A 144,179-nucleotide genomic window follows, 5' to 3' on the forward strand; every position below is an offset into this window, starting at 1 on the left:
GCAAAGAGGACGAGATCATTTAATTAAACTGAACACAGCTTTCACTTAAGTCAGCAACATCGTGCACATATGTCGCGGGAACATTGCTGAAGCGAAGCATGATACTAAGCGCATAAATTTGAGCTCCAACAGGTCGCTCGGCGTGATGAAGGCAATCTTCTCATAGCCGCTTTCGCCAGCTTATATGTGGCAATAAGCGTTGTTGAGTTTCATTGAGAAGGACTTGCAGTGGCGGAGTCGAACTACTGCGGCGTCGATGCGTTTGCTAGGATGGGCTGCCCCAGACCAGCAAGAATTTTTCATTAATGAAGTTTTCCTGAAAGCTGCGTAGCTTTCCTTTGTAGCCGTTTAGTTTCGCTTGGATAAATTTTAATGAGTCATTACCCTCTTTTTACAAATTTACTCCACCTTAAGGGATTCACCTAAAAATTTGATAAATGGTCCTAATTTTTATTTATATTGTTCAGTCAGCAGTAATCGAAAAATAAGTGTACTGTGTCGATATTCGCTTCCTCAACAGTGTTTGTTGAAGCAATTCAGCTTTTTGATGGCTAAATTATATAATACCACAACAGTTCCTAAACTTGACCGCGCAGAGCTGCACTTTCTCAAGGATACACAACGTAGATTTTTCGAAGGGTTGGCCGTGTGCGCTGGTCCATGGCAATGCGATGCTTGGCAATAGTTGTAGTCGGGATATAGACAGAGAAACTGTGCGCGCAATGTCAGAGAAGGCTTCGTGATTGATCTATCCTGCTCCTGGGCAGAGTTGAGTTGATGTCTAAAATAGGTTGCGGCTTCTGGCGCTTGCTCCGCTGTGGATGAGTCTGCAAAGACAAATGCGCTGGTCATGGCGATTTCCTACTAAGAGGCGACAATTGTGTCTTTGTTAACATGTCTAAATTCTGTCCTGAAGCTCTCTGGCTTGCCCGCTCCACAAACCACGCAGCGCCTTGTGCTCACGATTCCTTACTGCCGCAGTACCTGGGAGCTACCTTCCGAGACACCATGGATGTTGAACTCCCGGCAGAGTTCGTGTAACTGACACTTGAATTGGGAAGGGCATTGAAATTTCATGGCGCAAACTGAATAGCACGCGATTTTTCGTGATCTTGTTCGGCGGTAGGGCGTTGTTCGTTTACAGTGTGGTTGACTCTTAGCTGTATGTGAATGGTCACGTGATAATGGGGGCGAATTTAATGGCCCAAGATCAGCTTTGACCAACGAGTACCATGTCGAAGAATTGCAGTGCAAAACAAAAAATGAGACAGAGAGAGAGAGACCAGATTACACAAGAGGCCTGACTTCAAAACGACCTTGATTCGAAGGAACTACAAATTACGTCAGCGAGTGCCACGACAAAAGGTATCTTTAACGCGACCGCGTTTAGGAGCTCGTATCGCGGAAAAGCCGGCGTCGTCGTCGTTGACCGTGAACGAAAATTTCTCAGTAAAGCAACCTAGAGGGCGCGCGGGCCAAGTAGGTCATGTCACTAGATACTGAGCAAATGACCCGCCGTGGTAGCTGACAGGTAAATTATTGATTGTTCGTGAGAGGTTGCTCGGCAAGAACCTGAGTACCATAAGCCTCACTGGTGGCATGAAGCACATGCTATCGCAGGCAAGTGGTGCATCGTTTAACCACTGCACAATCGCGCCAAGAGTTACATCAGGACTCCAATAGGTTTATGAATGTTAGGTAAAAAATGGCTAATTCCGGAAGTTTCGGCATAAGCACATTAACGCTTCTAATCATACCTTTAAGGTTATGTTTTCTAACGTTTTTTTTTTCTTTCAAGCTGGGGAAAAGACCAATTATTTCCAATATTTCGCACCAGAAATGCCGAACATTGGCCCGCGTATGTTGACAAACATATCAAGCATAGCCACTGAGGTAGGAAGTTGCAATTTTTGTGTGAGCGTGGCCACTAGCACCCCAGAATTTAAACTCAAGGATGCAGGCAAAGCAACCTTTCTGGTGCATGTAACTAGTCCGAGAAGCCAAATTTTGGCGAGCCACGGCGCCAGGGGTAATTGCGTTTTCAAAATTCTAAAAAATGATATGGCATTTATTAGCGACAAGCTACAAATATCCAATTGCAACTCGGCGCCTAACTGTAACAGTTATAAAGCTAATTATAAAACATTAGTTGACCAGCTGACTACCATATACGATTCACCAGTTTTCTGGTGTACGCCAACCCTGGTGTCCGCCAACACTATGCCGAAAAAGCCATATTTTTACCCCCAAAAGCTAATTTTTGATAATTACTTAAAATCTTTCCAGAAACATTTGGTATTCTATTTATTAGAATTTATAACATTAGATTTTATAACATGATCAGTTCTTTAATCAGATTTGCCTCACTCTGCATATGTGACGTTTTTTGTTAAATTTCTTTTTGTAGCTTCGCGTTCGCAGACACCCATATCTAGCTTCAGAGATCGGCGCTGCCTTAAGTTACCACAGAACATTTCCTTTCTTCTTTCTATTTTACTATATCTATATAGCTGTACAATGCTCTTCATATCCATTGAATTAATAAACTTCTTACCTTCTGCGGTTTTTACATGTTGTTTAAAGCCCTTCATTCCTTCGTCCCTGTATCCTGCATTCCTACTGGTTAGTTTTCTAGAGATATTCCGCAACAGGCAATCGACGCTTTTTCTGCAAAAGTATTTAAATACCTTAACTGCCCACCTTTTACCGCCCTGTTTACTCAGGTGTTCTTCATATAATTTTTTACTCCCAGCTTCCCCTGCCTCTAACGTTCCGAGCCCTTTCTCACCTGTACCGCCTCATTCGTGGTTTTCGCCGTGGGCACCATCTGCTAATCTTACAAAAACTCTGTGGTTTATTTTAGTCTCGATTTAAATTCTGCCTCAAGGCACAAAACAGCATTCGCAAAGTAATCCCTAGCGCCATTATTTGTTTCCAAATACCTCTCAGTACTTAATACTAGTTTTACCGCCATAATGCCCTAAGCTTCATTACCGTGGCCTCTCTTTGCCTTTTGGCCCTAGCAGGCTATTCATGCTTTTCAATGTCTATCTGTCGTACCTTTACCCATTCCCCGAGATATTTGTATTCTGCCGTTCTTGGCATGTCATGGGTCTCGTATTGTTAGAACGTGATAAGTGGAATGGTTTGCAATCATCAGATTTGACCTAATTTCGCTAGACATGAAGCTTAGAGCGTTTCCTTCGTTGTCACAACAATTAAGAATACTCGGTAAATCTTCCTGATAATCATTTAGTGGTATAATATCGTACGCATACATTACACCCAGGGGCATCTTCTCTACGGCTGTTCCGCCTATCTGTACGACAGATAATGATCTACATTGCTCTATTGTACCCTTCTTTCCATATATGTCATATAAATCATGACCTATAACGGTGATAGAGGACAACCCTGCCTTAATCCTTTGCGTACCTCGAGAGCTGTCGTACTTGTTTTCAATTCCTACGCAAATTTAAACATTGCTACCTCATAAATTGGCACGCTCACAAGGATGTTCTCGTGCTATCGTATGTTTTAGCTTATGTTAATTAAGTGTCCTACACGTTTTTCAAGCGAATTTCTGCCTTCAAACAGAACGCAATTCGCCAGCAGCAATAGCAGCTAATTAGTTCGGCGAACATGTGGTTTAGAATGCCCGCCGTTGTTTTGGAGTTCTCACCGAAAAACAGCGTGCTTACACGGGACACGAGAAAGGAGACACGCACACACACAGCGCTGACTTACAACTGCAATTTTTATTGCATTGCTCACAATAAATACTAGAAAGGAAAAAAAACAAAAATAGTGGAAGGCGAGGAAGAATTCCTTCTGTCGCATCATGTCGTCATAGTTAATCAAGATATTGAATCTCTTTTCTTGTCAATGCCATCGATGGCGTGCTAACGCATGACGCGGCTTTCCTATCTATGATGAAAGCTTCATACAGCTCGCGCTTGTGCTGGTGATTATATCGCCTCAAAATTTGGCTTCGTCCAAAGTTAGGTGTGCAGTGACAGCCAGACACGTGTTTTGCCACCGAATTTACGCGCAGCGTGCTGTTTATACTTGGGGACAGCTTTCAGTGGCTATGTAGTGGAAGCTATGACCCCGCGCCGCCAGCTTAAACGCATATCTCTCTCCCTCTTGAGCGCGTGATAAGAGCGCGCTTGTGAAAGCATAGCGCCTCGCCCTCGCGGATTGCACTGCATAGCTACAAAAAACTATGCTCTAGTATAGCGCGTAAAAGGTAAGCGATTGAAAGCAGCGCAAAGCACAGCCCAAATGCGCCACTCGACTCCGAGCGCATAGCTAAGCTGGAAGAGAAATGTCTGATGGCGATATCTGATCAAGCCACGAAAACAGGCAGAGAGACAACGGGCGCTGCCGGGGTTTATGATTTAGGCCTCAGGAGGTGGCAGCGGGCTCAGTAGACATAGGTCCAGTAGACAGTGCGAACTGCAGCAACTATGAGTCATCCGTTAATGTGCTGCGCCACTCGTGCAGTGCATTTCATGGCTATGCCTTCTCACGAAAACGAGATCTACTACATTTCGTCTTTTATTCGCGCATGCGCATACGGGGCTTGCCGGAGCTTGGTGTTTGGAGGTTTTGGTGTCTGACGGGGTTTCACTTAGAAATAGCACTAACAGCTCTAGTTTTAAATGGACTGAAGGACTCGGATAATAAATTCGCCTTTTGGTAAACACCGATGCGGCTGCTAGGCATGTTGCCCGAAACATTGTGAGCAAAAGTGCAGCCCAAAGCTGCGCAGCAGGAATGATGACAGATGGCATCAGTGACATTCCAAAAAAGGCATGCGACCTATTAATGCCGGAGCAGCTACTGCCAAAGATATAAGGACACTTGTTTCTTTTTTATGACAATAATATATGAACAGGAAAACTAATTAATGGAACAGTCGGAAAAAGATTAACGTCAAATGCCAATAGACAGCGAAAAGGTCGCTTCAACGAACAACACTGGGTATTTCACAAATATACCCTTAAAGAAAAAAAAATTCCGCCTTTGCTTACGGAGCGACAAACGACCATAGGAAAGTTTTCTTGACAGGTGATACATTAAAAAAGTTATTTCTGTTCTCAGAAAACATAGTTCATTGCTTTCTTTTTAAGCCTCGATGGAGCTTGGCGTGACAGACTTTTATCATTCGGAGATGTTTTAGAGCATTCATACAGCAAGTGTTTGCAGCGGGCTTCCGCTCCCGTGCAGCAGCTGCTTCAAACTGCGAAATACCGCAGGAACTGATGACAGTGTCATCATGACGTCTTCCATGTCTGAGTAGAATATAGGAGCGTCTTCCCTGAGCGCTGTCTTGCCGGTCTCACAAGACGTCGATCGCGGCACTAAGTAGCATTCAAACCGACATACAAGCCTTCTGGGTCTAGCAAGGCTCCCCTTGATTGAATGTACGTATAGTCTACGACTTGTACCTCAGTGGTATGCTACAGAAATAGAGAGGCTCGGTGTGGTCTAGGTGACTAATTTTTGGCACTGCGGCTCTTTTAACCTTGAGAGCATTCTCTGCGATAGCTAACATTCATGATCTCACACGTGTACGAGTCTTCTTTCGTTCATAGAAATGAGACTGTTCGAAACCATACTTAGATGCTTCAAATGAGAGCATTAAAGATTAGAACTGAATTCGAGTCCTCCATGGTCACTTATCTGTATTTATCCAAAAGAGATCAGGAATTCTTGAGAGTGAGCTCCGTCGCTTGCATAACGCCGTAGTGCGTCGTGGATGCTTTGGTTTTGAACACGCACTTTTATTTTTCACCCGCCAGATTCATCTTCTTGTTACAGACCTCCCATTAAATATTATTGTTTTGGTAGTTTCATAATGCCGCTTGTTTTATTCCCACCTCTTTTTGTCATGCGTCTTATTTTTTTTACATAAAATATGTTTTCCGTTCCTTGACTCCCCGAGACAGGCTTTTAGACCTGTGTGCAATTAAGACTTTAGTCCTTTTATCTAATTATGTCCAATTACTGAACTGATATCGCAGAGATTCACTGACTGCGTAGTATTCTCCAGATGATGCCACCACGTTTTTCGGCGGCAGCTGAAAAGTGTCGCAAATTATTCACAAATTTCCTTGGCATAAAAAGGGCTCATCCCTGCCGTTTTATGTCCATGCACTTCAGTGTTGACGAATGTTCCAGGGGTAAGACTCAGGCTGTAAGTACTCACAGGATGTCCGCGAGGATCAGCATTTTGTAACTAATGCAAAATCTGCCGCCTTTTATGTACCACAGGATAGTAAGTACACAGATCACTTTCACTGCATGAAAGCAATGGAGCGTTTACCACAGCGCATGAATCATGGATGGTGGAGTCGCACACGATTATCAGTCAAGTCGCATGTCTTTTAGATGCAACTGCGCTCAGTTACTTCTCTTTCTCGTAGTGGGCAGCCCGCTGAATGTGCCCCTTTTGATTTCGCTGTCTTGGAGGCCGTAACGTGCTGCCGCATTTCTCATGCTGAAGTGAAGCTTTTGGCTCTCTGATCCACTTTCTCGTCTTCCATTACGGCTGCAAGAAGTTACCGTTTTCGTCACATGCAGGTACTTCTGCCCGTTGACTCTTTGGCTTCATTTCGAGGTTACGGATGCAGTACTGCTGCCGCCGAGCACTTCAAAGGGTAAAAAAATGGATGAAAGACGACGAAGACGAAGCTTTAGCCGCTAGGAAATGCTATACACTTATTTCGACACACGGTGCGAGACACTGCGGGCATGGCAGGGTAGTCAAATGGATCGGGAAACGAAGCCGCTCCTTCTGCGTCGGCCGTGGTATAAACCTCCCTCGAGGTTATTTTTAAACAAAACTTCTCCCTCCTAGATACCTCAGCAGGTTAGGATTCCGGAATATTTCAGAAGGGTTATGTTTTAGTTTTGGTTTCAGCTTTGGCGTGGGCTTACAATGGGTTCGGGGACGATGTTCGCCTGCGGTTCGTGTGAGCGAGGAAAAAAAAAATATCCCAGCTAGAAGTTACCAACCAAAAATTTTTCGCTTCCGGCCAACGAAGCCAAGGTGAGCTTTCCTGTAACGTAGAACCCTTACGCTATCGCGTAAAAGGTTTTACTCGAGCTTACTGTAAAACTTTTTACTGTAAAATTTTTACTGTAAGCTTACTGTAAATTTTTTTTTTGGTTGACAGGGTCATGAAATTATAGCCACATGACTTGTCGCTGGAATTTCAAACACCCCACAACGTCACGCGTGGAATCAGAGTGACTAAATCGTTATATGTAATGCGCATTAAAGATCGCCGCGCATGTTCAAAATTGTTACTGTATAAAATAGTTGATTCGCTTAAAGAAAAGCTCCCGAAATTAGAGTTTTAAACGAGATTTGAACCACCGACCAGTGGGTTTTACCCGAGCTTACTGTACCCGCCGCGGTGGCTCAGTGGTTAGGGCGCTCGACTACTGATCCGGAGTTCCCGGGTTCGAACCCGACCGCGGCGGCTGCGTTTTTATGGAGGAAAAACGCTAAGGTGCCCGTGTGCTGTGCGATGTCAGTGCACGTTAAAGACCCCAGGTTGTCGAAATTATCCCGGAGCTATCCACTACGGCACCTCTTTCTTCCTTTCTTCTTTCACTCCCTCCTTTCCCCTTCCCTTATGGCGCGGTTCAGGTGTCCAATGATATATGAGACAGATACTGCGCCATTTCCTTTCCCCCCAAAACCAATTATTATTATTGTCAAGGCGTTTATTTGAAACACAGGTCGGTTGGTCTTGGTTGACCGGCGACACGACGGGCACACTCACAGGCGTCGTTCGAAAAACCCAGCTGCACTTCGTCTGCTTCTTCGTTGTCCCGCTTGAACTCGTCCGCTTCGCTGCGCTGCGCCTGTCGGTCCCATTACAATTACTCTCCCTCCGAAAAAGGAGCCATCCTGGCGACTTACGGAGAGGAGAGGATGGGCGGGTCATAGTAAGGCTTGAGGCGATCAACGTGCACAGTTTCGCGCCCCCGGCGACGGTGGTCCGAAGAGGGAACGAGCGGCTCAACGATATAAGTCACCGGAGAAGTTTGGTGGACAACCCGGTAAGGTCTGTGAAAGCGAGACAGTAGTTTCGTGGCGAGGCCGGGAGTGGAGGAAGGCACCCAGAGCCAAACGAGGGTGCCAGATGGGTATGACGCTGGAGGGTCCGGGGAATCCCGACGGTGCTTCTGATCCCATTGTTGCTGTGTGGTGAAGGAGCGGGCAAGTTGCCGGCATTCTTCGGCATACAGGTGAGCTTCGGAGAGTAAGGTGGTCTCGGAAGGGTCAGGGTGATAAGGAAGGATGGTGTCCATGGTGGATGTAGGCTCCTGGCCATATAAGAGGAAAAAAGGAGAAAACCCCGTTGTTGTCTGAGTAGCTGTGTTATACGCGTACGTGACGAACGGGAGCACTTGATCCCAGTTGGAGTGGGCGGTGTCAACGTACATGGCGAGCATGTCACTCAGAGTGCGGTTGAACCGCTCAGTCATGCCGTTGGTCTGGGGGTGATAGGCGCTGGTGTAGCGATGAACGATTTGGCATTGCTTCAGCAGGGCCTCGACGGCGTCCGAGAGAAAAACACGGCCGCGGTCACTTAGAAGTTCTTTCGGGGCGCCGTGACGAAGAACAAGACTGTGTAGAATGAAGTGAGCGACATCGTTTGCGGTAGCAGATTTGAGAGCCGACGTTTCGACGTAACGGGTGAGATGGTCAACGGCAACGATGATCCACCGATTATTAGCCGAAGTAGTTGGAAGCGGGCCATAAAGATCAATGCCGACGCGGTCAAAGGGACGGCCAGTGCAAGGTAACGGCAGCAAAGGAGCGGCGGCGGAGTGGGGAGGTTTCTTGCGACGTTGGCAGGCGGTGCATGACCGAATGTGCTGACGTATGTAGCGGTACATACCTCGCCAGTAGAATCGCTGACGAAGACGAGCATATGTTTTCAGTACACCGGCGTGGCCGCATTGTGGAGCGGCGTGAAAAGAGGCACAGATTGTAGCACGGAGGTGTCGAGGGATGACCAACAGCCACTTCCGGCCGTCGGGGAGGTAATTACGGCGGTATAAGAGGCCATCACGAACGACGAAGTGGTGGGCTTGGCGGCGAAGGGTCCGGGTCGAATGATGCGGCGAGGGAGTGTTAAGGAAGTTTAGCAGCGAGGTGATCCAAGGATCCTTCAGTTGTTCGGAGAGCATATCAGGGATGTTGAACGAAGAGAATTCGTAGGCACAGACGAGGGCAGAGGTTGACTCGCATGGGAGTGGTGAACGAGAAAGGGCGTCGGCGTCCGAGTGCTTGCGGCCGGAGCGATAAATGACGTGTATATCAAACTCCTGGAGACGTAAAGCCCAGCGGGCGAGTCGGCCAGAAGGATCTTTGAGGGAGGATAGCCAGCATAGGGCGTGGTGGTCTGTGACGACATAGAAGGGCCGGCCGTAAATGTAAGGGCGGAACTTGGCAATTGCCCAAATGATGGCGAGACATTCTTTTTCTGTGACAGAATAGTTTGATTCCGCCTTGGTGAGGGCGCGGCTGGCGTAAGCGACGACGTATTCCGGATACCCAGGCTTTCGCTGGGCAAGAACTGCGCCCAAGCCCGCACCGCTCGCGTCAGTGTGAACTTCTGTCGGACAGGCGGGATCAAAATGGCGAAGGATGGGGGGAGAGACCAGCAGGCGGCGTAAAGTGCTGAACGCGGTATCGCAGGCGGGGGACCAAGACGAAAGGTTCGGGCTGCCGGCAAGAAGCTGCGTTAAAGGGGCGATGATACTAGCGAAATTTCGGATGAAGCGGCGAAAATATGAGCATAAGCCTATAAAACTGCGAAGTTCTTTTAAGGTGGTTGGTTTGGGGAAGTCAGCGACGGCGCGAAGTTTGGCAGGGTCAGGAAGAACGCCGTCTTTGGAGATGACATGGCCTAATATTGTGAGCTGCGTTGCACCGAAGTAACATTTTTTCAAGTTTAGTTGGAGGCCGGCGTCAGTAAGGCTAGCGAGTACGCGCTGAAGGCGGTGAAGATGGGAAGGAAAATCTTTGGAAAAAACGACAATGTCATCTAGGTAACACAGACAAGTTTCCCATTTGAGGCCACTGAGAATAGTGTCCGTCATCCTTTCGAATGTGGCTGGAGCATTGCAGAGGCCGAATGGCATCACATTGAACTCATACAAGCCGTCTGGGGTGCCGAAAGCGGTTTTCGGCCTGTCGTTCGCTGCCATCGGGACCTGCCAGTAGCCGGAGCGTAAGTCGAGGGATGAAAAATACTCCGCTCCCTGCAAGCAATCCAGTGCGTCGTCGATTCGGGGTAGAGGATAAACATCCTTGCGTGTGATCTTGTTGAGACGGCGGTAGTCCACACAGAACCTGATGGAGCCATCTTTTTTTGTCACCAAGACAACAGGAGAGGCCCAAGGGCTGTGAGAAGGCTGTATTATGCCGCGCCGAAGCATGTCGTCAACATTGTCACGGATGACGCGGCGCTCGCTCGGCGAGACTCGGTACGGTCGCTGACGCAAGGGAACGTGGGTACCAGTGTCAATTGTGTGAGAGACGGCTAATGCGCGCCCCAAGGAGGGCTGGGAAAGGTCGAAAGAGTTGCGGAAGCGGCAGAGAAGTTCCAAGATTTGGTCACGGTAAGCGGACGGAAGGTCGGGAGCGATGTTACGACGAAAGACGATGGAAATCGGATCGGGCGCTGTCGCACAACAGGCTAAGGCAGTAACTGGGGAACAGGCACGGGTATCGGAGAACTCGGAAGCAAGAGCAGGGTCCAGTTCTTCAATAGAGCCGAGGCATTCGCCACGAAGAACAAACGACGGGCAAGAAAATGGGTTGGTGACATAGATGGCGCAGTGGCCATCGGAAATCGAGACAACGGCGAATGGAATGAGGAGGCGCTGATGGCGAGTGGCTGCTGCGGTAGGTGTGAAAAGAACAGGGCCGCTGAGGAAAGAGTCGGGGCGGAGCGGAACGAGGGCTGAAGAGGAGGGAGGTATGTCGGTGTCGGCAGCTACAAGAAGCTTAGCGGAGCGCACAGGTAGGTCACACAACGAAACATCACACAGGGGAGAAAGCTCAAGTTCCGCACGGGCACAATCAATCACCGCACGGTGGGTCGAGGGGAAATCGCAGCCGAGGATGACATCGTGAGAGCAGGCGGTCAGCACAACAAACTCGATGGTATAGGCGACGTCGTTGATAGAAACGCGGACCGTGCAGGCTGCGATGGGGTGGATGCTCTGAGAGGTGGCCGTACGTAGTGAAAAGTCAGACAGCGGCGTTGTCACCTTAGGAAGTTTGCGGCGAAGAGTATCACTAATTACTGACACTGCAGCACCCGTGTCGACGAGCGCGAGAAAGGGGGCGCCTTCAACAGACACCTCAATCACGTTAGCAGGAGAACACGGAGGACTTAAAAAGTTGGCAAAACACGCAGTTCTTGCCTCCTGAACTGCGGCAGTCAGTTTTCCTCTGGGAGAGGGTCCGGGCGGCGGAGCATCGGAGAAATGGAACGTCGACGAGGGGAAGGCGAGCGGCGAGTAGGGCACTGGGAGCGATGTGTAGAGGAGGGAGAAGAGACATTAGGCAAGGGCGGCCCGGAATCGTAGCGGAAATTGCGCATGAAATCGCCAGAACGAGGAGACCGCTGACGGCAAAAGCGTGCGACATGGCCCGGAAGACCGCAGGAATAGCATATCGGTCGATTGTCCTCGGTACGCCAGGGGTTCGTAGGGTTTCGGCGGGGTCGACGAACCGGGACCTGCGGAGGGGGTATAGACGGCGGTGGAGCATAAAAGGCCGGGCTGCTAGGGTAGGCGGCAGAGGTGGGCGAGCGCCGTGTACCGGTGACTGCTTCAGCATAGGTGAGCGGCGCTGCCACAGGAGGAGGTGGGGGACTGGATGGCAGAACTGCAGCGACCTGCTCCTGAATAGCACGACGGATAGTGGGCGTGAGAGATGGCGCCAGGTCGTGCGGAGGGCAGACGGGGTCGGGAATGTGATGCAGCAGAGAAAGCTGGCGAGCGATCTCTTCGCGGATGAAGTCTTTAACCTGCTGCATGAACAGGGACTGCTCAGCAGACGAGCCACCAAGGGCCAAGCCAGCAAGACCCCCCGCAGGCGCGCCGGACTGCCGCGTAGATGCGCGTTGCTTGCGGAGTTCGTCGAAGCTTTGGCACAGCTGGATGACGGTAGCGACGGAGGTGGGGTTCTTCGCCAGCAGCATCTGGAAAGCGTCATCGGCTATGCCTTTAAGTATGTGGTTGACTTGATCCCCTTCGGACATGGAGAGGTTGACACGCTTGCACAGGTCAACGATGTCCTCGATGTAGCTTGTGAACGTCTCGGAAGGGAGCTGAGATCGAGCACGAAGACGTTGCTCGGCGCGAAGCTTCCGGACGGCGGGGCGGCCGAAAACGTCGGCGAAGCTCGTTTTAAAGGACGACCAGGTGGGAAGATCGGCCTCATGGTTGCGAAACCATAGGTTGGCAACGTCCGTTAGGTAGAAGAGGACGTTGCTAAGTTTCACGCAATCGTCCCACCGAATGTAAGTGCTGATGCGCTCATAGGAGGCCAGCCAATCGTCGACGTCTTGGTCATCGGTGCCACTAAATAGAGAAGGGTCACGCTGGCGCTGCACACCGTGACAGAGTACGGTGGCAGGGATGGGCTGCGATGGTTCACTCTGACCTTCCGGCATTGTGGCGGAGACGAGGAGCGTTCCACTTCGAAGTTCCAGGATGAGGACCGGGACGGGAACCGAGGCACCTCCACCAAGTGTCAAGGCGTTTTTTTGAAACACAGGTCGGTTGGTCTTGGTTGACCGGCGACACGACGGGCACACTCACAGGCGTCGTTCGAAAAACCCAGCTGCACTTCGTCTGCTTCTTCGTTGTCCCGCTTGAACTCGTCCGCGTCTTCGCTGCGCTGCGCCTGTCGGTCCCATTACATTATTATTATTAGCTTACTGTGTTCAAGGAAAATGAACGGCCCAAAATATATATCAGGTCATCAAAGAGGTGTTACGATTTTTGAAAGCTGAACCACTTGATGCGACATTCCTGAGAAATGCGCAGCCACGGTCAGAACTGCAATCACGAGAGTAAATAGCGTCTGACGGCCACAACGGGCGCGAAAGCAGACGTGCGTAGCGCTAGAGAGAGCGCGCTGGCCCGTGGTCATGTGGCCGCCATGTGTACAGAGCCTCTGCCTTGCACATCGTGCAGCCTTCGCCGAGCAAGTTCGGCGCGCCGTCGTGAGACACCGTCGTGAGTACCTCTCCGGAAAACATACTGAAATTCGTAACGTCTTAGAATGTACGTTTTGGAGCGCGCTTAGCAAATCGTCATTTCGCCCAACTACACTGTAATATGTGCGCACACACTTTTATATGCACGTGTGATTAACGTAATAGACGTGTATCTGAAAACTTCAATATCAAAGCAAATATTATAACGCAACAGAGGATATGCTTGAACGTCTACATCAATCTTCAGTATGCGGATATTCTAGTATAAAATGATTACGCCAGCACGCACGCACTTGACAGACTATGAAGAGAATAAAATGTAAAAAAGTTTCCAATATTTAATTTTTGCTACGTAAGTACCTAAACTCAGCGGAAACTTCGCTCTCGTAATATACTCGGCGTCTATAGGAGCTCGCATGGAAACACATTCGCGACATTCTTTTGAAGGTGTGACGACACTGTGATGCAGACACCAGTACTTGTTAGAGTTGGCGCATTCGGCGATAGCGCATGTACTCTTAAACCCCCTCCCGCTCAATAACTTTGTAGCGCAAGCACGTCTCAAACAAACGCTTCACCCCCTCACCTGTGGTAACTTCTCCCTCATCATCTCTCATTGGCTACCTGCAGGTACATGTGGGCTGCTACGGGCGTGCCCGCGCTCTGACGGCCCGAATTCGATCCTTTGTTCACGCCACTAATGCGTGCTGCTTCCAGCTTCCTTGATGTACGCCGTATTAATTGAACTGCCGAAATGGGACACGGCCGACGCGCGCCCGGTCAAGGCGGCCGTGCACGTTGCAACGCGCAATCGCTAGCAGACTGACTCCCATAGATAGCTTTCGCTCTAAAAGGGAACCAGAACATCGCCAATGCCATGAACAGTGCCTAAACAAAGAAATTCGCGTTCTTGTCCTCAGAACGCTGTACGCTTTCGAAAGGCCGGAGCCCACAAGAATTTGGCTGCCTGAACACAGGGAAGAGGCGCTCGGAACGGTGACCGCAAATGCTGTGCCAGACACCGCCCGGAACAATGTGCCCACACATTGTTCAGAAAAATTCACAATGTTTAAGCCGTACCGAGCAATGCGAGAAATTAAGCGATACTAGTATCGCTTCTCCGTGCAGGTGACGTTTCAAACTAGATTTATAGCATAGGTGAAGGAACGAGCGCCCTCGCTCTGCCTAACTACGATTGCGCGCATGCATGGAGGTTATAAAGAGTTACAAGCAAAGGGGCGGTAGCATTCTTGCAATTTAGGCACATCTGGACTATGCCACCATCAAAGGAATGAAAAAGAGGGTGACAGGGGCACAGGTCATGAAAAGAATTGACAAAGTTTGCACCAGCCATTCCTGTAGGTCGCTATTTGCGCAAGAACTATAAAAGTTTCCGCTTTTTCGTTCCATATGTTAGCCAGGCCATCTAGCGCGAAAACGCACCGCATCTTCGTTTCATCTTTCAACTTGTTTAACGTAGTCGCACACACTTAAATTCGTCCAGCTTTTCTTCGGGGTCGTCGGCAGCGAATTCCTTGAAAGTAAAACAAACCCGTGGCTGCTTCAGCGTGACCGAAGTTTACGTCGTGGGTAAAGTCATAGTAGAAAGGCGTACAAGCTTCCGTTTGGTGTTGCGGTCATGCGGTAGTGAATCCATGGTCCCGATCAAGCCCTGAAGACGTGTTCTCAAACACAGCAAAAAAGGTAACATGACAACACAAGGCGCATCAAATTACAGGACAACCGCCACTTACAAGGGAATTTTATTCTTCGCCGATCCCTGCGCTCATAAAGAAATCTTCATCTGTAGAAATGCAACACACCAAAAAAAAAGAATCTTCATTGAACTGTGAGGACACAATGATCTCATAGTCACTGCTTGCATGCTGCATAGAATCAGCACAAGAAACACCACAACCATGACTGAAAACAGAAATCATTTAGCTATGTCGCATGGCCATCCAGAATGTAGAAACGTACACAAGTAACAAAAAACTCAATCAGCCAGGCTTCTACTGCGTCCAAAAAATAAGCGCGAAAAATGCAATACAAGTTTCATAAAACAGCTGAAAAATCGAAGCAAAATGGCACAAAAATTTTGTGGGGGATGCTTAATCTTCGCCTTTAAGGGTATGGTGCGATAGCGTTAATCGGTCCCGTCAGCGACAACACTTGATCTCATCAACATGTTATCCCATCACGTGCTCCACTAATCTTACCCGATCATATTACACGCCACCGTCACGTACCACAAGCTTACATTTGTTGGCGGGAACACGCTTCTCGCCTACATGCACTTTGCAACTCGCTCAATGACCGCTCCCTTAATTAGTACCTCTTAGCAAAGCTCCAGACGTTGTTCTTTACAATTAAAAAAAGTACAAACCTTTATATTTGGTTGACAGTTATCGTCACTCCCTCTAGGGCAAAAGCAAGCAGCTTTCGTGAGCGGACATGCGAAAACTTTTCAAATGTCTCTGAAGGTGTTAATGCATTCCTAACCGGATAATTTGACTCAGTATGATAAAGTAAATATAAAATATTTTCACAAGATATGCGCAGCAAATTGAACTCGATATGTGCTTTTTTTCTTTGTATTCCAGAAGACACGCAGAATGTTTTTTACCTTTGCAGCAGCAGCAGTAGCAGGCGTTTTCTTCAGCATGGGTAAGTACCTTTTTCGCACTATTTTGCAGAAGTGACTGCAGACAATGTGTTGAATGTTGGCTAGTCTCTCTTTAGAGGCCATTTATTGGAGTGGTAGTTGACTCGAATTACGCGTAGCACAAAATCGGCTTTGAGCTGGGAGCCGCTGTGGCTGCGATGTGGGCAGCTCATGAACGGCCATTCTGGATTCTGCAGCTCGGGTGCACATCGGCCTAATGTCGGTAGCTGACATGTAGCATGTAGACGTTTAGAATAGTGGAGGTTTCTAAGAATCTCTGGCTTCAGACAGGCTGCCATTGGAATGTGAACGTGGCAACATTTAACGCTACAACTTTATCCCGGAGGCTAGCAGTTCGAGAAAGTAGCGGGTATGAAATGATACGTCATATGGATAAGTGAGTTTAGGAGAGCAGATGATGCACATTAAGTGTAAATCACTGCTGCGTTCCAGCTGCAGAGTGGAACGACCTTCCAAACAATGTTGTTATCATCACGTGCTCATCAGAGCTTGTCGAAAAAGTAAAAAAAAATCCTGCTATTTTAACTAGATTTCAATCTTCCTACACGTTATGCTAAACCTCTTATTCGGGCCTTTACGGTAGTAAAATAACATGACGGGTACGTACAATGCTTTGTGGTTTAAGGTAAAAACGAAGGAAAGTTCATAATCATCATTAGCCTGACCAAAAGCCTCTCCCATGTCTCTCCAATTAACCCTGCCCTGTGCCAGCGGTGGTCGCCTATCCCCGCAAACTTCTTAATCTCACCCGCCCAAGTAACATTCTGCAGCCCTCTGCTACGCTTGCCTTCTCTTGCAATCCAGTCCGTTACTCTTAAGGGCCATCGGTGACATTACCCTCGCATTACATGTCCTGCCCAAGCCCCTTTCTGCCTATTGATTTCGACTAGGATGTCATTAACCCGTGTTTTATCCCTGACCCGCTTTGCCCTCTTCCTGCCTCTTAACGTTACGTCTATCATTTTCCTTTTCATAGCTCGCTGCGTTGTCCTTAAGTTGAAGTACGTGAATACCGGTAGGATACAGCTGCCATACTTTTCTCTTGAGAGATACTGGTAAACTGCTTGTCATGATATAAGACAACATGACATATGAGCTCCACTCCATTCTTATTCTTATAGTTATTTGGCTCCCGTGATACGGATCTGCGGTCACTAACTGCCCTAAGCAGACGTAATCCCTTACCCCTTCCAGTACCTCGCTACCAACTTTAAAATATTGTTCCCTTCCGAGACTGTTCAACATCACGCTGGTTTTCTGCATATTAAGTTTTAGACCCACAGTTCTGTATTGGCTATCTATCCCATTAATCATGCTTTGCCGTTCAGCTCATGAGTGACTTAGAAAAGCAATGTTATCAGATAATCGGACATTACGAAGGTATTCTCCATTTACTTTTTTCCTCAGCTGTACACAATCGAGGCCTCTGAATATCTCTTGTAAGCAGGCTGTGAATAGCATTGGCGAGATCGCCACTCCCTGTCTGACACCCCTCCTTATTGAAATTTTCCTGCTGACGTGATGGAGGACTATGTAGTTGAGCAGCCCCTATGATATCTTCCAGTATTTTTATATAAGGATATTGTACACCCTGATACCGCATTGCCTGCATGACTGGTGACGTTTCCACAGAATCAAATGATTTCTGGTAATGAATGAAGACTATATATAGAGGTTGGTTATATTCTGCATATTTATGACATGATTTATAGTGTGAATATGACATGAAGGAGCATGCCTATATACACATATTAACGTCAAGTCATACACAGAAGAGGGAAGAGCACACGACGCTGACAAGAGCGATATGAAGGAAAAATATATGATAATAAAATATCAACACGTGCCTTTACAACAGCCGAAGATTGCTATTCCTGAGGTAGTTTAATTCGGTTCTCCCTAGCATCACCGAAGGGGAGCTGATGCATTGGTTATCCGGAGCAACCAATGCTCACCAATACCTTCAAGAATGCATTTCCAACTAGCCCCAGTTGTAGCTCTTTTGTGCATATGACGTATTGTCGAATATCCTCTACGAAAGCGTGCTTCATCATTTGGTTGTTTAATGTCTAAGGTTGTCCTTTTCTATTGGCGATCACCTTGGTAAATACCTCGTATGGAAGCCGCCACGGTGGCTGAGTCGTTATGGCACTCGGCTGCTGACCCGAAACACGCGAATTCTATTCCGGCCGCGGCAGTCGCATTTCGATGGAGGCGAAGTTCTAGAGGCCCGTGTGCTGTGCGATGTCAGTATACGTTAAAGAACCCCAGGTGGTCAAAATTTCCGGAGCCCTTCACTGCGGCGTCTCTCATAACCTGAGTCGCTTTGGGACGTTAAACCCTCATAAACCAAACCAAACAAAACCTTGTAGGGAACGGGCAGTAAGCTGATCAGTCTAATTTTTGAGGTCCTTGAGGTCTCCTTTGTTATGAATTAAGATAATATTATCTTTCTTCCACGTTTCTTGTACGCTGGAAGTCATAAGGCGTTGGGTACACAGGTTGGCTAGATTTTCCAGCACAATCTCCCCTCCGTCCTTCAAGAGATCTGCCGTTACCTGATCCTCACCAGGTGCTTCCCCCTTTGCATTGCTCCTAAGGCTTTCTTTTTTGTCTCCTTGGTTATGGGCGAATGTCCCATAGCTGTATTATACTGCCTATCTAATTTACGTCCTGATTTCATTGGCTACCCCAATAGAGTTTTGTAGAATTCTTCAGATGCTTTAGCTATCTTATTCATATTTATAAGGAGATTGACCTCACTTCTCTTAACACATACATCCGATTTTTGCCTATGACTAGTTTTCTGGTCGCCGCTTCTAGGCCCTCTCCGTAATCTAGAGCACGTTCAGTTCTATCCAGATTAAACTTCCTTATGTCAGTGATCTTGAACTTACTGATTAACTTCGATAGCTGTGTCCGTTCTATTCTCTCAGTAGGGTTTTAAGCTCTCATGCTTTTTTTCTTAGTCAGATCTGTCATCTGCTGAGAAAGCTCACTAGTATCCTATCGAACCATCCTACCGCTTATCTCTGCTGCGTTCTCCTTAATAAATAGTGTGAAGTCATAGGTCACAGTTCGAACATTAAAATCGCCATCCTCAGTTAAAGCCGGATGTCTGTTCTGAAGCCACATTCTTAATTCCTCTTTTTTTCGCTCTTACCACTAACTCAATAGTGGGCTTCCGCTTCAGTAGTTTCTTGCGTTCCCTTTTCAAATCTAAGCTAATTTTAGAACTTAACTTTATGTGCTCGTTAGAACGCACCATTATAAGAACATCCACATCCTGCGCGTCCTGCACATTCAATTCAATTCAATTCAATGCATTTATTTCAACTCGAGGTTGAAGGCCCCCAGGCGTAAAAGCTGTTCTACGATAGCTTGAAAGGTGCCTGGGGGCCCATACAAGGCAGCAGTGGTTACAAACTAAATTACAGTGTAAGTACTTATCTTCAAACAATCATTCGAACAACTATACAGTACAATTATTAACAAAACAATCGTTGTTAATGAGAATTTCAGGTGATCGGCGTTCGGCCTCAATTCTTCCTGAACATCAGAAAACATAGCGGAATTGACATACAATACAAAGTTAGCATGATTATTGTAGACAGGTTGTTTAGTGGGTTACAAAATACTGTCACAGTTGTTTTTTACTGTAGGTCTCGAAATATACATCCTTCTTTTCATAATCGTTCAGAAGAAATGGAAGTAGGTACTGTAGGGACTGACAGAGATAATCGGTACGGCGGTGTGGTGCAAACCATCTGTCACAACTGCGAGTACGACCATCGCTTTTTTGTTTACGTAAACTTGCGGTGTTCTTTAAAAACGTTTGAAGGGCATTATTTGCGTAAAAGAAAGTGTGCAGTAAACGAAATTCTACATAATGTTTTGCTTTTATTATTTTATACCTCACAAACAATTCTTCTGTTGGATGGTAGTACGATACAGTAGCAATATTACGAAGAGTTTTTTTCTGTAGAAGGAAAATTGCGTTAATGTTACTAATCGTTGTTGTTCCCCAAACAAGCGAGCAATAGTTTAAATGTGACGTGAATAATGCGTGGTAAATGTGAACCTTTATTTTTTCCGGGAGATAATGTCGGCATCTGGCAAGTGCTCCCGCAGCCGATGATAGTGATTTGCGCAAGAAATCGATGTGGTGTGTCCATTTCATATCAGACGAGAATGTCACTCCTAAAATCCTATGTTGGTTGACAACTTCAATAGTAGCGGTACCGAGTCATTCTGTACTTTGCATTCCTAAATCCCTGGGAGTCCTCATACTTCTCCTTGCACAGTTGTGCTGCGGTTGAGCGATGCGCCACCACCCTGCGGTGGCAGGTGCTCCCAGTGGTGGTTCTTCTGCGGCGCGGGTTTCTCTTCCCGAGCGGCCAATCATTACTTTAACTGCTACCTGCCACGGTGGGCAGTTTGCTCAATATCCGGTGGGCAGGTTGTGATGACACCGCAAGTTCCCGTAACGTAGGGGGCCCACCTGCCTCCTGGGCTGCTCTCTGGACACCGCTTGCCACAGTCATGCTCGTGATTTTTTGCTCACAGTGCCGACGGCGGAGTTTTTGCGTAACGGAGCTTTTAACGATATCGCGTTAAAAGGTAAATTATAGGCATAACGTTAAGCGTTCCCTGGCTATGGCAGGCCTGAATTTTTGCTATAGGTTCCTTAAAATAAAGAAATTCTTATTAAGCGAGAAGAGAGAATGGTGTGTTAAGGCGTAAACGCAAGTTATTGAAATCCTAGTGTAGACAAACAAGTAGAAGACATGAGCAAACCCAGGGAATGTAATGTGAACTCAAGGTTTTCGACGGTTATTAGCGTAACATTACCTGCTGTTGGACTACTTGGCTATTTTGCATGCCTACAGGAGCCAACGCACAAAGAAGCGAAGCCCAAAAATAAGGAGGGTGATATTACTCAGTTTTCTGTCCTGTCAAGATATTTGTTCTTGGGTTCCGTTTCTTTGTGCTATGTTTCTTGTAGACATAGCTCTTCGTGGCGTAACAGTATGAATAACAATGGAAGGCAAAGCATAGCAGGGGGCGGTAAAAAATCAGACTTGCGGCTGAAGTTAGGACGTTTGGCGAGATGGGTTCGGTACATTTCGGATAGCACAGAATTAATGGAGTCTGGAGTCATTTGAGACGGGCATTTGTCCTGTTGTGAATGTTGGTAGGCTGATGATGTGCTTCCCAAAACGGCCCGATGCGGGTATATGCGAGGTTATCTCAGCCCCGACTGCCCATGTCGACCCACGGAGACCAACATATATAGTGTGCTACTCAGGGTGGTCTAGTTTTTGCTAAGATTTCTTGCATTTCTTATAAGCTTGCACTTCTTTCGCAATCAATTCATCCATTCCTTTGGTTGGTTAAATACTTAAATACATTCTCACTGTACTGCCTTCATGTGCACTTCACTCGAAGCATCCGTGCAGGCGTGTCACATCACCATTTTTACGGCGGCTGAGGCGGATGCTGATTGGGTCGGCGCCGACTGCCGTGAAGCATGTTGCTCGGGCCTCTGCAACCAATTCCGCATGCTTTTCCTTACACGGAGGGACGGCGATGCTCTGTATATTGCTGAAAGAAGCTAGACGCTGTACGCGGGCAGGCGGATCACGATAGAAAGTTCAGTGTGCTTCCTCGTGCGTAACTTCGAATATTCGTTGCACTGTCGGGTAACGTGGGAAGCGGATGCCGGGCACCAAAAGCGACGGCACATCCCTTTGTCGAAGTTATTGCTGAAAAACTTGTGCCGTAATACTTGATATAGCGAGACATTTGTTGCTAGGCGGAAAACCACACACTGCCTTCCTCTTGTCAGCTCTCCGGCATTGATTGAATAGGACGCTATTGCTCCTCGCTGCGTTCCTGTCGTTCACCGCGTAAGTGATGATAAGTGATGACCGCGTAAGCGTCGCTTCCCCACGACTCCTGTGATGTTTGACGGGTCCAGTGGGCAGGTGTGTATTCCCGCTGAGGTGGTATGCGCGTTCGGTACGTTGTCATCTTGAATGCTGCTGCTCGCGTCTTGCTGTTGGCCCATTAATTGCCTTGGCACCCTGGAGGAACTTAAAACTTGCCTGACCCAGTTCGCGGAGTCAATAAAATTGTTTTGCTCCTCCTCCTCTTTCGAACCATAGGTGTATAGGCACCGAGGAAATCGTGGAAATATGCAGCAACTAAACGTAGTAATTTAATCAGCCACTAATTAGCCGACACATGCACAGCTACGTGCTGGATTTGTGCTTACTCGCCACGCATAAAAATAAAAATGTACTGCGAGATCATTCTTCGGAAAGGACTGGCTGTGTAGCATAGAGTCAGACATCTTCATTTATTATGCCTTGACGCAATCCCAGTTTGTTATGAAAACGCGGGGTGATGGTGATACCCGTGTTTCATTTGTGCTTTTCCCTGCCTGTAAGAAGCGCCGATTTAAAGGAAAGCAGGGCCTTTTTGATTACAACAAGGTAGTTTTTTTTTAATATGAGACATATTTTTGGTGCTCCATTCGCATGCCGATATTTTTTTCTGTTTCAATGCCAATAGTCTGTTTCATTACAGCGATTGTTGCAGTAGAAAACCGAATTCTTTACTATCATCGCTCCCAATTGCAGGGTTTTCCAATCCCACACCAACGAACTCTGTACGTGGATGCCCTCCTCCAAGCGCGCGTTTCAAAAATGGCACGGTAAGTAATGTACCTGAACGCATGACCTCTTAAAATAATAAATATATTAGCAAAATTTATTTCGAACTTGATACTGATATTTGCATACTGCAAGCAATAGAAAAACAACATGAGGAACGCAGCCTTTGTCCTCCAACAAAACGAAAGGGGCGCAGGGAGGAACGCGAGTTGAAGCGACTAGATTTATTGCTGCAACTATGTTACGGCACTTGAAGGAAACCTATGACTACTTTTTTGCGAAGATTACCTTACAGTGTCGCAAATAAATGTGGAAGATAAATTTCCTTTACGACATTTGCAATATCCCGTTTCATTGTGCAGCGGAAATGGCGCTTTCAGCGCCTAGCACAATTCAGACGTCGCTAGTTCGTATTCTAAAGCTCTCGCGACGCGAGTGCGCATATGAAAAGTCGCCCTACATCCCGCGAATAGGGGGCCCCTAAGCTCAGTATCCTTATCCTAAAACTCTAATATTGCACGATGCGACGGTAGTTTGCAATTTATAGAACGTAGGTTATAGAGGCTTTTCAGTAATAAAAAATGCAGTTCCATAATAACTATTAGGTCTTGTTCCAAATGTTTTTGTGTCCTTTAGTAGCTGATAATCACCGAACTCACTCGCCCGCCCTCGCTCGGGGGCCACTAAAAGAGCACGTGACAGGCGCGCCCCTGTGTGACTCGCGCTTGTTGGTGGGGCTGGCCCTTTCGGTGATCGTTATACCTCCTATTAAGTTACCTGTTCAGTTTTATACGACCAGCTTTCAATAAATATGCCTTAGCGGCATTCTTACGCACACCACTACTGCCCATGCTATGCCATAAAAGCGCTTTTCTATCTAAGGAGGTCATTTTTGAAAATCGAAAACAGCCTGAGGCGAGACACCTTGTGTGCACGAATTGCGATTGTTTATTATTTGCAGCGTTTTCGAACGCCGCTTTTGGATTCTACGACCTGGCGGCCGTTGAGCGTGGCGGAGAGCAATTATATGCGATTTCTTAACAGAAGTTACGACATCAAGTTCGAATATTTTAGAGTAATACATTATATTACGGCGTTGATGACAACAAACCCAGGTTTTCAGCGTTAGAAATATCCAAAATGAGATAAACACCTCTGAAAATATGTATATCGGATTTCTCGCACTGAGGTTTCTACAAATGGCACTGCTGTACCTTACAATGACCCTAAAATAGCGTCAGCATCTATTACAGCATAAAATGCATGAACCGCAACTCTATTTACTTCATTAAGAACTCGACCGACATTATATGCTCAATTCGATCAACGCCTAAGCCAGCCTCCAACCCATATTTCAGATCATCGTTGTTGAGCATACTCGAAACTGCACCTGCGACTTAGGTGGCGGGGTGCCCGGAAATTACACTGAAGGCACACCATGCTTCGTAAGTAAATTTCACACATTGCCGCATGGCTCCGTACGTATCTCCCATTAATAACGGTTGCCGCATGGCTCCGTACGCATCTCTCATTAATAACGGTAGGTGTTTTTAAATCCTGTCGACAAGCCATTGTATTGTGTTGACATAAAATTACTATTTACTATTGCACATTCTGGCTCCATCTCTATTTCTTATATTATAGTAAATTTATTGTGGCTCTCTGGTAAACTGCCTAGTGTAACGGGTTAAACCAATCTGGGGATAAAATATTGTGCCATGAACATGTCGCAAATATTTATAATCCTGCGCTTGCGTCGCGCTCACAGGACAAGCGGAAATTGAGATCATTTTCAATACTTTACACGGCTTCTTCCGTCTTGTTTTTTTGTCTTATAGCACTCATTCATATGGCGGATTCTGACGTTTGTACGCGCATGAGTTAAGTGCCCGCGGTCATCTTTGTGACGCCTGCAGCATCACTGAAAAGACCTTTGAAAAATTTTCATAACAATGATGACAAGACACTGCGTTTTCCGGCGGGTTCAGTGGTCTTAATCCTTACAAAAAATTATACATTTCCCTCTGTTGGGAACTTCCTGAAACTACCCAACGGCGGCTATTGTGTTTCTCTTGATACAACACAGAATGAGTGCTGAAGTCATATTCAGGGTGTGTTGAGCCGCATAAAAGATTGTGTGGACAACCCATTGAATTCTTCATGCATTGTGGCTCTTTTATTTATTTATTCACGTTTATTCACGTTGCCTCACAGGCTCCAAGCATGGAGTATTGTGTGAGGGGGGGATTACATAAATAGGGGTAATAACAGGAGCATGAATGACATGATTATATAATGCTGATTGACTGTTAGTACTCATTAAACAGTAAGAACATCATTATACAATAGTTATTGACGCGTCAGTAATTAGAAAAAATGGCTGTTATTTCGGTCCTAAAAGAAGCTGGATCATGAATGAGCATGAATGACATGATTATATAATGCTGATTGACTGTTAGTACTCATTAAACAGTAAGAACATCATTATACAATAGTTATTGACGCGTCAGTAATTAGAAAAAATGGCTGTTATTTCGGTCCTAAAAGAAGCTGGATCACGAATATTGACGATGTGTTCCGGAAGACCATTCCAGTGAACAATAGCCTGCGGCAAAGCGGATGAATTGAATGCAACGGTTTTACCTGAAAGGCGTTTGAAGCTGAGATGGTTGTTTAAACGGCGCGAGGTGCGGTGAGGTTGGGCAAGAGGGAGAGTCGAAAGATTAGTGCTATAGACTATCTTGTGAAATAAGCAGATTAGGGCAATTAATCTTCGTGATTGCAAGGTACAAAGAGAGAGCGATAATTTAATGTTTGTGACGCTTGAGTGACGGTCATAGTTTCTGGAGATGAAGCGCGCAGCACGATTTTGGACTGATTCAAGGGAGTTAATTAAATAAGCCTGGTGAGGTGACCAAATGGTTGATGCATACTCGAGTTGCGGACGAACAAATGTTTGATAGGCGAGCTTACGGGTAGTAGCAGGACTTCCATGAAGATTCCGCTTTAGGTATCCTAAGGTCCGGGATGCTTTAGCTGTTATTTTCTGTATATGAGTGGACCAGGACAAGTTACATGAAAAATGGACACCGAGGTATTTGTAAGAAGACACCTGAGAGACTAAGCTGTTATCGAGCATGTAATTGAACGAAGAGTTAGATTTTTTGCGGCTGAATGTCATTAACTTGCATTTTTCAGTGTTAAGTGACATTTGCCATGATGAACACCAAGCGGTTACATGATCGAGGTCCCTTTGAAGTGCAAGAAGGTCTGCAGGTGATCGGATTTTGCGGTAAATTATGCAGTCATCTGCGAACAAGCGAATGGTTGATGTAATGTTAGATGGCAGATCATTAATGTAAATCAGGAACAGCAACGGGCCCAGGACGCTTCCTTGAGGAACACCAGATAGAACATCGCTAAACGGAGATGAGTGGCCGTTAACAACCGTGAACTGTTTACGAAAAGACAAGAAATTCCTTAGCCATGAGGTTGTTAGTGAGTCTAGGTTGAGGGAAGTAATTTTACCTATTAAGCGTGAGTGCGCAACGCGGTCGAATGCTTTTGAGAAATCTAAGAATATGCAGTCTGTTTGGAAGTTCTCGTCCATGTTGTGTAGTAGCTCGTTAGTAAATTCCAGTAGTTGGGTCTCACAAGAGAAGCCTTTCCTGAACCCGTGCTGGTTAGAAAAAAAGAAATTATTACTATCTAGATGCTGCGCCACTGCTGATACGATGATGTGTTCGAGGATCTTACATGGGACAGATGTCAATGATATGGGGCGATAATTTTGCGCGTTCGTTTTATCACCTGATTTGAAGATGGGGATGATTTTACCAATTTTCCAATCCCTTGGAATTTCACCAGTTGATAGCGACTGACGAAATATATGGAAGAGAATATTGCTTGAATGGATCACTGTGCTTTTGAGAATTTTTGTATTAATATCATCAATGCCAGCAGAAGTCGAAATCTTAAGATTGTTTATTAATGCTGCAATACCGGAGACACTTATTTCTATGGGACTCATGTACTGGTAATCGGCATCTACTAATGGTGGAGTAGTGGAATGGTCTTCCTGTGTGAACACTGAAGAAAAATAATTATTAAATATAAGTGGGCATTCTTCTTCTATAGCTGGAGCACCAGTGTTATCCAACAACGAAACATGAACCGGAGTGTCAATAGGTGATATCGTTTTCCAAAATTTTTTAGGGTTGTGTGTCATAAGGGATTGAAGGTCATGGAAATAATATTTAAGCTTTGCTTTGCGGATGGCACTACAATATGTTTTTTCGGCGGTTTTGTGTTTCTGCCATGAAGCCGGTGTGCCAAGGCGTTTGGCAGCTTTGAATAGTCGCTTTTTCTTGTTTTTTAATGCATGTAACATCCTGTTGAACCATGGTTTAGACGCGTTCGTGCGGAGGGTGAGCAGTGGTATATGACGGTGTACTAATTCCAGTAAACTATTTTTGAACAAAAGCCAGTTATCGTTGGCCGAACGCAGAGAAAAAGTCGGAAGATATGTGTCACAAAAGGATTGTAACCCGATATTAATGGCATTGTAGTCAGCGCGGTTATAATCAAAAATACGTTTATGTGTTTGTGCACGTGCGCATGAAGGCAAGGAAATCGTGAAATTAAGCAGTTCGTGATCACTGAAGCCATCAGAATAAGAGATAGGGCTTATATTGTCTGGGACTGACGAGAAGACGAGGTCAAGCTTATTGTTTCCTCGGGTAGGTTTTTCGACTAATTGTACCAAAGAGAAATCGAGAGTTAGTTGAACAAAATTAGTGCCATCACGTGTTCTCGAACTTAAGCTCTGCCAGTCAATTTCGGGAAAGTTGAAGTCACCAAGTAGACAAATACTTGCTTTTGGAAATTTATCTTTTGCTTCAGTTAGGTTATCATGTAGATCAGAGACGAATGATTGCGGACTATCTGGTGGTCTGTAACAAACTCCAAGAAGATGCTTGGAAGATGGCGATGTGATGCAAACCCACAAAATTTCTAATTTACTAGGAATATCAATGGGAAAAGAAGTTATATGCTTTTTAGCAGCAATCAACACCCCTCCTCCCCTTCTGTCGCTCCTATCGTTTCTGTAGATAGTGAAACTGTCCATATCAGGCAAGATTTCATCGTTCCTAATATCTTTATGGAGCCACGTTTCGGTTAGTATTAAAATGTCGCATTCACAATTGTCAAGGTATGAACAAAGTTCGATGCGCTTAGGAAGAATGCTGCGTATGTTAGTGAAAAGTAAGGAGAGCTGCGATTGCGCGGTGTTATTGCGGTAAGATGTTTGTTCATTCCTGATGACACGTGTAGCCGAGCAACACCTTACCTATGCGGAAGATAGTTTTACGGTGTCAGTAGCGGCGTCGTACACGTAAACACTATCGTTTATTCTCAGCTTATCGACATTTAGCTTGTACGGAACTTTTTGTGGTTTGGCAAATTCGATCAACTTCCTTCTAGCCAGTCGTGTCTGAAAGGAAAAATCTTCGCGCACAGCATAGTTAGTTCCTTTCAGCTTGATGCCGTTCCCAATGATCTGTTGTTTGTCCTTAAACAATGTGAATTTTACCATCACTGGCCTGCACTTTTCCGGGTCGTATTTACCAATGCGGTGTGCCCGTTCTATTTGCGATGAATCTACTGTAATGTCCAATTCCTTCTTGCACAGGTCAATCACTTTTGTTTCAGCACTTGGCCATGTCTCAGATATGTCATCGGAAAGGCCGAAAAAAAGCAAGTTGCAGCGTCTCAGCCTGTTTTCCGCGTCATTACAACGCGATTCAATAATTCTGAGCTGGTCAGAGATGACGCTGGAAACTGCACCAGGAGAATCAGCCGAAGACGCAGCGGAATTGTTTTTTAGATCTGAAACGTCCACTTCAACGCTTATTATGGAAAAAGCAAAAAAAGTAATACAGCCGATACGCACTCCACTTTATGCTGACGTATTGGATAGAGGAAGTGTCACAGCATGGAAAAGAAATATCTATGCTCTATGGCGTTTTAACGCTCGAAACCTGCTCGGGCTAATAGGGACGCCGTAGTGAAGGGCTCCGGATGCTTCGGCCACTTGGGGTTCTTTAACGTGCATTGACATCGCACAGTACACGGGCCTCTAGTATTTCACCGGGATCGGACCCGCGTCTCTTGAGTGAGCAGCTTAAAACCGCAACCGCTGAGCCGCTGTGGCTGCCGAAGCAGAAGTAATGCTGCAACATCCCTTCGTTACATAAGTTTCAGCCCTAATATTACTCACATTGGTATACAAGAAAGGGAAAGAAAACGTAGCAAGTGCAAAAAAGATTGTGTACTGAGAATGCATGCAATGTATTTATGTCTCCATCTCGGTTCGAGCGTTCATAGATAGGTTCAGGGTTGACAGCGCCCATAAGTCTACTCGTTACGGAAAGGGACACGTTCCAACGCCCGCTTGAACAATATCAGAAAAAAATATGAAATTATGGATTTCCCAAAGAAAGTGAAGCTTTTGTCTTCTGGTTCCAATCTTTCTCCAAGATCTCAATGACCATTGTTCGGTTGACAGGATTTTACTAGTCTTACTGCAGTATACTAGTTAGCGCCGCCTCCGGGGAAGCTTCAGAAGGGATGGGTATGGGGCTTGCACTTTTGGCTTTGGCCACTCCAAGATTTGGTGTTAAGGGCTGTTGGTGGTCTCACATGCAGCACAGCTGTCGGGGTATTGTGACGCACAAGAAGTTCCCAGGTTTTTGCACGTAACAGTCTGAAGTATGTGCCAATATATCGCGTCTTGTCCAGTTCTGCGCGGTGGGGAAAGAGTGGTGCTTGCGCCGCGGCAGTTAGGTAGAGTTTGCGACGGGGTCCGGCTTGTGTAGCCTTAGGCCAGCGTATGAGCGCGCCTATTTCTGCGAAGAGAGACTGCCGCACGGGTCCAGACAACGTGCACAAGCGGTGTCTGTGGGTGTGTTTGATTTTTATTTGGCTGGTAGTTTTTACTGTTGTCACACCCAGCTGAAGGGTTAGACAGACTACTTGCGAGTCCCTGGCTCTGATGGTTCGGGTGGTAGGTTGCTCTGTGCGAGGGACTGCGTAGTACCTAGCGCTACAGGATTATCTTGAAGATACGAGATGTTGTCTGATCAGGGGGAGGAAGCTAGCGTAAGGGTGCCTTTTTAATTGGTTACTACAGCCATTGCCACCGCTGTATTGTGGTAGAGTGAGCCATCAGTGTATAATATTTAGCGTCCTGATGTCCTATTTGCAAATATCCTGGCTAGCATCCTCGGTGCCGTTCGGGGTGTAAATTTCACGGGATGCCAGAAGCAGAGATGAGGGAACTCACAAGCTTGGAGAGTCGAGATTCGAATGTTGGGACGAGTACTCCAGTAGACCAATAAATGTGGTAGAAGCATTATATTTGTCAATAAATGGGCATACTTCTCAACTCCGGTTCTAATTTCTGCTTTCAAGGTGCCAGAATGGAGTACATGACGCATAAAAGGTGTTTTTTGTTCATTACAACCTTCGTAGATAGAAGTGTCACATTGAAGGCAGCTGTCACTTCGAAAGTCATTGAAGTGTACGAGTTTGACGGATGTATTAATTAACCCGAGACGCACTTCGTGAAATGACTGAACATATAAATGCATTTATAAATTCAGAGGGGTGTGGCTATAAGACGGTAGGAAAACCTTAATAAAACCGCACTAAGTCAGCGAGCACAAAACGGTCGAAGGAGAGACAACAGTTTAATGCTAATTATTGACCATATACAGAAACAACCATGAAGATTTAGGCACTAAACCCATGTGTAGCCCGAAAAATCAATATAAAAACAGCCTAGCGCAGACACACAGGGCAGAAAGAGAAGGGCGCATCATGAGCGCTAACGGTCAGTTAACTTTAATTCAATCTTCCACGCAGCCAAAGAAACATGTCTGCGCTCGTCATGACATTCACGCCATTTCAGAGACTTTTCCAGGACACAATATTAAGCATCAAATGTTTTCATATCTTGTTATCTGCTTGCCGCGGGCGACCACGGCGCCAGAACAGAGGACAACACCCCACCCCTGGTGCTTACGCGCTGCGCAACCGCCGGAAAAGCAGATGCGTCAGTGACAGCGACTTCCTGGCCCAAGGAGCATGATCTCTACTCTACAGCCCGAGAGTAGCAGGCGCAGTCCTAATCGCACTTGAACGAGGCAGCGCCTCCACTATTTTTGCAACGCCAGCCGCATCGCCCATTTCGCAATGGGAGCTGTCGGTACGCACGTGGATACGCCTCACTTCGGTTAGTTGCCGCGAAGTGGCGCTACCCGGATAGTAGGACTTTTTACGACTGCTTGCGTCGTGCTTGCGTATGGACGAGCGCGGCTGCCATTCTGGTGCTCACTCTTGATGCGTCGTCGGCAAACCTTGGCTTGACCACGTGATCACAACGTCACCTCACCGGCGGGCTATAAAAGGGGCTGCCTGAATAAATCGTTCCTTCTTGTTGTGTCATTCCTGCGTGATGCTATATTGCAGTGGCGACGAGATAGCGCGCCGGCGCTAGGCGAACTTACGTGCGCAAGAACGAGTGCCGGGCGGCCACCGGAATTCACGGATGCAGAAGGTACGTGGGCTACGTATCGTGTTCGGCTGGAGGCTTACTTCGAAGCCCATAGCATCGCGGAACCAACGAAGAAGCGAGCGCTGCTCATAGCTTCGCTCACAGACAGTGCGGTGCGAGTGGTGCAGGGGCGGTGTCATCCAAAACAAGTGAATGAGCTGAGTTACCAAGAAGTCGTCCAGCATTTGGAAGATCACTATGCTCCGCAAGTTAACGAGATCGCTGCAAGTTATGCTTTCTTCAGGCGCTCGCAAAAAGACGGGGAGTCTGCCCAGGACTTCATTGCGGAAATTAGGCGGCTAGCGGAGAAGTGCAACTTCGGAACGTCACTGGAGCGCATGTTACGGGACAGAATTGTGTGCGGTGTGCAAGATGAAGACGTCCGGCGACACTTACTGACTCAACGGAAGCTTACACTAGAAGAGGCGGAAGACTTTGTTGTCTCGGCACAGAAAGCCTCCCAGAACGCCAAAAGCATGCACTCTTCAGAGCCAGGAGAGGTACATTTTGCCCGTCAAAAGAGTCGTTCATCGAAGCCGCGCCCAAGGCTGGAGAAGTGCGATACATGTGGCAGGTGTGGTGGCGAGTCGCACACCGAGGCGGAATGCAAACACCTTCACGCGGTGTGCTACCGGTGCGGCAAACGAGGACATCTGCGCCGAATGTGCCAGTCCAGCACAAGTTTCCTTCGGCACGCATCGCACCCGGGAGGCCAACGACGCCAGGGCTCCTACGCAATGGCAGCAGCAGGGGACACGAGCTCGGACGACAGCGAAGCCCTGTACACTATTGCAGCGGTTCTCCACCAAGAAGCCAGCATCCGCAAGGTTCGGCCAATTTACAAGGACATTAATTGGAATAACGTCCCTCTTACTATGCTGGTGGACACAGGATCACCCGTGAGTGTCATCTCCGTAGCGACGTTCCGGAAGTACGAGGCGCTGTGGCCGCCGTTGCGCAAATCACAGCTTAAGCTATCCTGCCTCTTGGGTGAACTTCCAGTTGTCGGACAGCTCAGTATGACGGCTACATGCGACGGGAAAGGCATTCCGGGTACGGTCGTAGTGGTCGACAGCGTCGGACCATCTTTGTGCGGCAGAGACACAATCAAGGCATTCAACGAGGCTGGGGTGGCAATGCTGTCGCGTGTGGTCGCGAGTGTGCAACCAGTCGAGATAAAAGCTGACAGCACGGAACTGCAAGAGCTGCTCAACGAATATGCTGACGTGTTTGCTCCAGGACTCGGCGTATGCAAGGGACCACCGGTCACATTGCAGCTGAAAGAGAATGCGTGTCCAAAGTTTTTTAAGGCCCGTACGGTTCCCTACGCTTTGAGGGACAAGATGTCTGAAGCGCTGGACCAACTGGTTGCGCAAGATGTCCTGGCGCCTGTGAAAACCGCCGAATGGGCAACACCAGTGGTACCCGTTTTAAAGGGCGATGGGTCTCTCCGAGTGTGCGGAGACTTTCGTATGACAGTGAATGCAGCCACAGTGATGGAACAGTACCCGTTGCCTCGAGTGGACGACATTTTTGCTAAGCTGAATGGCGGAGAAGTATTTACGACGTTGGACTTACGCCAAGCCTACAACCAGCTACCTTTAGACGCGGATGCCAAAAAGATAGCAGTGCTGAACACTCAGAAAGGCCTCTTTTGTTTCAACCGATTACCTTTTGGCATAAGTTCTGCTCCAGCTATATTCCAGAGGCGGATGGACGCGCTGCTGGGCGATATTCCAGGAGTTCAGGTGTACCTGGATGATATTATCATCGCTGAAAAAAAGGACGATGTATCAAGGCTGAAGAGGGTGCTGCAACGCCTGCGGGAGTACTGTCTCCGACTGCACAAGGATAAGTGCAAATTCCGGCAAGACGAAGTCACTTTTCTCGGCCATCGGATCGACGCTAAGGGTCTGCGACCAAAGGACGATAACATCAAGGCTGTTATCGAAGCCCCAGAACCTACTTCAGTGAGTGAGCTGAAAGCTTTTCTCGGACTTGTAAATTATTACGGCAAGTTCTTGCCCAATCTGGTCACTGTGCTGGCTCCGCTGTACGCCCTCCTAGCTAAAGGGGCCAAGTGGGAGTGGAACAAGGAACAAGAAAAAGCTGTTCAGAAAGTTAAGCAGGCAATTGTGGCTTCCAAGTTCCTTGCTCATTACGACCCGGATAAGCCACTGCGGCTTGAGTGCGATGCGTCATCAGTAGGCATTGGGGCCGTTTTGTCCCACCGTGTGAACGGTGTTGACTACCCCATCGGATTCCGGTCCAGGACACTCACAAAGGCAGAGCGTAACTACTCTCACTTAGAAAAAGAAGCACTAGCACTGGTGTTCGGCGTCGCACGGTTCAAGGACTACTTGTATGGACATCGGTTCGTGTTAGTAACCGACCACAAGCCTCTTACTGGTTTATTCAATCCAGGCAAACCAATACCACCGATGGCGGCTGCGAGAATCCAGCGCTGGGCCTTGTTCCTTGGCAACTACAGCTACACATTGCAGTACCGCAAGGGCAGCGAGAATTCCAATGCAGACGCCCTCAGTCGCTTGCCATTGCCGGTTACGGAGCCGCGGGATGTCGCTCCCGACGAGTACGTTTTGTATGCCCAGTGTCTTGAGGAAACGGCGGTCGGCGCCCGGGAGGTTGAACAAATGACAAACCGAGACGCCACTCTTCAACAGGTCAAAAGGTGGATTGCCGACGGATGGCCTCCGTATCTACCGCAGGATCTTGAGCATCTCCGGGCGTACTTCAACAGAAGAACAGAGCTAACCGTGAGCCACAATTTGGTGTACTGGGGACATCGCATTGTTCTACCTATGGCGGCGGCAAAGCGTTTGTTGGGGCTGCTCCATGAGACGCACCCTGGTATAACGTCCATGAAAAGCACGGCGAGAACGCTGTATTGGTACCCGGGTCTGGATTCTGACATAGAGCGACTGGTGAAATCATGCTCTATTTGTGCACAGGCCGCTGCGATGCCACCGGCACAGATACCTTTGGCGTGGCCAGCAACGGGGGAAAGATGGAGCAGACTACACGCAGATTTCGCAGGCCCAATGGACGGACATATGGTATTGGTCGTCGTAGACTCTGAAACAAAATGGATAGAAGCAATTCCAATGAAAATTGCCACGTCGCAAACAACGGTGGACGCACTACGGTCAATATTTGCACGCTTCGGCCTTCCAAAAACCTTCGTTTCAGATAACGGTCCACAATTTGTGGGCGCCGTTTTTCGCGAGTTTCTGGCACGAAACAACGTAAAGCAACTCACAACAGCCCCTTATCACCCACAATCGAATGGTTTAGCCGAAAGAGCTGTGCGCACGCTCAAGGAAGGGCTAAAGAAAAACCCTGGAAAAGACCTGGAAATGCGTATAGCTCGGTTTTTTGTTCCGATATCGCCGAACGCCTGTTAAGCATGGCAAGTCGCCTGCGGAACACTTATTCGGCTACCAGATAAGAACAAAGATGGATTGCATCACGCCCGGTGAGAAGTCGGCAGAAAGCCAGAGAAGAGTAGGTGCGACTAAATTGGATGTGGGAGAACCGGTCTGGATGCGCAGTTTCGGAGCAGGTCGCAGGTGGATTCCAGGAGTAGTGCATGGTCAACAGGGCTCCAGGATGGTCTCCGTTGACTCGGAGCAAGGTCTTCAGCGGCGGCACTTGGACCAACTGAGACGTCGGACTGAATCAGAAGACAGAGCCCCTGGAGAAGTTGGCAAGCGGGAACCTGCGGACGACGCTCCGACCACGTCGCAAGATAGCCCAGAAGCATCCGGGACGGAAACTGGCCCGCCTGGTTTGCGAAGATCAACCAGACAGCGACGGCCACCTGTACGCTTTCCTCTTTAAGGGGGGAGAGATGATGCGTCGTCGGCAAACCTTGGCTTGACCACGTGATCACAACGTCACCTCACCTGCGGGCTATAAAAGGGGCTGCCTGAATAAATCGTTCCTTCTTGTTGTGTCATTCCTGCGTGATGCTATATTGCAACTCTGTCCCACTCCTACACCAAGAATCTGTACGACTCTTGCTTCCAACCCCTTCTCGAGTAGATCTCGCTTCATCCGCGACGCGGCGCATTTTCTAACGCCAACCGGCTGGAGCAACAGCTTTACTCGCCGTTTTCAGATGTGGGTTGAGGCCTTCGTTCCGCCTATCACTTGTCGGCTGGCATACTTGAGGCGCCGCTTTAGGTGTTTGCGCCGCTTACTGCTGTTCCCTACGCGACGAATAGAGCGTTGTAAATTGTTGCTCTCGTTTGTTTCGGTGCAACATTGTTAAGGAAAATTGTTTTGCGCGGGTAATTTGTGTGTTCCGCGACGCTGACGAGCTGTCCTCGAAGCAGCAGTGAAATCACACCGTTTAATTATGGGCAGTATGGCCGCTGCTTTCAGTTTTGTGTGAAGCCTGCGAGTTTTCAACCTGGTTTTTGTAGAGTGGACGAACTCCGCTTCAAAGAGTAGAAATGAAGGGGACGTTAGCGTACACTTATTTGTAAATATTTACCACTGTTCACAGTAATAGCAGTAATAGCACACTTCGCACGTATGTGCTGCTTATATACATTGGAATTGTTTTTATTTATAGCGATTTACATTTGTAGCATTTGTGTCTATTTGCTTGTATTCACACGTATTTCTCATCAGAAGAAATTTTCATCGTAGCGCAACCACCTTTATACGCGCCACAAGGACCCCAGGCAGCACAACAGCATTGGATGAATGCCGGGCGATTATTGGCAGAAATCACCATGAACAGCGGTCCTACATTGGCATTTAGGCAAAACGCTAACACTTTGACACATTGGCCCCACTTTCAGGCCAGTTTTAGGCCAACGTTCAGCCGATCGAGTGGCCAACGCAGCCCAGGCATGCGTTCCACGACATGGGCCACACAAAAGGCCGCGGATTAGCTTACCAGCTTTCAAACATTGGTATCCAGCTTTCGAACACTACCACATCTAATATGAGTGACACCAGACGTGGACGTCGAACGAGAACGCTTATTGAAAAGCGCGCAAGAATATATAGGCCCGAGCGGCGTGAGAACGCAGCACGGAATCATGGTTCGCAAGAGCGGGAGACGACACAACACTGCATAACGCTATCACATTTCCCCCCCCCCCCCCCCCGTGCTCTACTCAAATTTCTCGTATCTGAACCAGTCCGGCTGACTGCGCAAACGAGCGCTTCTGCGAAGCGATGGCTCTTCCTCCGCAGTAGGTGGCGTCGACTCAGATGCTGGCAGCTGCCCTGGGCTTTGCTGTAGTGACAGGTCTGCACTAACACAGGTTGGCACTGCGTCATCAGCTGAAGGAGGTTGAGGGGTGGCAGGATTTCTTTCTTCTGACACTTGAGCTGATTAGGCCTCCTCATTACGCAGAGGACCGCTGAGTGGAGACAGTCCATTTGGTGCATCTGTTGCTCATGGTCGCTCTGAGGTTACAGCAGGATCAACATAGTGTGGCCGTATATGGTCAACACGGGTGAAACGAAGATGCCCCCGCACTTTCACAACGTACGTCACAGCGCTCACAACTTGGTGCATCACACCTTCCTCCCAAGAAGTATATTCCCCGCGCACTGTCTTTATGTACACGCGATCAACGTCGCGAAACGCGCGCTTCAGCACCACGCGACACATCACGCTTTCCTTTCATGTCAACTGCTTTTTGCTGCATATCACAGACAAAGCTGAGTTTGAGCAAAAAAAAAAGCTTTGTACGCGGTTGACGCTTTAGAAACAACTGCGCAGGTGTTTGTCCAGTCATACTGCTTGGTGTATTTCTGTAAGTGACAAGTAAATTATCGATGCATTCCTGAAGCGAAAGCACGCAAGTGTCATCGCGTTCCATGACCTGCTATAACAGCGATCGTTTCACCGTCTGCATGGTGCGTTCAGCCGCACCATTGGACGCGGGCGTATATGGCTGGGTAAGGACATGCTTTGCACCATTGTTCTCCAAGAAGTCAGAGAACTCTGCTGACGTGAATTGTTGCCCGTTGTAACTTATATTTCAAGCAGTCCGTAGTCTGCAAAGACAGTCCTTAGTTTCTCACTTGTCTTCGTGGTAGCCGTTGATGACATCGGCCAAACTTCCACTCATTTATTTATTTATTTACAATACCCCTAAGGGCCCTCGTGCGAGGGTATTACATAGGGGGGGGGGGGGGGCGATACAAGCATAAAAATATGGCACAGGCATTAGAAACAAAATACACGTAATAATTAATTAAAAACTAGTAATGTACACAAATAACAACAACAAACAACGCAGAAGAAAATAAACAGTAAATGCACATAATACAACAAAAATACCAAATCTGTTAGTCCATGGTTTGTTTTAACGAATGCTGAAATGATTGTGGGTTAACCTCAGTAGCTATGTGTGATGGCAAGTTATTCCAATCTATTATAGTGCGAGGAATGAATGATTTCGAGTAGAGCAATGAACGGCATGTGACGCGTTTTATTTTGTTAACGTGGTCGCGGCGAGGAAAGACTGCAGGGTGTGGCAAAAAGAAGTCGTCGTGGAGGGTGGGATGGTGATACAGTTTGTGAAGCAAGGTTAGGCGAGCGAAATGGCGTCGACATGATAGCGGTTCCAACTCGGCGCGTTGTTTTAATGCTGTGACACTGGTGAAGCGTGAATAATCTGAAAAGATGAAGCGAACAGCACGGTTTTGCAGGGATTCATGGTTGTTTATGATGTAAGCTTGATGAGGGTCCCATATGGCAGACGCATACTCAACTTTCGGGCGGATTAGCGTGATGTAAGCAAGTTTTTTTAAGTGTGAAGGCGCGTGTTTGAGATTACGCCTAAGAAGGCCGAGTGCGCGATTTGCTGATGCTAAGATTGTGTTAATATGGTAATGCCAAGTTAGGTCAGACTGAAAGTGAACTCCTAGGTACTTGTAAGTTGTTGTAAGTTCAACTTTATCGTTATTGAGGAAGTATGTTGTAGCAATTCGAGTGGAACGGTTAGTAAACGACATTAACTTTGTTTTAGATGCATTTAGAGACATTAGCCAGGAAGAACACCAAGCCGTTACAGCGTCAAGATCAGTTTGAAGTGATTGGCGGTCGGTTTCATTAGTAATATTACGATATATTACACAATCATCCGCGAATAACCTAATTTGAGACGATACACACTTGGGTAGATCGTTAATAAAAATTAAAAAGAGCAGAGGGCCAAGTACACTTCCCTGGGGGACTCCAGATGTTACGGGGACAGAAGACGAGTTAAAGCCGTTGACAGAGGTGAATTGTTTTCTGTTATCGAGGAATTGTTTTATCCATGAAATAACGCTGGGATGGAGATTTAAGTTTGTCAATTTGGTTAGGAGCCTGTGATGGGGAACGCGATCAAAAGCTTTAGAATAGTCTAAAAATACTGCGTCAACCTGTAAGCCAGCGTCTACTGCGGAAAATATGTCGTTAGTAAATCCAGTGAGTTGTGTGTCGCATGAATAACCTATGCGAAAACCATGCTGGTATTTGAAAATGATATCGTGCTCCTCTAGATAATTAATTACTTGAGTATGAATTATGTGTTCCAGGAGTTTACAGATGTTGCTGGTTAATGAGATAGGGCGATAGTTAAGTGGAATGGTGCGGTCTCCGGATTTGAAAATGGGTATTACTTTCGCTGTACGCCAGTCGTCAGGAATTGTACCAGATGATAATGATTGTGAAAAAAGTGATGTCAATACTTGATAGAGGTTTAGAGAGGCATTCTTTAGTATTTTGTTATTAAATCCAAGGTGATCAGAGCTAGTAGTAACTTTGAGGTTATTCAAAAGGGCTAGAATTCCTGATTCGTTAATGATAATTTCTGGCATGGAAGTGACGGAAGATGACTGTAACATGGGCGAGGAAGTGGCATCTTCATGGGTGAACACTGAGACGAATGCGTCGTTAAGAAGCTGTGCACACTCAGTTTCAGTTACAGGATCACCGTCAGGATTAGTTAGTACGATTTCGGGGTGGGAACTCGGATTGATGACGCGCCAAAATCTATGACAGTTATTGGTTAACATGGTGGACAGGTCGTGACTGAAGAAATGATGACGAGTTGTATTAAGCAGTGACTGATATTCATGATCGCAATGCCTGTACTTTGTCCATGATGATGGAAGACCTGTTTTGACTGCTTGGCGGTACAAGCGTTTTTTCTTATTATTAAGACGACGAAGGCGATTTGTGAACCATGGTGCATTTTTATGATATCTGATGGTGATGACCGGCACAAACTTGTCAACAAGATTAGTTAATGTGTCTTTAGGTGATTTCCAATTTGTTTCGACAGAGCGAGATGAACAGTGAGCTAGGAAGTCCTCCGAAAATGATTGCAGTGCAGAGTTAATCCCATCGAAATTAGCGCGGTTGTAGCAATGAATTCGCTTAGTGGATGTTTTCTTTCTACCAAATGGACGAGTGATGTACCCGGTGATGATTTCATGATCGGATAGGCCTTGCAAATGCAAGATATCGAAACAAACCTCAGGGTTATTTGTTAGGACGAGATCAAGAATATTTGCCGTTGTGGCGGAGCGGCGGGTAGGATCAGTGATAAGTTGAACAAGCGAAAAATCTAAGCAAGTATGAAGGAACATGTGGGCTTCCTGAACAACGAACACATAGGATTTTTGCAAACAAAATCAACGTCAACTCGCTTCCAGCACCTGACTGAACGAGTAGCTCCACGGATGAAGCGGCACTGGTTGGTCAGATGGTTTAACTGGTTGACAGATTTTGCACTTTCTGTTGCACATCTAGATAGCTTGATCCATACCAAGCCACTACGCAAAGCTTGTGGCAAGCATTTTCATGCGGGTGCTACCTTGATGTTCATCATGAAGTAAATACAACACGCGTTCCCTCAACTCATTCGGTAATACTACCCGAGTACCCCATGTTAGGCACCCTTGCTCAAGGGACAATCCAAAACGGCACATGTGATACGCCATCATTTCCTCAGGGCATTGGCTTGGCCAACCATTCAGTGTGTATTCCCACACGCGACTCAAAGTCAGGTTTAGCCTTGTGGCCTTAGCCACATCCGCAGCATATAACGGCAAGCTCTCAAACACTGTTAGGAATTCTTCTGCTACACCAGTTGCCTTCTCAGCTTGCGGTAATCTGGACAGTGCGTCCGCTACTTCCAGGTTCTTGCCTTTGCGACGTTTAAGCCGATAATTATAAGTAACAAGCAACATAGACCAACGCTGAATACGCACTGCGGCCAAAGTCTGTCTGTCCTCGCCAAGGGTGCCCAGCAACGGCTGATGGTCAGTGTGAAGTGAATTCCCTGCCGTATAAGTATCGATGAAATTTCTTGAAATCAAAAACCAAAGCCTAGGCCTCACTCTAACATTTCGGGTGCGTTTTTTCTGCAGCTGTCAGAGTTCGAGAGGCAAAAGCTATGGGGAGTTCACTGCCGTCTGCTGCCTCGTGAAAAATAACAGCTCCCAGGCCATAAGATGAGGCGTCGCAAAGCATGCCGATAGGCCTATTGACATCGTAGAATGTGAACACTTGCTGTTCGTAAGCAGCTGTTTGGTGGAGCGGAAAGATTCAATGCATTCTTTAGACCATGATCACTTTTGGTCCTTCTGTAGGAGCTGGTACAGTGGCTGTGTTGCTGTGGCCACGTTATCCAAACACTTTGAATATAGCTGCAACATCCCCAGACAGGCCTTCAGTTCGGAAACTGCACATGACTCTGGCTCTTCCAGGATCGCCTTTACTGTGGCGTCAGTAGGATAAATGTCCTCCGCCGTCACTTTGGGACCGAAATAATTCACCGAGCCTTGAAAAAAATGGCACATATCTTCGTTCAATGTCGTGTTGTAGGCACACAGTCGTTGCAAGACGCGTTCAACTGTTTTTTGGCAGTCGCTCATGTCTGAGCTTGCACCAGTGACGTCTTCAACCTAGCGTGCAACTCTCGGAATGCCCTTAAACAATTCTTCCATCAAGGCAAAATTTTGGAAAATGGCTGGAGCGCTAGCCACCGAGCACGGAAGGCGTTGAAATTAGAAAAGCCTCAAACTAGTGTTAATAGTCAAAAGTGGTCTGGCTTTTGGAGCGAGCGGCACTTGCTGGTAGGCAGCAGACAGGTCGAGCACAAACAATATTTCCACCTCCTAGTGTTGGATACAAGTCCTTCAGTCTTGGTAACGAATAGCGTTCGGTCTTCAACACTGGATTTACCGTAAGTATATAATCTCCGCATAGCCGCAGGCTACCGTCTTTCTTCTGAACCACTACAACTGGCGTTGCCCAGTCACTGTGTGGAACTTGCCGAAGCATGCCTGCCCCTACCATTTGCCCAAGTTGTTTTTCTACTTTTTCACGCAGCGCGAAGGGAACCGACCGTGCACGACTGAACACCGGAGCAGCATTTTATTTCAACACCATCTTCGCATCAAAATTGCGTACTGCGTCCAGAGTGTTCGAGAACACCGAAGGAAGTGTTTCACAGAGCGCTTCAGCGCGGCTTCCGCCCGAAATCTAGCCTATCCGTCGCCACTCCAACTGAAGGCGTTCAAGCCAGTTGCCGCCTAACGGTGCTGGTTGCCGCCTTCAGTTATCACGCGTTACGAAAAGGGGCAGATTCCTGCGCTGATTGGCGTACACGACTGTTACGTTATGCTGGTCTTTCAAAAACAACTTCTCCCCTGAGTAGGTGCGCAGTGACATGCTATAGTGCGCACACACTTCACGTGCGGAAGAAAACTGTACACACTAGCTCTCTGCAACAATCGAAACAGCCGCGCCGGGGTCGATCTGCACTTTCAGTGACTTGCTTTCCACTCCAACATTCACTTCGTAAGTTGATCGAGTCAATTTTTTAAAATGGTACACGTCTATCTGTTTTTCCTCGTCCTGAATGCCGTCATGAATGCCGTTATTTCAAAAAGCAGCTTGCGCGAAATGAAAGCCGACTTTACATAAACCGCAAAACATTGATCAGTACACGTTTATTGATGTATAAAATATTTTCCATGTACATCGGTGTTTGTCTAAAAAGTTTTGTCTGTAATGTTGGCCGATCTTCCCGTGTTTGCAGTCTTTTACATAATACTCCTAATTCCTGCTGTATGCTATGCAAAGGAGTGTCCGGGGGTCCCTCAAGTCATCTGCGATCACTTTTTACCCGGAGTTACCTACATCTATGATGTGAATAAAATAAACTTGAAACTTGAAACATAGTATCATCCAGTGTATTCAGGCGCCTTTCCTTTCGGCATATTTTCTGCAAGTGACCGACTTAAAACGTTTATGGCACTTAAATTTTTTGTACGAGCACTGCTGTGATTCTTGCTTCCTGCCACATCTTTCACAATACACTTTCACGGGCACGTGGTCAAGATTCGACCCCGGCAATTTTTCTTGCGTTCTTGCTCTTAGCCGGCAAGGAATGCAACGATAAGTTTTTCTCCTCGCTTGCATTGCAGCGGCGTCTTTTTCTGCCAACTCTCAGTACAATGCGATTTTGCACGCCCCCTCAGACGTTTATTTCTCGGCAGCGAACAATGCGCGCTTGCTTTCCTCGTTCCGCAAGCCTGCAACTAATCAGTGCCGTAACGCAACTTGCAAGAGTGTACCAAAGTCGCACTTCCTGGCCAAGTGTTTGTGTTCAGCAATAAATTCTTCCCCAATTACATCCTCCAGTCGTACAAGGTGATTGAACTTGCAACGTTCGGCAATCACAGAGCTTTTCGGAGAGTAATGGATTTGAAGCAGTCACTTTACATTAGCATAAGTTTGCTCTGCGGGTGTTTTCGGACCGAACAGACTTTCCAACACCTCAAAAGCTTCTGGGCCAATAACATTAAAAAATACAGGCACATTTTTCATTGCAGCGATTTCGTTCCCGCCAACAAAGGGTTCAAAATGTTCCACGTATTATTCGAAGTTCGGATGGTGTTAGATTTTTATGGCGCAAGGGCATCTGTGGCCAAGAGCGCCATGTCACAAGGTATTTTCGACTTCTCAAGGTGGGGTCCAAGACCCATTTCCCGAGCATTTCACCCTAAATAAGCCGAGCACCAGACCAGGGGAAAGGTGTACCCATTGTATCACCGGCGGGTAACCGGCGGCACTGGGGATCGAACCCCGCACCTCCCGCATGCGAGGCGGATGCTCAATTGCTTCTCCACCACTGCGCTATTTGATTTGAAGTTCTGAGTTTTAGCATCAAACTCCGCTATCTTTCCGTAAGAAGGCATTTTGGCAGCACTAATCACACGCTGCGTCGGTCTTCCTTCCGTCGGCACTCCCGCTGGAATTCAGTCGACGTTTCCGTTTGCTGCCGTGCTCCTTGAACAGGTTCAGCTCAGTCGACGCTCAAGCGCTCAACGAACGTGAGGCGTGCACTGGCCGGTCTTCTTTGTGGAGAAGGTTGCTTCCGCGGTGCCGAGGCGGCCGCACGCGTGGCCGAAGTGCCTCGTCACCAGATGATATGACTGACGCCAGACGTGGACGACAAACAAAAACGTTCGATGAAAAGCGCGCAGCAATATACAGGCCCGAGCGGCGTGATAACGCAGCACGGAATCATGTTTCGCAAGACCACGATGACGTCACAACACAGCGTTGCGCTATCGCAATATCCAACTTTCAAACATTGGTATTATGCTTTCGAAAATCAGCTCATGCAGTATAAACAACCCACTGGCCAGTGACCGGCACTGTGGAAGTACCATTCCACCTAGCAAATACTCATAAATGAGGGTGCGAAAGAATTCAGACAAAAGGCACGTTTATTGCTCCGAGTTACAAGTGCTACGCTTCTAGTCCGTGCAGAATGGCTTGCACACCCCTAGCCCTACTGGGGAGTAAGGGAAAGGGGGTCCAAAAGCATGGTGGCAGGGGCTGTGGGAAAATCATTACTTCAATGTTTGCTGCGTGCCGATGATTCGGGTTGGACAATGCAGCTCGTCAAGCTGCTGCAGCACGTCTAAGGCATCCATAAGTGCTTAATGTAGCTGTCCTCCAGTGAAGTGATGAGTCATAACGGAAGTAATCTTTGCCCTCCTGTTGCAAGAGGACTGTTCTACTGCATTCACACAAAATCTTCGTCCAGCTCTTGCACGAAGACCTCACGATATGTCGAACGTGCAAAAAGATGCATTATGTCATCATAAGCCTAAATACGGCCGTCACAGGACAAAAACAAATAAGATTAAACAACACTGAATTTTTGTGAGGCACAGTGTGCGTGAAGACACAACACTTTTAACAGGATAATTGCACAGATTGGAGCATCTCCTCCAAATGGACGTCAAAACAACATTTGTGAACAAAATTGCTTTTTGTCTGGGGTTAAAAATTGGCTTGCGTCTTTTTGTGAAACACGCTCAACGCGAGCTACTCAGGGCACCTTTGTTCAAAAAAGATAAAGCAGTTTATCTTAGTCTCTTCGCATGCATGCAACATAGTATTCGAAACTGAATTGAAAACCGCACAAAAACACCCGTCTGATAGTCCATAGTAACGGCTCTTTTCGTTGAGAGATAACTTGTCCAAAATTAGCTTTAATCAGGAATCGTACATTTTCTAGTGTGTCCGCAAGTGCGCAAGCCAAAGACAAGCTGTACGGAAGTATAACACATAACCTTACCGACTGCTCTGCTGTGTAAGAATGAGCGGTCCTGATTACTGTCGTGCATAAGCGGTATATGAAAAACGCATTGCCGAATGCATCATTTGCCAGGTTACATGAGTGCAAACCCGGTGTAAGACAAAGTAGTCAATGTTTCGTGAATTCATCTCTCCACAAACGAAAAATAAAGTTCTTACCATTCCGGTAGATTTGCACTGCGCACGACGTCAAGCCAGACATTTGGCAATGAGAGTAGCTACATAGAAGTCGTCCTCGTGCTTTGTCTCGTTCTCTTTTCCTGTCGGAAAAAAATAAAAGCGGCATGTAGCAAAAGCGACAATTAGTCTCAGAACCATATTCATTTTCGAACGTATTTCAAGGTAAAATAACGGCACTACTTACAAATAAGATCTTGCAGGCCAGGGTATTGAACCGCATCGGAGCGCTCATAACTTATCAGGTGTGGCTTTTCGCTTGCATAGACTATGAACTGAGGCAGCTTGAGCGTGCATGCTTTCTCGTCGCGCTGGTTGTATGGCTGGGCGCCCCTGTGTCAGCGAAGGCAGAGACCCGTCGAGTAAAGGCCGCGTCATGGTGATGCATGGCACCGTTCTAAGGCGAGTAGCAAGGGAGTCGACGGTTGGGTGGGGGGCAGGAGCGGGCAGAGTCGTTAACTTTTCCACAGCTTTCGCGGTCGCAAGAAGTAGTTTCCAGGTGAAAAGTGAAAAAAGGGAGAACTTGGGCGGCGTAGCGCTTAACTGCGCACGAGGAGAAACTGCATGGAGAAAGTGAGTAAAATCACGAAGAAAAAACTAGCGCTTCTCGGTTAGGGGCTTAGTAGGCTACCTGGAAAAGGGCGCGACCAAAAGAAGAGGTGGTTATACGTGGTAGCTGAAAGAGAGAGAGGACGCAGGCAGAAACATGAGAAAGGGGTTTGGAATTCTCTGAGAATGAGCCATGGCGAGTTCAGAAGGCAAAGCCAATAAGGAACACGGGAATGAAAAGCGCGAAAGCTTCAAAATATTTTTACAAATCCACAATAAAAGCATCATGTTCGGCGCCCGAATGCTTTGCAGCGAAGAACGCGGAGCTCCGAGATTAATTGCGCCAAAATTATTTCAGACGCTCGCGTAATGTGTTTGGCCGTGTGGTGTGGCCCTGCTCGTTCAATACTGCTTAAAATGTTCCCGTAAAATAACAAAAATATAAAAAATAAATAAAATAATATGCAAACAGAATGCTCGCTCTTTCATAGTTTCATCATGCGGTACAAACAAGGTAGATTAACAACCTATTATCAGTACATTCAATCCCCGGTCATCGAATAATCCTCAATTTTTTTGTTGGTGCGGAAGTTTCACTGAAAAATGCAGAAACAAACAAAAACATGTGGAATTCTGATTGCCAACTACTTCCGATGCTTTTCACTAAAGATGATGTTTGAAAGGAAAAAAATTGCGAGTAAAGAAACACGTGAGCAAGAGTTACAGCCCTCAACGAAAATTATGCAAGAGCAGGTTTATGGGGGTTTAACGTTCCAAAGCGATTCAGGCTATGAGGGACGCCGTAGTGAAGGGCTCCGGAAATTTCCACCACCTGGGGTTCTTTTACGTGCACTGACATCGCACAGCACACGGACCTCTAGAATTTCGCCTCCATCGAAATTCGACCACCGCGGCCGGGATCGAACCCGCGCCTTTCGGGCCGGCAGCCGAGCGCCATAACCACTCAGCCACCGCGGCGGCTATTATGCAAGAGCATAATAAAATGCAGAAAAAACAAAAACATTTAACATTAAGATTGGCAGAAAAGGCAGTAAATGGAAAATCCGAAAGCATGGGAAACGGCATGATAAAAGGGCAGGACGTACGGAAGCGCAGGAATCTCTTAGCGCTTTGCTGCGTGCGTTTATGAAGCGCCGGCCTAATATATCGCACGTGCGCAACGTCTAATTTAAATTACAAGGCCACTGCTTTGTTTCTGAGGCTCTGGGTGGGACCCCGCTCTCTGTGGCTTTTTTTGAAACCAGCGCCTGCAGCAGTTCCTCGGTGAGCAGCATCGCGAACGCTGCGATCTATGAAACCTTAAAGGGAAGCTGAAAAGGTTTTCAAATCGCATGAAACGCTGTGGTTCGGAAGAAAGGACCTTGAGAATCATGTGTGTAATTTTTTTCCCTATTCTATCCGCAAACAGAGCTACAATCGCTTCTTAAAAACCCGCCGCCGGCAGGCCCTCTTCGCTTCCGGAAGCGCCGGGTGGGGGGGACTGGCGGAAGTGACGCCATTCACGGAGAGTCGGCCGGCCGTCCGACTGCGCTTGCTTCGCTGCGGCCCGCGCTTTGGCGAACCACAGATCAACGTAATCTTCTGGTAGTGCCGTTTACTTTCTCTCGTTAGGGTGTTCCGTGTAATGCTTGAAGCCTGTATATAAACCAGTTTGGCATGGCACTTCTTTTGAACAGCGTTCAGCACACAGCTTGGTAGAATCCGTCGGTTGTTCTCCCCCACCCTCTCGCACGTTAACCAGAGAATCTGGTGGTACGCAGCATGCCGAAACTGTCTGCACAAAATATGTGCATTAAAATTACTTTCGTTATATTGCTTTCTTACCTGTTTGTAAACTCTTTGCCTTTTCCATCTGGTTCACATCCATGCTGAGCTAAGGCCCCTTCGAGCACTGTCTTTGAGGCACACAGTCTTGACCTCTTTTGAGCTCGTTACGCACTGTGTGCCTTTTGGTTTTTCCTGTTTGTTTGCAGCTCATTGCAGTACAAGCAATTCCCTTAATCTTTCATCAGCGCGCAGCACATGCCGCTCCACCTAACTGAACAAAAAAAAAACGATTATATCAACCTAGTATACTTGAGCAATGCAAACATTTGCGTTCATGTTCGAGCACTTCGTCATGGCTGACGATCGACAATGGCGCCAGAATTCATGCAAATCTGTCCTTGAGTCAGAACGACAAAGTTGTCGAGCCGCGGTACGCATATATCTGCCATAAGTAATTCCGCTGGTTACCTCGATACGCAACAACAGCAACTATATATATCTCGCAGCACACTAGTTTTGATGAGCAGCACTGAGAGCTCCGAAACGCAACCATAATTATTGTTCAAAAGCGTGTTCAACATGCAAAAAAAAACAATAACGCACCAGAATAAGTGCGGAAGTTTCATGATTGAACAGTAGCCCGAACATGCAACAGAAGGAAAGCGCAACGGGACCTTCCTCCCGGTCACCTCGACTCTTCGCGCTACAGTACAGCAGTGCACCCACTCCAACTCATCCAGTTTGGCATTCATTTTTAGTTCGAAAAGGCCTTCGGGAGTAATTAGGCAAGTAACTATGAATAAATGAACAAACAAATGCTTTACCTCGTGTGACTCGTATAAGCTTGCCAGTGATCTGAATTAGATCATGTTTACAGGCGTTACAAGAAGTTGGTGGCCAGGGTTTTATGCATCAGCGGTACACGACAACGTTTCAGCGCAATTTACCTTTTTTTATTGCCACTTGCACCTACATAAAAGATATGCACGCACATGCACCTATGCAAAACATACGTATCACTCGAGATTTGGTTTTCGTGTTACCCTGGTAGGACGTGAAAGTACCATACTGGGTTAACAAAATTTCCGGCTTGCAGGCGCCGTCATGTAGCTTCTCTATTAGATTCTTATCAGGCGGTGGCACCAGTTTTCTCTTCTGTAGCGTGTAGTTCAAAACGATTTCGGAATAGGTTATAGCGCGCGCTCGTCCAGGTTCCGACAGAGCGGCGGTTCCACGGTTACTCGGAAGCAGAGAATATGAGAATGCGCCGACTACCCCGGAGTTGATGAAGATGTTGATAGCAGAGAAAGCTGGGAAGCCCTGCTGCGCAGCAAAGAACCCGCTCGCCAGAAACAAGCCAATCCGCCTGGCGGCTGATTCCGCGAAGAGATAAAATCTCTTTGTTAGCTTTTGTTCACAGAGGCTCCGGCCCCCGCCCTCCCGGCCTGCGTGCCAGGGGCGGTGAGTAATAAAGGGTCTCCATTTCCGGTGGAAATAAAAGCTGTCATGCACCCATCCATCCAGTCGAGATTTCCAACACGTGAAGATGTCGCGACTTGACTTTCGTTGCCGGCGCACTCCGCGGCGTCGTTGGTTCCGCCGTTTTCTGAAGCTGCTGATAGGTCGAACATGCATGGCGAAAGTCCAAACTGTTCAATATTGCTTGAATTATCCATAATATCTAAAACATAGTCCGTAACAGCCAGCTGAGGCAACGCGCTACGCAGCAACGCCATCGGTGCTGGCCGATCATCCCCGTGGATGACGTCATGACGGTCCCGCCCAATCGCGGGCAAGAGCGGCGTTCGCTCGGCACCCTAAGGCGACGGGGCGCGTTTTCTTCTAAAAAACAGCTTTTTGCGTTTATTTCCGCTCTTTTTGAAGGAGATATTCTTTTTCAGCGGACTAAAAGCTATAAAATGACGTATAGAACTCTTTTTTTTTCGAAAAGTGCTTCAGCTTCCCTTTAATACCGGACCGGCAGCCTGATGACCATAAGAAGCAGAGCGCCGTCTCACAAAGAGAACGTTTCAAAAAATGTATTCATCCGCTTTTCGTCACCAGGCACAACTGAGATGGTGCTTTTCCCCACAGATGTAGAGCAGGCGCGAAGACTAGCCGACCGATATCGGAGGGCCTTGAAAGGTCTGATCGGCCGTATTCGACAGGCATTGTAAAAAAGAAGAGGCGATGGCTCAGCACACGCTTTGCAGAGCTATAACACGGAAGCCCAAGAGCGCAACTTCGTATTATTTATTGGTATCGCTGGCTTTCTTTCACTGCTAGAAAAATGAACCACGTAGAAGATACGCTGCTAAAAAGAACTCGACAGATTGTTTCGTAACTTCGTCCACAACATTTGCAAAACGCACGTGACTCTGAACTCAATGTTTTTGCATAATTTATTGAAGCCAACTAATTAAGAAGGTTTTAAATATTCTCAGAGAAGCTCCACACAACGAGAAAGAAACTGTCGTTGGTTTCGACATACATACACCCTCCAAGTCGCAGGATTAGGGGCAAACAATCGCCCATTTGGCCAGCCTGTTTCAAACGGTGCTTCCTGTCCTCAGAAACATTAGAACAGCAAGGGCCACTTTTGACCCTGCAACGGAGTGGCCATCCCAATATGATGGGCAAAATTGACAACCAGAGTCATTGTTCGAAATGTAATAGAGTGGCGCTGCCAATAAGGGGAAAATAATGGTCAACTAGGGCCGTAATAAGGTAGTAGGAGACGAAGACGGGGAAGTGTAAGAGGCGACGAATGGCGGGTAGGGTAGAGTGGATAGGGACAATCTTTACCACAGTGTAGAAGGACAACCAAGACAAGATTGTATATGAGGAGATGTGTAGTGGGTAGTAAAGAGTGGAGAGAGAAATCGCTACTACAGAGGCGAAAGAGAGCGATAGCTCGAAGTGATGAGGCGGCTGGTGGCAGGTAGGGGTGAGTGGAGAGAGAAAACGCTGCTACATGGGCATAGAAGGAAAGCGAACACGAGAGTGTGTATGAGGCAACGGGTGGCGGTAAGGGAGAATGGTGACAAAATCGCTACTTTATGGGAGGGGAAGAAGCGCAGATACGACAATGTGTATGAGGTGACGGGTGGCGTGTAGCAGAGCGTGCAGAGAAATCGCTACTATGGGGAGGAGGAGGAGAGCGAGAGGAGATTGTGTATGAGGCGACGTCGTATGTAGGGGATAGGAAATCCCTATTTCAGAAGTGGAGAAAGAGAGCGAAGACGAGATTGTGTATGAGCCGGCGGGCGTTCGGTGGGGCGGAGTGGAGAGAAAATGCATGCTGCAGGGGAGAAGGATAGCAAAGAAGAGACTGTGCGTGAGTTGACGTGCCTGGAAGGGAGAAAAATTCCAACTGCAGGAGAGAAGGAGACCGAAGGCGAGGGTGTGTATGAGACGATGGAAGTGGGAGGGGAGAATGAAGAGAAAATCCATACTGTAGAAGTGGAGAAGGACAGCGAAGACGGGGATGTGTGTGAGACAATGGGTAGCTACAGGGGAGAGGAGAGAGAAATCGCTACTTGTGAGAAGCAGAGTGAAGACGAGAATGTATATGAGGCGACGAGTGGCGGGTAGGGGAGGGTAGAGAGAAAATCGCTGCAACAGGGTAGAAGGAGAGCAGAGACGAGAATGTGTATGAGGCGACGGGTGAGGAATAGGGGAGAGTACAGAGAGAAATCCCTTCAGCAAATGACAAGAAGGAGAGCAAAGACGAGAATTCAGTATTTGGTAACAGGTGGTTGGTGGGACAGTAGAGAGAGAAATCTCTACTGCAAAGGCATAGGCGATCGAAGACGAGGTTGGGAATGAGGCGATGGGTGAGGGGTAGGGGAAAGTGCAGATCCGTACCACTTGGGAGAAGTAGACTGAAGACGACAGTGTGTACGAAGCAGAAGCAGCTGGTGGCGGGTATATATAAGGTAGTGTTAATCCGGAGTACGGCATGTCACGCGGTGATTGTCGGACTGGATCACGCCACGCGCTCGCACGGTCGGAGACCGTCAGGGGCAACGTCTGCAGTGTCCGGGGGAAATGTCAATGCTAACGCATACTGTTTTGGTATAAAGCTATGCATTCTCCTTAATTCACCTTGTACACAAGGCTTTTAAACTTTTCATAGCAATTCACTCTCATAGCTTCCGAGCTGTAAAAAATCTGTCACGCAATAAATACTAAATAACGCACTTGTTTTGTAGACATATTTGATCGAGTGCTCATATTTCTGATCGTCGCTTAGTACGCTGAAATAATCTTTGTATGAATGCTTCTCCAACAATGGCTAGAAGGTTACGAGAACGATTAATGGTCTGCAAGCATGTTATCTCAAGTTGCGCTTTTGTTATCAAAGAAAATGGCATGTACACACCACCGAAATTTATAGCATTACGGCATAGTTCATGCAGATAAATGTCGCTCGCTAATACCTTGAGCTATAAAACTGTTCCTAAAGCCTAGTTTTGAGCAGTTCTACAATATTTTGCACTTTTCCCTCTAGGCAGAAAATTCTGGCCAATATAAAATAGGAAACTGCTCCGGTGGCGTCTGCAAAGTGAAACAAACTTCATATGGATGCGAAGGAATGAAGGGCGGAGAAAATGTGAGCCCACCTCTTTCTTTACTCATCGTCTTTTGTAGTTGTGATGTATATGTTATATATCAGACTGTGACTTCTTCCGTTAATATGGAAGATGGAGGTGTGCCTGGCAGATAACCCTGCCCAGAAATATTCGTGCATAGTTTGTATCATTTTGTGCATTAAAAAAAAAGCTTTACTTTGTGAGTGGCTCTTTCAGAAAAGACCGTTCTAAGCCAAAAAACGTGTATTTATCACTTGAAGTTCGCTTTCAACTTCCGCATATTACTAACCATATCAAAAGAGAAACACATTGCACGTTTTTGAAAACTTAGGTAGCATTTTGGACAGATACCCTACTCTACTGATCTTTGGAAAGATGCCCTACTTCAGGCAAATTTTAGCAGTTTAAATAGCCGTATGAACGCAGCACAATGTATAATCAGTTGTTCTTACTTTTCATTTTAAAGTTTTCTTCCTACAGAAGCACTGAGACGTGAAACATAATTGGACGTCCTAGACTGCGATAACGAAGAAAAAGCACGCAAAATTGTTTGCACTTTAATGAAACAATAGAAGTCCTAATAGCATAGGAAGAAAGTATAAATGGGTGGAAGAGTGGAAAATGTGCCACTGAAATAGTCATTGTGCAATACGTTCAACCCATGGGCAATCATAAACGTACAGTTTATGACAGAGGCTTCCTGCAAGTTTGTCAACTGGGCTTGCTCTCAGAACACCTCAAGCAGGTATTTGATGTTCGCGGCATTTTGAACATTTTACACGCAGCCACAGAAAAAAAACCTGAATTGAACAGAAAGAAGTTACACATTTCCTGACTTCCTACCGCCACCATCATTCCATCCGCCGAGGTGATATCTAGACGGCGATATCTGTGCAGTGGCCTCGATTCCCTAGCTCAGGTCACGTGATGCTTCTTGCGTTGTTCTCTCAAAGCGGATCGACGCCGGGACACAAGAAGTTTCGGAAGTGTAAATTATGGTAGTCAGCAGAGCACCGTCCAAAGAAAGAGTAGGTACTCGGGAGACGCTTCTCAGTGGAGGGGTGCACAAGAGTCGGGCACACGATCGGTCCCGATTTCATGTTCGTTTCCTATCATCGTATGTGCGCTTTTTTTAATGCTGTTACTATGGCCGAAAAGGCGTAAATGGCTTCGGGGAATGCACGTAGTGCTCTCGGATGAAGAGTTTTATGGGTGCTATTGTACAATTGGTTGATTATATTCTGAAGAAAAGCTAATTATTGACAAAGTCGCTCCCCAATAAATGAAACTGCTCCCTAGAATGCTGCGAAAACACACTTAGGGCCATCTTTGAAAAACCAAGGGGACTTTTGGACAGGTAATTCACTTCTGATAAACTCTGAATAATGAGCATTTATCTGTCACAGGCAGAGTGGTACGTGTGCCATTTTGGACCATTCATTACTGATTTGTTTCCCATGCGTAAACGAATTCGACATAGCGTTCAAGCGCGCAAAGTTTAGTACGATGAACGGATCATTACTGAAATGCCGCTGCTCTGAAAGTCCACCATGTCAAGTGCGCACTTCACATTGAAAAGCACTTAATGTATGGCGTTGTAAATGTGGCTTGAAAAGAATTTTGCTTCGCGTAGAAAATTGACTGTTTAAAACTCGAAGTCGTCCCTTGCGGCTGGCACAGCTTGCGAGACATTTTTTACTCGAAACGTATAGTATATCTTAAAAGAAATCTGAACTTCGTCATTTGTGCGGGAAAGCACCTGACGGAGGCTTTAATTTAGTCACTGGACGCTCATTGAAGTTTCATCTAGCACAATAAAGCGGACAATAATAAATTTAAGTAAGCATCGTTTTCAAACTGGGCACGTTCAGTCCATATTCATGAACAAAGTGCACAGAGAGACAGGGAGCTCTTGAGTCGGCTGTTCGACCTCCAGCAAAAAGTGTCCATGTTACTGAGCGGCCGGATCACAGCCAGACTCCACGGCAAGGGGGACCCTCATATGCACAAGTGACAAAAACCAGCTACTGCGGCCAAGAGTGTGTCCCCGTCGGCATCTTTTGTCGATTTTGTAAGTGAGTGCGTTGCGCAAAATAAGGAGCTCAAAAATCAAGGTATGTCTGACCTTCTTCATGTTTTGTTTGGGGCCCTGTGTTCACATGTTCCAGCGATGGCGCCTGGTAACCTGAAGAACTTCCTACAGGTGGTGCTTTCTTTTGAATCCCTAATTCCTACCATCGCAGCAATCTTTCTTGCGAACTAAAATGGATGAGCTAAACCTCGTGGATCTCATATGCACCGAAAAGTGCCGTTTATATTGCAGTGGAACTGCGCTGGGATTTTAAGTCGGTTAGCTCAACTAAAACTATTCTTGAAAAAGACTTGTGTTCCAGTATTGGCCCTGTCAGAAGCTGGCCTGCTAAGCGGGAGATGTTTGACTGGATATGTCGCCCATAAAAACTGCAACATAAAGTCCTTTCCTGCAGCAAGTGCTGCACTTTACATAAGAAGAGAAATCCCACATGTTTCTCTAAGCGTTGCCGATCTTTGCACAGATGACATTGAGGTAGCCGCTGTGAGAATACAGCTCGGCTCTCGAACCGTTTCTATTGCATCCGTGTACGTGTCTCCGCGGAAGAAGGTAGCATTGGATTTGTTTCTACAGCAGCTCTGCGACCGCTGCCCAGCTCCTAGACTCATCTGCGGTGATATCAATGCCCATCATGCCATCTGGGGTGACAGGAACACGGATCCCCGGGGACGCAAACTCGTAGAGGTTATTGACAGTTTGGACCTGTGTGTTGCCAATGACGGAAGCCCCACTTTCTTCCGGCCTCCAGCCTCAGCGACAGCTATAGACCTGACACTGCATTCACCTGACGTCCGCGTGAATTTGTCAACAGCGCCTGACCGCATGGGAAGTGATCACTATCCGATTTTTGTGTTTGCTGCCGACTTTCGTATGCATGGTCCTAAAATTAGCAACGTGGTCAACTGGGACAAGTACAGAGAGCACCTAGAACGTGTTTCTGGTGATGTTGACAAAATTATTTCTAGTAAGCTAGCAGCAACTACAGCGGTCAAGTTACCTGATCATTTTCCGGCCCCGGATATAAAACTGAGGAACCTTTGCGCAGCGAGAAGGGCGGAGCGCCAACTCGTGCGGAAGAAGGACGACAGGCAACAGAAGACGACCTTCAATAGGCTGAATTCTGCTATTAGACGGCACACGAACAAACTGTACAGGTCGCAATGGGCCTCATTCTGTGCTAGTTTGACTGTGTTCTCGCCGATAACGAGAATATGGCGAGTTATTGGCAGCCTTGCTGGAGAATCTCGCCCTTCGAAGCCTTTTGAAGCTCTTGCAATACGCAAGGAAAAACCTATTGCGTGCTTGGCAGAGGAATTTGCAGACGCACTCGTACGCGCTGATTCTGGAATAGATATATATACACCACCTGCTTCCTCCAGGTCAATCATGGACGTCCCATTCACGCTTCGTGAGCTTCAGACTGCGCTCAGTGGCCTGCGGCGCCGGTGTGCACCAGGTCCCGACGGCATCACCAATCAAATGCTGAATAATCTGCCCTTGCAACTAAGAAACGAGCTCCTCAACTTCATCAATCGAGTTTGGGAGACTGGCGATGTTCCTCCGTCATGGAAGGTGGCACATGTAGTTCCAGTACTGAAGCCTGGCAAAGACATCACAGACCTTGCCTCGTATCGCCCTGTGTCATTGACCTCCTGTGTAGCTAAGTTAATGGAGAATCTGGTAAATGAACGCTTATCATGGTGGCTTGAGGACAGCAAGGCACTGCCAACATGTATGACAGGATTCCGCCGAGGTCTTAGTGCCCAAGATAGCGTCTTAGACTTGATCAGTCACATTGAACACCAGAGAGCTTTCGGCCTTTCCACCTTAGCCATTTTTTTGATGTTGCGAAAGCTTACGACAGCGTTCTTCAGAGCTCAATTCTAAACAGTCAGCAAGGAATGGGCATACAGGGCCATATGTTAAAATTCATTTACAAGTTTATAAGTGATCGCGCGGTTCGTGTACGGTTAGGGAGTACGTTAAGCACCGAAAAGGTTCTATCACGAGGTGTGCCTTAAGGAAGTGTTCTTTCCCTCACGCTCTTTAACGCCGTAATGGCTGGCCTTCCCGATTCGTCGAAAAAGTTGCAGGCAAGTGCATATGTCACTTTATGCTGACAACATCTGTATTTTGATTACTCGCTACCAACACAAACGATTAGCCCTGATAGCTCGACAGGCTCTACTTTCGGCACAAGCTTACCTTCAAGGTGTGGGGTTGTCTCCGTCAGTGGACAAATCCGGCTTTATTCTGTTTCCAGGTGAAGGAAGACGTCAAGCCCAGTTGAAGTTAGACCTCGGTCACTCTTGCATCCGTCAATTCAACCACACGCGTTTCCTGGGCGTCATTATTGACTCCCGTCTACAGTGGCGAAAAGCTGTAGACGCGATTGTTTCATCTACATCTTCTCGTCTCAATGTGATCCGTATAATTGCACGTGAGCAATGGGGAAACCATCCTTCTTCAATGGTCAAACTTCATGAAGCGCTGCTGGTCAGCCGCATAATGTATCAATTACCTTTAATTTCCCCCTCGGCATCACAACTTGAACGTCTCGAAGTTGTCCACAGAAAGGGCCTAAGAAGAGCCATTGGAGTTCCCCAGGCGGCTGCGAATAAGGCAGTACTTCATGACTCCCTATCGAAACCTCTCAGCCTTATCGCTTCTCAGAGACTACTAATGCATCTTGACCGCTTAGGAGAGACGGTAGCTCGGCGATCCCTTCTCCAATGGCTCTGCAAGAGATATGAGCCGAAGGCTTACTTGGCACTCAATACTCTTAGTTCTTTAGGCATTAATGTCCGAAGGCAAAGGAAACGGTTGAAACCCCCCTGGTCTTTTCCGACCCTCGACTGTAAGGTCACAATTCCCCATGTGAGCGCAAAGCGCAGCTCTCCTTTGGCAGCAACGCGTTCGCTTGTACTGGAACACTTGGAAACAGAGTATGCCTGCCATCTTCAAATTTTCACGGATGGTTCTGTGGACAAGGTCAAACAAGCTAGCGCAGCGGCTTTTTATATTCCTTCTTTGGACTGTAAGTGGTCCGTACGCTGTACTGCTGTCGTATCCTCCACAACGGCTGAAAGTGTTGCTATTGAGGCGGCTTTACGGAAGTTAGGGTCTTGTCCGGCTCAACTTTTTGTCATCCTAACTGATTCAAAATCTGCCCTTCAGAGTTTAGAGCGCGGATTCCCTACTGACGTCTTGTCTATAAGCTCTCTGCGCTTGGTGCAGAATGTGCACAGTTATGGGATACACTGGTATCCCCTCCTCGTCCCCCGCGCCAGCGGCGACCGTGACTTACACGGGCGCGCTGGCTACCAGGAATGTGGAGAGAAGGCACCCCCGCGACTCTGCTCATTTCCGCCCCAGCATGGACGTGACGTCACGGCAGCGCGCTGCCTTCTGCGGAGGGGGTAGCACGCCTAAGCTTGACGGCAACGATTTGCTGTCAGGGAGGCAATGCCCGAAGGGATAAAAGGGGGAACGCGCGGCGGGAAGCGACTCTCGCTGCCGGACCTTACCTAAGTGCCCCATGGACCCTTTTCGCTGCCCGTCGGCCCCCGAACACCAACGCCGGTCGACGTCAACGACTTGGTGAGCTACTGAACATCTATTTTACGGATAGAACATTCTTCCGCAGTGTGCTTTACCTCGCGTTAGGATAATAAAGTATTTCCTAGCGTGCCCTGCCGTTGCCTATTTCGTCCGGACCTGCAGTGGCTGCGACTCTGCGCCACGGGTTGGGGAAACGTGTTGCGTACTTGAATAACGCCTGCGTGTAGCTTGCACGGAAGCTCGCCTTCCCAGCCAGCTGGACGCAGAGTGACCCCATATCTTGGCGCCCGAACGTGGGGCGAACTAGGCAATTGAGCAGTGACCTTTGTTGGAGCGAACGAATACCGTCGCCCTAACAAAGGATGGCAGCTGACAGGAGTGACTTGCAGTCTTTGTTTATGCTGTCAGAGCCAGCGGCACATAACCAGGCCTCCATACTTGACGCGCCGTTTGAAGGGTTTGAATTTGTGAATCTTGGGCGTTCCACGCGGAATAGCCGAGTAACATCCCCTAACGCGTTGGTAGGACTTAGGCCTGGCATGGGGGGCTCCACATCGGGCGCCTCGCCTCTTCGCGGCGCGAACAATGAGGCACCTAGGCCTCATCATTCGACGCCATCAGCGGCTGCGCCCAACTCCGGGGGCGTTAGTCCGCAATCATCCGAGGCGCTCTTGCAGAACGCAATGCAGGTTATGCAGAGTCTAGCGGGCATTTTTCAAAACAATTTGCAAGCCCCGGCCCAGTCACCACGTGTTAGGATAGACTTGCCTACCTACATGGGGTACCACGACACTACGGGAGCAAACGAGTACCTCGACCGTCTGCTGCTTTATCAGCAAGTGACAGGAATCGCAGACGCCGAAATGCTCGCGCGTGTTGTGCCTGTTTCTTTGACGGAGCAAGCGGCCCGCTGGTACCGACTAGCCGGCAACCGAGCGAAGACAATGGAGTAGTTTTGCGCAAGCTTCCGCGACGAATTCCTTCCCGCAAACTATGAGTGGCGTTTGAGGAGAGAGCTGGAGCTCCGAACCCAGCACCCCGACGAGTCTCTGTTAGAGTACGTCCGAGCGATGGACGAACTTTATCGCCTCGCTGACCCTCGCGCCACGAACACGGAGAAAGTTGAGCATGTCACGAGACAAGCGCACCCGACTTTCACGGCTTACCTGAGAGGAGTCAGGTTCAGAGATTTGGATGAGCTGGCAGCTGAGGCGAAGCGCATTCAGGGAGACATCCTCTCTGTGCGAGCGTGTCGGCCGCCCCCACCCGCATCGCTGTCACTTGAGCCGCGCTGCGCGTGGAATGGCAGCTCAGCGCGCAGTCCATCTAGAGCTGAAGCGTCAGCACAGTTTTCTGACGAGCGTGTCCCAAGGGGTTGGGAGTTGTCCGACCGCGATTTGGACCCATTCAGTTACGCGTTTCGAACAGCACACGCTGCCGCAGAGCGGAACGAACCGAGGCGAGATCGCGAGGCCGACACGCGGCCCCCACCACCCGCGCCGCGAGTTCGAGATGAGCGACCGGAACGGGGCGACAAGCGCCTAGCCCGTCGGGGCCCGGGCAACCGTTGCTACCGGTGCAACCAGCCGGGGCACTTCGCCCGCGAGTGTGGCCGCCCTCCCGCCCGTGACCAAACACGGTCGGGAAACGGCCACAGCCGCCGGTGATCGTCCTTCGATCCCGCGCGGCGTACACAGAAAACCCTGGTTTGCTAGCGCCTTTGGCATGTCGCGTAGGAAGTTCTCTTGACCTGTCAGCGCCGTTCATTGAGCTAACGATAGCTCGAAAGAAATTCACCGCGTTACTAGATACAGGAGCAAGCGCTTCTTTGTTCGGTGACGAGGTGTTAAACCATCTCCGCGAGAGCAAAATCCGGCTGAGAAAGGCGCGCTCACACTAGCGGGAAGCTTCCCGCGCCGGCACAGCGTCAACGTCGACGCTGCCTCGCAGCTCCTCGGAATGACGCTCACACTACGCGCGTTTTCTCGCTGCGGTTGTCTTGGAATGTGGAGAGAGGAGGCGCTGAGGGAGGACCCGAACGAGCAGAAAGAGAAGGGGATAGTCACGTGACACTAGAGAAGACTGGAAAGCGCACCCTGCTAGCTCCCCTCCCGTCGCCCTGGCTAGAGTGTACTAGAATCCGCGGGCGCTTTCGCGAAAGGCTTCAAGGCGCCTGACGCGCGCTCCCTGTAGCCTCCGCTGCTGATGTCTATCACAATACCTCTCTTGGCTAGGAAGTCTCGTCCAAGAATTACAGGAACGGATAAACAGGGAAGATGAACGAGGCGTTGTCGCCGCACGCGTCTTTCCCAGCGAACCACTATCCTAGCTGCACCGCTTGATTGCGCTGTGCCGCTCGCGAGGCGAAAAGTGTTAAGGGGCGCTCACATTAGCGGGAAAACGCGCAACGCCGGGCGTTTCCCGCGTGCCGCTTCCCGCCCAAGCCGGTTTTTCTCCCGCGGACAGCCTGCTCTCCCGTCCCGCGGAGCGATGGGTTCGGTACCTATTTTTCCCGTGCCGGTGACAGAACAGCCAATGGGCGCCGACCGTGAACCGTGACGTCGGTCCCAGTTCAGTGACCCCGTCGGCGGAGGCTGCGCGCGTCCGGCCGGCCGGCCCCGGCCGGCCGGGGCACTCGGCGGCTGCTTTGCCAGGGTAGTACACTCTACCCGCGGCGTCGCAGACCATTCATACTCCGAACGCGGCGCGAGCAAGGGCAGACCGTGACAAATCCACCCCGCCAGCCCGAGATCCAGGAGGCGAGCGGACCATCGCCGCTGAGGGAGAGGGCAGGGAGAAGGTTGCCGCGGTAGAAAGCTGCTCTGCCGAGCAGGGAGGGTCAGCGCATCCCTTGTTGTCGGAAGTGAACAGCGTGACGGAGAGGGAGAAGGCACGGTTGTCATCGCTCCTATATGAGTACAACGCGACATTCACTGACCGCCCGGGCCTCACTACCCTAGTCAGGCACCGAATAGACACGGGTGACGCACTGCCTTGGAAGTGCAATCCTAGACCAATTAGCTTGGCCAAGAGAAAAGCACTGGACAGCGCCTTAGACGAAGTTATCGACACTGGCGTTGTTGAGAGGTCTAACAGCCCTTGGGGTTTCCAGGTAGTCTTGGCTCCAAAGAAAGACGATACATATCGACTTTGCGTGGACTACCGCAAGCTGAATGAGGTTACGAGGAAAGACGCCTACCCTCTACCAACCATTTCTTCCCTAGTGTCCAACCTAGGTGGGGCGAAGTACTTCACGACGCTCGATGCTAGCCGCGGATACTTTCAGGTTGAAATGAATGAGCGGGACAAGGAGAAAACAGCTTTCACTTGTCACAGAGGCCTTTTCCAGTTCAAGAGAATGTCTTTTGGCTTGGTAGGAGCATCCGCTACTTATCAGCGCCTAATGGACCGTGTTCTGGGAGATGCGAAGTGGCAACACGCGCTCGCGTACGTAGACGACATCGTGGTGTACTCGAAAATGTTCGAGGAACACCTGCGCCACTTGAGGGACGTCCTAGAGAGGCTGAGGTCCACGGGAATCACCTTGAACCCGAAGAAGGCGCAGATCGCCGCGACACGAATAACACTGTTGGGGTTCACGATCGACAGAGGCCGCATTCTGCCGTGCGATGATACGCTTGAGGCTCTGCTTAAGTTTCCGTCGCCCACAGATATAGCCGGTCTCAGACGCTTCCTGGGAATGGCGAACTTTTATCGCCAGTTCATCCCAGATTGCGCAGCGCTGCAGGCGCATTTGACAAAGCTTTTGAAAAAAGGCGAGCGCTGGAGTTGGGGTCACGAGCAGGAGGATGCACTGCGCAACCTCACCAAAGTGCTCGCTGACACGGCTGAGTTGCAGCTACCCGACCTAAACAGGAAGTTTGTGATTCAAACCGACGAAAGCGACCTGGGCTTAGGAGCAGTGTTGCTTCAGGAGCATGAAGGCGTTCTCCGTCCGGTAGCTTTCGCGAGCCGTTCGTTGACGCCGGCAGAGATAAAATACTCGGTGACAGAGAAGGAATGCCTCGCGATAGTTTTTGCTCTGCGTAAGTTCGACTACTACGTCGATGGGGTGGCCTTTGTGATCGAGACGGATCACATGGCGCTCACCTGGCTGAGACGACTCAGCGAGCCGAGCGGCCGCCTAGCGCGTTGGTCCCTGTTGCTGCATAGTTACGACTTCACCGTGCGCTACCGCAAAGGGAAAAACAACGTTGTGGCTGACGCACTCTCGCGAGCGCCTGTCCAGTGCGAGGAAGGTCACGCGACCGGCCGCCCGACAGCCGGAGAGCGAAGGACTTACCCGAGCCGTAGCCCATGTAAGGAACGCGGACCAACCGTTGATCCAGGGCGAGAGCGTGAACCACGTGGACTACGCGAGTTCCGTGGGGATCGTGTTCAGCAGAAAGGAGCTGCTCGAAGCTCAGCAGAAGGATCCGTTTTGTCGAAAGGTGTTCGACGGGCTCCGGAAGCCGGGCGGCAGGGCCGCCGCGCACGCGGAGACAGCTGGTTTTGCTGTCGGTGCGGAGCGCTCGGAAGCAGCTGGTAGTGCTGTGAGCGCGATGGATTCGTATCTGCTGGATTCTGACGGCGTCCTGCTGAGGTATATCCCCTCCGAGAACGACACAAACGAGGCGTTCAAGGTGGTGATACCGCGAGTATTGAGAGCAGCACTGTTACGCTACTTTCACGACTCGTGCATCGCTGGGCATGCAGGCGGCCCCAATACTTACACTAAGTTGTAAGGCAAATCGCGGCGTGTGACATCATGGGACCGTATCCTATGACACCGAGTAGGAACAAGTTCTTGCTGGTGGTCACGGATCACTTCAGCAAGTGGGTTGAACTTTTGCCCCTTAGAAAGCTGACGGCACGAGTGATCATGGAGAAGCTGATGGACGTATTCACCAGGTTCGGTTTCCCAGAGCAGCTGATGACGGACAACGCGTCCTACTTCACTGCGAAGGTGTTTGTTGATTCGTGCGCTGCACTCGGCATTAAGAAAAAGAAAACGACCACCTATCACGCTCAGTCGAACCCCACGGAACGAGTCAATCGCAACGTTAAGCACTTGCTTGTCGCGTACACTGAGAGGCACAAATATTGGGACGCCTATCTGCCGGAGATCGCGTTTGTTTACGTTCGACCGTTAACCGCTCGACTGGGTATGCGCCGTCTTCTGTCAATCTGGGTAGAGAGCTGCTAAATCCGATGGACCGTATTCTATCGGACAGCAGGAAGACGCCAGTCGCTTCGTCAGCACGAGCTGAGTACGCGACGCAGCTGCGCGCTAAGATGACGGAGGCCTTACGCAAGGCTCGCCGCAACCTGAGCACCGCTAGGGCGCAGCAAAAAGCACAGTACGACCGCTCGCACCGGGATGTTCACTACGAAGTGGGCGATCTGGTGCTTCGACGCCAGCACGTTCTTAGCGACGCCAGCAAACAGTTTGCGGCCTCGCTGGCGCCGAAATGGATCGGGCCATTCCGCGTGCGAGGGAAACTTTCCTCGCTCGTTTACAGGCTCGAGGACTTGCGGTCGAAACCGACAGGTGGACCGGTGCACGTATGCGACCTGAAACGCTACGTGCAGCAAGATGAGTGGGTAAAGGACACAGCCCGACCCGCGCCGCAGTCGGATAACGAGCGCTGCGATCAGCCGGCGAGCCCCGCGTCCCGCTATAACTTGCGCCCTAGGCAGAAACAGAATCTGCCTGCGCAGCCTAGAGCGAGGGCGCGAGCCGGCAGGCAGTCTTGTTAGATGCATGAACGTATGGGCCGCTCATGGCGGTCAGTGTCACGCAAGACTGACTTGCGTTAACCCACATGACTATCGTGAGGGTCGAACAGCCACGCAGCACGCGCTGCGGGAGTTGGCTCCATAATAATAATAATAATAATAATAATAATATTAATTGGTTTCTTGGGGGAAAGGAAATGGCGCAGTATCTGTCTCATATATCGTTGGACACCTGAACCGCGCCGTATGGGAAGGGATAAGGGAGGGAGTGAAAGAAGAAAGGAAGAAATAGGTGCCGTAGTGTAGGGCTCCGGATTAATTTCGACCACCTGGGGATCTTTAACGTGCACTGACATCGCACAGCACACGGGCGCCATAGCGTTTTTCCTCCATAAAAACGCAGCCGCCGCGGTCGCGTTCGAACCCGGGAACTCCGGCTCAGTAGTCGAGCGCCCTAACCACTGAGCCACCGCGGCGGGTGGCTGCATCTGTGTTGACCTTTTTCAGCGCAGATGGAAAAGAAGCAGGGCACATCAGAACGACACCGTTCTACTACCGACTACCAGCCACCATCCAGCTACGGCAACGCGCCGCGCCCAAGGCTCGACGCTACACCCGCCCGCGACCTGCAGTCGCCACCCTGGCCACCCCTGCTACCTGTCACATCCCATCGGAGCTGCCCACCCGCCGACTGTGCGCCACCGCCTGCGGGGCCCCATTACCACCGCAACCCTGGGTCCTCGCCTGCTGGCCAGGTATGCCAGGGCAGCCCAACCGCGGCCTCAACCATAAAGCGCCGCAGCCCTGGCCCCTGAAGCCACCTGACCCACTACCTCAGGGGCGCAGCCATGGACCTGGCCTCCATGCCATCGCAGCCGGCGTCAAGGAGGCGGTCGACCGAATTCACCGGAACGGCGCAGCCGCGCGCACTCGGAAGACCATGACAGGGAGCAAGATGCCAAGCGTCATCATGCGGGAGGCCAAGCCCTCGGAGCGAAGCAGCTGATCGGCGAGGGCGTGGCGCGGCCGTCAACCGATGCACCTGCGGGAGCTGAAGAACTTCGAACCTCGATCCCAAGATGGCGGAGATCAAGTAATGTTGCCCCTGTTTCTGTGTTCGGGAGGCTTCTTAAGGAGAGGAGGATGTGGGATACACTGGTATCCCCTCCTCGTCCCCCGCGCCAGCGGCGACCGTGACTTACACGGGCGCGCTGGCTACCAGGAATGTGGAGAGAAGGCACCCCCGCGACTCTGCTCATTTCCGCACCAGCACGGACGTGACGTCACGGCAGCGTGCTGCCTTCTGCGGAGAGGGTAGCACGCCTAAGCTTGACGGCAACGATTTGCTGCCAGGGAGGCAATGCCCGAAGGGATAAAAGGGGGAACGCGCGGCGGGAAGCGACTCTCGCTGCCGGACATTACCTAAGTGCCCCACGGACCCCTTTCGCTGCCCGCCGGCCCCCGAACACCAACGCCGGACGACGTCAACGACTTGGTGAGCTACTGAACATCTATTTTACGGATAGAACATTCTTCCGCAGTGTCCTTTACCTCGCGTTAGGATAATAAACTATTTCCTAGCGTGCCCTGCCGTTGCCTATTTCGTCCGGACCTGCCGTGGCTGCGACTCTGCGCCACGGGTTGGGGAAACGTGTTGCGTACTTGAATAACGCCTGCGTGTAGCTTGCACGGAAGCTCGCCTTCCCGGCCGGCTGGACGCAGAGTGACCCCATACAGTAGAGGCTTTACATTTCCAATGGGTGCCCTCTCACATAGGAGTCAACGGTAATGAGGTGGCAGACAGTCTCGCCCATAAAGCTATCTCAAGGATTTAATCAAAAAAGTACCTCAAAATGGAAGAAGTCTCTGCAGGGAAACGGTGCTCGATCACTTCAGTACCCTGTGGAGTGCGTCCCACAAGCCATGTGCGACCAAGGGTCTCAGGCGACCCTTCTACATCGAATTCGCACGGCCTCTGCTCGCACCCCTGAATGGATGCATAAGACCGGCATAGCATCGTCTCCGCTGTGCTCTTTATGAGGTCTGTGCGGGGATATCGAAAATCATATTATGTACTGTCCAGAGTACAACGCGGAAAGGCATGTGATGTTCGTTTCGTTCAAGAAGACAGGAACCCGTCATAGCAAGGTGCAGGACATTGTCTACCCGAGTGGAAACCAGACATGCAGAAGGGAGGCTGCACGCCTTCTTTTAACATTTCTTCAGAACACGGATCTTGCCACCAAATGGTGACAGCAGGAACGGACTATGACCTACTGTGATTGAATGTGTGCATAGATGGTGTCTTCCGGAGTGGACTACTTTATACTGTGAGTGAATGTGTGTATATATTGTGGCACTACAATGGCCTATGTTCTACTGTGACTGAATATGTGCATAGATGGTGACTTTTGGAATGGACTGTGATGTGGACTGTGTGGATTGATTCTGTGCATAGATGGTGACTGCGGGAGAGAATGTGTGCTATTATAAGAGACTGTGCGCATAGCGGGGTAGATCCGGCATTGTTGATATAGATGGGACGCTGCGGTGGAGCAATTGCCGGCAGATAAAGCAAGGCTAACCCCACCTGTAGCTTTTAAGACCTCAACTCAACGCAACTCAACTCTTGAATGAAAAACAGGGATTATAGCCGGCGTGAATAGTCGCTGACATGCTACAATGCGTAGGGGAGAGAATTGGGGAGTAATTATGGGAGAAGGGTGCTAGAAAAGAGCGCAGTCATTAAAAAGGGTTGTAACGCAATAGTTCAGAGCGCTTTCCCTGTTAATCATATGCAGTCAATGGTTACACGAGTAAAACTGTCCCATGAGTTGAGGTAATGCTGAATTGATTTCTACACAGAAAATAAAAAAATATATGAGTCTCGTCAAGTCGTGCTGACATAATATCAGCAGGCATGCAGATAGTGCACATTAAATAAAACCAGAACCACGCTTATTCTAAAGAAATTAATCAACGACATCCAGTAAAGCTACGCGTATTTTCAGATATTCCTGGATTTGTGTGAAATTCTGTTTGCAGATGGAGTCGGCACGATCAACACGCTCCCCATTTTTTATTAGTCTTAGGTGTTCCATAGCTAAGCGCAACTTGTGCAATGCTTTTCTCGGCTACTCCATTCGCTTATTCGAGCTGTAATTTAATCCATGGCATGACATTCAATGATCTGTTTCCTCTAATAACAGTTACTTGCCTGATTCACTCAGAAATAATTTAATATCCGCATCATCTGGTGCGACAAAAAGCCAGACAAGCAGCATATACGGCAATGATTATTGCGGAGCATCTACTCTAAAAGAAGTTCACCGCCACTTCTGCTTTAGGGTGGTCGCTTACCCAGATGAAGCGAGATGGACCAGAATCACTGCTGTGCATACTGCTTGATTTGGCTCTTTGTCCATGCAGAGGACGTAGATTTTTAATTAATTCTGACTGAATCAAGCAAGTACTTCATTCTAACATGGTATTAGAGAAGAAAAGAAATTAACTGTCACGTGATGAAATGAATTGCGGCACGAACAAGCAAGTTGCGTAGCTGAGAGGAGCAGTTTTCATGTATCGAGAGTTGCAACACGAAATGAAGTACTCTAAAGCGAAGCCTTGAGGTGCTTGGTTGTTTATCCTTGTTTATCGAGACAACCGTGTCGTCTGCTATGGGTCCGTGATTTGGAGGCCCACTCCTTAAGCAGCCATTGGGTACCGCGCAGTTGGATGTAGAGTTCGTTGCAAAAAGCAAAGGGAGTGCACAGCTAAGAATGTGAAGAAAGCACCGCAGTAACCTCCGCCAGTGAAACTAGTCACTCATTGACGCTCTATAATCTTTTGTTGTCAATATACAATTGAGGACCGCATTTATTAAGAGCAGTAAAGAAAGTCCTCGCCAGCCGCGTCAAGTTGTTTTGACTGCCGGCTGAATGATCAGTACGATTAGAAAACGGCGCGTAGACACGGGACACAAAAAAGAGGCGTCATGACGCACCGTGCTTTCAAATAGTGCTCTCTATCACCAACTACCCTATACCTACAGGTTGTATGCTACCGCACCGAGCAGAAAGCACCGATGGTGATGTCACGCAATCGTTCTGCGGCTGGAAGAATGCCGTGCCTAAGTGACGTTTTCGAATGTTGATTGGTTAATTCAGAGGTGGTGTCAACTGCATCGGAAGTCACAATCTTTCGTTCCTTAATATAATACCTGAGTTGCATATTGCCTCTTAAGTGCGAACAATAATATCAGGTGTTTCAGAGAAGATTTTAAGTAATTTTCAAAAATAGGCTTTTTTGGGATAAAAATATGGCTTTTGTGGCATAGTAGTACTAGTGCTGGCGGACAGCAGAGAATCGGTTATTTGTTTTAGTAACTTGATCAACAATTTTTAATAATTATAACTTTTTAAATATTCCAGTTAGGCTCTCAGTTGCAATTAGAGATTTGTAGACGGTCGTTAGTAATAGCCTTATCAGTTTTTTTCAGAATTTCGAACACCAATTATCCTCGGCACTATGGGTCGACAAAATTTAGCTACTTTCAAAAATCGTGCAGAAAAGGCAACTTTTCCAGAGCAAGTAGCTGGTAAAAAAAAACGAAACATTAATCGTTCCTATATTTAGTGCGAAAGCAGTAGTCCAGATATAAGAACCCCAACCAAGAATCTTGTCTTGTGCTCTAGGAATGACTGGGTAAGCTCAAGTTAGTTTGGAGGAGCGTAGCGTAAGCTGCAGCCAATGGGAGGAGATCGTTTTGCCACTTAGGTCACGTAACCTTGAGGCGTCATCACAAACTGCACACCGGTTTGTCGCGAGAGGTCGATCGGGAAGAGCAACAAGGGTCGCATAATCCCTACCAGTGGCAGCGCCATTCATCTCAAGGCAGCCGCGTAACGCTTACTCGCTGTAGTACTGCGCCAAGAGCGGTATAAGGACCCTCAGCGATCTACGAATGTTAAGTAGAGAATGACCAATCCTGCATATATGGGTAGGCCATTAAAGCTGTCGCGTCATGCCCTTAAAAAGTAACTTACGTGTCCGCTCCAACTGAAGAATGAACACACGCTTTCGCACGTCTGCTTCGTTTAACTACGTTAACTACGTTAAACTCCTACCACTTTTCTTCAGAATTTCTAGTTCATGTGTGCCCCGGAATTGGAAAGCGATACTACGATCCCTCGGCTCTCTACTTCACTAATTATTTCGTTTATTTAATTATGTAAATTTAATATATATTTATAATGATCTTGCCATCTTGTAGCAAAAATTTCTTCATTTTTCCAAACTAATGAATTCACTTTGCGGACACCTGGATGTACTATTAACATGAACACATACTTGTTCTGAGAAACAAACTTGCACAAAAAAACTAATGATCACTACACTTGCCCTTTGTTTAGTACAGCACGCTTAATTTACTTGCAACACAGCATGCTTTTTGGGCAGGTGTTTTCACTGAGATCTCGGTGGATTATAAACACGTGCTCTGCTGCACCAAATTCTATTTATTGCAGGGCACGACTGTACATAAAAACTTATGCATCTTCGATTGTGACATCAATGGACGCAAAGAATGGGCTTACTCTCCCGTTGGAACTCCTTGCGTGGTAAGGAAAGTTTTAACATCAGCTCCTGTGACGACGTGCACAGAAGCAACTACATTGCTTCAGCAGTAATGTGTTGTAACCTGCACTTTTCCACGAAGGAACGTGGTTGCGATGAGTTTTAGTTCAGTAAGTATTTTTTTTGCGTAAGTACTGCTGAGTAAATCTATTTTACAAGATTTATCAGTGATCCCTGCTATTAAAAAGGCCTATTGTGGTGCAATAAATTTGGGGCCGTTGCATGGCAAACTTGCGTCAAATATGAAAATTGAAGCTGGCTAGATCGTTTTTTTCCAGAAGATACTCACCTGGTAAGTGACATTAGGAGAAGAAACGCTTCGTTCGTAAGACTTCCGCAAGCGGTCATAACTTGTTTCTTTCGTTGTTTTTTTATATAAACTACTCTGAAGCCAAATGCACTGGCAACCGTTATAAGGCTTCAAAACGTGAGCATAAGGACTTGATTAATCAGGCAATGTTGGTGTAGTTGGCACATGAAGGGCGAGGCAGAAAAGAGCAACGAACAGCAAGTAAGAAGAATTAACAATACAAAGTTTAGTTTAGTTTGTTTTATGGGGTTTAACGGCTGAAAGCCACTCAGGCTATGGGGAAGGCCGCAGTGTAGTGCTCCGAGTAAAGTTGCTGGTGGGTCTTTTTTCTTGAACCAGGGATGCGCCATCCGAGACGGTTTCGTGAACGGAAAGCTAATCGCACCTCAGGTGCTCCGTCGGTGACTGGGTAATGAGAACTTGCGACTGCGGGAATTAACGAGGAAATGAACTTAAGTTTAGTATAGGAGATATTAAAAGGCATATATATACAGATTGCCAAATGAGATGGAACCGGCTAACAGGGGTATCTTCCCTCCTCGGCCCAGCCGAAGATGCAGAGCATCTAAAGCTAGCCCAGAAAGACGGATTCAGCACCCGGGCTTGGTTTTAAACCCTCGGTAGTCCCTCTCGCAGTTAGGAAGCATGCTATAGCAGCAAGCCTCAACACTACTGGTGGCTTGCGGCGTGCTGCCTTCTTCAGCTATGGCCATGGTAACAACTCTTCCGCAGAACACAAGATCTCAAAAAAGCAATCAAATTATTTACGAAATGCGATACGCAGAGCGATATCCACAAGAAACGATTGGCTCTGCGAATCGCGCGTCCCGCCCTACAACCTTGATAGTACACGCCAAACCATCTCTCTAAAGGTAAAACAAAAAAATAAACCAAACGGAGCGCGCATTCTTTTTCCGCAGTTGTCAATCCGGCGCCCTCCAAGAACAACCTCACTTATGATCCCTCGTGCACGCTTACGACATTGCAATGAGTCGGAAAGGTACTGTCACGCAGTCTCCCCCTTGGAAGGGAAGGGAGGGGGTTCTTTGTTGGGCCCCGCTGCTGCCAGCGGCTTCATTGAAGGGACTGTGACCGCTCGACTGAAGCTATTCGGTTTGCAGGTAAAGTAAATGCCCCTGGCTTTCTGACGAACCGTTGACAACAAGCCACAGGATGATGCCTGTCACCGGCCACCCTTCCTACATAGGCAAGCACCGTGAAGGAACGCTGTATTTCTTCCCACCGTCACACGCGCTTCATGCTGACCCATCGACCCCTACGCGTCCCTCCAAAGATTATACAAGGTGCCCAACGGCACCTTAAAGAATGGCTTCGTTGCATGGGTCGATGATCAACCTAACGCTATACCAAGAGGGCCAACTTAGCAGTGCGTCGGGATAAAATCACTAATCACTCCTCGTTCGGGGCGAGAACAAAAGAATAGAATGCTTACTTCTACTCACAACGAATCTTTCCATACATTCCATTTCATACTGGATGCATCACCAGGCCATGCGCATGCCCACCTCGCGCGCGGGAACACACAGTTCATAGACGTGGGTTGCACTAAAACGTACCTAGTAAATAACTGACACACAGAAAGAAATATTGCACTTGCCATCGCAAAACAAAGCCACTTATGCAAATGTGCAGTTCCATACAGTTACTGTCAGTCATGGTCACAGACGAAACCGCTGTGGCTCACTTCAGCATGCAGCGCCGAGCCGTTTCAGACCTTTCGTTCAGATTTTACATCACTGTTGCAGATGCTCCGGGAGTTCCTCCCCGTCCTCCGCGCCCACCCGAACGCCGTCGTCCGAATGCCAGAAACAGTTACTGAGCCGAGATAACGCGTCAGCATTACTGTGCGAGCTCCCTTTGCGGTGCTGCACCACTACAGTGTACCTTTGCAGCGTCTGTGCCCAGCGTGTTAGTTTAGCCCCGGGTGGGGTGCTGAGCGTTAGAAATGAAAGGGGGTACTGATCCGATACAACCGTAACCGGGGCGCCGAAGAGCCAGAAGTCAGACTTATTTAGGCCCCAAATTACTGAAAAGGTCTCCTCTCTCAATTATCGACCATCGTATTTGAGTTGGAAAGAACTTGTCACTCGCAAACGCAATCGGCATCTCCGCACCGTTCTCATCTCGTTGAGAAAGGCAGACCTTAGCGGCGAACGCGGAGGCGTCAGCGTAAAGCCAAAATGGCTTGATCCTGTCAGGCGTCCCAAGAGCACGCATGTAGACTCACTAAGTGCTCCTTTGAGGCGCTGAAACGCGCTGTCGGTTTTTCTAGACCACAGAATTTTGTTCGCCACCCTTTTTCCCGTTAGTGCTGTCAACGGCTTTGCACCTCAACGTAGTTGCACCCATACTCTCGATAGTAGCCGCACAAGCCAAGGACTCTGCGGAGTTCTTCCTAAGTCGTTGGCGCTTTCAGCCCCTGTATCGCCGCTAACTTCTTCGGATAGGGCGCGTGCGGCCCCGATCCGGCGACGTGTCCCAAGTATACCTTAACGACCCCCACGCGATATGACATTTTTGCACCTTTACCTTCAGGTTCGCGTGCCTCAGGGTTTCAAAAACATTGTGTAGGTGCCGCAGGTGCTACCCCAGTGTCTCACTGTACACCGAAATGCTATCCAGATACGCGCATGTGTACCCTGAATGTAGCCGCAGGAGGTCGTTTATCGTCCCTTCAAATGTTTAGGCAGCGTTCTTTGGCCCCAAGGGCATCGCTTTCCAAGCGAATTGCCCCCGGTGGCACACGAATGCCATTAGGGGAGGAGCGGAAGGGGCGAACGGCACCTGCTATTACCCCCTTCGGAGGTCTAGGAGTGTGATAATTCTCGTCCTGATTACTAGTTCCTGCGGTGGTTTCATACGGTATGCGTCTGCAACCGCACCCGCATTCAACACGTGGAAGTCTACGCATAACCTTATGCTGCATCTTGTTTGGACACGCAGACGACAGGATGGGCGTGTGGGCTATTACAGGGGTCGATTAAACTTTGATCGAGCAGCTCATCTACCCGCTTGCTCACTTCCCCTCTTAAGCTTGTTGACACCCGGTACGCATGAGACGCTCTAGGCGCAAATCCTTCCTCTAGGATTATGTCGTGCTTTTTATGTTAGCCACCCCAGATTTGTCGTGGAACTGATCTCTGTTCCTCTTAAATGCGTCCCGAATCAGCCCACAGTCCTCTACCTGCATGTGGGCGGTCATGTCCGCAGACATTATCTCGGTTCCTGGCTGGGAAAACCGTTGGACGAGCCGCACATTCAGCTTCCCCGAACGCATCGTCTCCTGAAACACGACGCTGAGCGCCAGCACTCTACTCTGATATTAACGGAGTTTCTCAGCGTGGACCAGCTTTTCACCCCCGTCGTGCATTTGTACAAAATAGGAATGGTCGCGGGACTTGCCGGTGATAGCACCCGGCCCCTTCAATCTTGGAAGCATTTTCTTCGTGCGTTGATCGTCAAACACGAACACCGCTTCCCCTGCCTTGAAACTCTTAATAACAGCCCGCTGATTATACTGGCGGAAATACGCGTTCTGCTGCCTACAACTGCTCAGCTCGGCTGCCTCTGCCGCTTGTTTCAAGTGCGTTTGTAGCTGCTTTTAAGCATTCTACAGGGGACGTAGCTGGGGCGTGTGGCAATTTTTTTCGCCTCTCGAAGCACGCTTCAAAATAGATAACGGGCCGGTCGGTTGCCACCCGTAGAGCAAATGGAACGGGGCTACCTCGGTCGTATCATTGGGTACCTCCCTGTAGGCCTACAAAAGGAAAGGGACATATCTCTCTCAATCCCTGCCCTCTTTCTTTATTACATGGTACAACATCTTCTTAAACGTCCAATAGAAGCATTCCACTGCCACATTATTTCCAGAGTTGCCTGAGGTTTAAAATCTCGGCGAACAACCTAATTTTGCCAAAAACTACTTCGTCAGCTCCACGTTGAAATTTGTGCCGAAATCCGACGCGACCACTCCAGGCACACAGGTCCTACTGAACACTGTCAGGAGAGCGTCGCAGGTCGCCTTGGCACTCAAGGAGCGTAGGAAAACCACTTAGGGCCAGCGAGTGCTCAGATGAATGAAGCAGAACGCGTACTTGTGACCCCTCCTTGATGGAGGTTGCAGCGGTCCGATCACGTCAACATTCACTTGATCGTGGCCTTACCAGAGGCTTAATGGGCACGTTGTCCGCCCTGCGTAGGTCTGACCGTGTCATGACAGCTATCGCAGTGTCGCCTAACATCTTCCTGTAGCCCTGGCCAAAAAGAAACTATATTTAATCCTAGCCTTGGTTTTCCGGAACTCCAAACGGCCTCCCCAGCTCGATTCAACGGCTTTCTGAAGCACCTTTGCCCGCCGGGTTTTAGGCAGTAAAACTACCGGCTGCCCAACTACCCTATCCGTGTGGTAGAGAAGTCCATCGACTACCTACATACCTCTCTTGCTTACCTGCGCATCTTCCATGCATTTTGCAAGGTCGCATCTTGCTGTTGCTCCTCCCTGAACACCTCCGCCATGCTTTTCCCTTTACCTGGTATTATTGAGAGTTCGGCGACTTATTTCTCTTCAGAGACTACTCCCTCATTGTGCACAGACGACTGGGCGATTAATGTCACCCTGTCTCTCCCGTGGCGTGCTCTGTATCACCTGACTGCATGTAGCTTGCAGCTTCTCTTTCGCCTGAAGCTATAATCTCTTGGGACTTGCCTTCCACCTTAAGGAACTCCCATGTCTCCTGTGACAGCAGGCAATCCGTCTGCTTGAGCAACTTTTCAGTGAGGGCGTAGAGCACCGGTACGGCTTCCGTTACATTAGCAAAAAACCTTCTGCCGCTATGCATAGTCAGCGAGAATAACCCGAGCTTGGCTCGCACTTTTTCGCCAAAGGCGGAAATCAAACTTATGCTCCCATGAGGCTTTGTCAGCCTGGGTGGCACGACACTTTCCCTCACGACCGTAATCTCAAGGATAGCATGGATTTGTCTATCCCTACAGTGGAGTGCTAAGGCTGTCAGCTCACCACGCCCGTCTCCTACATGCCCTATAGCGACCCGCGCGGGCAGTTTAATCGCGTTAGCACTGAGTGTCTTCGGGGTGGCCTGGCTTGAGTTATGCGGGAAGTTCGCTTTGAGATGTCCAGTTGCGCCGCACGTGAAGCAGCCACTATAGCGCGACTTAGCGTCTGGTTCCTGAGCCTTCAATTGTGCGATACTTCGAATGCTGGGAACCCTCGAGTCTCTTCTGCTCGGATTTCTTGCTGGCGGTTTTCATTTATTGGTTCTGTTTGGCCAGTACAGAGACTGCAAACAAGGGAGAGCAAGCTAAAGGCGCCTAGTAGCGCCTGACAGAGGCCTGCCCTCCCCATGTTTTCTTATACCCTACTTCTCCTCAAAACTTTGGAGGAGTGCGACCATCTTGGGGGCCTTCACCCACTCCTTCCCTTCTTGAAGGATTATGTACTTTAGTGCTTCCTCCAACAGCCATGGCTCTTTACCTGGTCCGCCACTAGTGACGCATTTAGTCCCTCTAGGGTTTTGATTCCTCTCAACTCAAGATACAAGTGAAGGTAACTCTGGATGCGCGTAACAAACGTCTGGCCCCCTTCGTTTGTTTTTGTAGCGATTGCTACATTACGATAGCAATTCGAGCCTTCAGCGTGGTGGCGGCACGTAACCAGCCACATGGTGCGGAGCAGCTGCTGCTGCGGCGGCGCGGCGCGCCGAGGAAACCGAGGTGCAACAGCCGTGCACATGCGCCGTGTCAAATGGGACGAAGATTAAGAAGGAACGTCCAACGAAACGAAGCAGCGAAATACTGACTTTGCATTTCAACTGAGCAAGTTCCACAAGGCTAGCTTTGGCTATCGCGTCACTCCAGGTTTAACCAGAGCTAAACCACCGCCAATTCTCTGTGCGAGCCTCGGAACCGGCTGGTATTCTCCTGCGGCAAGCTTCAGCTCTCCCAGGACGGTTCCTTTCAGCGCGTCATAATCTTTATGCTGAGATGGCGTCAAACGAGTTGAAAGAAACTGAATAATTTCAGCTATTATCGGTCTCGTGGGACGCTGTACGCCTAGATCGTGTTGTCGGCGGACTCAAACCACAATGGAACCTCGACATCCACCGGAAATTTTGGGAGAGCTCTTGCGATCATGTAGTTTTGAGAAGCGTCTCAACTCGCCGTGCGTATCCCATGCATCTAGTGAGCCCAAGCTCAATCCTCCGCCTCTCTGCTGCATAGCCTGCAGTTTTGCAAGCTCGATTTGACGTTCTACGCGCAGAAGCTGTTTATCTAAAGTCTGGTCCAGTGACGCAACCGGCACTGTCGCAATATCTCGCACCCCGGCGCCATCGCCGTGCTCCTCGTCTCCAATTTCCTGGGCATTTTGTCCTTCCGGGATTTAAATGACGAAAGCGTGCTTCCAGGCGCGCTCAAAGCCTTATTCGGACAGTGGCATTCGCGCCAGCGCTAACTACGGAGAGGACTCACCCCTTTGAAGCAGTGCGCTGCTGTCAAAGGTAAAGGTCTCCGCTGTCCGTCTGCCGACGCGCGCTTGCTGTACGTTGCAATGCACAGTCCGACGTCCTCCCTCTCAGGCCCCTTTTCTCGTGAAGGTGCCACCTTGCTTCCGCCCACATGTAAACGGCAGCTTCTCCGCGCCGCGCTGCTTTCTTCCTGGCTGGTCCCACCCTGGGGTCTTCTCTACAATCTCTCTGCTGCGGCTGATCTCCTCGAAAGCTGCCACTACTCGCTACCTCCGCCGGGTCCTCCAACGCCGCCAATGCTTGCCTTGTTGCAAGAATGTCGCCCGTACTTTGCCTTCTCTTCTTTTCGCTTTGTCGCACGACAGCAATGGTACCTTTGTCGACTGAGCCAGTAGTAGTTTCTGCTAAAAAATGGGGGAATCTTCCCTCCTCGGCCCAGCCGAAGATGCAGAGCATCTAAACCTAGCCCAGAATGACGTATTGGGCACCCGGGCTCGGTTTTAAACCCTCGGGAGTCCCTCTCGCAGTTACGAAGCATGCAATAGCAGCAAGCCTCAACACTACTGGTGGCTTGCTGCGTGCTGCCCCCTTCAACTTTAACCATGTTAACAACTCTTCCCCAAAGCACAAAAACCAAAAAAAGCAATCATATTATTTACAAAATGCGATGCACAGAGCGATATCGACAAAAACGACTGGCTCTGCGAATCATGCCTCCCAACCTATAACCTTGATAGTGCACGCGATACTTTCTCTCATGGTAAAAACAAACAAACCAGGCGGACCACGGAGTCCCTTTCCGCATGTGTCCTTCCGGCGCCTTCCTAGAACAACCTCAGTTATGAGCCCTCGTGCACGCTTAAGACATTCCAATTAGTAGGAAAGGTACTGTCATGCAGTCTCCCCCTGGAAGGGAAGAGAGAGAGGTTCTTTGTTGCGCCCCGCTGCTGCCAGCAGCTTCATTGAAGGGACTGTGACCGGTTGGCGGAAGCTTTTCGGTTTGCAGGCACAAAGGCAATGACCCTGGCCTAGGGGCCTTCTGACGAACCCTTGACAACCGGCCACATGGTGATGAATGTTACCGGCCACCCTTCCTACATAGGCAAATACCGCCAAGGAACCCTGTATTTCTTCCCACCAACCCACGCACCTCATGCTGACTCTTCGACCGCTACACTCCGAATAATTTAGAGCACGTCGTGTTCTTTAACGTGATCTGACATCGCACACTACAATGGCATCTGCCAATTCGCTTCTTTCGAAATGCGACTATCATGGCCGGGGTCGAACCCACGTCTTTCAGGTCAAATGTCGAGCACCATACCCAATGGGACGCTACGGTGGCTCAACACAACATAAAGTGCTTCTAGCGTTCAGCGCTACATTCTTCAGGATGCCCAGAGTTATATGTTTATGCAGGGCGATTTTTTTAAAGTTTACAGATTTTTATTTCTAAAGCTGAGACACACATTGGTGTGGTCTGTGCAGGTAGAATATATAGAAAGGCGGAAAATACGAAAGTTATAGAGCTCAGTAACTTGAGTAATTAGATATAATAAACTAATCACCTCAGAAGAATAGTTAATCGAGATTAACTAATCTACTACAGTAATCCTCATCTCAGGCGCGAAAATTTTATTTGGAAATTGAAGGCCATGAACATCGAAGGTGAGCCCAGTTTTTTAAACTTCTCTATCAGCAATGTGGTTCGAAATGTCGAAATGTAAAAATACGCGTTTAAAAGTTCATTGAGTCTGCTTTCCTGTGTTATAATATGTCGTGGCTCCCTTTTCTAATGCAGAACACAAAGATGCCGTTTTGGTATCTTGTACTGCGCACAACGACACCATTTTAGAAAAAAGCGAGCGGGAATGCAAAGTCAATCAGGTAAGAAATGCATAAATTGGTCGTTTGATATCTTGAACCACATTGCCGACAGTGAAAATTAAAAAAAAAATGTGCTCACCTCCCATGTCGACAATCTTCTAATTCAGAATGTAATGTCACCCCCAAAATTAACAATAAAAAGTTGATGACCATATCCCATTTCAGAATGTAATCTCACCCCCAAAATCAACAATAAAATGTTGATTGCTAAATTTTTGTTATGTTATTATTCGTAAATAGTGACATCTATAATGTATTTACCTAATGTCCGCATTGCTGTATATTCCACCTGCAGACACCGCATCGACGCATTCTCTCGCAGTTTTCATATAAATTCTGTAAAGGTTAGAAAATCATCATGTATATGCTTTTTCTAGCATAGAGTGCTTCGTTTTGCAATCATGGCGATAGTATTCAATGTTAGTAATCCATCTTTCTTGCTTGTAGGGCAATGTAAGGGCCACGTAGAGTAATAACTAATGGCATAAATATTCTTCGTGAGCAGCAGCGACGTTTTTTACTTCAGTGACAGGAAATTAACTTATATCGCTCTGTGCTGTTTATCGTCTTAGACACACTCCTTAGTGCCGTGTTACACATCTATGGGCCAAAAAATTAGCATTCATCTGGGAACAGAGTTTACCTTACGCAAGTTTCAAAAGAGAGCGGTTTCGTTATATCAAAAAACGAGGCACTTACGAGGCATTAAAACGAAGGTGAGCACACAAATGACGTTTTTTTATTTACTACATGGAAGTTTCGACTTCCGGTGTGATGACCGGCCACGTTTTAAGAGCGTTAGCTCTTACTACTTACCTTTGTCAAGGACGGGTCTGTATGGCATGAAGGTCAAATTCATCAAAACAGTAAGAACGTGACCACACTACATCACATAGCAACAGTGGACGAATAGCGCGTCAACTGATACTTACACTTTCGATCCCTCCTTTATACAGGGTGTTTCAAGGAAGACTTTCTGTAAATTTCAAAAAATAGGCTTTTTGTGTTAAAAAGGAATTTTTCGGCATAGTGTCGCCAGCGTTGGCGGACACCGATAAGCCGGTGAATGGCCCTAAGAAGTAAGGTGGTTAAGTAATTTCTGGTAATTAACTTTTTAACTAAAACAGTGAGACAACTGATTGCAATGAGAGATTTGTAGCCGGTCGTTAGTAAAACCCATATCAGTTCTAGGATTTTGAAAATGCCATTATGTTCGGGGCAGTGGCTGGATAAACTTTGGCTACATCCTTCCAAAATACATGTCCTTTCGAAAAGCATGCGGGCAAAGCATTCCCCTTCCACGTAACTAATAAAAAAAGCCAAACTTTGTCGAGCCACCGCACCAAGGGTAATCGCGCTTTCTAAATTCTATAAACTGATATGGCTATTACTTGCGAGCGGCTACAAATCTCTAATTGCGACTAGACGCCGAACTTTATTAGTTAAAAAGTTACTTTTAATTAGTTTACCAGCTTACGTCTTAAAACTATTCACTAGTTTCCTGGTGTTCGTCAACATTTGTAAGTCTTCCCTGAAACACCCTGTATATTTATGTGTCATGAACCAAGTGGTGCGGCTAATTCCACTCTTGGACCCTGTATATGTGGGCTCCGTGCGCTGGTATGGTGGCGCAAGCAGCGCCCACATCGCCAGCGCCGCCTCGTGGCACTCGCCGCGTTAACCGGACGCTCAGTCACAGCCGGTCTCGAGGGGAGGGCGCGCGCCCCCCTGAAGACTGGCCGTGGTGGCGCTGTGCCTTTCTCCATGCCCAGTGCGTTCGCGTCAACCCGGCCGCACAGCAGGCGCGCACTGACCGCGACACCATTCAGAGTCAACGCCTGCTTCTCTGCGGATTTCAACGCATTGAAAGCCCTGACACCCCCGCTGCGTCACCGCTGCTACAATTAGTTTCAATTTCTCTTAGGTTGGGATGATTATCGATTTCGAGCAGTAATGTTTGTGTTGCAAGTCCCGACTGCACTGCAACATCCGGCACCACAGTTCAACTTATTGAGATTCATTAAGAGTATTTACAGTTTGAGAAACAAGTGCCTGATTGACCCAAATAATGAAATCAGCTATGTAACTTATATACATTGTGACATCCACTATGTGAACGGTTGGTTAGAATAGCCAAAAACGCAAACTTATTATACACATCAGATGATGATGCTCTACGTCCTGAGGATTGACGCTGCTTTACTTTGTGTATTCCACACAGAGAAGCATAACTCTAAGCATATAGAAACACGATGGGTTTCTTGCTGAGTATCTTCCAAAGTTAGAGGACTTTCACTTTAGGATGAAGCCGCCAGTTAAATGGATTATTTTGCATGATCCATGAGAAAAGGAGCGCGAAAACAAGACGACGGAAGAAGACAGAACACACAGCACGAGCGCTAACTTTCGACTAAAGAAAAAACAAAAGACCGTGTCGACCGGGACCGTGGGTTCTGTCTTAGTCCGTCGTCGTGTTTTCGCACTCCTTTTCTCATGGATCGATACCGACTCGCTCAACTTTCCACCCTTGTGAATTATTTTCGTCGTATTATTCGTTTGGTAGATATTTAACAATAGAAAGGCTGCCGCGGTGGCTCAGTGGCTATAGTGCTCAGCTGCTGACCCAAGTGACTCGGGCTCAATGCCGGTTGCGGCGGCCGCATTTCGACGGAGGCGAGATGCTAGAGGCCCGCGTACTGTGGGATGTCAGTGCACGTTAAAGAACCGCAGGTGGTCGAAATTATCTGGAACATTGCACTATGGCGCCCCTCAATAATCTGAGTTGCACTGGGACAACAAACCCCCTTAAGATTAACTCCATAAATAAGGGTTTAGAGATGGTGTGAAATCCAAGAAATATATATACAGAAATTTGAACCCCTTTCTATTTTTCTTTTTATTCATCCAAAGCAGGATTTTCGATCTCGGGAATGCAACAAACAAACATACAAAATTTTAAACTGCTGTAGGCAATATAATGATAGAAATACCTACACAAAAGCTTGGTGAAACAATGTGAAAAACGACATATGCACTCACGGAAGTACAACGCCGCACCCAGAGCATACGCACACGCAGAAAAAAATATCTAGAAACAAAATTGAGGCGCTGAACCACCGATGAGCACAGCAAACGAAGACTGAAACGTCAGATGCTAGCTCCAGGAACTTCGCCGTAGACTGTGAATCAATGAGCGCATTCCTTCCTTCTACATAAGACATAAAGGAATTCCTGACTCTTACCAGCGACGGCACGTTCAAAACACCCCAGTAAGTCTAATCCCCTTCCCAGTTCACACTCATGAATTTAGTTCCACAATGCACCCATTTCAAGTATACCCGCTGTGCATGAGCAAGCATGCACGATCTCAAGGAAAGCGTTAAAATATATTCGGTACCTTGACTGCAGTGTTTTTAGCTGTTATGACATTGTTAAACACAACAGTAGGTCGAGCACCCATAATAAGCTAAGTTTGCTTTCGTCTTCTGGCGAAACACCTTACCGCTCACCTCGCTCACTGCAAACTCGACGAGAGAGCTGCATTGGCTGCGCTTGCTTTTTGCCACCGCTGTTAACCAGATGGCGCCCCTCGCGCGCGCCAAACTGCAGCGCACGGAGCATATAGCAGCCATCGAAGTGGGACCGCCCTTGGGACCACCATTTGCTTAAAATTTAGGTGCCACCCGTTTGACGCAGAATTCTCAAAGTGATGTAAAATGACTTGGCATGTTCCTGAGGACAAGGTTACTAATTGAGATGAAGGCCAAGGTATGTGTAGGATTCGCAAAAACGGCCTTCCCGCTGCCGAGCCGTGCATTTCGAGGACCTTCAGAAGGCCATAACGACTGAACCGTTTGTCGCGGGGGTTGCGGATGGTGTCAAACAATTCGTCTTGTTGTGATGCACACGTCTATAAAATTTACTGATATAACGAGATTTACCAGACATAGCGAAGGGGGCTTTAAATCACAATAGTACTGCAAATTCTGTGAGGTAGATGGCGCTGCTTGTGTCTTAGAACTGATAAGTCATGAAGTGATAAGTCAATAGTGATAAGTCAAGGCAAGGTGGCTTGAGCCACCGCCCGATTTAAAGGGCTCTGCCTCATCCATCCATCCATCCATTCATCAATCAATCCATCCATCCATCCATCCATCCATCCATCCATCCATCCATCCATCCATCCATCCATCCATCCATCCATCCATCCCTCCATCCATCCATCCATACAAGCAGGGTTCCTGAATAATAATAATAATAATAATAATTGTTTTCTTGGGGGAAAGGAAATGGCGCAGTATCTGTCTAATATATCGTTGGACACCTGAACCGCGCCGTAAGGGAAGGGATAAAGGGGGAGTGAAAAAAGAAAGGAAGAGAGAGGTGCCGTAGTGGAGGGCTCCGGGATAATTTCGACCACCTGGGGATCTTTAACGTGCACTGACATCGCACAGCACACGGGCGCCTTAGCGTTTTTCCTCCATAAAAACGCAGCGCCGCCGCGGTCGGGTTCGAACCCGGGAACTCCGGATCAGTATAAACCTGTGACAGATTTCTGTTTCATCCGTTTGGTCAAGAAACAGTGCCTGGTTACACAGGTATTGAAGCAAAGCGCTAGTCTAGTTGTCGACTGCTGGCTTTGCTACATTGACGAAGTGTTCATTGAAATACTCGGATAGTGGAATTCCGCATAATTTTCTACCAACTATAGTCAATTCGAAAGTGTTTTCTCGTGTCGTTTTTCTGTTAAGAGCTTCGTAGAATATTTTCCAAACTTTGTCCGGCCGCTCTAGCAGCATTGAAAAGGTGGTTGTAGTAGCACTTCTTAGCTCTTCGATTGCACACGTTTAGTTTGTTCCGATACTTAATAAATATTTTAAGTTTAGCTAGGTCTTTTGTCTTGAGGAAGGCTTGGTAATAATAATTGGTTTTTTGGGGAATGGAAATGGTGAAGCATCTGTCTCATATATCGTTGGACACCTGAACCGCGCCGTATGGGAAGGAATAAGGGAGGGAGTGAAAGAAGAACGGAAGAAAGAGGTGCCGTAGTGGAGGGCTCCGGAATAATTTCGACCACCTGGGGATCTTTAACGTGCACTGACATCGCAGAGCACACTGGCGCCTTAGCGTTTCTTCCTCCATAAAAACGCAGCCGCCACGGTAGGGTTCGAACCCGGAAACTCCGGATCAGTAGTCGAGCGCCCTAACCACTGAGCCACCGTTGCGGGTCAGGGCTACTCTTTTGATACCAGGTTTCTGAGAACATGATGACGTCAAATTTGAAATGGAAGTAACTGAGGAACACAGCAACCTGATATTGTTTGCAAGCAGAGAGCGTGCATTGATATAAATAGCAGGTATGCTCCTATTCTGCGTTTGACCAAAATGAAGTGCAGTGTCGTAGGTTAAGGCGTATTACTTATACATGAAAAGGGAGGTAAAGCCTTACGTAAGAAGATAGAGAAAAAAACGCTGAATCAATCGTCCATAGGTGCCTATAAGAAGCAATACCCATATGATATCGTTCCCCTCTTCTTCTCGCGCATAGACCTTGCAGTTCTGCACCCACAGAAAACGCCATCCGCATTCAGTCTTTTTTGCGCTAGCTAGTAGTTACAGCCGTTTCAGTGCAGAACACAGGTGTTCATTTACGAAGAACCGCATTTCACTTTGTATTCCGAGCTGACTGTTCTTGATTAGAGTTCGACGTGCCCTTTCAAGAACTGCGCGTACTTTTTGTTTGCTTTTCAATTGCACCAGTACGTTGCTCTTGCCCTCTACTCGAGTTGGTACCCGGTGGCACACCTCGATGTCGGCAGCTTACAGGCTCGCCTAGGATGTCACTGTGCTGTAATATTGGGCTCAGGTCTGTTCAGGAGTCCTGGGCAATAAAACAGGCGCATACAGGATCACGACGCTGTTTTCTTGACCGACGAGGATGTAGGTATAGGATCGCCGGCTTGCACACAAACACACACACATACACTACGGGGCACTTACAACCTAGAGATATCAAGATGAACACCAGCATCATACTATGGGTTCCGGTTCGAGAGTCATTGTAGAAACAACCCGGTCACCAGGGAAGTATCAGCAGGCCGGTACCAGCAGGCAGGAGCGCGTCCGTAGGTTGCCTGGCTACCGGGAGGCTGTAGTCAGCAGGCGGGTGCACGTCGGCAGGCCGCCTGGCTACCGGGAGGCTGGAGTCAGCAGGCGGGTGCTGGCCTGTAGGCGGCCTGGCTACCGGGAGGCTGGTGTCAGCGGGCAGGTTAGCGTGGTGGGTGGTGTGCGCGGGCAGCCACACCCCGGACCTCGATGCCCGGCCGGAGCAGGCTAGCTGGCCATGAGGAAAGGCCGAGCTCCAAAAGACGTCCCGCCACTCAGCCAACCACTGCCACGACTGCCTTGAAGCCGAGTTCCAACGCTCGATCGTGCACGCGCACCGGCTCGCCCCGCACGCGGCCACAATTTTCTTTGTCCAGCCGGAACCCATAGAGGCACAATCCACATCATCACAACCTCCTCTAGTTTCAAGACAGTGGTTCAAACCTGTTCTGAAACCATGGGGGGGGGGGGGGGAATAGAACGGGAGAGTCCCACTGGATGAAGGGTTCAAAGTTTTGCGCTTGTTCGCGGATGCGCGTTCATACGCACACACAAACAACAGAGGCGAAGGAGCCGTCACTAATATTTGATTTATCATGACATCAAAACTCTTTCGTCGCAACAACTCCCATATGGCACGATAATTTAGGTCAGTCAAACGCGGCTAAAGTAATGGGCAGCCACCGTATCCGTGCCTTTTATATTGCCGTTGTGCAAGTGCATTCTTGAAAAAATAAACTGCTCGAATTCATAAAATAAGCGTATAAAATACGCTTGACGTCCGCAGAGCACTATGTTTGAGGCAGACTCACAGCAGGCAGTTCTACCAGGCACTCACCAGCGAGTGCTTCAAGGTCCAATGGGAGTTGGCCGGTCTCGGCTGCGGCCGATACTTTCTGCGTCACACCAGGCTTGCGCTCTTCGTACTTCTTAGGCATATTTATGTGAATAACTTTGCTATTATGCCCTAGCTCCACTAGGTAGTACGTGTAGTTTTTGCGTTCAAGGACATCGTATGGAGCCTCCCACTGCGTGAGCACCTCGTTGGAATCTGTGGGCAGCAAAATCAGAACCGTTTCGCCCGGACTTAACATTCTGGAGAGACTCTTCCGGTCATAGTATGTTTTCTGTTTCTGGCGTGCTTTCTCGAGTTTCCCGTGAGCCAGTTTGCACGTGTCTTCCAGGCAGTTTCGGAGGTAGATAAGATAGCTGTACGTTGAGCGAGCTTCTCCATCGATGCTCTGATTTGTCCAGAGTTCCTATGGTACTGTCAGTTACCCTCGTACATGACGTTCATAGACCAATTGGAACGGAGAAAACCCAAGACTTGCCTGTGGAACTTCATGGTAAGCGAAGAGTAATGGGGCCAGATACCTATCCCAAAACTGAGGCTTTTCTTGGCACATGCTCCTAAGCATCGTCTTGAGAGTTCGATTAAATTTCTCCACCACGTCATTCGCCATCGCGTGGTAAGGTGACGCCTTGTGGAGCTTGATGGAGAGGAGACGGATGACTTCCTTCATGAGGTCGGAGGTAAATGTGGCTCCCTGGTCAGTCACAATTTCCTTTTGGATACTGATGCGGGAAAACATTTCGACTAGCGCTTAATCAACGCGCACAGCGTCAATCGCAGGAAGAGCAACGGAGTCAGGATAAAGTGTCGGGAAGTCCATCGGCGTGAGCATGTATCGGTTTCCTTCATCGGACTTCGGTGAGAAAAGCCCGATGAGGTCGACGGCAACCCGTTCGAAAGGAGTAGTGGTCAGTGGCATGTTTTCAAGCGGTACAATGCCAACCTTGCCCTTTGGTGGGGTTCTTCGGTATTTAACACACTACTTAACGAATCGGGTGACACTCCGTGTAGGTCAGGCCAATAAAAATCCTGTAGTATGCGATCGATTGTGCGTCGTATTCCTTGGTGCCCGGCCATGATGCTTTCATGGGCCACCTGTGGAATTTGCGGTCTCATCGCTATGGGTACAACAACCTGTTTGAAGTTTCTGCCAGTGGATATAGTGTAATGTCGGTAGAGAATATTTCCTTCTTCACTGAACAAGTATTTGCGACCCTTGACGGATATAAACTTTTTATTGATTTTGCAGAAGAGCCGTTTGAGATTTGAATCTTTCCGTAGCTCTTCAGCTAACTGGTATTTTGTGACGTCACAGCACTGGATTAGTGGCACATGCAACGGAGTAAACTTGTCCCCTTGTAACTTGGCCACGGCGATCACACAATGCTCCGATTTTCCAGGCGCAAGGTGTTCCTGGGGAACTGGTGCCGTGCAATGCTTGCTAACACGTGTGTTTATCCGGGCTGGGTTCGGGTCATGTGGCTCCCGGACACCTGGGATGTTCTCGAGCACGAGGTCGTACAAGAGGCCTTTCCTCTCTGCTTTTTTTCCTCTTCTTTTTCCTCGTCGCAGCGACGCATCGCCTCTTCCTTCGTTCTAACGTTCTTGCCAGTTCTAACGTTCTTGCCAAATCCATACTTCCTGCCGACGAGAGATCGGAAAGATACGAGACAAAGCAAAAAGAAAAAAGTGAATGAATCCTAGCAGGCTCGCCACTTATCTTTGTCACGGATATCCCCGGAGAACACTCGGACCGAAAGAATGAACTAGGCGACAGGTGTGCCCACACAGACGCACACATAATACATCCCACACGACACACACACTAGCACACAAAACTTACAAAAATAACGCAAAACACAGACTATAAATACACAGGACCCGGTAACTGCTACCAGCGTCTACTACTAGGGTTCTACTGTTAGTTGTCGGCGTTCGTGCTCACGGTTGGTTCGGTGCGGCTGCGGCGTTGTATGAATCCTGTAGTCGGCGTCGAGGTGGCGTTCAACGTGCTTGGGCTGGCGTCGCTGGCGGCGTCGTTGGCTGCGTCGTACACACTCCCAGTCCAAGCGCCCGTGGAGTTGATGCCGGTGTTGTTGGCGTTGGCGGCACTACCCGGAAGGGTGGCGACAGCGCTGGAGACACCCCTGGCCGTAACAGGTGGTAGCTTCCTCAGTTAACCCCCCGAAACGGTCTCAGGGATGGCAGGAAGTCCACGATGCTAAGCCGTAGAACGCGAGCTCAGCGGAGCAGTGGCCGGCGTCTCTGTCTTCCAGCCGAAGCCTCCCTGACCCGCCGGAGCCTCTACTTCTCTTTTCGTCCCCCTCCGTGCCTCGCTCCCTCTCGCCCTTTTATAGCATTGGCGTTAGTCCACGTAAGCCTTCTCGTCTTCTCCTTCTTCTGTTCTCCACTAAACATCTCTCTCCACTTCACCGAATGCTTCGCCACCAATCATATTTCTCCACCTCACCGAAGACTTCTTTACCCTCTTTAGTCTTCGGTTAATCCACGTCGTCTTCTTCACACCTCTTTCCTCCATAATTTTATTATAGACTCCCTATTATATGTGAAAAGGGCCCCCTCTCATGAGTTTTTCCATGCAAAACTGCTCACACCATCCTCAAGTCCAAGCCATCCAGCCAAACGACTACCTTCTGTTGCGATTCTCGACCCAGCACACATCACACCGCAGATGTATAGCACACAAAAAGCACACCGCTAACACAGCACACGAAACTGCGTTTTCGGAGCTTTAACACACCGCTGCCGTTGTCCGTACAGACTCCCTAATAAACATGTTTGTCCACAACACATTCTCTTGTATAATCACATAACAATAGCAACAACACCAACAAGTCAACATCAACACCAAAAAGATATATTCCAGAAATAGCTATAGCCGTTTAGTTGGCTCTATCTGTAGAGAGGTGTAATTTGCAACATATGACCTCCGTTTTGCCCCGCACATCTGAAAACACCTCCCCCTAGATTTGGGGTAGAGCTGTGATCGTCTGTCTTCATTCAAATTGGGGTTCATTAGAGCCTTACCCCATCCTACCCTTTTCTTCCCGCTGCACGTGGGTACCTGGGCAACATCATCTGTCTCCTCGGCCACTACCGAGCATGCTACCTTGGGGGCCTACCGCCATACGGGACTTCTTTCTTCATAATTCTTCAACATATTTACATTGAAAACCTTCTTTGTGTCATCTATTAATATCTCGTAATCCGTGTCATTTTTCTTCTGCGTCACAAGGTAAGGGCTCTTCCACTGCATCAGTAACTTACTATGATCCGTGGGTAGCAGGATAAGAACCCTGTCGCCTGGATTAAGACGTCAGTGAGTGGCTTTCTTGCCACAGTATCCCTTATAGAGTTCGCGTGCCCTTTCCAGACCTTGATGTGCCCACCTGCATGTTTCCTCCAACTTTTCCCGGCAACACAAGAACGTGTGTGTATGTTCTCTTGAGATCTTATGCAATATACTTATTAGCCCACAGCTCCTTGAGTATTGTAAGTGGACCACTGACGGTTCTCTCATACATCATCTCTAAAGGCGAGAAACCAAGACTCGTTTGCGGTATTTCGCGACAAGCGAACAAAAGAGCTGGGAGATATCGATCCCAATCAGAAGGTCTCTCCTGGCACATTTTCTTCATCATATTTTTGAGGGTGCCGTTGAACCGCTCTAAAAGACCATTATACATGGGATGGTATGGCGTTGTTAGTAACTGCCTTACTGATAAAACTCGGTTAACCTCCTTCATTAGTTCTGACGTCAAGTTCGAGCCCCGGTCACTCAAAACTTCCCCCGGGAACCCATAACGCGAGAACATCTCCACAAGGCCCTCCGCCACTTGGATACTGTCAATAGCAATCAATGGAATAGCGTCAGGATAACGAGTGGCCACGTCAACCAGAGTAAGCACATATCTATTGCCTCTGGCGGAAACTGGAGAGATAGGCCCCACAATGCCAATAGCCACTCCTTGAAACTGCAGGTCGATTGCTCGCGTCTTGCCCAAAGGAACGGGACAAACTCTTCCCTTCTGAACTGTGCGCTGGCACACGTCACATGAGCGAACAAAGCAATTAACGTCACTCTGGACACTTGGCCAAAAGAACTCCGCGGTTATCCTAGATACTGTTTTTTGAACACCCTGGTGTCCGGCAATAATGGCGTCATGTTCTAAGCATAGCTCTGTCTCTCGCATATCTCTCGGTAACACCAGCTGTTGGACCCGCGTTTCTGAGCTAAATATGCATTCCCTGGGCAGAAGACCATTAACCAATTGATATTCGAATGACGTACGAGTCTTCTTTCTTTTCACCTCTTTCACGACTCTTTCGAAGCAGGCCTTCAAGCTAGGGTCTTCTCTTTGCCTAATTTGAATTTCACCCGGTGTCACGCTCAGGCACGTCGTAACAGGAGTAGAGAGCGGACGCTGCGGGTGGTCGCTTGAGCTTTTGTCTCCACTGCCGACGAGAACCTGACTGCACCGGTCTGAGCTGTCGCGGGCTTTCCTCCTTTGGGTGCTCTTCTACGTCGAGCATCCTCCACTCGTGATCGGGGTCTTTGACACTTATTGCACCCGTAATGTTTCCCAAGATGACATCGTAGATGGGTTGGTCTACGCATTTTGCCACTACCTGTCCAGTATAATATGGCGTGGACACTGGCATATCGACTTCACGAAGGTACCTTACTGTGCTATGTACAAGAGTGACGACCGACGCTTCCCCTGTAAGATCCTCGTCCTTCACCAGTCTTCTACGAACCAAGGCTGTGTTGGCTCCACTGTCTCTAAGCACCAATATAGGACGGTCTCCTATTTGCCCAACCACCACTGGCATTGCTGCTTTCGACTTGGGTGTTCCACTCACTGCCTCATTTTCCAGCGGCGTTTGCTCTCCTTTCAGCTGTGGAACTTCGCATGGCGTGACAAGTTCTACCCTTGAGTCGACAACGCATGCAGCTCGGTCCTGCGTTCTGTATCGGCACTCATCCAGAGTATGACCCCTCCTCTTACAACCTTTACACAAAATCTATTTTTTGGGGTGGGCAGCGCTACTAGTTCGACAGTCAGCTGCACGGTGTCCCACCTTGCCGCAGAGAAAACACCTTACTGGCGCCTTCGATGCACCGCCATATACTCTTGGTTTTTCCGCATCTGTCTCTAAGGTCTTTTGGGTTTCCTCCTTTGCCTTACTCAAATTTCTTAGCCCTTGAGCCTCGAGGAATTGGTCTGCAGTGTCTGCGAACTCTTCCAATGAACACAACTTTCTTTCAGGAATAGCGCTAGCTTTGAGCTGCAGCACGCTAAAAATTGCTCTTTGACCAGCTTGTCACGCACCCATTTAAAACTCTTTTCTGTATTTGACATATCAAGCCACCTATCAGAATAGTTGGTCAACCTTCAGGAAAACTGCTTAGCGGTTTCCGAATCCTCAGGTTTCGCGGTGCGAAATCTCTCACGAAAACCCTCTGCCGTAAGACTGAATCTTTGGAGGAGTGCCTTTTTGACTTTGTCGTAGTCCATGGAATCAGCAGCAGGCATCCTTCCAAACACATTCAGCGCCTCACCGACTAAACACTTGCATAATTCCGTGACCCATTCACTGCGCTCCCAGCCTTGCCCCAAAGCTATCCGTTCGAATCTTTGCAGATATGCATTCAAATCATCTCTCTTGTCATCAAAAGGAGCCATCAGCTTTCTTGGACAAACGCTAGCCGGTCTAGGAGATTCTGTCCCCGCTAAGGAACGCTGATCATTGTCCGTGATCTCCTCATATCCTCCCGCGACATGCGCCTGTTTCCATAAAATAAACTCCTTCTCCCGTTCTATCCTTCTTTTCTCCTGTTCTTCTGCCTCGCGAGCTCTTCTCTCTGCCTCGCGAGCTCTTTTCTATTCTCGCTCTTCTCCCTCGCGAGCTCTTTTCTCTTCTCGCTCTTCTGCCTCGCGAGCTCTTTTCGCCTCGTGTTCTTCTGCTTCACGAGCATCTGCGCGAGAATCTGTGCTTGCTTGCGCCCTTTCCTCTCTCTGTCTTTTCGCATTTTCTTTCTCCTCGTCTAGAGACGCATCGCCTCTTCCTTGCTTAACCCTAGCTTGAGCGCCAGTTCTAACGTTCTTGCCAAATCCACACTTCCTGCCGTCGAGAGTTCGGAGAGATCTTAGACAGAGCAAAAAGAAAAACAGTGAATTAATCCTGGCAGACTCGCCACTTATCTTTGTCACGAATCTCCCCGAAGAACACTCGGGCCGAAAGAATGGACTAGGCGACAGGTGTACCCACAAATACGCATACTTAATACACCCTACGTGACACACACACTAGCACACAAAACTTACAAAACTAACGCCAAACACAGGCTATAAATACACACGACCCGGGAACACTACTGCCAGCGTCTACTACTAGCGTTCTACTGTTAGTGGTCGGCGTTCGTGGTCACGGTTGGTTCGGTCCGGCTGCGGCGTTGTATGGGTCCAGTAGCCGGCGTCGAGGTCAAGTTCGACGTGCTTTGGCTGGCGTCGCTGGCTGCGCCGTACACACTCCCGGTCTGAGCGCCCGTGGAGCTGATGCCGGCGTTATTGGCGTTGGAGGCACCACCGGTATGGGTGGCAACAGCGCTGGAAACACCCCTGGCCGTAGCAGGTGGTAGCGTCCTTAGTTAACTCCCTGGAACGGGCTCAGGAACGGCAGGAAGTCCACGAAGCGAAGCCGTAGAACGCGAGCTCTGCGGAGCAGTGACCGGCGTCGCTCTCTTCCAGCCGAAGCGTGGCCGACCCGCCGGAGCCTCCGCTTCTCTGTTCTTCCCCCCGCCCCTCCCGTTCCTCGCACTCCCTCGCCCCTTTATAGCCTTGGCGTTAGTCCACGTAAACCTTGTCGTCTTCTCATTCCTCTCTTCTCCACCAATCATCTCTCTCCACCTCTCCGAATGCTACTTCTTCATCCTTTTTAGTCTTCGGTTAATCCACGTCGTCTTCTTCACACCTCTTTCCTTGATAATTTTATTTTAGACTTCCTATTATATGTGACTGTCTCGAAGAACACGAACGAGTTTTTCCGCTCATGCTCCTTCTGCAACTGGCATCCGTCCACTTGTAGGCTGAAGTGCGTTCCCCATGCTTTGGTCATGACCACTAGGAGCGCAGTTTTTGTTTTACATGTTTTAGCCGTTTATTGCTGGCAAGCGGGGCAGGTGAGAGAGCTCCAGTAGCATGGCAGGCGGCACTCTGCTCTTTCTCCGGGTGCCGACTTCTGCAGTTCTCCGCCCTGTGCCCGATCTTGCCGCATGAATTGCACCCGAGCGCCTCTTTAGTGGAGCTGCGACCATCTGAAGCCCGATGCCCCGGACGATTGCACAACATGCACTATAATTGTGATTTCTTCGGCGGGTCAACAGAGACCTTACTGGGTTCTTTCGCTACATCACACACATTTCTGAGGTAAGAAAAAGTCTGCGCTGAAGCCATCAGCTGTGCCGGCCAGCCCATCGAGTGCTTCGCACTCCCGTTCCTTCAAGAGCACAGCGAGCTTTGGATGGCAGCATCGGATGGCAGCTCAGCGATCATATGGTCGCGTGGGCCTTCAAATGTCTTAACATTCCTTATTTAAATCCAATGGCTGAAGTAACCAGAAAGCCTAACTGCTAACTGTTTCCCTTTCTTGCCATCCTCGGCTCGAGCCCTCGGAAATTTGTCGTTGTAACCCTGAGCATTAAATCTAAATCGCTGCAGGAGCGCCTTCTTTACTGTTTATTAATCTAACGACCTTGCGGCAGTCATTCGGCCGATGACATTTAAGCCCTCGCCTGTGAGGCACATGCTTACGGCCAAAGCCCATATGTCTTGAGGCCAGGTCCTGTCCCGCTGTCACGCGCTCAAAACGCGGCAAGTATGCATGCAATTCATCACGCAGTTCATAGAACGACGGTAACAGTATTTGCGGGTTGAGAGAAAGGCCATGGTTCTACGCTGAAAGTGTTTCGACATGAGCGATCTGGTTACCCCTAAGTTCTTTTTGGAGTCTGAGTTTCAATTAAAGAATCTCTTTCTCTCTCGCAGCGGCTTCCCGATTTTCTTCGCCGAGTTTCAACTCCAGGATCTCTCTCTCTCTCGCAGCGGCTGCACAACTTTCCTCTCTTTCCGCAACCCACTTCGTCAACTCTTCACCCGAAAAACCCAGTTGCGCGCCCGATGTGGCTAGACGTTCGAGGTCCATCGTCTATCAAGCTTAGCTCTCTGCGTGAATACGGGCCGGCTATTCGGCCCTCTCGCTGACGGATCCTGGCAGGCTTGCCAAGTTGTGATGTTATAATGGGCTCAGGTCCGTTCAGGAGGCCCGGGAAATAAAACAGGCCGCATCCAGCATCGCGACGCTGTTTTCTAGAGCTATGAGGACGAAGGTATACGATCGCCTGCTTGCACACTAACACACACACACACACACACTACGCGGCACTTACAACCTAGGGATGTCAAGATGAACACCAACGTCCGACTATGGGTTCAGATGCGATAGCCCTTGTTGGCGCCGACACACACGGCGGCGCAGATACAGCCCGATCACCGGGGAAGGATCAGCAGGTAACCGGTTCGCGGTGATTTCCTGGGTACCCGGAGGCCAGTACCAGCACGCTTGATCGCGTTGGTAGGCAGCCTGGCTATCAGGAGACTGGAGTCAGCGGGCGGGTGCTCGCCGATAGGCCGCCTGGCTACCGGAGAATGGTGTCAGTCGGAAGGTGCGCGTCGGTAGGCCTCCTGGCTACCGGGAGGCTGGTGTCTGTAAGCGGGTGCTCGCCGGTAGGCCGCCTGGCTACCGGTAGGCTGGTGTCAACAGGCGGGTGCTCGACAGTAGGCCGCCTGGCTATCGGGGGCTGTAGTCAGCGGGCGGGTGCACCTCGTTAGGCCGCCTAGCTACCGGGAGGCTGGTGTCAGCGGGCAGGTTAGTGTGGTGGGTAGTGTACGCGTGTAGCCAGACCCCGGACCTGGATGCCCGACCGGTGCAGGCTAGCTGGCCTTGGGGAAACGCCGAGCTCCAAAAGACGTCCCGCCACTGAGCGAATGACTGCCACGAATACCCCGAAGCCAAGCTACAACGTTCGATCGTGCACGCGCACCCGCTCGCCCCGCACGTGGCCACACTTCTTTCTGTGCCCACCCGGAACCCATGGTGGCACAATCCACATCATCACAGTCACCTATCTAAGTCACCATGTCAAGAACATTCTCTAGTAAGGCAGAAACTTGTGCTAGTTAGATATTGTTTGAACTCATATTTTCTAGCGCTTGGTCACAAACACTCAGGACGTACGCTAGTCTTCAAATGCCGTTTATTCGAAAAAAACATTCAATATAAGACATCTCAATTGCTGATATTCACACACGCGCAGTAGCAACGCCACGTTTCAAGAACAATTCTTTTTTTGATAGATAAACAGATGGGGTGCTGACACATTTTGAACCTTCTTTATCAATGCACATAGCTTCGAAAATTTCCCGTTCTGATTGCGTTTTTAGTGTTCTTAGAATGCTTGTTTCATGAATAATAATAATTAGTTTTGGGGGAAAGGAAATGGCGCAGTATCTGTCTCATATATCGTTGGACACCTGAACCGCGCCGTAATGAAAGGGATAAAGGAGGGAGTGACAGAAGAAAGGAAGAATGAGGTGCCGTAGTGGAGGGCTCCGGAATAATTACATGTTTCATGCAAGATTGGTGTGCAGGGTACAGGGTCAGGGTCGCCAGGGTACCGTTCGATGAGACAGCGTTTGCAGTGCACCGCGAGATTCCCCTCCGCCGATATGGATTCTGTTGCCAAGCGGTGCTCTCTCAGCCTTTCATTACCGCATCTTCCTGATTGCCCAAGATAAGCCTTGCCACAAGTGACCGGGATTTTATAGACAACACCGATTTTTCATGGTACGAACTTCCTTTGGTGGTTCGTAGTGCACATTGGCTTCCTTGCCTCGCTGTTCACGAGTGGGCACAAGCGCACTAGTTTCTTCGGGGCAGTCAAAACAAGATTGACGCCACACTTTTTCGCCACCTTTTTTAGACGGTGCGACATGTTGTGAACGTACGGCATAGCCACAAGCTGAGTCTGCCGCTGGGGATCGTCACGGTTTTGTTGCCTCTCAGTTCTCACTTCCTTCAGCAGCTTTTCCGCAACAGATGTCAGTTTCCTCTGGAAGCCCGGCGTTCTCTAGGCGAAGCTTTTGCAGTCTCACACTTTCTGTGATGCAATGCTCCCACGACTTATTGAGAGCAGCGCGGAAGGCATTCATGGCAATACCCCTTTTTACAAGTTTAGAGTGCGCCGATTGATAACTGAGAATTTCTTTTTTTTTTGTTCTCGGCTGATACATCCAGCAAACACGTGCCGTTTTAAACCTAATGCATATATCAAGCAACTGCAGCCTCTCGTCGTTTGGGATTTCTGTTGTAAAGACTAGACCCAGGCTACAGGAATTAAAAACATCAAGCACATTTTTCACCACATCGTTCGGTTTGTCAGACTGCGTTAGATTCATTACTACAAGGTAGTCATCAACATATCTAAAAATGCGTTTAACTTCGTCAGTGTTAATCCGCGCGACAATTCGTTGGTCAATGTATGCTAAAAAGACATAACTAAGAACGGGGGCGTTGCAGGACCCGATGCAAATGTCATCCTTCTGTACATATTCTTCATCTTCATGCTTCATGACAGTCGATGACAGGTAAAATGAAACAAGGTTTAAAAAGCTTTCAATTGACATGCCAGTAGAATTCTGAAATGACAAAGGGTTTCCACTTTCAATACAGTCGCGCAACGCAATCAAGATTTCCCCCTGCGGCATCGAGTAAAAAAGCTCTTTTACGTCTACTGAAAAGGCAAAATTAACGTGCCTAGAATCTTCGTGGTTCTTAAGATAGTCCACTACTTCATTAGAATTACTAACCAGTAACGGGTCCTCAATTTTCAAGACACTTAATTTCTCTTGCAAGAATCTAGAAAGGACGCCTTGCCATGACCCTTTCTCTGTTACAATTGTCCTCAGTGGCGCCTCCTCTTTATGTGTTTTCGCGGAGAAGAAAACACTTAATCCCACTTCCTTACTGGCACCTATCTTTTTGCCTAAATTATCCAGCCCCTTCTCTTTACATAACCTTAATGCCTGTTTTTTCGCTTTCTGGATGGTCACCATCGGAGCTACAAATTTCTTACTTAATGCCATTTTAACCTTTTCATTGTACACACTCTTTGACATGACCACAAAGCCTCCATCCTTAACCGCTACTAGAAGCTTCAGATTGTTAGTTCTTAGATACTGAATAGCATCTTTGACGGGTTCACTCACACTTTTCTGAGTTCCTTTTTGCCTCATAAGGCATTCGAGGACTTCGCAAATGCAACATCCCTTGTCATTGTCCTGTGCTTTGCTCGATATCCTTCTCACTACTGACAGTTGATCGACAAAGTCATCTAGGGCTCCGTGCAGAACTTGGGACCGTAGTTTAGGACCTTTTCCACTTCCCTGGGTACCGACGTACCGATGCACAACACTTGCCTTTGCTGGCATCCCTTCTTTTGTTGGCGTCTCTTCCATTCACATAGTTGTGATACACATTTTCCCCAAAGGTACTCTGTCTTAGTAGATGCTTCACGGTTCCACAAATTAAATACATCTTCTGTTACCCCGGGGTATAAATCATTTGTTGTCGCTTGAAATCGTAGTATACCTTGCAGGTGACGTACTTGCCTCCACAGTTCCCCTCGCATGATCTTCATAATCCTAACAGCATGTCTTGGCAACTGCTTCTACAAGACATGCTGTTAGGATTAAGACATGCGGCGGACTCAGCTTATGGCTGTGCCGTATGCGACATGTTCACAACATGTCGCACCGTCTAAAAAAGGTGGCGAAAAAGTGTGGCGTCAATCTTGTTTTGACTGCCCCGAAGAAACTAGTGCCCTTGTACCCACTCGTGAACAGCGAGGCAAGGAAGCCAATGCGCACTACGAACCACCAATGGAAGTTCGCACCATGCAAAATCGGTGTTGTCTATAAAATCCCGCTCACTTGTGGCAAGGCTTATATTGGGCAATCAGGAAGAGGCGTTAATGAAAGGCTGAGAGAGCACCGCTTGTCAACAGAATCCATATCGGCGGGGGGATTCTCGCGGTGCACTGCAAACGCTGTCTGATCGAATGGTACCCTGGCGACCCTGACCCTGTACCCTGCACACCAATCTTGCATGGAACAAGCATTCTAGGAACACTAAAAACGCAATCAGAACGGGAAATTTTCAAAGCTATGTGCATTGATAAAGAAAGTTCAAAATGTGTCAGCACCCCATCTGTTTATCTATCAAAAAAAAAGAATTGTTCTTGAAACGTGGCGTTGCTACTGCGCGTGTGTCAATATCCGCAATTGAGATGTCTTATATCGAATGTTTTTTTCGAATAAACGACCGTTGGAGACCAGCCTACGTATTGTGTATTTGTGTTCTTGTCCCTCGTCTTCACCAAGCGCTAGAAAATATGAGTTCAAAGAACATTCTCATCTTGTTTCTCTTGGATGCCTCGGATTTCTATATTGGTCCTACGAGAGTACTGCTCCCACTGAACCATTCGGCTTTCAAGTCGTTTGAGAGTATCGTCGCTTTCCTGGCATTTAGAGTGTAAACTTTTATTTTCCTTCTTTAGAGCAACCGTTTCTGTCCGCGCCTCAGCCAGTTGCTTCTTCATGCTCTCAAACTCGTCGCTCATGAATTGCACGCTGTCTTTCAGTGTCTTAAGCTCTGCACAAAGCTCGCGCAGGTCGGAATGATTGTCCCGGTCTGAGGTCTGGGGTGGGTTAGGCATTACCACTTGCTATGAGGAAACGCACAAGCCGTACAAACAAAAAGCTCAGTAGCACTGCAGGAAGAAACGCAAGCTTGGCAACAGCAACAGCAAAAAAAAGCAACCAGCCACAGGATAACTTCGCACCAACCTGCACTGCAAAATGCGCTCGATAAGTCGAAGTGCCGGCTAGCTGCCGTTGATGCCAAGTGGTCCGTCCTTCACGCGCAGCACTTTAATGAAGCTAGTCCCCGGGAAGTCGACGAAGATAGCTTCCGGAAGAGTCAGCGCCGGTGGAAAGCTGCCGCGGCCAAGTGGGTCACATGGATGCTAGCTGGGTGGAATGAGCACTACTCGCAATCCTGCAGTGCAAAACGCGCTCGATAAGTCGAAGTGCCGGTTAGCTGCCGCTGCTGCCAAGTCAACTTTTCTCTCCCCCTGCCTCAAACCACGTAAGATCTCATATCCAGAAGACGATTCCTTGATCACTACTCATGCTTGGTCTATTGTACGCTAGCAGCAGCACTGTAGCCGAGCGTGTGGAACCACAGAACGAAACTTACATGAGATTAGAGGCAACAGATAACGATGATGATAACGAATTAAGCCCAGGTGCTTTGCATCGGGGTCGTAGAGGGGCGGTAGCAGGAATCAAGGACGATGACGATTATAGTAACTAATGCCCTTACCCTTGTAAACTGTTTAACTGTATGAATAAAATAAATCTCTTTTTAAGTGACTCGTTAGCTTAAGATGCCAATATATGTCATTACTTTCAGAACGAGGACGAAGATCCATACAATACCACGTGCAAGAAAACAGGAAATGGAAACGAAACCCTCTGTGTCGAAAACATTCATCCATATGGATGTTAGACTAAACGTATGCTTATCATTGCCTCTTTTTCTGAGCCTCATGGCTGCTCAAGGTCTTTGAATAAAGTTTCATTTTGCATGTGGCAGTTGTGTTAGCGCTGCTTGTGACTTATGTGTTGTTAAAATCTGCCTATTATTGATTTTCAGTCGGGAGCTGCACTTCGGCTTCATATTTATTTCTTCACGTCAATACTTACGGTTTTTTCGCTTGTCTATGTCCTTCTGGTGGGCACAAGCTTCTGCCAAGCTGTCTTTCACTAAGCAGCCAGCCTGCCGCCAAAACTTTTTGCTTAGGACCAAAAAAGCGCTCAAAACAATGCTATATCCTTTTTACAGCACCAGCTCTCCTAGCCTAGGTGCCCCACCTTCGCGCAGTCATAGTCGATGTCCTCCCGTGCGCATGTCTGGCTTTCTTCCTACCCTCTTCTGGACGGTGAGAGTGGGGGCAAGGAAGAGGAACAAAAGTGAAAGGCGCCGAGGGTGAAAGAAGTGTCAGCGCGCGGGAAGAGTGTTTTCTGCCACTGTACTCCCGAGAGGAGCCTTACCCTCGCTTCCTGTGGTGTTATTCAGGTACGCCATGTGTGATTAGCCGCAGGTTGGATGCACCTGCGCAGTACTGGCCGCCGTAATGACGGTAAAGCTGGCAGCGGCAACATGCCATACCAGTCAGTCCACACCAGTCAGTCACACCGTTGCAGAAAAGCAGTAATGATCATGCGCGGCAGTTTCTAAAATGTTCGATACGGTTGTCGATGCCATGTCTCGTTATTTATTAGCCGGCTTATCCAGAAAAATTACTGTTATTTCTAGTTGAGCGCGGCGCTCGCGATAGGCATCCTTATCCTGACGAAAGCTCAATGCACTTTCTGCTATCTGCGTCCATTCGTCAAAGTGCTGAATTCAATTAAACAATCGCATGAGATATGTACCATCCTGATTCTCTACCTTTTACAAACGTGCCCACCACCACAACAACGTGAATCTAGCGCAAGTATTCGGCTGAATTCAGGTACCTCCCGCGCGTCTAGTCGGAACTGAAGGAAGAAAGCGCAAGAGGTGAGATACCTCTCGGGCGGCGCAAGAAGTGCCCTCCACGAACCACGGTGCCGGACAGTGAGAAGAAAGACATAGCAGTTACAACCAGCAATAATACTACTGCGCTAACCAATTTTCTCCTCTATCATTTGCCTAAGCCGTTGCAGGAAAATAGCCAATATTGCCCACTTTCTGCCGCCTACAACTACTGCGTCCGAAAATTTTTATGTACTGAGATTTTCATGCTACAGGCGGCTTGGAGAGATTACTTGGTGTGAACGCTAATCTTTTGACGCAGCCAATTTGTATGTGCGCGCAGTTTAGATAGTAAGCGCAGTTTACTGACGCATAGCAATGGCTCTAAGGCCGCCTATACCCCTCCTCTGTACTAGAACCCTTGGCGCTGTGGCCAAAACTGCGATATAAAATTGATAATAATAGCGTACTGTGTCAGTCATATCTCAGGAGCGCGAATTCCGTTCCGCTTAAGCACTGCCGCGGCCATTCGATCACTCCGCAGGAGTGGCCTGCCGCGCTGTGGAGCACTCAATGGGGAACGTGTGACGCCGCAGTTTCTAGTTACGGCTGCCAAGGGCGCCACGCATCACCGAGCTTCCCGGTAGGCGGGTGCGGAGGGCGGTTTGAGGGCTCTGGCCGTGCGCGTAATTTCCGTTGCGTTTCTTTAGTGTTTGCGTTCACATGCCAGAGTTGCTGATTGGGCTGGTAAGTAATTCATGGCAGCTAGAAAGACACCACAGTGGAACTTTACACATGTACGAATAAGCAATAGCACCACCACGCTGACTTGAACTGGTTTTCTACTTGAGGCAGGGACCCCATACTTAGATATAATGGGAGGGGAGGCGCGTGAACAACTACTGAGTTTGGGTGCAGCACAATATAGCAAAGTCAACATAGCAATCAGATAACAACAAGGAGATAACAATGCGAGAAATCTGCACATAGTAAGTGCAATGAAGAAGCAAGCGCTTGCTTTCAAAAGGGTAATTCGCTAAGTGCGACATGACAACAATTGAAATATGGAAAGTAAACTGATGACTGCAAGTGAAAATATTGTAAAAGTGGGATGCAATGAACGATCCGAAGTGGGCGTTAAAGGCTAAAAGCTATGGTGATAGTTAAAAAAGACATGGCCAAAAGGGGCGACTAAAAAATTAGAAAGCGGAATCTAAAATCTAAATCTAATAAAACGTCAAAGAAAACAGCAAGACAAAACTACTCACAAGATTCTGAATTAGGTATATAATTCACGTTTTATTACAGATATCGAAGGAGTGCTAAAAGTATTTTCCTAGTCGCAGAATGTGAGTGGCTTTTATGATTTCAGGAGTTAACTTAAGCTCGTTTATCGCGGGAACAGTGCATTCCTAAAATGAGTACTTGCAAGAACGTGAGAAACATTTTAAGCAGCACACTTCCAGATGCTCTTCACAGTTCCGTAAACAATGTTAGAATGCTCAATCAGTCTTTCATTGAGACATTGTTCGGGTTTCCCGACGTTGTTTTGCCACAGCCCAAGGGAATTTTGCGCACCACACCAACTTCGCATGCCACAAATGGTGACTGATGCTTGACTGTGCAGGCTGGCTTTTGCGCTGCAGAGCCATTGACTCTGTCACAAGGTTTGAACAGCTTCTCCGGTGCCGAAAACACTACACTGACATTTGCCCGCTGCGCTATCTTCTTGAGGCGGTGAGAAATAATTTGCAGGCAGGAGACAACAGCAACTTTCGTTTCTTTGTCTGGAACAAGAGGCCACTGGCCTGCTGCTTTTGTCTTTCATGAGGCAACCTGCAACTCAGATGCGCCGGTGATCAGGGAAGCATGCTTTAGCAAGCCGAGAAATGTCCTTATTGAGGCTGCGCCCCATACAATAGTTATAAGACTGCTTTAACGCATTAGTGAAACATGGGTTCACAATTCCGCGATTTACAATCTTGCAATGATCACAACTGTAATATCACAGGGACTTACCTCCTCTCGGCTCATACCGCCTACACAAGTCGCTTTTTTATATCAGTAGTCGTAAATCGAGGAAGCACAAGTACGCGCTCTCAGGTGCCCCATGTGGCAACACGAGAGGCAGTCGAACGAAAACAGCACATCTGAAACTGCACTACTACAATAACATCATCACCGGTCAAGAGGAATACGTAACCGTGAACAAATATGAAAACTTTTTTAACAATCGGCGGAGAAAGTCGTTAAGCAAGCAGTCGGACGTGTTGTGCAATGCAGATATCGCTGAGGTTCGGAGAAATGCAAGAGCCAATGCAGACACACTTTCCTGAATAAAAGTACTCTCACGCATCCTCAAATTATCTTCAAGGTATTCGGGTGAAGAGCGTGAAGACCGTGACGAAACGTTGAACGGTCTGCGCCGCGTTTCGCAGTCCGAATGGCATCCGCAGGAATTCGAGGCCAAAGGGCGTTGTGATGGCTGCCTTCGGAATGTCCTCCTATGCGATTGGAATTTGGTGGTAGGTACGGACGAGATCAATCCTATTGAAGATGGTGGTGCGATAAAGAGCTGCGGTAAAGTCCTGTGTATGGGCCAGTGGGTATTGGTCAGGTATCTTGTGAACGTTTAGGAACCGCTGTAGTCGCCACATGACCGTCCTTGGCCTTTTTGGGGAACATGTAAGAGGAGAGGCCCAATTGCTAACAGACGGTCGAAGAATGCCCATCTCGAGCATGTGCTCAAATTTGGCATGACCGATCTTGAGCTTGTCTAGGGCAAGGCAACGCGGATGAAAAAAAATACAGGCAGTCCAGTGGTGACTAGATGGCGGCGCACCTTATGGCGAACAGACAGCGTCACGCCTGGTGAGACCATGTGAGTCGGATACTCACGGAGTAAAGGGCCGAACGTTGGATCTGTAACCGTATCACAATAAGGAGCCGCATCATGAGTTACCTGCGTTGCAAGACTCTGGACCGAGAAGTGAGTGGTCGAATCCAAAAGTCTACGAGAGTAGACGTTGACAAGACCACTGTGAGCGAACAAGTCGGCACCGATGATAGACGTGCGGACGTCAGAAACCACGAAAACCCTATCAAAAAATCCGATGGACACCCAAGTTCAGGGTCACAGAGCGCTGTTTGTAGACACGCCGTTCGCGGCGAGCAGATAGGTGAGCGGTTGCGATGAGGGGTCGGGGCGCGGAGCAGTAGGACAGTGACATGGGCACCGGTGTCAATCAGGAATGACGTGCCCGGGGTCTTGTAGGTCACGTAAAAAAGGTGACAGGGTTCGAGGCCTTTACTGTTCGTCGCTGCTAGCGGTCGGCGGGCTGGTTGCCCACCCAAGAACCCGGAAATAGGTAGTTTCGGGTGTTGGCGCCGAATCGGCAGTAGTAATAAGAGAGCAGTGGCCGACATAGGGAGTCAGAACGGCGTTTCTGGGAACCGGAACGAGATGGCGTGCGCCGTCGGTGATGAAACCAGAGCGCTGGGTTGCTCTCCCAGAAGAGCGGCAGGCGGAGAGCAACAGGTGAAAAGGGTGCCAGGGCCTGAGGCGTCGAAGTCGGCACCGAGCTGTGTTCCGCGTTCTGCGTTCTGCGTAGAGAGCGGATCCTGGTGGTCCTTCATGGCTCTACTTCGACTCAGCAAGGGCCACAGGGATCATGTCCGGCTGACACTAGCTGTAGAGTGCCGTGTGACATTCCGTGTGTGCTCCGAGGATCCACGTTCGACGGCGCGGCGTAGACGGAGACCCGTGACAGCGGCATCATCAATTTCCGGGCACATTATGCCATGCTCTTTGAGTGACGACCAGAACAACCGGACCCGCCGCCGCCCCGGGGAAACAGGCTTTATCCTTCCCAATTTCCGGGCACATTCCAGGACAAGGGAGCTGTCAGCGGGCCAGAGCGCGCCGTACCACAGCCGACGCTATGCGCTACCACGAAGACGACATTCTTTCCCTCCCCCCCCCCCCCCCTTTGTCGCGGGCTATTGCCGGGAAGGCACCCACAGCTTCCCAGAAGGGCCGCGACGGACACCTGTCATGGCGGACAGGCAGTACTCGCCAAGAATGTGGAAAGACAGGCGCTAGTGAATTAGCTCCGAAGAGAGAGAGAGCCTGTGTATACTCTCACTTGAGAGAGAGTGGTGGCGTTTTTGTTGTTTATTTAGTTTGTATTGTTAACAGACTCTGGGTTCGAGGCTAAGCCCAACCCAAGGGGGTTGTCCCCATCTCGCATGTTATTTTGGATTGGAGAATTGATGCTTTGGGCGGGCCACTGGAAATGACCGCCCTTAGTCCTTTGTTAATCAAGTGCTTAAAAGCGCATGTAAACGGATGCAGTCCAGTCTGAGCTGGGGCTCCATGCTTAGCATGTAATGTGATGCTACTTAGGCACTACCCTGCCCGGTCGATGAGTAAAGTAGTGAAAAGTTTGTTCTTTTGTAAATTCAGTTCTGCTTTTTCCAGTTTAACTCTCTGCATATGTATGTTGTAAAATATGCTCTGCTGTCATCATCTACAAGCTCGCCTCCTGTTCATCTTCCAAGCCGAACGACACTAGAGGAAGGGTTTGTGAACCATCCTCGAAGAAACGGACGACTATTGAAATTCTACTGCATAGAGCTGAGGACGACATCGGTCGCCAAGAGGACCTTCAGCGCCGAAGCCCGACGGCGTGCAGCTTCTGCCAGCTCTGCATCTCTCACAACCTTGAAGAGCTCTGCTCTGCCGTCATCGACATCTGCCAGCAACCGCTCGAGCCCAACTCCGGAGCCACTCCATCGCCCCCATGAAGTCGTCGACACGTAAGCTCGGACGCCCCAGCCTCTGATGTATAACCTTAATCATGTGTAATTATTGAATATACCTGTTTGTTTAAACTGAGCCATACGGTGTCTCTTTGCCTCTCCATCCCGTGTGGACCTGCGCATTATGGGGGTCATCACACTGGTGTCAGAAGTGGGGTGTCAAAAGCAAATGTCCTCTGAATGCTGTGACATTCATGACTTCAAAATTGTAATCAAAAGGGAATCACGGGACTGATTGCGGGACTTTTACCCCCATTTGAGAGGCTTGAGGCACTGGAGGGCTTGAAAAAAAAGAATGACTGTATCTGAGGGAGCTCCCACTCCACAGCCGTCGCTCGGAGCAAGCATGCTGGCATTAGGAAGCGTCATTCCGACGCTTACGGGAGATAAGACAGGGGTTCCAATCTGCGATTTCTTTTCCATGCTAGAAGAGATTGGGAAAATGGGGGGATGGTCCGATGCTCAAATGCTGGGAATGGCGAGGTGTAAGATGGCAGGAGCTGCTCATGATTTTGCCTGGCGAGACGAAAAAGTAAAATCCACAAAATCATTTGCGGAATTTAAGAAGCTCGCGTTTGAGCATTTCGACACTGAACCACGTCACGTGCGGGTACAGAGGTTCCGTGACGCCGGACAGATGGTAAAGGAGGACGTGCGAACATTTGCGTCGCGGCTTCAGCGCCTAGCACGCGATACGTTAAGCAGGGAGGAGGAAGGAGACCAGCTAAGGAAGAAATACGCGGAGGATATACTTAAAGAGGAAATGACCGCTTTGTTCGTGGCTGGTCTGCAAGACCCCGTGCGCCGGTTCGTGCTCTCGCGCAAGCCGAGCAATTTCGACCAAGCCGTGGAGGCCGCATTGGATGAGGAACGAAATGAGGCGTTAACGACAGCCGCAGCGAGAGTACGCGTCATAGAGAGAGCAGTGCTCAACCCTGAGGTTGCTCTCTTGACAGAGCGGTTAGATCGCTTGGAACAGCTGCTAACTCAGCAGGTAGAACGCCAGGTTGAAGCGCGCGCTCAACAGCGCCCATTCGCTGGAAACCGGAGACCGCCACAAAGCTACAGGCGCGGTATGCGAGATTTTGAAGAAATCGTATGCTTCGCTTGCCAGGGTCGCGGACACATCGCCAGGTTCTGCCAAAACGTGCGCCGTGGGGAGCCACAAAGAGAAGCAGGCGAGACTCGCCCTAAGCAAGCCTACAGCGGGGCTCCAGATACCGAGTCAAAAAACTAGTTAGTCCTCCCCAGCCTGAGGAGCGTGGGGAGGGAGCAGTAGATGATGAGGTGGTGGTAGTTTGTGTGGCCGACGAGGCATGCCCTGTTGTGCGTTGCAAGTTAAATGGTTGTTGTATGGAATTGTTGATAGATACGGGGTCAAAGGTGACATTGCTTAAGGAGAGCAGTTTTAACACGCTTCGAAGGAAGGGGGACCGCGAGGTGTTGGAAGCGTCTGGTGGTATGGCAACCAAATTTGTAGGCATAACGGGGGATCCTCTTGGCATAAGTGGACTCTACCGGTTACACTTCTCTCTCGGCGGAATTGCATTGGAGCACCCCTGCTACGTATGCCCGGACACGGTGTCTCTGCCAAACGGAGTGTCAGGTATATTAGGGCAGGATTTTTTGAGAAAAGGGAAGGTAGTAGTCTCATTCTCTGAGGAAGAGGTTAATGCGGGCGGCTCAAAAGTTCCGTTTTTGAACAGGAGAGGGGCTGAGATTCGCATTACCGATATTGACACCCGTCAAACAGTGGGATCATTGGAGAAGGTATATTCGCGGGTAGCCGTCCGGCTGGTCGAGGAGGCGGTCGTCCTTCCTTGGTCGGAGCACATTTTGTACGCGTTTGTGCCTTCAGATGTAGAGAGCGGCGCCGTGGGAGTGCTTGAGCCGGTCGACTCTCTCAGCAATGGCCTGAAGGCAGCCGCGTGCCTCGTGACAGTTAATGACGCCCACAGAGTGCCCCTACGGGTGGTTAACTGTAGCCAGCAGCCACTGAGCCTTCCCAAGAACAAAACATTGGCTTTCTTCACCTCTGCGATAGAGCAACGTGAGCCCACCGATACGGTACTCGCAACTGTAGAGCATGCTAGTCCTTCGGCTGCTCCAAAGGTGTCGTTCGATCTTTCTCACGTAAAATCCAGGGAGAGGGAGGCTCTGGCTGGTTTGCTGAACGACTACTCGGAGGTATTCGCCGCGTCTAACCTGGATTTGGGCTGCTGTGGCGTTATAAAGCACAGGATAGAAACCGGCACTTCATCGCCCGTTTACCAGCGTGCGCACAGGATTCCTTACTCCCAACGTGAGGAGATGGAGCGGCAGGTGCAGGACCTGATTGATCGCGGCATTGTCGAACACTCAAAGTCACCCTGGGGAGCACCAGCACTATTGGTGGAAAAGCCAGATGGCTCATATCGATTGGTAGTGGACTACCGCAAACTAAATGCCGTAACTCGCATCGATCCCTACCCCATCCCCAATATACAGGAGACGCTTTCTCAGCTGGGCTCTGCCAGGTACTTCACGGTAGTGGACATGGCGGCGCGATTCTGGCAGATAGCAATGGATCCGGCAGATGCCGAGAAAACGGCATTCAACACGCCCTCAGGGCACTATGAATGGAAAAGAATGCCGATGGGTCTGGCCAACAGCCCTGCTGTCTGGCAGAGAACCGCTGATGTTATCCTGGCAGGTCTTCTGGGGAGGCTGTGCTTCGTGTATATGGATGACATTATCATATACAGTGACAGTTTTGATAACCATTTGCGCGATATTGAGCAGGTTTTGGTGCGACTAAGAGCAGCGGGTCTCAAGCTGAAGCCCTCTAAGTGCCAATTCCTCAAAAACGAGGTGAAATACCTCGGGCACGTTGTTTCAGCTGACGGCGTGCGACCGGACCCTGAGAAACTAAGGTGTGTCTCGGATTTTCCATCCCCGACTAGCGTCCGCCAGGCCCGGCAGTTTCTCGGCCTGATCGGTTACTACCGAAGGCACATAGAGGAGTTCGCCAAGCTCGCTAAGCCGCTCACCGCCTTAACAGCCAAAAATGTCGCCTTTCGCTGGGACGAAAACGCGGAGAATGCCTTTGGGGCCCTGAAAAGGAAGCTAATGATTGCACCGCTGTTGCGCCACCCGGATTTTAATTTGCCCTTCGTTATGGCCACAGATGCGTCAAAGTTCGCAGTTGGTGCCGTGCTCTCTCAGGTTATCGAGGGCAAAGAACATCCCGTTGCTTTTGCTAGCCGACAGCTGAGCCCCACAGAGCAAAAGTACGGAGCTACGGAAAGGGAGTGCCTCGCCGTTGTCTGGGCAGTAAAGCACTTCAGATGCTACCTTTACGGCCGCAAATTCAAGCTAGTCACAGACTGCCATCCTCTGAAATGGGTGATGAGTGTCAGGGACCCTAGCTCGCGACTCGCTAGATGGAATCTACACCTGCAGGAATACTGCTTTGAAGTTGAGCACAAGTCAGGAAAGACGCATCTGAATGCTGATGCACTCAGCCGCACAGCTGCCGTGGCAGCTATAGATGAGTTTGTCCCCGTAGTCGACCCCGCCGAATTACGCACAGAGCAGTGCAAAGATCCGGACCTGAAGCGAATAATCGAAAGCTTAGAGGACGCACCGTCTCACCCCGAACAGCTAGGTTATTTCATTGGCAAAGACGGCACCCTGTGTCGGCGCACGAGGCCAACCAGGAAAGGGAGACCAGAGAAAACCGCTTGGGAGAGAGTCGTCATACCTCGGTCGTGGACAGAAAGGGTTCTTCGCGCGTTTCACGATGCGCCATGCGCCGGTCATTTTGGCGTAGCGAAGACACGCAGGCGTGTGGAGCGTTTGTACTTTTGGAGTGGCATGCGACAGGATGTTAGAGACTACTGTGCGAAGTGTCATTCCTGTCTCGAAAGAAAAACACCCAAGGGACGAAGACCAGCTCCAATTCAGCCGTTCCCTGAGGTTTCGGCTCCCTTCGAGCGGACAGGTATGGACATAATGGGCCCATTGCCCACGACCACTTCCGGAAACAAGTACATTTTAGTATTTGTCGACCACCTTTCAAAATACGCGGAAGCGGTAGCACTCCCAGATCAGAAGGCAGACACGGTTGCAAGAGCATTTGTCGAACAGATCGTGCTCCGACATGGACCCCCGAGGCAACTCTTGACAGATCGGGGAACGAACTTCGTGTCGCAGCTAATGAGGAGAGTTTGCGAGCTGCTTAAGATCGCTAAGAAGCAGACAACACCGTACCATCCGGCTTGCAACGGCGCGGTGGAGCGACTGAACCAAACCGTGGCCGGGTTCCTGTCGCATTTTGTTTCGCGCGACCAGCGGGACTGGGACTTGTGGCTCCCGTATGCAATGTTTGCCTACAATTCCGCAGCACACGAGAGCACGGGCGAATCGCCATTCTTTCTTCTCTACGGCCGAGACCCGGACCAGCCTAGTGAAGTGCCAGAGGGCCCCCGTCGTGTCCCATACGCTTCACTGGACGACTATAAGGTTGAGCTAGAATCGCGCTTGCAAGTGGCGAGGGACATCGCAAAGGAGTCCTTAAAGAAAGCGGCGAAGCGCAGGAAGGAGGTGCACGATCGCAGTGCTAGAGACGCGCCGTTTGATGTGGGGAACAGCGTGTACATTGAAAACTGCCAAAGGCAGATTGGGCTAGCTCGTAAGTTCCAGACGAAGTGGAGAGGACCGTGCGAGGTTGTCGAGAAGCTTTCTCCGGTAAACTTCAGAGTCCGAGACGTGAACCGGCGCTTGATAAGGATACACGCAAATCGCCTCAAGTCGGCACCGGTTCAGTATTCACGAAATGAGGAAAGGGAAAGCGCGGATTTTGATGGGGACAGAAGTGAAGCGGAGCGCGCAGATAGTTCGCAAGAAACGCCCTCTCCTGCATCTGTTCGGCAGGCGCCAGAGGTGACGGCCAGAATGCCACCGGATTTACTTCATGCATTGCTAGAAGAAGAAGCGCGCGAGGTTGCCGCGCAGATAACGCCAGGAGAGGCTCCTGCCACGAGCCCTCACGAGTCCCAAAGCAGACAAAGGGGCACAGACTTACTTAGTATGACTCATGAAGGCCGATATCCGCTGCGAAATCGGAAAGCTAAGTCGGACTAATGGCGTAAACAGAGCGGAGTTTTGAACTGGTTAGAATTGTGTAATGCCACAGCTCATAACATTGCTATGTGCTTATGTGTTAAGTTATCGGAGTTGGTAGTTAAACCTTTCTGTAATTAAGTAACACCTTCACAGGAGAGCATGCGGAGCGCATGCAGAACCTGCCCTACTTCCTTTCGTTATCTATATTTTTGTCTGTGCCGTGATCGTGCTAGAAGTGGGAGCTCCTTTATAACTGTGGTAAATTTATTTCGTCCAGTTTGGACTAGAAAAGAGAGGCTTGGGTGCTGAGTTTCATGTTTATCTGTAAAAGAAGATCAGTGCTGCCCCTGGAGACGCCAGTTATGACAGCGGAGACATATGGTGTTGTGCAGTGGTGTTGAGTGCAGCGAAAAGTGTTTTGTCGGACGCACTGTTCGAGGCGATTCAGAAAGACAAGGGGAGCTGCGTGGACTCAAATGTTCGGAGAACATTCTTCTGGAGGGTGAGCGAGTGTGACATTCCGTGTGTGCTCCGAGGATCCACGTTCGACGGCGCGGCGTAGACGGAGACCCGTGACAGCGGCATCATCAATTTCCGGGCACATTATGCCATGCTCTTTGAGTGACGACCAGAACAACCGGACCCGCCGCCGCCCCGGGGAAACAGGCTTTATCCTTCCCAATTTCCGGGCACATTCCAGGACAAGGGAGCTGTCAGCGGGCCAGAGCGCGCCGTACCACAGCCGACGCTATGCGCTACCACGAAGACGACATTCTTTCCCTCCCCCCCCCCCCCCTTTGTCGCGGGCTATCGCCGGGAAGGCACCCACAGCTTCCCAGAAGGGCCGCGACGGACACCTGTCATGGCGGACAGGCAGTACTCGCCAAGAATGTGGAAAGACAGGCGCTAGTGAATTAGCTCCGAAGAGAGAGAGAGCCTGTGTATACTCTCACTTGAGAGAGAGTGGTGGCGTTTTTGTTGTTTATTTAGTTTGTATTGTTAACAGACTCTGGGTTCGAGGCTAAGCCCAACCCAAGGGGGTTGTCCCCATCTCGCATGTTATTTTGGATTGGAGAATTGATGCTTTGGGCGGGCCACTGGAAATGACCGCCCTTAGTCCTTTGTTAATCAAGTGCTTAAAAGCGCATGTAAACGGATGCAGTCCAGTCTGAGCTGGGGCTCCATGCTTAGCATGTAATGTGATGCTACTTAGGCACTACCCTGCCCGGTCGATGAGTAAAGTAGTGAAAAGTTTGTTCTTTTGTAAATTCAGTTCTGCTTTTTCCAGTTTAACTCTCTGCATATGTATGTTGTAAAATATGCTCTGCTGTCATCATCTACAAGCTCGCCTCCTGTTCATCTTCCAAGCCGAACGACACTAGAGGAAGGGTTTGTGAACCATCCTCGAAGAAACGGACGACTATTGAAATTCTACTGCATAGAGCTGAGGACGACATCGGTCGCCAAGAGGACCTTCAGCGCCGAAGCCCGACGGCGTGCAGCTTCTGCCAGCTCTGCATCTCTCACAACCTTGAAGAGCTCTGCTCTGCCGTCATCGACATCTGCCAGCAACCGCTCGAGCCCAACTCCGGAGCCACTCCATCGCCCCCATGAAGTCGTCGGCACGTAAGCTCGGACGCCCCAGCCTCTGATGTATAACCTTAATCATGTGTAATTATTGAATATACCTGTTTGTTTAAACTGAGCCATACGGTGTCTCTTTGCCTCTCCGTCCCGTGTGGACCTGCGCATTATGGGGGTCATCACAGCCGTCGGGGAAAAGGACCCGTACCGGTCAGTTGCAGTCTCAAGAACAGGTTTTAAAGCAAAAGCGTTACTGGCCTAGTGGCGCCGATTTCACCGTCGGCTACAGTTTGACCTTGAACGTCCTTCCTGCGCCGCTGCATTAGCAACGCATCACGTGACTTTGCCGCGCAGCCGAGCCAAGTCTTGGCTGTTGAGTTGAGGTGTTGAATGCTACAGGTGGGATTAGCCTTGCTTTATCTGCCGGCAATTGCTCCACCGTAGCGTCCCTTCTGTATTAATAATGTCCTAAAGCCTGTCGCATCTACTCCGCTATGCGCACAGTCTCTTATAATAGCACACATTCTCTCCCGCAGTCACCATCTATGCACACAGTCAATCCACACAGTCCACATCACAGTCCACTCCAGTAGTCACCATCTATGCACATATTCAGTCACAGGAGAAGAAAGGCAATTGCAGTGCCACAATCCATACATACATTCACTCACAGTATAACGTAGTCCACTCCGGAAGGCACCATCTACGCACACATTCAATCACAGTAGGCCATCGTCCGTTCCTGCTGTCACCATTTAGAAGCAAGATCCGTGTCCTGCAGAAATGTTAAAAGAAGGCGTGCAGCCTCCCTTCTCGCCGTCTTCGCCGTCGCTGCGCCGGGGCTCCATAGCTGCGGAGCGGCTGCTGCCCTACCACGTGATCTAGCTGAGCAGACGTGGCTTGGCATCTGTAACGTTGAGTGCGTTCCGCACACTGTATAGGCAACGCGCCCACCCTGCCACCCTAGCAGGTAGCCGTTAATGATTGATCGCGAGAATTTGGTAACCCAATGAACGCTGCGGCCTATTGCTGCAGTGCCACGTGTCTGCCACCACGTTGTCAGCGGTTATGCACTCTCACCACCGGCATGCACCCGAAAGCGCGACTGAGGCGTCCACTGACCCAGGGAGCCTGTTATGCGGCCTTCCTTTCCTCAAAACCATCGGCGTCTGGAACGTTGTCAACGCCAGCGCCAATGAACATAATGAACGCCGACAGCTTTCGCTTTGCATACCTTTGATTAGCTGAGCTAATCCACATGCATTTTTTTTAATTCCCTGTCATCGTCCGAGTGCCATCTTAGAGCCCGAGTGTTCTAGCATGTGGCTCGTATCAATTTGTCTTTTTCAGCCACCCCAATCGTTCAGACAGGTCGCGGCTACAAGGGCAATGACATCCAAAAGGCCGCCAGTTTTCCGACGGTCCTCGCCACCTCGGCGGATGGAGCTCAATAATGTACATACAAAAAATGGGGGGTCACAGCTCTTGAGGTCGCTAGCCTTAACGTTAAACGCTTGCGGAATCGGCGGCGGCAGTACTAGTGAAAGCACCTATTTGAAAGCTGTAGCGTGAATGTAATAATAATAATAATAATTGGTTTTTTTGGGGAAAGGAAATGGCGCAGTATCTGACTCATATATCGTTGGACACCTGAACCGCGCCATAAGGGAAGGGATAAAGGAGGGAGTGGAAGAAGAAAGGAAGAGATAGGTGCCGTAGTGGAGGGCTCCGGAATAATTTCGACCACCTGGGGATCTGTAACGTGCACTGACATCGCACAGCACACGGGCGCCTTAGCGTTTTTCCTCCATAAAAACGCAGTCGCCGCGGTCGGGTTCGAACCCGGGAACTCCGGATCAGTGAATGTAGGTGCAAATCAGCTCAAAGAAAGTATGCACCCTCCGGACAAAACTCTCGAATGGCTGACGATAATAATATATCGCGGTAAAACAACTCAAGAGCAGTTTCTATATTATCATCTGTAGACAGCTTAATGTAGGTGCAAATCAGGAAATTAAGCTGTGTACAGATGAGAATACAGAAACTGCTCTGGAGATGTTTTACCGCGATATATTATTATCGTCAGCCATTCGAGAGCTTTGTCTGGAGGGTGCATACTTTCTTTGAGCAATACACTGAATATGACTGAACTGTGGTATAGCATTGGTGATGAATGGCGTCTCATATGTTGTGACCTCGCCATTTCGGATCAGCAGTAACGAATTATTTTAGCGTATGTGCCTGTAAAACAGCAAGATATAAAAGTGTTTTTTTGTCATTGGCAAACCTCCTGCGCATGAATCGGGGAATTTGCTGCTGGGATATTTGAATTGTGTCCACCACGACACTTCGACATTTGAAGCTGACTAAAGGCGGTTCTAGTGCATGCACAGTTCTTAAAAACGTATCTCTGAGACATGTACTGAGGCCGACATGAGTAATTATGAACATGCTACTTACAGATGGCGGACTCACGCGAGTACCAAATTTCCTCCGTTTCCGGTAAATTTCCTCCGTGCTCGGCATGCAGTCGTAGCGTCATCATGCTGCGGCCGCTGGAAACCCACTAGCAATGTACTGCGCTGGCCTAGGAGAGCAAGTAGTGGACCGCTCAAAGCTTTCGCAATTGCGCACTTAAGGAGACGTAAGTGAACCTTGACATTTTTTTTTTGGGATGACATCAGCAAGATCTCTTTGCGAAAAAAGAATATAATGAATCCAGGTAGATGAAGTAAAGCTAATTTAAGCACCGCACGACTTAGAATTTTCTAAATTCAAAACGAGCGTATGATCTCCTGTTAGCATATCAATGTGCATGACATCTTTTCGTTTCGTTTTGATGTGGTAATGCTACCTTAAGACTGTTATCGCGACGATGATAACATAGTCAAAATATTTGACTATTCGCCATATTCACTAAAGAGTCGATAAAAAGCAGGTGAGCGAACTGAACGTCTTCAGGCTGAAGCCGCTACTGGGACGCCATGCCAAGTGGTTACATGCCTGAAGTAGGTGTAGTTGTAATTACAGCATAAATGCACAAGCCGAAATAAAGTAATCCGCTAGTGAAGCTAAGCCAAGATAAAGAAAAGGAAGAAAAAAGTAGGTAGATAGACAAAGAAAAGGGGTGAAAAAAGAGGAAAATGAGAAAAGGCAGGAACATCAAGGCCCTCGCCGAATATCTTAACTAAGCCGAAGTCTGATTTAACTGTTCTTTTTTCCAAAACATCAAAAGGCTAAAACTTAACAGAAGGTATATAATTCCCCATATTTTCACTCATGCACCGTTCACCTCAAGGAAGCTCGGTGCATATTCTATTGCCGCATGCAAGAAGACGCCAAAGAGGAAGACTTGGTCTACGAGCGCGAGGCAAGAAGAAGAAGAAGCTGAAGTGCGCAGGGGCTTTTTCTGGTTAACCAGTAAACCGTTTTACCTTCAGCTCTCCTCGGGGTTTTACCGAGTCCTGACACTGGTGGAGGTGCTGGGTATGCACAGGACTCCTTCCGGCAGTCCACAGCGAGTCCCGGACATCGACACGCCTGTCCATTGCGCTAGCCGCCGACGTCTAGGCCTTTCCCCGGAGTACAGCCATCTACCGGGCGACTCTTCAAACGTCAAAGTTCGCCGGGTCTTCCAAGCCATGGCACCCCCGACCCCTACGTCGGTGACTCTTCACAACACCAAGGTACCGGAGTGCTTCCGCGGGAACGCGTTTGAAGATGTGGTAGACTGGCTCGACCAGTTTGAACGAGTGGCCAAGTTCAACCAGTGGAGCGTGGACCAGAAGCTTTGCAATGTTTATTTTGCACTTCAGGATACTGCTAGAACTTGGTATGAAAACCACGAGGCCAGCTTGTCCACATGGAATGACTTCCGCCGCCAGCTGGTGGACACTTTTGTCACTACTGATCGACGAGAGAATGTGCTGCGCTTTCTTGAAGTGCGCGTCCAGAAGCCAATTGCAAGCGTAGCTATGTTTGCGGAAGACATGGCTCTACTTTTTCGCCGTGCCGACCCCGATATGACTGAGCAAAGGAAGCTACGACATCTCATGCATGGCGTCAAGGAGCAGGTGTTTGCCGGCATGGTGCGCAACCCACCTCAAACCGTCAGTGAGTTCGTTAAGGACGCTACAGCTATAGAGCGAGCCCTCCAAGAACGGTGCCGCCAGTACGACCGACCCTTCACCGGTGTTCCACCGACTGCGGCGGCACTCACTGCAACCGATGGGAACACTCTTCGAAACCTCATTCGAGAAATTGTCCTTGAGGAGCTGCAGCGAATTACTGCTACGAGCGTTCAGTCACCAGAGGCCGTCGCAGCAGCCGTTAGGAAAGAGCTCCGGCATGCTCTGTCACCGTCTGCAAAATACCACGAGTCTCATCCAGTTGACAGCGCGGCAGCCGTTTGCAAACCATACCACGTGCCCCAACCCAACAGCAACACGGCCGTAAACACGGCTCCTTACTATGAGCCGGAGCCGCAACCCGCGAGCTATGCGGAAGTCCTTCGTCGTCCGCCGCCAGACCACGCCCCACCGAGCTCAGCGAGCCGTCAGCAGACGCGGTTCTTCCAGGAGCCTCAGTGGGCACGTACCGGCCGCCCTCAGCCGCGCCGAACTCACCTGTGGCGCTCTTATGACAGCCGACCACTCTGCTTCTTCTGCGGACAACCTGGCCATGTGTATCGGTACTGCCGCTACCGCCAGGAGGGGCAGGCCTTTCCGCCTGGTTCTGCTCGACGCCATTTCAACGCTGGGCGTGCCCAAATCGAGGACCCGCCGCTCAGCAGGGAAGCCGTCTCACCGGGCTTCCGCCGCCGCTCCCCATCTCCACGGCGTTATTCTTCACCGACGCGTCGTAGCGATGCTGACGTTAGCGGACGGCGGACCCCGAGCCCTCGCCAGGGAAACTAACCGCCGCAACCTCGCGACGGGAGGTTGCAACCAGTCGAAAAGTTTCAAAGCCCTCACTACCGCCGCAACTGCCGACCGCAACCCATGACTCTGACGCCTGTGTTCACATTGACGCTGCCGCACTACCACCGAAAATGCCGCCTACATTAGCGCTGAACATGCCGAACCAGATAAGCAGCCCCGACGACGAAAATAACAGCGCCGACCTTACCGCACTTCCGCCACAAATGCCGAGAGAGACGAGCAACCCAGACGACGTTGTTAGCGCTGACCTCGCCGTTTGCATTGATGGGCTGGAGGTACACGCTCTGGTGGATACGGGGGCGGATTTTTCAATCATTAGTCAAAAACTGGCTGACAAGCTGTGCAAAGTAAAAACCGAATGAACTGGGCCAGTAATAAGCAGTGCTGGGGGTCAGCTATTGGCACCGACTGGGAAGTGCACTGCCCGCATAGGAATTGCAAACTCAGTGTTCGTTGGCAGCTTCGTTATCCTCTCAGACTGTTGCAAAGACCTCATCTTGGGCATGGACTTTCTGCGCCTTCATGGGGCTGTGATCAGCTTTCGGGACAACGTCGTTGCCTTCACCAAAAATCATGGAGACCTTGGTTATGCGCAAGTACCACTGATGCCCTTACCAGTTGCCAATGAGGGGGTGACATTACCTCCGCGATCGTGGTCTCTTGTTGAAGTGAAGTGCGACGTGGCGCATACCGGCGATGGCATCGCCGAACGTGCCGTCACCCTGATACTCAGCCGAGGTGTTTTTATAGCTCGAGGACTAGTCAGTTTGGCCAATGGGCACGCCGAAGTGCTGCTGACAAACTTCAGCGACGAGCGTCGGCAAATTCTGAAAGGCACAACTGTGACCTTCTTCGATAGCGTCCCAAGTGACCAAGACTATTTCGTGCTGCAACTGGATCAGTGAGCAAGGTGCCCGCACACATAGTCGATGTGAGCCCAAATCTGTCGTCTTCAGAACGGGAACGTCTTTTGGATCTCATAGATCACTTTCGAGACTGTTTTGCTTCAGAATCGCGGGTCGGCCAAACACCTTTGACCAAACATCGCATTATCACGGATGACGCGATTCGCCCGATTCGACAAAATCCTTAGCGTGTGGCTCCGAAAGAGCGCGAGGCTATTCAGCGTCAGGTGGCCGAAATGCTTCGAGACGATGTTATCCAGCCGTCACAGAGTCCCTGGGCTTCCCCCGTGGTACTTGTTAAAAAAAGGACGGCAGCTTACGATTTTGCATTGACTACCGCAAGCTCAATCAAGTGACCAAAAAAGACACGTGTACCCCCCCCCCCCCCCCTTGCATTGATGATTCCCTTGATCGGCTACGAAATGCACGTTACTTCTCTTCAATAGATTTGAAAAGTGGATATTGGCAAATTGATGTAGATGAGAGGGATCGGGAGAAGACAGCATTCATCACTCCTGACGGATTGTATGAGTTTAAGGTTCTTCCATTCGGTTTATGCTCGGCACCAGCAACATTTCAGAGGCTGATGGACACTGTGCTCTCAGGATTCAAGTGGCAAACATGCCTGGTGTATCTTGACGACGTGATCGTGTTTTCGGCAACTTTCGAGGAGCATCTGCGCCGTTTGGTAGCTGTTTTTCAGGCCATACGATCTGCGGGCCTCACACTAAAAACCGATAAGTGCCACTTTGGTTACGAGGAGCTGCAATTCTTAGGACACGTTGTTAGCCAAGAAGGTGTCCGGCCTGACCCCGAAAAGCTCTCCGCAGTCGCCAAGTTCCCAACACCTACGGACAAAAAGACGCTTACGTGCTTCCTGGGGCTTTGCGCCTATTAACGTCGATTTATTGCTGGCTTCTCACGAGTTGCCTGGCCATTAACTTCACTGACACGCGACAACGCTGTCTTTCGCTGGGGTGAAGAAGAGCACCAAGCTTTTAATGAGCTCCGGAGACGCCTACTGACGCCACCTGTCCTGGCGCACATTGATGACGACGCCCCTACCCTGCTTCATACCGATGCAAGCAATGTGGGTTTAGGTGCTGTATTGGTGCAGCGCCAGGATGGTGTGGAAAAAGTGATTGCTTATGCCAGCAGGACTCTGTCTAAAGCTGAAGCGAACTACACGGCAACAGAAAAGGAATGTCTTGCAGTTGTATGGGCGGTTATGAAATTCCGCCGTTACTTGTACGCACGCCCCTTTCAAGTCGATAGCGACCATCACTCTCTCTGTTGGCTGACGAACTTAAAGGACCCTTCAGGGAGACTCGCGCGTTGGAGCCTTCGGTTACAAGAGTTTGACATGACAGTTATTTACAAATCCGGAAAGGAGCATGCGGATGCTGACTGCCTTTCGCGAGCACCAGTCGGACCCTCCACAATGACCGATGAAGACACTGCTTTTTTAGGTGTCATAGATTGGTTTCTTGAAGAAGCGAACTACGGATGTGCCTAAGATTTTCGCCCACAGCCTCTCGTCATTCTTTCTTCGCAACGACGTAATTTACAAGAAGAACTTCTGTCCTGGGGGGAACAGTCATCTACTCGTCGTCCCAACAGCTCTTCGCACGGAAGTTTTGCAAGCGTGTCACGACGAGCCAACCGCCGGCCACCTAGGCTACACCCGCACGTTGGCTAGAGTACAGCGCGGATACTACTGGCCGAAACTACCGGCGACAGTGAAGCACTATGTACGGACGTGCGTAGACTGCCAACGTCGTAAATCACCCCCTGAAAAACCAGCCGGTCTACTCCACCCTCTTCAAGTGCCAAAGACACCTTTCAAGCAAACTGGCATCGATCTCCTAGGACCATTTCCGACGTCTACTGCCGGGAATAAATGGATAATTGTCGCCACCGATTATCTAACTCGCTACGCGGAGACAAAGGCTCTGCCCAGGGGTGCAGCCGGCGAAGCAGCTCGGTTCTTGGTTGAGAACATTGTCCTCAGGCATGGCGCTCCGGCACTCATTATAACTGACCGAGGAACTGCCTTTACGGCCGAGCTTTTGGAAACCGTTCTCCGCCTCAGCGGTACCAGTCATCGTAAAGCGACGGCCTATCACCCCCAAACCAATGGATTGACGGAACGCCTCGATAAGACAATCGCCGACATGCTCTGTATGTACGTGGATGTAGACCACAATAATTGGGACGAAATTCTTCCCTACGTCACGTTAGCCTACAATACGGCACAACAAGACACCACTCGCATGAAGCCTTTCAGCCTTCTTCATGGCCGACAAGTGACAACTATGCTAGATGCCATGCTGCTCCCGAATGCCGACGGCGACGATGTCGATCAGGACGCCGAGGAATTCGCACAGCGCGCAGAGGAAGCTCGCGAACTAGCGCGTGTGCGCAGCAGAACTCAGCAGGAGACTGACGCACGACGCTACAATCTTCGCCACAGACAAGTCATTTATGAACCTGGCGACAAAGTGTGGGTCTGGAGGCCTATTCGCTGTCGTGGACTCTCCAAAAAATTATTGCGGCGGTACTTCGCGCCCTATGTTGTGCTGCGACGTTTAACCGACGTCACGTATGAGGTGGTGCCGGACGGGTTATCGGCATCCAAGCGACGCCAGCAACAAGTCGACGTCGTCCATGTTGTACGTATGAAGCCGTACTACTCGGACCGATCTTGACCTCCTACTTCCTTTTGTTACCATCGAGACGATGCTTCCTGAGGAGGGGGGCAAATGACGCATGCAAGAAGACGCCAAAGATGAAGACTTGGTCTACGAGTGCGAGGCAAGAAGAAGAAGAAGCTGAAGTGCGCAGGGACTTTTTCTGGTTAAGCAGTTAACCGTTTTACCTTCAGCTCTCGTCGGGGTTCTACCGAGTCCTGACACTATTATTCTTATAATAGTGTCTATAATTCTTACCTGAACACCCAAGTTGCACGAATGAAACTATAGTTGGACTTAATCTTAGGAGTGGCCTTACAGTCTCCCTGAAAAGGGTGTTTGAGAGTGGGTATAAAATACTCGCCTTATGTAGAGTACAGGCCAACGAGCGTTCATGCCGCGTACAAGACCTCAACAGCGAGCCGATAATTTACAATACAATTTTTAAAACTGCCGGCTTCTGCGCCTAGCGGCGGCTTGCGGTACTAGGTTTTAGCACGAATCCGCGCTCGTTACGTCATGTAGCGTTCATTGCGTCAGCAGCGGATTACCAGCATTGGTTCGCGCACCTCGGCAGCCGGCAGAGGGGGCGAGTGCGAAGGGCCGGCGGCGGAGGTGCGCCGACATATCAGCGTGCAAGAACCGGCTGTAGAGGGAAAGGCGCAAAGACACGGAAATTCAAATTTAGACTACAGATAACTGAGCTCCAACGAAGCGCATCTAAAAAATTCTTTCTGGATGATATTTGTGAAGTGGCATCCTTTAGCGTCCTAGGCACGTCACATCTTTGTTGAGACCCCCCCTCACAGGCCTTTAGCAAAAAAAAAAAAGGCCACCACCATCTGGAACACGTTGAAGTAACGAGCGTAAGCTGTTTGATTTAATAGATGAAGAAACTGAAGAAGTACGCGCCGCTCGTGTCGAGAAACAAAATTCCAGCATGGATTTCCAGCATGTTCGGCTACGCGAGCACGCAAACCGCCTAGCGGAACGATCTCCGCCTAGCGCCATCTATCAGAAAAATTACGATGCACGTTTACCCTTTGTCGAGTTGCATCCCCTCCACATACGTCCCAAGCGAAATTTGCTTCGTTTGGGGGGTCAAGGTAGGCCTAGAATTCGGCTTGCGGTGCGATATGGTAACACTTCAATTAGTAATTGCATGTATACATTTTTTACCTATTACTTAACTGTGGTTTTATTTCTATACCACAACTCGAAAGGTTTTTTATTTGCCTACCAAATTCTGTACGCAGCTGTCCCCAGATGGGTGCCCGTTGTTGTCGGAGTATATATAGCGGAACGAATGTTTACATATATAGCGTTCCCCTAATGGGACGGTTTTCCTACCCGGTTTAGGATATTTTTTGGTAAGGAAGGGGGAAAAAGTGATGGAGAGGTCGCAACCAAATTTAATGGCCGCCATCTTGGATTCAATAAACCGAAACTATGCTGCCATTTCGTCCCCACAGTCATACTCACATCGTTTCACCTCTACTTATCATATTGGACTGTGACGTCATCACTGGCATGCGGCAGGTGGTTGTTTCTGCAATGCTATTGTAGATGACGCTACAATTCGCATTGCGAGATGCGCTGTTTTCTAGTTGCAGCAACAGCTGGCGCTTTGATCTCAGGGCCATGATAATCGTGAAAATCTGCAGTCATGATGTTTAACGATTACAGTGGCGAGCATAGAATACAGGAGTTCGCGCTAGAAATAGTGGATCAGTACAAGTATCTTGGGGTGTGGATAAATAACGGTGCTGAGTATCTGTCAGAGCATGAAAAATATGTAATGAGTAAAGCTAGTATAAATGCAGCTGTCATAAAAAATAGGGCACTGTTGAATTACAATAGGTATGAAGTGGTAAGAGGGATCTGGAAAGGGGTGATGGTCCCTAGCTTGACTTTCGGTAATGCAGTCCTGTGCATGAGACTAGATGTTCAAGCAAGGTTAGAAATCAAACAATGCGGCGTAGGGAGGCTAGCTTTGGGAGCACATGGCAATACACCAAATCAGGGGGTACAGGGTGACATGGGATGGGTGTCGTTCGAGAGCAGAAAAGCTAGCAGTAAGGTAGCATTTGAGGAGCGATTGAGAAAATGGGGAAAAGCAGTGGGCTAGGAAAGTTTTCAGATACCTGTATATAAGGAAAGTTGATACGAAATAGAGAAAGCGAAGTGGAAAATTGACATGCAAATATCTGGATAGCAGTAGAGGGGCAAATCAGCATTTATCGGTTAAGAAAAGGGTTAAAGAAATAGAGAGAGCTCTGTGGAAAACAGAGATGCTGACTAAATCGGCAGTGGGAACATACAGGATCCTTAAGCAGGAAATTGCGAAAGAAAATATCTGTGATAGTTGTAGGGGAAGCTCTTGTTGTTTGAGGCCAGGACGGGAGTTTTGCGGACTAAGAGATATAGAGTCAGGTACCACGAGATAGACACGTTGTGCAATGCGCGCGGAGAGGAGGAGGAAACGGCTGAACACTTGATATTTTCTGCAAAGGGCTTCACCCTACAGTGGAAAGCAACAGGGCTGATTTATCAAAGGCATTGGAGTTTAAGGGCAGTGAAGGGAAAGTAGATTTCAAGCGGGTAAAAGTAACCAAGCGAAGGTTATCTGATTGGTGGCTAAAATCAAGATAAGAGTAAAATTTCATAAGTCATGTCTAGGTGGCTTGAGCCACCGCCCGATTTAAAGGGTTCAGCCTTATCCATCCATCCATCCATCCATCCATACGATAGGAGACCTCACGAAATCTCGAAACGTGATTAGTAGTTGCTGCCACTGATGGCGCTGTGATCAAGGTGGTAGAAGACCCCATGAAATCTCTAAACATTATGAGTAAGAGCTAATGCACTTAAAAGATTTGGTCGCTGGTGCGCGCAATGCTCGCGGCCTCATAAGCGCCGTAAGGTTGTCCGGTATACGAGTCCCAGTGTCCTTTAAGCCGCGTGCATCTCGCGACGAGGCCGGACGAAAGCGCACTACTGATGGAAAAAGCGTTAGGTAGTATTATCTTTACTGTGTGGAGTTTCAAGGCGCTTGGCGCCTTTTTGTCGCGAACGCGCGCCCTAGCTGGTAACGGGGAAGGTAACGCAATGCACGCGGCACCATCTGTGTTCACGGGGTGGTCACGTGATGGCGGATGCTTTTTAACGATGAACAACGCTACGGTTCTGCCGGGAGTATACACTTCAAATTGTTAGTGAGGGGGAATGCATTTAAGAGCGTTACTGGGCATCGAATTAAAGAACGACCGAACGCATGTATATATAATTGACGTTTTCTTGCGGAAGAACTACTCCGGACTTACCAACCTCTTGCAAGAATCTTGTGTTATACTTGAAATAAATGAATAAATCAAAACAATATTGCCATGACTGAATTCTAATGCTCCGTGGCGCGAACAGATTAGCTTCGCTGGCCACTGGATTAGAGCACTGTGCTATCGCCGCCGCCGATCACGAGTTTTGTTCAACTGTAGCACACTCTCGCGTTGTGAAATGCAGATCTTTGTCTTCATCAACTTCCATGTCAAGCGGTAACAGATCAGATCAGCTTAACCTCGATAAGAGCCTAACTTGAGTCCTTTATCGTCACCAGACATGCCGCCGACCCTGCAAAGCAAAACCATGAGCCAACCAGGCTAAGCAAATGCTTTCGCACGTCCACTCGGTTTAACTGCGTTAAAACCCTACCATTTTTTTGTTACAGCCAAAGCTATCCGCCTGTTTTATGTGGAGTTCTTAGTGCTATCATTGACTTTTACATACACGTTTTATTGATATCGAACTGCGATCCGTTTATGGTCAAAGCTTAAACTTCCAGTATAACCGCTCCAGAACTAAGATGCCTGCACTGCCGGCCACTTTTTTCTGTCTGGTGCTTTTTATATCCTACGTACTTCTTTGCTTGCACGGTTGCAGTACGCATTCTAGCGACAGGAAGTTTTCCACTTTGATGACGTCAACAAAGCCTATCAGTTGTTGATGAAAAACAAAAAGTTCATATTTGAACATTTGCAGCACTTAGTCACGTGGCGCCAGTAAGCCTTATATGAGTTAAAAGTTTCGATTCTCAACGGCTGTCGGCGGCAGCGGTTCCCGAACTGCTGCGGCCTTGCGCTTCCGTGCTGCGTTTAATACTGCTTTTACCTCTAGAACAGACAGAAAACTGCGTGGAATACAAAAAAAATGCAAGGCATCACACCAAATTTTGAATCGCATGAAATTAATACTAGTAAAACTGTGCACAAAAGGCTAAGCGACATTGTCAACAGCATGCATAAATTTCTCCACTGGAAACAGAGGAACTGGACCATGGAATAAATTAGGATGCTCAATGCTGGCGAAAAAATAACTTTTCATAGGCATTTTGTTGGGAGCAAAGTAAAGTGGGAGGTGATGATTGTGATAACTTGTTGGCTCTGACTTGGCGTGCGGGATGTAGCTCTGCCTTCTCAAGTCGATAATGCGAGTGGAAGATATAGTGCACAATTTTTAATGATTCCAAATGCCAATCTCTCTAAACTAATTTCGAAATTAATGATTGCTCTTAGCATTTTAACGACTAGCACAATGTGTAGAGGACTTGAATATTATGACTTTCCAGGATATTTTTTATCAGCCTTGCGAGCAAACCATCAAAACCGATAGTAGCAGGTGCGAATAAATTTGGCGGTCCAGCTTTTTAGCAAGTATCAGAGAGTGTTCCTCACCGTAGCATTCTAAGTCTGCTGCTTGTTATCATTCAGGGGACCACACATAACTTCATATAAATTTTGTTCTGAGAAAAAATTGATTTCACGGCTCTTTCTAATATTTTTCACATTTTCCCGTCTGCAGGAGACCAATTTATTGCCGAGAGAGTTGGATTTAAAAACTTTCTGCCGCTGGATTCACACTATAAACGTCAAGATTAAAAAAGGTCGTCACCCTCTGGAAGACGTTGAAGTAACGAGCGTTAGCTGTTTGGTTTGCTAGACTAAGAAAGCGAAGAAGAACGCGCCCTCTGTGCAGTTACACCCCCTCAAGATACGTCCCAAACGGAACTTGCTTCGTCTGGGGGGTCAAGGTGGGCTTAGAATTCGGCTTGCGGCGCGGTATGGTAACGCTTCAATTAGTAATTGCATGTATACAATGTTTACCTATTATTTAATTGAGGTTCGTTTCTATGCCACAACCCATAGGGCTTTATTTGCCTACCAAATTCGGTACACAACTGTCCCCGAGATGGGTGCTTCTTGTTGTCGGAGTGTATATACCTGTATATAATCATATAATCATGTTTTCATATATAATCATGTATATAATCATGTTTTCCATGATTGCAACGTGTCTGTCGCACCAGGACTTTCAGATCATCATCTTGTTAGTGTTTTCATTCCCATTAAACCGCTTGCCAAGACAAAAACATGTAAAGCACATCGTATCATGGACTTCACACGTGCCGATGACGCGTCAGTTATTGAGCATCTTGAAACAAGCATTGTCGAATTTGATGGAACCGATGCCTGCGCACTCTGGAATCAGTTTAAGAAAATGTGTCACTATTGCCTTATAAATTTCATACCTGTAAAATACAAAAACATTCGCAAGCAGACGTCTTGGATGACACGCAGTATCATTCATCTCAGACGCCGAATCAAAAGGCTGAAAAAGCATCGTGCACAGCAGAGCATAATCAACCATTTAAGAGAAAACCTCGCCCTTATTTCAAAACAACTCTGCCGAACTTCATAAAAAACGACCCGGGTAAATTCTGGCGCCACATTAGCGATAAAAAAGCCCCTATATCAGAAATGACTATCAACGGTACAACGGTTACCAATCAGCCTGCCAATGCTCACCATTTTAACAATTACTTTCACAGTGTATTTTCTAAACCAGAACCGTACGATGCACCAAGCACAACTTCAGCACATCCATCTGAAGTTAACTTCATCTCGTATGATGGTGTCGTTTCAATGTTACTAAACCTGAAAACTAAATCATCCCCAGGGCCCGACGATATTCCTAACGGTTTTCTTCGGAGGTATGCTGAATCTCTGGCCAGGTTTTTGGTTATTATATCTCGCGCGTCATTGTTAACCGGGTGTGTACCTGAGGACTGGAAGATAGCCCGAGTCGTACCTGTATTTAAAAAAGGCGACCGCCTTCAGGTGACCAATTATCGACCTATATCCTTAACGTCATCTTGCTGCAAATTAATGGAAGATATTGTCGCAACTAGCATTAATGATTTCTTAGATCGCAACAACATTCTGACAGATTACCAGCATGGTTTTCGCAAAGGGTTTTCCACAGTAACTCAACTACTTTCAGTTATCCATTCATTTGCGGCATCACTTGACAATAACAGCCAGATTGACGCGATCTTTCTAGATTTCAGTAAAGCATTTGACAAAGTTCCACACCACAGCCTTATTCTAAAACTAAAAACTATTGGACTTCCGCCTATATTTATTTCCTGGATAAATGATTATTTAACTAACCGGAGTCAACATGTTTCAATCGGTCGTCACCAGTCTGGCTGTCTCCCAGTCACATCAGGTGTGCCACAGGGAAGCGTACTGGGGCCACTACTCTTTCTAATATACATTAACGACATCATCGGTGAAGTTTGTACTGGCGTACATATTCGATTATATGCTGATGACTGTGTTTTATTTCGCGATGTTAGCAATGAAAACGATCAGAGTGACCTACAAAATAGGCTTACTAATATTGTACAGTGGTGCAAGCGCTGGGACATGACACTGAACGCAGATGAAAGTGTTTCTCTTCGCATAACTAACAAGATAAACGCTCTACAATATGCATATAAATTAGAATCATCACCATTGCAACAAGTAGCGTCCGTAAAGTACTTGGGTGTAACACTTACTAATAACCTTTCCTGGAACTCTCACATAGATAACATCTGTTCACTCGCATTCCGTAAGCTCTGTTATATAAGGCATAAACTTCGAAACGCCCCCGCTAACGTTAAGCTTTTAGGTTACAATACTCTAATCAGACCCAAGCTTGAATATGCTTGCATAATTTGGGACCCATATACTAAGTCTAACATAAGAAAGCTCGAGAACGTTCATAGGAAAGCAATTAGATTCATATATTCAAAATATCTACCCACTGACTCCCCCTCAGAATTGATGCATGCTAACGGTATTGAAGAACAACAGGTAAGAAGACGAAATTTTCGTTTAGATTTTCTTTCATTACTTCTTAATAATAAACTCAGACTTGACCCTTCTGCTTATCTTTCCCCAATGCCAACACGGAATACACGACACTATCACAAAGCTCTTTTAAAACCATATTTTGCCCGGACTAACTCGTTCAAGTTTTCCTTTTTCCCACGCACCATATCTGACTGGAACTCATTAACCGAACCAAATCAACCCTGAAAAACAGACGCGTTCCTCAGCCATCTTTGATATTGCGTATTATGTATTTTTTCTGCTTTGTCTTGCATTGCTGTATTGTTGTTTTACTACATTATCTTTGCTGTATTGTTGTATTTTTGTTGCTATAGTTTTGCTTTTTGTGCACCTGCCCTTCCTGCTTGGACCTAACCATGGTCTGCAGTATGCACATAAATAAAAAAAAATACCGGAACGAATTTGTTCACATATAGCGGTCTCGTAACTGGACAGTTTTCGTCCCGTTGTAGGATATTTTTTGTGGTTGAGAGAGAAAAGGAATGGGAGGGCACAACTAATTTTAATGACCGCCATCTTGGATTCGAGAAACAGAAAATATGCCGCCATTTAGCCCCTAACGTCAGTCTCACATAGTTCCACCCCTATCCACCATAATGCACCGAGACGCCATCATTGGCACCCGGCAGGTGATTGTTTCTGCAATGCTATTGTATATGGCACTACAAGTATCTATGCTAGATATGCTGTTTTCGAGTTGCTGCGGCAGATGCCGCTGTGATACCGGGGTGGTAGCAGACACCACGAAATCTCGTAACGTGATCAGCAAGAGCTAATGCTCATAAAAGGACTCCGTGATCACCGTTTGTAAGTCAATGGCGGTCTTGTCTATCTTTAGGTATTCGCGCGCAAAAACTTCTGTCGACGCGACGCAGTCTGCTTGCGAAAACGACCTGGGACAACAGTACTGTAGACACCAGTACTTCATCACCTGTCCTTTTGTAACATATCAAAGTTCTGTATTAAATGCAAGTAGCGTGTTTTTCGTTAGCTGCTGCATCTATCGATGAATTATTTGCGTACAGTACCTACTACTGTGCCTTTCGTCCACCTGTATCACGCTGCCCTTGTAAAAACCTGACAATGGTAACATTGCCAGTATTCCTATATTTATTGTTTAGGCTTCTTTACAGTGTTATTGCTACGTAAGCCAATAGTGCTTGAAATTAAAACCTTACCTGATTACACGCTCTCCAGGTAAACAAATTGAGTAAGTGAACTCATTATCCACAATAGGCGAAATGCAAAACTGATTGGAGTTCTGGCCACACCCTGCACGCAGCTTCAGGTTTCCATCTTGGCTCGGTCGAGCTCGTCGAAATGGTGCGTCGTTTACTGTGCGTACCTTCTGATACCGGTGAAGCTGTTAAGAGTCTTGTGAGTGGAATTTTCAAAGACAAGCCTCACCTCCTGCACTGCCTGCACTGCTCATATTTTACCAATGCAGGTCCTTTTAGTCAGCGCCAGCATGCTCGTGCCGCGTTCTCAACTTCGCTTCAAGTTTAGCGCTCACGATGGCCAGAATAGGCATTGTAAAGTGTATTGAAAAGTTGAACTCTGTGCCGTTGCGTTTTAATGCCCGCATTTATCATCAGTTCAAGCACCGCCAACTATCATAGTTCATAGCTACTTTTTTTTTTTCGAGTGTACTGAAATTCACCTGGTTTGGTAGCGAGCGTTTTTTTTTTTTTTCGCTGAGTGCACAAATGCGTTGGCATCGACAAACATCAGTGGCAGTGCTAGCTATCGTGCGCACCGACGTTAGCATCTATGTGCTTTGAAGTATAATCACACAGGGCCTGAGCAGCCGCGTAATGACATTTCTTTAATAGCAATATGCAATGAACATTCTCGGTTTTAAATGTTACCGTTACAGAGCCTGGCGCCGTTGCCAGTGTTGATATTCGCTGTCTTAGCTTCTGGTGCCATATTCTCAACCAGGCGTACGCCTTCTTAAAACTGTGTCCGCGGCTGAAGCGAATACTGCGCTGGTAGCAGTCGATATTAGCAACATAAAAGTACCCACCGCGGCGACGATAAAAGTAGGCTTATATGCTAAAAAAAAGTTGTTAGCAGAGACGCGGTTTCAGGTTTAAGATCTCCTACCTTCGATTTTAAATTCAATTGCAATGCTGAATTGCGACACGGCGTTACGAAGAAAGCCAGGAAAATTTGTAGAAACAGCTTGAGACATCCTGAGTTTCTCTTTACACAGCAGCATGGTTGGCAGCATGTCCTTCCCGGCTGTCATGAAGAGCGCGCTTGATTAGAGAAAGAACGCACAGTAGTAGCTGCGTGGGCTCAGCGCGCTGGTCAGGCTGTGTGCGTAAGTGCGAAATTCGAATGATTTGGCTGCCTCCCTCACTTAACAGGCTTGAAGCAAGGCTTAATGGTAGGCCTCTTGACATGGCATATTGAAGTGGAAGTTTGCTTGCAGATTCCTTCTGAGCAAGCTGTTGATGCTTGGCACAACAATAATGAAGTCTGACGGCCTGAAGCGTTTTCAGCACATTGTCGTTCTTTGTAACCTTGAAATGCATCCCCCCTTAACAATAAAATAGCTTCCTTATGCACTTTGCGAACACACGTTCGTCACAGCTCATATCAATTGCAGGATTCTAAGAAAAAATAAAATATCGGCACCTCAGTTTTAATACATAGCTTGTCTCGCATCACAAAGACGCATTAGCGTTCATAACATATGGACGCGATCGCACGATATTAGAGGAAAATAGTGCGTGGCACCATGCGACAAATCAGAGTCAAGACAGTTTTCTAGCCCTTATAGAATTATTGAACACGGGAAAAACGCAACTTAAAACATGAAAAACTAAGCACGAATCGGAATATGGTTATTTCAGTTCACTTAGTTCGCCAGGCATGCACGATGGAGGTTTTGAGATGGTGCGCACCGTGTGCCCATGGCTAGGATTTTCCGAAAAATTAAAGAAAGCGCTTATTCGTAACTGGACTACATGCTGAGTAGTATACGTAGGCCAGCTGAAAAAATATTCCTCCTTCATGTTGTCGTTCAAATACGCGTCCTTATGTACGTGTGGGAGCGACTAGGTGCTATTGAAAAATTAACTAATACATGAAATCAGCTCCTAATTTTAATCGCAGACAACAAAGTCCCTGATCAGTCTTTTAATTTAAACGCAAATTACTTTGAAAGCTCTGTAAAAATCAGCGCAGAAAGCGAAAGCTGTACTGACGAATGATACCTCAAGTAGCATTTTGTGTCATTAAAACGTTGCCACTGAGTACAAAAAAATAAAAAGTGACAATTTGAAACGTACCCCTTTCCCGCACGCATCGTAGTATCCTCGTAGGATACGTAGCCTATAGCGCAAAGGTGAATCGGCGTTTCACGTTTCAAACGAAGCACAACGCTGGGCAGCTGTTTCTTTTTTTCGACATGGCGGACCTAGTTCTCGGAGCCCGAAATAATGGCGCTGCACATTTCGATTTTCGTGCATTGCTTCATGATCACGATCGGTCTTGTCTCAACACAAAAATAAGCAAAAAGATACAGCCGTCACTCTCCGCCTCGGTTCCAATAACATTCACCTTTTCCCAGGATCCAAGTACCTAGATGCTCTGTTTCATGAAAATACGCTCTAGAATGCACACACACTTCTAGTTTTCTCCAAATGTGTCTTTATTGTCTAAATTTTATACTCTAGTGCGTTTTATTTGGGCCAAAACTGGAAATGTCCTGATTTACTCCTGGATTTTTCGTTCAGGTCTTAGGTATTGCTTTTTGCTATGGAATACACTCATGAACACGAATGTGATTAATACGTATAGGTTAGAAAAAGCAGTTTGTATAATCGCACATTTTCACCATGATGAAAACAATACACCATTTCTTTGCAATGTCAAGCTGCTGTCTGTTTTTTGTTTATAGAGGGTGATTTTTTTACCTTTATTCATTTTAATTTCAGAACTATCAGATATACGCTGGTGCGGTTTTCGAAAGTGGATTTTAGAGCAAGGCGTACATAATGGACATTGTAGAGACCATTAAGTAGATTGATAACTGAGATTACGCAAACAAATATTCATTTCTAATTTTAGGAGGCAATTTTATATTGCCAAATTTAAAGCCGTGAACATCAAAGATGAGTTCGGTGTACTTTTTTAATCGGCAACGTGGTTCAAAATATGGAGAGCTAAGAATACGCGTTCCAAAGTCGCTGAGTTGGCTTTTTCGCGGAGCACATTCGCAAAATGGGGTCGCTCACACATTTAATGCAGCAAAGACAGGCGCCGTTTGTGCATTTTATCACGTAGAAGTGGTTAACGTGATTTTGAAGGTACTGGGCACACCGACAACATTTTATAAATACGCAACGTGGAAAGGCCCTTCGACGAGTTTGATATCCGCAATTTTGACGTTCAGTTTTCTAATCACATTACCTATAAATAAATTTAAACAACTCAGCTCACCTCGATGTTGACGCCCTTCAATGATGCAGGCAGTACAGACAGAAAACCGAAAGTTTCAGCAACAACAAAGATAGGTATCATTATACAATGGTAATAGAGAGCTATAGGTGCACGCATTGAAAAATAACGCTAACTGTGTAATACAAGGACAATATTAATGTACAACAGCACACTAACAAAGTGAGAATCAAAAACTGAGTGAGTTTTACAAGCACGGTAATGAATAGGATAATAGACGAGTCCCATAATTTGTTCGTGAGCATGGTACGAACGTGAGGAGTGTTGTATATATTTGTGTGCTTGGAGAAGTTGGATAGTTGCTCAGTAAAGTGACTTCCTCGCTTCTTTTTTGTAAGGTACCGTTGCAATAGTAATTCATTGAATAATATTATTAGAGGGCAAACTTGAAGTTTCTTAAGACTTTCAGCATGTGGATCATAGGTTGCGTTGCTGGTAGCGCGTAGTCTTTTTTCTGTACTCGACAAAGTTTAGCAGTGTTTAATCTTGTTGCGTTAGCCCAGGCTAGGTGACAATATTTTAGGTGCGAAAAAAACTAGTTGTACTCTAGTAACAACGCACTCCCTCACCAGACCAGGATTTGGCCACTCTGGTGTAGTATTTGGCCATAACCATAAAAAGCCAATTTACCCTCAGCCAACAGCGGCTGCGGGGCAACTGACCAAGGCAGCGGTCAGACCTATAACGCAGCTGAGGGTGCTAAGAACCTGTGGCTCCAGACAGGCCGCCATTGGAATCTGAACCTGTCAACGTTTAACACAAGAACCTTATCCAGTGAGGCTAGACTAGCAGTGGTTCGAGGAACTTGCGAGCTTAGTGAGGTTATGACAGATGATGCGTATAGAGTTCTAAAGGGCGGCCACGTATACTGTACTATCGTGGAGCGGACAGACGAGATCTAGGTGTGGGACTCCTCATTATTCAGGATATAGCTAGCAGCGTAGAGGAGTTCTATAGTATTAACGAGAAGGTGGCAGCTATCGTGATTAGTCCTAACGAGAGGTGCAAGCTGAAGGCGCTGCAAGGCTACGCGCCTACATCCAGTCATGATGGTTAGATCGTTCAAAGGTTCTATTAAAACGTGGATTTGGCGGCGATCAAAATAAAATCACACTATACTGCACTAACGGGCGACTTCAAAGCGAAGGTAGGCAAGAAGCAGGCCAGAGACCTGGCGGTAGGCGACTATGGGATAGGTTCTAGGAATAGCAGGGGAGAGGTATTAGCAGAGCAGATTTCGCAGATAGAAATTATTTACGCACCATGAATACCTTCTCCCGGAACAGAAAGAACAGGAAGTGGACGTAAAAGGACCCAAATAGTGAGAATAAAAGTGAATTAGAATTCATAATATGCGCTCACCATGGTATCATGAAGGATGTGGAGGTCCTCGGAAAGGTGCGTTGTAGCAACCACAGAAGGGTAAGGTACAGAATTAGCTTACACTTGAAGAGGGAACGGAAGAAGCTAGTGAAGCGGAAGTCCATTAACGAGTTTGCGCTAAGACGGAAGGTAGAAGAATTCAGGCTATTGCTGCAAAATAGATATTCAGCTCTAACTGAGGACTTAATGTACAAACATTGAACTGTAATCTCACAGTGCCATTACGGAGTGCGCAGTAGAAGCAGACTGTAGGATGTTTCGACAGCACACCGGCAAGCTATACGAGGACAGCACAAACTGATTAAGAAGCGCCAAAGCATGAAAGCGTCCAACCCTAAGGACAGAATAGAAGTGGTAGAGCTATCAAAGTTAATAAATATGCGCAGGGCAGCGGACATAAGGAAGTAAAGCCTGAAGAAAATGCAGCATGCTCTAAAGAACGAAGGTAGCCTGAAAGCAGTCAACAGAAAACTGAACATAGATAAAAAGCAGATGTATGCGTTAAGCGACAAAGAGGGAAATGTCATTAGCAGTATTGATAAGATAGTTAAAGTAGCCGAAGAGTCCTACACAATCCATAAGTAGCCAAAGTGATCAGAACGTTAATGAGATAGTATGTCGAGAACAGCAATGGGGCATCCCACCAGTAACGAAAGAGGCAATAAAAAAAAGCCTTAGGAGCAATGCAAAGGCGGAAAGCAGCGGTGAGGATCAGGTAACAGCAGATGTGTCGAAGGACGGATGGGAGATTGTGCAAGAAAAACTAGCAATCCTGTATATGCAATGCCTTATGACCTTGACCGTACCAGAAGCTTGGAAGAGCGTTAACATTGTCTTAATTCTTGAGAAAGAAGACGTCAAGAACTTTTTATTTATTTCGGAATACTGTCAATCCCTTCTTGGGATTTTTACAGGAGAGGGCAAAACATACAGATATAGGTTCAGTGCTAATATTTTTTAGAGTCAAAAATATAGGCAAAACTTCCAATACACATGACAATATTAAATAAAGCAATCGAGTCATAAGACTGCTGATAGCGCTTGAATACAGTAAATACACTGAGAGGAACACTGCATTACAAGATTATGAACAAGGTTATGGTTAGAGAAAAGTAACCACAGAGCTCTCAGCGAGGGTAATAAATTTGTCTATGGTGCGCTGGGCTGTGACGGATGGATGCAAGCGATTCCAATTTCGGAAAACTCGTGGAAAAAAAGAATATCGGAAAGTATTACTGTGACAGATATATTCTTCAAGGCTGAGTGCATGCTTGTGACGTGTTCCTCTGGTTGTGTTTATACGAACAAAGTCTGTGGGAGACATCTTTAGCGCATTATTAAGCAGTAAATACAAAAACTTTAGACGGTGCAATTTGGCACGGCTGGACTGCGTGTGAAACCCAGTCTTGGGTAAAAGATCTCTGGCTGAATGCATGCGTACATAGCAGCTGAATATAAAGCGCATGGCTTTGTTTTGGACCACTTCGAGAGGTTTAACGTTGTTTTTAGTGTGGGGAACCAAGCTATGTTAGCGTATTCTAAGACTGGACGGATAAAAGTGGCGTAAGCAGGAAGTTTGTATGAGATGTAGAATGACGAAGGGCCCTTTTAAGGAAAAATAACTTGTTCATTGCTTTGCTAGCTATGCTTTGAACATGCGTAGTTCAGTTTAAGTCACAAGTGATGACTAAACTCAAGTGTCGATATTCAGTCACACTACGGATACTCATGTTATTCCAAGAGTATAGATAGTCTAATTTACACTTTTTCCTTGTAATGGACATAGAGATCGATTTTTCGAAATTAATTACTATCTGCCATTTGTTACATCACTCCAAAGGCTTCAATAGATCCAGGAAAAGGGCATCGATTTGTGTCTGATTGTTGAGGCATAGTGCAAAATCATGCATGATTTCTACTTGATGCGTAGCGTTTGACAAGCCACTACGAAATCCGTGTTGGTTTCTGTGGAGTATGTTATTGACTTCAACAAAATTTGTCAGAAATTTCAAAATGATGTGCTCCGGTAATTTGCAGCATGTACATGTTAGTGATATTGGTCGATAATCAGCTGCCGATGAAATTAGCTGTAGATGAAAGATAATGAGCTCTAGATGAAAAAAAAACCTTACAAACCGATCAGCTTACTGTATGTTCCCTACATCGTATTTACTAAGGTTATCGCAAACAGAATCAGCACAACCATAGATTGCAATGAACCAAATTACCAGGCAGGCTATCGTAAATGATACTCGACAATATATCACGTTCACACTATCAATGAGGTGAGAGAGAAATGCGCAGAATATAACCAGCCCCTATACGTATGTAGAGTTCATTGATCACGGGAAACTATTTGACTCAGTGAAAACCTCAGCAGTCATTCACACATTGAGGAATCAGGGTGTAGAAGAGGCTTGTGTGAAAATGCTGGAAGATATCTATAACGACTGCACAGCCACTAGAGTCATTTTTAAAATCAGCAATAAAATTTCAATAAGGAAAGGTAGTAAGGCAGGGAAACACGATATCGCCAATGCTATTCACAGCGTGGTTACAGGAGGTGTTCTGAGGCCTGGATTAGAAAGAGTTGAAGATAAGAGTTAATGGAGAATACCTAATTTTCGATTCGCTGATGACATTGCCTTGCCAAGTCAATAAGATGAGGTGCGAAGCATTATAAATGATTTAGGCAGGCAGAGCAGCACGATGTGTCTTAAAGTTAGCATGCAGAAAACCAAACGTTCAAGACTCTCGAAAGAGAACACCAGTTCACAATTGGTAGCGAGGTGCTGTAGGTGGTAAGGGAACACGTCTACTTAGGGCAGGTAGTGGCGGTTGATCCGGATCACGAGAGCGAAATAACTAGAAGAAGAATGGGGTGGAGCGCATACGGCAGGCTCTTTGATATCATGGATGACAGCTTACCTATATTGCTAAAGAGAAAAGTATACAGCAGCTGTATTTTGCCGGTACTCACCTACGGGGCAGAAACATGGAGACTAACGAAAAGGGATCCGCTTACAATAAATACAATGCAGCAAGCTATGGAAAGAAAGTGACAGGTGTAACGTTAAGTGATCGGTAACGGTCAGAGTAGGTGAGGGAACAATCTCGTATTATGTCCTAGTCGAAATCAAGAGGAAAAAATGGGCTTGGGCAGGGCATGCAATGCGAAGGCGAGATAACCGTTGGTCCTTAATGGTAACGGAGTGGATACAAAGAGAAGCCAAGTGTAGCGGGGGTTGGCAGAAAGATAGGTCGGCGGGTGAGATTAAGAAGTTTGCGGGGATACAGTGGCCTCAGCTGGCAAAAAACAGGATTGTTTCGAGAGACATGGCGGGGGCATTTGCCGTACAGTGAGCATAGCCAGGCTGGTGATGATGAACTTGGCCGAAGTCGGCAGGAAAAGTGTACTTTTGCAAGGACACCTTCTACGCCTGCAAGTTACCACAAATCATGCAAAAGTGTTTATTCTAGGTTCAATGTTCTTCAGAACTGACAACAAGGCATTTAACTGAAGACGTGACACCCACAGCTGAGTTTCAAATTATTATACATTAGTAATCATGACCCTAAAACGTTTAGGTTGAAACAGAACGGCTTTGATTTTGTTCGCATTAATGGTTACTGAGTTTACTCGACACAATGTATTTAGGTTATTTAATGCTGAATTTAAGCGCAATAGAAGTTCACTGCAGCTAGAAGCCGTAAATAGTAGGGCAGTCTCATCCGCATAGTTAACATGTTTAGCCAGCGGAGCGATGTTTGTAATGTCGTTGATGTGAGTAATAAATAATTGCGGGCCAAGAATGCTCCCCTGAGGTGCTCCATTTGTTACTGACTTAAGATGCGATGTAAGGTGTTTGTTTACAACCATTTGGTACCAGTGCTCAAGATCGCTCTTTATAAGACTTAAGAATACTTTCCTAAAACCGTAGGTTTACACCTTTCCGGTTCGCGTTTCATGGCTAATACGATCGATGACATTGGAATAGTCTATGAATGCCCCTAATGTTCATAGTTTCTGTTCAAATGCTTTAGGATAAATTATGTTTGTGTTAAAAGTGCCGTTTCCGTTGATCGACCTTTCTAAAGCCAAATTGGTCCTCGGTAAGGATGTCATGCTTTCATTCTAGCGTTAATTTCTCAATAAATTCTATGAAGAGCGGCAGCTGCGGCCGTATTGATATAGGCCTGTTTTGATATCTTGTCGTCGCCACCCTTTCAAATAACAATATACTTTTGCAACATGCATGGCTTTTAGGAATGTGCCATTCGAAAATGCTTGATTAGTTATATGCTCTAGGACCGGAGCATAACTATGCAATACTTAAAAAGCGAATTGTAAGTTGTCAACATGAGTTTTTCTACTGTTTCGAAAAGTGGGAATGCATTATAGATCTCCTGGGCACCGGTAGGTCTTAGAAATGCACTGATTGGATTTTTAGATATAAGATGGCCAAGACTTGCAGGGTGATAAAAGTTGTTTACAAGGTTTGATTTTTTTGCTTAAGGGGTTTAACATTCCAAGGCGAGTCAGACTACGAGGGACGCCGTAGTGAAGGGCTCCAGTAATTTCGACCACCTGGGGTTCTTTAACGTGCACGGACATCGCACAGTACACGGGCCTCTAGCATTTCGCCTCCATCGAAATTCGACCGCCGTGGCCGGGATCGAACCCGCGTCTCTCGGGCCAGCAGGCGAGCGCCATAACCGCTAAGCCACCACGGCGGGCTGTTTACAAGAGAAGTAAAACAGTCATTAAAGGAATTTGCTAATGAAGACCCGGAAATCTGTGTGCCATTTAAAATTATTTCTCGAGGCTGCTGCGCACGTCGGTTTAGTCTTCGTAGTACGCTGCTTAGCCTTTGCCAGACAACATCATTTCGTTTCATTATCTGCAGATTGAATAGGTTTTGCATACAATTCTTTTCATCCTCCCTAAGGATACGAGTTTGCTTCGTTCGGAAAGCTTTTAATTGCTGAAAGTCGTTTGGCTCTCCTGTTTGCGACAATTTCAAGTGCATTCTACGTTTTTGTTACATTTGAGCTTAGTTCTTTGTGCTCCAAGGTTAGACGGCTTTTCTTTCACGCGTTTGCGTCTCGTGAGGAAAATATTTGATGCAAATATATTTAAATAGACGTAGAAAAAATTATACGCCTAAACAGGATCGGTCCTATTTACATCGGACCAATTTACGGTCACTACATCGCTTCGAATTTGCTATAACGAAATTGGATTGATGCCTTGGTATGAAACGTGCGCCTGTTTATGAAACTAGTGGTGTGGTTTATGTAGTTTAGTGATGAGAAAGATTGGGAGGTGGCCACTGATGTGTGCTCCAATAACGCCTAAATGTGAAACCAAACTGGTTTGGTTTTAACGAAGGCGTTATCTATTTTTCATTAGTGCCAGTTTTTTAACTTTTGTAGAAGTTCCGTTGCCCCTTTGAAATAAATACATTACGCACGATAAAAACAATGAATGACATATTACCAGCGTTGCGCTAACCGTAAACAAGTCTCGAGTTCTGTATATTAATCCTATAATGCGAGCTAAGCTCGTTTTCACATGATTACCGCCGGAGTCCCACACAATATACCCAAGAAAAATTATGCCTAGACTTTTTAATTTTGTCGCAATTTCAATAAGTTGAAGATTTATATGCAGAAAACAATTAGTTACAGTGTCTCTACCTTTATATCGAAAAACGACTCCGTTAGAATTTGTATATTGTAACGAAGACTTCTTCCGCCGCTGGCATTCGCGGCACGTCTTCACGGAGTGCTGAACGGAAGGCAGCAACTTGGGCCAGTAGTACTTCGCACGGATGCGTGCGAATGTTCGGGTGACACCCAAATGGCCGGCCGGCGACTCGTCATGGCAGGCGTACAAGATTTCTCGACGGAGTTCGGATGGCACAACCAGAAGAAAGGTTTCCTTGCTATGTGCGAAGTTCCTCTTGTACAAGACGTGATCTCAGAGGCTGTTCGAGCACAAACCGCGGACGAAAGCCCGTGTAACAGTGACGTCAAGGCTTTAGAGATGCTCGATGAGCGAGCGTCACTCAGGGTCTCGCAAGGGCCTCGTGGCACAATGCTTAACTCGCTAGCAAAAACGTGTCGGGTGGCTATGCAAACACAAAGCTCGAGTGGTCAATGCCCTTTTTGAGTTGAGCGAGACTGATCAGTTCGTGCGAGGTTAAAAAACGAGTGGGCAGCAAAGTGCGCCCCTCCCAACACCGCGATCCTGTGGTCGTGCCTCTTCTGACGTGGTTCAGGCATCTCCGAAAAACATAGGCCTGACATCCACTGACAACGACCGTGAACAAAGCAAACACCCGAGACGGGTTACGTGCGCGCAGCCGCGAGGAGACATCAGCTTTGTGGGGTGGTCCTACCGCACTCACTGCGCGAAGCAGCTTCTGAGCGGTGGGCGCCCACCCGTGTCAGGCACCCGTGGCGCCAGGCCACCCGGCTCCCGGACCCGCGACTCCCAGAGTAGAACAAGAGACAGCAGAGAAAAATATATACAGAAAACTCGGACCACCCACGCGGCTTCCGTACTCACTCGCTTCGGGCTCGGTCCCTCTGCGGGCGCTAGGTCTCGCGCTTCCTCGATGCGGACCAAGTGGTTCTGATTAAGGAGTTCCAGGGAAAACTTGAAAAACGTCCTGAGTATGTCGAAACGTTCAACCATGCTGCAGCGCAACACACCTCGCACTCAAGAAAGCGTACCGCAGGGCTTAGCGATCAAAATTCACTTTAGCCTTAGCACTTGTCAATTCCGTACAAAGAGCGTTCCTAGAACCGTACAGTTAATCGTCCAATGCTCCAAGAGCAGGCCGCACGTTGAGCCCCAGATGTTTGGTTTTAATTGGCGAAATAGATACGTTCTCCCCGCCTAACCGCGGCTGACAAAGTTCAAAACCGCCCGGACTCCCTCCATGGTCGCGTACGCTACCGAGCGCGCGCCAACCACGGCGGACCTTGCTTTGAGGGAACAAAGGAAAGACATTGGCTGACACAAACAGGCATTTATTGCTGCAGCAACAATAACGCCAGCTAGCAAAAAAATACGCCGAGGAATCGAGGTCGTCCAACTCACCAGCAAGGTTACGAGCGAATGTTCGCCCACGCTAGGGAGATACGGGAGCATGTCTCCCCGTCACTACCTCACCCCACTGGTGAAGAGCGGAGCCGCATGCTAAACGTCCGTTCGCGCCGACGATCCCAGCCGAAACAGCCTGATGCTGCAAGCTACGTCCCGCGCGCGCGGTCTCTCCTGCTGCAACGCTAGCGCCCTCTCTTGTTAGTTTAGGTAACTAACCAAGGAAAGTCACCGGGCGCGCCCCTCCTGAGGCGAAGCGTGGGAGCGTGCACCGCGGGTAAGCAAACCACAAGGGGAAACTGCGGGGCTGATTCCCAACAACTCCTCGCGGAAGGTTTGTCGTTAAGTGTATAAAGGTAACATTGTACAGGAGAGGGCTGAGCACCGCTCTTTGAGGTACGGCGCTATCAACTGCGTGAAAAAGTGTAAGGCCATCTGGAGTGCTCATGAAAATTTGTCGTTCTTTTAAATAATGCCCAATCCACTTGTATAGCCTTACTCCAAGGCCAAAACTCACCACGGCAGCAAGAATTGCATGTTGAAAAACATAGTAAAAAGCCCCGTTCATTTCTTGGGGGTAATCATTACGGCTTTCGAGGAAGCAGGTTATGCGTTTGCAGATCATTCGCTCCATTAGCTTACCTGCGCAGCTCTGTTGAGCGATGGGTCGGAAGGACGCATATATAGCTTGTTGGCTGCTTACAAGCTTTCAAAACAGGCACAATTTTCGCCAGCTTCCATTCTGTGGGGACTTCACCAGTCATCCAGGAAGAATTGTAGGATTCCAGGAATCGAAGACTAGAGTTGTGGGGTAGATTTGGTATTGCGTCATAGATCATGTAATTGTTTTAGGAAGCGTGCGTCTGTTTGATTCCGTGATTGCTGCGGATCTCTCCAATTCTGAAAGGCACGTCCAACTCTGGCACTGCCGCCTGTGAGATGCTTGAGTGACCATCTGCAGACAGTGTCGAAGGCCCTGCTCCCGCTGACATAAGTCTGTAGTATTCTTTTGAGAGTTTTAGGGATTTTTGTTCTAGGAGAGAGAGTGCAATGAAGGGGTGAAGCAGTTGGAGTGGTGTACACGTACCTCTGACGATCCGCCAAACTTCGGTTACTGGTTGGCACAAATCCAGCATAGAACAAAATTCATTCCACCTTTGACGACTGAATTTATAAAGATAGCACCGAATGTGAAGTTACGTCTGTCGGCTTGCACGAAGGTCCTTAGTGTTTTTAGTGCGCAAAGCTTTCCTTTCAGCTCACCTGCGAATAGCACAGTCTTTGAAATACCTCATCATTTGAAGGTTGCCTATCATTTTAGCTATAATTCTTGTACTTTCTCTCAGGCAGTTAGCCATTCTCGATACCATTCTCCTCATTCCTGGTTGCGGCAGTAATTTCTTTGCTTGCAGCGTCCTTGCAAACATCCCAGTCTGTAGATTTTATAAGGAATTGGTTTGGCGCCCTCTGCGCGCGGACAGTATATGAGGACTGGGTAATGATCGCTTCCACGTGTTTCCAAATCAGTGCACCAGGCAAAATTGTGGGCGACTGAACTTGTTACAAAGGTCGCGTCGATGCAGCTGGCAGTCGTCAGGCCTCGGAGGTGGGTTACGCGGCCGTCACTCAGCGGTTAAATTGAAGGTGTTGAGAGAAGTTCGGCAAGCTTGCCACCTCGGGCACTTGTATGTGACACATAAATAACAGCGGGAGAATAAGACAGACGGGACAATAAGGAAGAGACACAAACACGATCCCTCTTGCTTGTGTCTTTTCCTTTTTGTCCCGTCTGCCGCGCTGTTATTTATGCGTCATGAACCAAATGGCCCAGCTAATTCCACTCTCGGACTTCTGAGCTTCTCCAAATTTCATTTTGCGCATTGAAGTCTCCGGAAATAATATGCGGAGAGGGCGCCATTCCTATCAAGTTTTCAAGCCTCGGAGCGTCGATGGCTTGCCTGGCTCAAGATATACTCCAATGAGACTGTACACTTGTCTTCCAATTAGCGTTAAGCCGCACACGTACTCCTTTTCACTGTGAGGCGGGACATCAATCAAGGAGGCCGGGATATCCTTGCGAAGACGTATTAGAATTCTGTTGATGTCATCTAGCCGTTTTGAATGCTGGATATAGTATCCGTGCAGTATACATTTTTCCTCAACGCGCGACCCTGAGATAACTATGAAAATGAAATGGTACGCTCTCACGAGATGCCGGAAATAGGAGAGCTTCGAGCGTAAACCCCGAGCGTTCTGCTAAAAATGATGCACGTGCGAAAGATGTTGCGGGTGGTCAGCTGCGGTGAAGCTATCGCTGCGGATCCCTTGATTATTGCTATCCAGTATTACGCCCCAGCGGAACGTAGGAGGCAGACACCAACGGCTCCATTGCAAGTACGGCTTCTACTTCTGGGAGACCTCTTGACAATGGGCTGGCGCGGATAAGAGCTTTGACGGCTGAAAAAAGCGTCGGAATCTGTAGGCATGTTATATCTTGTTCTGTGCTGCAGTTTTGGTGCCTTTCGGTGATCAACCTGGTAGGTTGCGGCGCCTTAGGTTGAGAGCGAGAGTGGCCGTTTGTCGGGACTTGTGCCGAATGCTCCGGCTGCTTTGAAGTTGGCGGTGAGCCAGCGGGCTTGCCACGTTTCTTTTTCACTACTGCTGCATATGCGTTTCCAGCTCTCTTGTCTTGCTGTGTTGATGCATCTTGGTTAATTTCTGGCGTATTTGTGAAAGCCATGTTAGAGTTAGGCGATGGTTCGCATCACTTGGCCGGTTTTTTAAACTTATTGTTCCGTAGTGCGTGCAAGTGTAGTAGCTTTCTTTTTAATGCACCCTCCGAATGAAGCAGGGTGCGGTCCATTGCAGTTCGCACACTCAAGTGGCGATCGGGATGTGCATTCCTTGTGCGAATGGGGGCCAGCACAGACTTCGCAGCGAATAGGCCCTGTGCCATGCCTCGAGATATGGCCATGCCTCTGACATTCGTAGCATTGTGTTGCCGTCGCAACATATTCACTTACAGAGTAGCTGCAAAATCCAAGTGTTACCCTTTAAGGCAATGGTGAATTCCAAGGTAGCTGTTCTACGATGTACCTCTCTGATCTTGCCACTACCTTCAGGAACGTGAGTGGTGAGCCGCCTTGCCGAGATGACGCCTAGCTCGCATAGGTACTCTTGTAGGTCTGCGTTTAAGTATCTGATTGGAACATCTTGAAATTTTCCATAATTAGCCATGCATGAGGAAAGTACACAGGCCTCCACACACACTCCAGCCAGTGCAATGACTGCGAGCAGGTGGTTGGCAGTTTGTTGTGTTGACACTGTAACCATGATGCTTCCATCCTTGTTAATTCGATGGCTGAGAACTTTTCCTTGAAACGACGTCACAACCGCCGATGCTACGATGTTTGGGTTCACTTTCCATAAGCTTCCTCCTTCCAAGGTAGGCTTGAAGACCACAGGAACACCAGCAGCTGTTTTTTTTTCTTATAGGATACAGCCGTGAAGGATGCCTGGTCTATCTCCTCTCCATTATCGGCCAAGGGCTCACAGACAGCTTGTTCTTCTATGTTCTATTTATGTTCATTGGGCGCTGGTGAACACTATCAAGGTTCGCTTACACCCAATGAACATAAATACCCACGAGAGCAGCAGATTAGACAGCCGTCGCCGTAGCTCAGTTGGTAAGAGCACCGGACGCGATATTCGGAGGTCGTGGGTTCGGATCCCACCGGCGGCATGGTTGTTTTTTCTGCTGCTTTATAAGTAATTTTCTTTAAGCCAATTTATTAATCTAAGTACTATAATATCCCACTGATAAGCACGACACAAAAAAAACATTCCCCTATGCACTTTGGCCCTTGGCTCCCTTCATAAGTTTGTCAAACGGGGCCCTCATTTCCTTTATCTTATCTGCTGTAGTGTTGAGGAATGGGTGAATAATACTTCAATTATTCTGTCGCTTAATTAAATTTGATTATAAAGCAGCAGAAAATGCAACCATGCCGCCGGTTGGTTCCTTATTTCCCTCATGCATCCTATGCACTGAATGCCCTAGCCCACATTGCTGCCTTGCTTGGTACTGCCTTGGTTGCTTGGTTGCTGCCTTGCTTCAAGTGGAAAATTAATGGAAACTTTGATTGTGATTCCTGCAACGCAATATACCTTCTAGAATGCAGTGTGTGCAGTATGCAGTACATTGGACAGACCATCAGCCCTCTACGAATTCGCTTTAAGAACCACCGCGCTCATATATAATCCCTACCCAACCTTCCCTTGTCACAACACATTAATGAGATAAACCACCCATTTGATGCATTTAAGTTAACAGTCCTACAGGGTGGGTTCCACAACACCCGGAAAAGAGAGCAACGCGAGTCGTACTTCATTTACAAATTTCGAACACTTTCTCACGGCATTAATGAAAGTCCAGATGTATTGTCCTCCATTCGCTCCTTGCAGGGCCAATGCGGACCTTATGAGTGCCAGCTTGACTTACCTCGC

General features: G+C 48.2%; 1 protein-coding gene across 1 annotated transcript; it reads left to right on the plus strand.

The window, feature by feature from the left end:
* Positions 1–6,643: 6,643 nt before the first annotated feature.
* LOC144130158 (uncharacterized) lies at positions 6,644–98,503 on the plus strand. The gene is made up of 7 exons (XM_077664165.1): positions 6,644–6,665; positions 15,872–15,935; positions 22,599–22,672; positions 23,990–24,076; positions 51,942–52,043; positions 68,941–69,033; positions 98,322–98,503. Exons 2-7 carry the CDS (start codon positions 15,884–15,886, stop codon positions 98,415–98,417), a joined length of 504 nt encoding a protein of 167 aa, XP_077520291.1. The 5' UTR covers positions 6,644–6,665; positions 15,872–15,883; the 3' UTR covers positions 98,418–98,503.
* The last annotated feature ends 45,676 nt before the right edge of the window (positions 98,504–144,179 follow it).

Source organism: Amblyomma americanum, chromosome 4, assembly GCF_052857255.1.
Source record: "Amblyomma americanum isolate KBUSLIRL-KWMA chromosome 4, ASM5285725v1, whole genome shotgun sequence".
In the NCBI taxonomy this organism is placed as follows: domain Eukaryota; kingdom Metazoa; phylum Arthropoda; class Arachnida; order Ixodida; family Ixodidae; genus Amblyomma; species Amblyomma americanum.

What these genes read in the sequence shown, in the direction of transcription:
- LOC144130158 (XM_077664165.1), top strand. Translation starts at nt 15,884, where the DNA reads ATGTTTTTTACCTTTGCAGCAGCAGCAGTAGCAGGCGTTTTCTTCAGC. An exon ending in AGGCGTTTTCTTCAGCATGG is followed by an intron (nt 15,936 to 22,598) that starts GTAAGTACCTTT and finishes TCCCAATTGCAG; the next exon opens with GGTTTTCCAATCCCACACCA. An exon ending in CTGAAGGCACACCATGCTTC is followed by an intron (nt 24,077 to 51,941) that starts GTAAGTAAATTT and finishes TTTTCCCTCTAG; the next exon opens with GCAGAAAATTCTGGCCAATA.